General features: G+C 43.1%; 4 protein-coding genes and 1 pseudogene across 18 annotated transcripts in view; 2 read left to right on the top strand and 3 right to left on the bottom strand.

Annotated features, from left to right (window-relative positions):
* Positions 1–40592, top strand: part of LOC124048395 (potassium voltage-gated channel subfamily C member 1-like) — a 77397-nt gene extending 36805 nt beyond the window's left edge. The window contains exons 3-5 of one of the 4 annotated variants that reach the window (XM_046369146.1): positions 3352–4327; positions 10229–10432; positions 34530–40592. In XM_046369146.1, coding sequence (XP_046225102.1) covers positions 3352–4327; positions 10229–10432; positions 34530–34543 — 1194 coding nt within the window. In that variant the 3' untranslated portion in view covers positions 34544–40592. Of the gene's footprint in view, positions 1–3351; positions 4328–9801; positions 10103–10228; positions 10433–11421; positions 11579–21545; positions 21989–34529 lie in introns of those variants that run through there. The other 3 variants (XM_046369144.1, XM_046369143.1, XM_046369147.1) reach the window with 3 other exon arrangements.
* Positions 40593–50776: 10184 nt separating this feature from the next.
* On the top strand, positions 50777–56247 carry LOC124048394 (annotated as a pseudogene).
* Positions 56248–60497: 4250 nt separating this feature from the next.
* Positions 60498–64436, bottom strand: fgf21 (fibroblast growth factor 21). The gene is made up of 4 exons (XM_046367939.1): positions 64086–64436; positions 63810–63887; positions 62000–62103; positions 60498–61892 (listed from the first exon to the last, which is right to left on the bottom strand). Exons 1-4 carry the CDS (start codon positions 64396–64398, stop codon positions 61593–61595), a joined length of 795 nt encoding a protein of 264 aa, XP_046223895.1. The 5' UTR covers positions 64399–64436; the 3' UTR covers positions 60498–61592.
* Positions 64437–66216: 1780 nt separating this feature from the next.
* LOC124048393 (liprin-alpha-3-like) lies at positions 66217–112322 on the bottom strand. Of its 4 annotated transcripts, none has more exons than XM_046369141.1 (31): positions 112075–112322; positions 105478–106403; positions 102959–103060; positions 102349–102513; positions 102108–102182; positions 101937–101996; positions 101596–101724; positions 101038–101130; positions 100128–100180; positions 99623–99716; positions 99162–99296; positions 98069–98152; positions 97671–97802; positions 97466–97528; positions 95185–95288; positions 94566–94752; positions 93857–94050; positions 89408–89654; positions 81531–81670; positions 80158–80276; positions 76511–76689; positions 76096–76296; positions 75855–75917; positions 75321–75347; positions 70463–70638; positions 69993–70090; positions 69280–69455; positions 68960–69028; positions 68336–68498; positions 68120–68187; positions 66217–67428 (listed from the first exon to the last, which is right to left on the bottom strand). In XM_046369141.1, exons 2-30 carry the CDS (start codon positions 105808–105810, stop codon positions 68135–68137), a joined length of 3714 nt encoding a protein of 1237 aa, XP_046225097.1. In that variant the 5' UTR covers positions 105811–106403; positions 112075–112322; the 3' UTR covers positions 66217–67428; positions 68120–68134. The 4 variants fall into 4 exon arrangements, with proteins under 4 accessions (XP_046225097.1, XP_046225095.1, XP_046225098.1 ...); XM_046369139.1 differs by having other exon boundaries at positions 80158–80279; positions 112075–112321; XM_046369142.1 differs by having other exon boundaries at positions 80158–80279; positions 94566–94710; positions 112075–112321.
* Positions 112323–113584: 1262 nt separating this feature from the next.
* On the bottom strand, positions 113585–135030 carry si:ch211-234p6.5 (pleckstrin homology domain-containing family A member 4). 9 transcript variants are annotated; one of them, XM_046369129.1, is made up of 24 exons: positions 134740–135030; positions 131832–131904; positions 131593–131691; positions 131286–131358; positions 131062–131162; positions 130818–130936; positions 130371–130568; positions 129892–130207; positions 129588–129647; positions 127551–127700; positions 126209–126280; positions 125804–125884; positions 125358–125510; positions 125074–125172; positions 122674–122782; positions 122404–122489; positions 122081–122185; positions 121860–121950; positions 121313–121359; positions 120109–120243; positions 117073–117654; positions 116457–116569; positions 115713–115837; positions 113585–115455 (listed from the first exon to the last, which is right to left on the bottom strand). In XM_046369129.1, the coding sequence occupies exons 1-24, from the start codon at positions 134778–134780 to the stop codon at positions 114146–114148; spliced, it is 4338 nt and encodes a 1445-aa protein (XP_046225085.1). In that variant the 5' UTR covers positions 134781–135030; the 3' UTR covers positions 113585–114145. The 9 variants fall into 9 exon arrangements, with proteins under 9 accessions (XP_046225085.1, XP_046225088.1, XP_046225086.1 ...); XM_046369132.1 differs by having other exon boundaries at positions 117145–117654; XM_046369130.1 differs by having other exon boundaries at positions 120109–120240.
* Between the last annotated feature and the right edge of the window lie 9149 nt (positions 135031–144179).

The raw sequence follows: 144179 nt of genomic DNA, 5'->3' as shown, positions 1-144179 counted from the left end.
CCAAGGGGTGAACGTTTTGTTTTTCTGCCGTAGCACTACACAGCTGATTATTATAATCAACTAATCATCAAGCTTTGAATCAGCTGTGTAGTGCTAGGGCAAAAACCCAAACATGCACCCCTTGGAGTCCCGAGGACCGGGTTTTGAAAACCCTGTTTATACAGTAGCACAATAATAGTGGTAGTATAAGGAATACAGTATGGTGTTAGGTTCTGAACAAATGAAGCAAAAACTCAAAACAGACGGCTAGAAAAAGCTTGAACCAAAGTTTATTCAACCCATTGGATGCTTTAGCTGCAAACACACTTTGCATATTATCTAACAGGCATTTATTTGTCATGATGAGGTTAGAGGTATGACTTCTCAGAACTGTCCATCTGTTTCCCAAAACTGTTGTCTTTGAGGTCGAGCGGTCTGGAAGCAGTTCCACTTCATCCTGTCACTTCTCCATGATAGTTACAAGTGACCATATGTTCACCTTACTCAACAGACTTTGGACATACAGTGAATTCGGAAAATATTCAGACACCTTGACCTTTTCCTTTTATTTTCCCATTACAGCCTTATTCTAAAATTGATTACATCTAAAATTGATTTCCCCCTCATCAATCTACACCCAATTATCAATAATGACAAAGAAAAAAATTGTTTTTAGAAATTTCTGCAAATGTATAAAAAAAACTGCAATATCACATTTAAACAAGTATTCAGACTCTGTTGGACTTTGTTGAAGCATCTTTGGCAGTAATTACAGCCTTGAGTCTTCTTGGGTATGACGCTACAAGCTTGGAACACCTGTATTTGGGGAGTTTCTCCCATTCTTGCAGATCCTCTCAAGCTCTGTCAGGTTGAATGGGAAGCGTCGCTGCACAGCTATTTTTAGGTCTCTCCAGAGATGTTCGATCAGGTTCAAGTCCGGGCTCTGGCTGGGCCACTCAAGGACATTCAGAGACCTGTCCCAAAGCCACTCCTGTGTTGACTTGGCTGTGTGCTTAGGGTCGTTGTTCTGTTGGAAGGTGAACCTTCGCCCCCAGTCTGAGGTCCTGAATGCTCTGGATCAGATTTTCATCAAGGATCTCTCAGTACTTTGCTCTGTTCATCTTTCCCTCAATTCTGACTAGTCTCCCAGTCTCTGCCGCTGAAAAACATCCCAGAGCATGATGCTGCCATCACCATGCTTCACCGTAGGGATGGTGCCAGGTTTCCTCCAGATGTGACGCTTGGCATTCAGGCCAAAGACTTCAATATTGGTTTCATCAGACCAGAGAATCTTGTTCCTCATGGTCTGAGAGTCCTTTTGGTGCTTTTTGGCAAACTCCAAGCAGGGCTGTCATGTGCCTTTTACTGAGGTGTGGCTTCTGTCTGCAGACATGGTTGTCCTTCTGGAAGGTTCTCCCATCTCCACAGAGGAACGCTGGAGCTCTGTCAGAGTGGCCATCGTGTTCTTGGTCACCTCCCTGACCAAGGCCCTTCTCCCTTGATTGCTCAGTTCTGCCCATCGGCCATCTCTATGAAGTGTCTAGGTGGTTCCAAACTTCTTCAATTGAGGAATAATGGAAGCCACTGTGTTCTTGGGGACCTTCAATGCTGTGCCTCGACACAATCCTTTCTCAGAGCTCTACGGACAATTATTTCAACCTCTTGGCGTGGTTTTTTCTCTGACATGCACTGTCAACTTTGGGACCTTATATAGACAAGTGTGTGCCTTTCCAAATCATGTCCAATCAATTGAATTTACCACAGGTGGACTCCAATCAAGTTGTGGAAACATCTCAAGGATGACCAATAGAAACAGGATGCTCCTGAGCTCAAGTTCGAGTCTCATAGCAAATGGTCTGAATATTTATGTAAATAAGGTATTTCAGTTTGGATTTTTTTTCTAAATTTGCAAATATGTAAAAAAACTGTTTTCGCTTTGTCATTATGGTGTATTGTATGCAGATTGATGAGGACAAACATGAATTTAATCCATTTTAGAGTAAGGCTGTAATGTAACAAAATGTGGAAAACGTCAAGGGGTCTGAATACTTTCCGAAGGCACTGTACATTGTGTTCACTTTTTCTCTTACAATACAATTCCATACACAAAGTTCCTCTTCAACATTAATTGACACATAACATATACTATATATTCATTATGCAGATAACATAATCACTAAGGTCTAATATAGTAACATGTGGAAGTATATTTTAGGTTAGAACCCAACAATTACTATCATGTGTGTTAATTGGAGGATGATAATGTCTTAGCAATATTGTTTCTTGCAAGTAACTCTGCATTCACAGAACTTTTGAAAAGTAGGGGGTTAATTGCATTACTTAATGGTGAGTATTGGCTTCCGGTTACTGTTACCTTGCACTGGACTGTAATGGATTATGTTGAGGATAAAATAGAGTGCCATCTCAAGCACTTTAGGCTTTAGGGATTTCCACTGTATGAGTAATATAGTAGTTGTAAGGGTCAAAATGTTTGTAGATACATAATGTAGAATGGAGCTGTCAGTCCTTTTACTTTGTGTATAATACTTTGACTTAGGTGCGAATTGTAATTTCCCCAACATTACACATTTTCAAATAATCAGACTGGCTAGTTGTTGGAGCATCAATTTGGGACCACATTTCATCATGCTGGGCCACAAACAGGCTCAATGCCACATGTTTCAGACCCTTTATGTTGAACATTCAGTATGAGGGAGTGAGCACATGCCCCATCCTGATTTTGAAACCTATTCAGTGCACTCTGAGATACATTAATATTTATAATTCATCAGCTTTTACCGTTTACGACTCTCTTTTCCCATCACTTTATTTTGTGTCCTATCCGTCTTTCTTTTCTTGCCCTTTTCTCTGTGTCGGGGCTGCTCCAATGAGACAGTAGTACTCTGTATTCTCATTCCAGCCTTTCCTACATTCTCTCGGTTTATGACGTGTGGCTCCCGGTTTTCTATTTTTTTCCACCACTTCTCCTTGGACTGTCATTGCCGATGACCATTGCGGCCTTTTTGATAAGTGTCAGATAGAGTATCCCTCAGTGCTTGGTCCAGTTTGACCCTGCAGTCACTCTCCAGGTCAACAATTATCCAATTTAGGTGTCTAGTCAGGTTTAATCATCTGGGCTCATGATCTCATCTGACTGAGTAATGCCCTGCAGTGTCCTGTAGGGGCTGACTAACTGTTGAGCAACACACCATCTGTTTTTCTAGCTATGTTGTTTGTATATGACTGTAACTCTTCTCTCCTTCCTCTCTCTTTTCTCCCTTACTGTCCCTCTATCTTCAACTCTTTCTCTTTGCCTTCTGTCTTCCTGCCTTCCCCCTCCTCTCTCTGGTTCTTTCTGTTCTTCTCCTCCAGTACTGCGCATTCCTCTCCCTTCTGTTCATCCTCATCTCCATCTCCACCTTCTGCATGGAGACGCACGAGGCCTTCAACACCATCTACAACAAGACGGAGAACGTGACGGAGGGAAATGTGACGCGCGAGGTGATCGTCTACGAGGTGGTGACCGACAGCTGGCTTACGTACGTGGAGGGCATGTGCGTCATCTGGTTCACCATTGAGGTGATGGCACGCGTGGTCTTCTGCCCGGACAAGGTCGAGTTCTTCAGGAGCACCCTCAACATCATCGACTTCATTGCCATCATGCCTTTCTACCTGGAGGTGGGGCTGAGCGGCCTGTCCTCCAAAGCCGCCAAGGACGTGTTGGGCTTCCTGCGCGTGGTCCGCTTCGTTCGCATCCTTCGTATCTTCAAGCTGACCCGCCACTTTGTGGGGCTTCGTGTCCTGGGCCACACGCTCCGTGCCAGCACCAACGAGTTCCTCCTGCTCATCATCTTCCTCGCTCTCGGAGTGCTCATCTTCGCCACCATGATCTACTATGCCGAGCGCATCGGCGCCGACCCTGATGACCCTACGGCTGCCAAACACACAAACTTCAAGAATATCCCCATTGGTTTCTGGTGGGCCGTGGTCACCATGACCACTCTGGGCTACGGGGACATGTACCCCGAAACGTGGTCGGGGATGCTGGTGGGTGCACTGTGCGCCCTGGCAGGGGTGCTGACCATCGCCATGCCTGTGCCCGTCATCGTCAACAACTTTGGCATGTACTACTCACTGGCCATGGCCAAGCAGAAGCTTCCCAAAAAGAAGGGCAAGCACATCCCCCGGCCCACCATGCCGGGCTCGCCCAACTACTGCAAGCCTGACGCTCTCGCTATGGCCACCGCCTCGCCCCATAGGATCCTGGGTAATGTACTCGGCGAGGTGATCGGGTCTGGAGGCTTCGACTGCCCCCTTGCTCAAGAGGAGATCATAGAAATCAACCGAGGTGAGACATTTCTGTTTTCATTCTCTGTTTTCATTCAGTACCATATTTTAAGAGGCAGACTGCAAGTTAACAAACTGGCTTCGACCTTGACTTGTAAAATCTGCAGGACTTCATTAACACAACATGGAGCTTTGCTGAGCATCTGGGCATTCTACCACTAGCCTCCCCAAGGGCGTAGAACACAAACTACTCCGTCAAAATATTGTATTTTTGGCAAAGAGGTTGTGAAACTGCACAGTTTAGCATCAACAGATAGGCAATCAAATTTTGAACAGGGATTTGCACAGTAAGTGGAGGATTCTGGTCTGTATAAGATTTAGGAATCTGAATGTTATCTGACAGCTAGTTACAGGCACTCAGTAATCTCAGTAATAGTACAGTCCTGCAGATCCATGAGGTGTGGGGTGTGAGTTGGGGTTTAGAGTGCCTATGTCCCTGATAGGGATAGATTGGGGGCGGGAGGGGGTGTGGGGGGTGGCTGATTCTGAATCTGCCCTTGAGAGATGGCTAGCCCATCAGAACTTATGGGTAATTTATAATCAACTGGTGAGTCCACATTTGCCGAGAGGCCTCCATCTGCCCACGTAGAACAAACACAGTGCATAAAAAATGTACCCATTTGGATCTGTTTGCAACAGACCAATGTGCTAACGATTGGTTCAATGTTTAAGATTACACTAGTATGTAATGCCTTTTTCCTTTGGCATGGTTATATACAGTGGCAACTTTACCATGTAAATCTTGGTGGAGCAACAATAAATACATGTGGAATGCATGCCAGTAAAGCCAGTACACAACACAACACTAAACAATACATTAATTGCACTATAACGGTGCCAAACGGTGCCCACAAACTATTCGGGCCTACATAAAGCTCTCCCAACAGCAGTCCCAACATCTTACCAATGCTACACCTGGCAGTGAAACAATTCATTCAGCCTCATTTACTGCCTTTTAAAAAACATAGCTGATATGGCTGACTTGCTTAACCTGTTGCGACGAGCCATCCCGGATCCGGGATCGTGAATACAGCCTCAAGCTCATTACCATAACGCAACGTTAACTATTCATGAAAATCGCAAATGAAATGAAATCAATATGCTAGCTCTCAAGCTTAGCCTTTTGTTAACAACACTGTCATCTCAGATTTTCAAAATATGCTTCTCAACCATAGCAAAACAAGCATTTGTGTAACAGTATTGATAGCTAGCGTAGCATTTAGCGTAGCATTTAACGTTAGCATTCAGCAGGCAACATTTTCACAAAAACCAGAAAAGCATTAAAAAAACATTTTTTACCTTTGAAGAACTTCTGATGTTTTCAATGAGGTGACTCTCAGTTAGATAGCAAATGTTCAGTTTTTCCTGAAAGATGATTTGTTTAGGACAAATCGCTCCGTTTTCTGCATCACGTGTAGCTACGAAAAAAACCTGTATCCAGGATTGTGTAAATCTATTCGCAAGCTCATTAGCATAACAGAACGTTAACTATTCATGAAAATCGCAAATTAAATGAAATAAATGTGCTAGCTCTCAAGCTTAGCCTTTTGTTAACAACACTGTCATCTCAGATTTAAAAAAATATGCTTCTCAACCATAGCAAAACAAGCATTTGTGTAACAGTATTGATAGCTATTGATAGCTAGCGTAGCATTTAGCATTAGCATTCAGCAGGCAACATTTTCACAAAAAACAGAAAAGCATTCAAATAAAATAATTTACCTTTGAAGAACTTCGGATGTTTTCAATGAGGAGACTCTCAGTTAGATAGCAAATGTTCAATATTCAGTTTGTCCAAAAAGATTCTTTCTATAGGAGAAATCGCTCCGTTTGGTACATCACGTTTGGCTACCAAAAAAAACCTGAAAATTCAGTCATCAAAACGCTTAACTTTTTTCCAAATTAACTCCATAATATCGACTGAAACATGGCACACGTTGTTTAGAATCAATCCTCAAGGTGTTTTTCACATATCTCTTCGATGATATATCGTTCGTGGAAGTGTGCTTTCCCCTCTGAATCCCATGGGAAAATGCCTGCAGCTGAAGATTACGCACAAATTTAGACAAAGGACACCGGGCGGACACCTGGTAAATGTAGTCTCTTATGGCCAATCTTCCAATGATATGCCTACAAACACGTCACAATGCTGCAGACATCTTGGGGAAACGACAGAAAGGGCAGGCTCATTCCTGGCGCATTCACAGCCATATAAGGAGACAATGGAAAACAGAGCCTCAAAAATTCTGCTCATTTCCTGTTTGAAGTTCCATCTTGGTTTCGCCTGTAGCATCAGTTCTGTGGCACTCACAGATAATATCTTTGCAGTTTTGGAAACGTCAGAGTGTTTTCTTTCCAAAGATGTCAATTATATGCATAGTCAAGCATCTTTTTGTGACAAAATATTGCGCTTAAAACGGGCACGTTTTTTCATCCAATAATGAAATAGCGCCCCCATAGGTTGAAAAGGTTAAACAAATGTGGTTTCTAATGACAATTGAGATGTACAGACTATGGCATAAGGGGACGACAAGCGGATAGGAGGCAATCTGTAATTTCAATTAAGACTCTTAGCAAGCTAGGATCGACGCAACTTTAGTCAAAATAACTATTTGTTTAGCACTTTTGAAATGTATAGCGACAGAATTCAGAACATTGGCCATTTTTACAGTGTTCGCCCTGTACACCAAGTCAGAACCATAGGATAAATTAAGGGGGCATATAAGCAGACAATGAGAGCTCTTATAATATTCAATGATTACATTTCTCTAAAACAGGTTATAGGCTACAGTAGAACAGTCAGAACAGTAGGCGAAATTAAGAGGCGTAAATTGACCAAATTATTAGGGTGAGACACATGGGCTACTAACATCTTACTTACACAACATACACTTAGTATTACTTTCTTAGCCACAGTATACATATCTCCCTGGAATATTACATAATTTATGAAGCTGCATACAATACATTTTGGACTCACATTGTTGTGCTCGGCTAACTTGAACAGGAAGGTGGTGCGGCGGACCTCCGAGTTAACAGTTGTTTTGAGCACTGCACAAATCATGCTTCATTGACAGCATGGCCATGTTGAATGTTTATCATTTTAAACTTGGAAAAGAGCCCCTTAATCCTAGATTTGGGACCACACAGCCACGGTCACTGATTCCTTCCAAACCACTCCTTGAATTTGCGATTTCCAACTTGTTGTGTAATGTTTATGTCCATTGGCCATGAGCACCGATACGTTATCTATAATTGTCGACTTGATTCATGATGATGACTGCTATCCTAAGATTGTGAAAGTATGATGTTGACATGATCAGTCCAATCAAAACTACTGTACACCCCCATCCCCCCCAAAATATATAATATTTTCCTTTAAAAGAATGTGGGGCTCAAAACAGGTGTGACGGGTTGTCCACTGGTTGTATATCACCTAATATAAACCCAACATCCACATACGACAATAGATCACATGTGTTTTGTAGGCCTTGAGAAATCATTAGTGAGTCAGCAATAATAGTATTTTATTGCATAAGCGCCTATAGTACCCCACCACTCTCTTACTGTCTTTCACGCTCTCTCTTGTTAAGAATTTTGTTGTAGGTTGTTAGTAGGCTGTTGAGTGGGAACTCATCTGAGATCAGATTTGACAGCTGTGTCTGAGGCAGTGGAGGCTGCTGAGGGGAAGACAGCTCATAATAATGGCTGGAGCGAATGGAATGGCATCAAACACACAAACACATTAATTCCACCCATTCTGCTCCAAGAGCCTGTCCTTCCCAATTAATGTGCCACCAACCTCCTGTGGTCTGAGGATACAGTGCCTTCAGAAAGTATTCAGACCCCTTTACTTTTTCCACATTTTGTTAAGTTACAACCTTATTCTAAAATGGATTAAATCCCTTAAAATTCTCAGCAATCTACTCTCAATACCCCCATAATGACCAAGCAAAAACAGGTTGTTAGAAATGGTTGCAAATGTATTACAAATAAAAAACAGAAATGCCTTTTTAACATACGTATAATGACCCTTTGCTATGAGACTGACCATTGAGCTCAGGTGCAACTTGTTTCCATTGATCATCCTTGAGATGTTTCTACAACTTGGAGTCCACCTAAATTCAATTGATTGGACATGATTTGGAAAGGCACACACCTGTCTATATAAGGACCCACGGTTGACAGTGCATGTCAGAGCAAAAACCAAGCCATGAGGTCGAAGGAATTTTTCGTAGAGCTCAGAGACAGGATTGTGTCGAGGCACAGATCTGGGGAAGGGTACCACAAACTTTCTGCAGCATTGAAGATCCCCAAGAACACATTGGCCTCCATCATTCTTAAATGGAAGAAGTTTGAAAACACCAGAACTCCTCCTAGAGCTGGCCGCCCGGCCAAACTGAGCAATCGGGGGAGAAGGGCATTGGTCAGGGAGGTGACCAAGAACCCAATGGTCACTGGCAGAGCTCCAGAGTTCCTCTGTGGAGATGGGAGAACCTTACAGAAGGACAACCATCTCTGCAGCACTCCACCAATCAGGCCTTAATGGTACAGTGGCCATACGGAAGCCACTCCTCAGAAAAACGCACACAACAGCCTGCTTGGAGTTTGCCGAAAGGCACCCAAAGACTCTCAGACCATGAGAAACAAGATTCTCTGGTCTGATGAAACCAAAATTCTACACTTTGGCCTGAACGCCAAGTCTCAAGTCTGGAGGAAATCTGCCACCTTCCCTACGGTGAAGCACGTTGGTGGCAGCATCATGCTCCAGAGCACTCAGGACCTCAGACTGGGGCGACGGTTCCCTTTCCAACAAGACAATGACCCTTAGCACACAGCCAAGACAACGCAGGAGTGGCTTCAGGGACAAGTCTCTGAATGTCCTTGAGTGGCCCTGCCAGAGCTCGGACTTGAACCCGATCGAACATCTATGGAGAGACCTGAAAATAGTTGTACAGCAAATGCTCCCCATCCAACCTGACAGAGCTTGAGAGGATCTGCAGAGAAGAATGGGAGAAACTCCCCAAATACAAGTATCCCAAGCTTGTAGCATCATACCCAAAAAGACCCAAGGCTATAATTGCTGCCAAAGGTGCTTCAACAAAGTACTGAGTAAAGGGTCTGAATACTTATGTAAATGTGATATTTCAGTTTATTTATTTTTTATACATTTTGAACATTTTTATTAAAATGCATCAGCTCACACCCTCGACCCACCTCCTATATAACCTATATAACCGTGCTCTGTAAACAACAGTGGCGGGCAATGAGGGAAATGATTACTTACGGGCCCTTCACAACAATGCGGAGAGAGAAGACACAATGAATAAATACACAACACACTATTTTACTGAATCTGTCTTTGCTTATGCATCTCGTGTATCTCATCTGCAGTATTAAATTGTGATCAGTTTACATGCAGTAACCCCCCCCACCCTCATTCCTTTGGCTATTTTCTTATATACCTTTTTCCAGTGATGGGAGACTGGGGATTCATGATTTCTGTATCGTCGGGCCAAGGTGCCATGCCAAAACCTTCGATATAGCAGCCAATCAAAGTCCCTCAGCTTGCAACCGCAAGCTCTCTGATTGGGCCAATTGAATCATCAAGTCTGCAACTCCTTCCCTCAAACTATGTTCCAATGTCCGTACTAACATATTGCGGAGAATGAAGCAATGTAATGGGCATGCATCCTAAATGGTATGCTAGTGTGGATGTGGAAACACGGTCCAGTTTGGCCTCAGTCTCCCATCACAACCTTCCTCCTCTACTATCCAGATACCTCACTTCTCTCCTCCTCTCCTCTCCTCTCCTCTTCCTTCATTCCTTCTCCTTCACTCTCTGCTTCTCCCTTCCTCTGCTTCCGGCCCCCCTTTCCCTGTCTCCTTCTTTTCCCGAAAGATTCCAAGCAGAACGGCGACGCGGCCACTGCGGCCCTGGCGAACGAGGACTGCCCTACTATCGACCAGGTGCTGAGCCCGGACGAGCGGAGTCCCGCGGGGCGAGGGGGCACCGGAGTAACCCGGGAACGCTACCAGCAGGACCGCGCTTGCTTCCTGCTCAACACCAGGGAATTCCGCGCCACAGATGGGAATGTGCGGAAAGGTACGTCACTCCCACAGGGGACAAAACCGTAATCACATACACCACATAGGTCAGCAGAGCTACACACAAGATGCCATAAGGCACAAGCACTGATTCAGATAAACATATTCTCTGCATATAGAAGATGCTAATAGGGCAGGTGCACAGGGGACAAATACGTACAGAAGTGATGTATACATGATCAAATACAGCATATATGGGAACTGATTTATGGTTAGTTACTGAGAACACGCAGACAGACACATGCAACGGCCAAGAGCATTGTGGGAAGAGCCCTGTTTGTGTGACAGAGAGGTTCCAAACACTAGTTTCTGACAGGACACAACAGCACCCACGTACAACATCTTTACTCTTCTGCTCTTCTTTGCTCTGGCCTCTATGTTTCCACCTTGTCACCTTCATGCTGTGACACTTCCATCACACTTGGTATCACCTTTCTTTCTTCCTGTCTGTATTTTCTGTCCCTCTCTCTTTCATTCACGGCCTCAAATTGTCATCCTCCATTTTCTCCTTTGTAATTCTCATCCTCTCTCACGCTCATGGCTTCTCTCTTTCTCTCTCTGTCTCTTGTACATAGACAGTTGACCATGCATTAATTGACCTCTCGTCACTTCTGTTTCTCTTTCTCTCTCTCTCTCTCTCCCTCCCTCCCTCTCTCTCTCTCCTGCCTCCCCTCCTCACCCTTGTTTGGCTGACTCCCACTTGATGCCCTGTCCCCCCCACCCCCTTTCCTTGTCCCCCATCTTTGATTCCATATCCCCATTCTTTTCCCTCCTCTTTTCCTTTCCTCTTCGAAACATGCCTTATTTACACCTGCTTACCCCATGTATTCTCTTGTTCTGATCCTGAAACGCAATACCTCGATCCATTTCTTTACGGCTGCAACAAACCTTTTTTACCACCTACAACCACCACCACCAAACCTGCACCAAACACTTCTCCTTTACACTCCTCCCAAACTCTCAACGGCACTTTTGACGCTAAACTAGAGGCCGCAGGCTTGGCAGCCAGCCCAGACTCCCCTTTGGCTGATGAATGGTATAAGCTGGAAGGGTCTCTCCTACAGCAGGACCTCAATGCAAACTCCACCTCTTCCTGGATCAAACCATAGGGCCAAGAGGTAACACCTTAAAACCATGGGGACCCCGAAATGGAACCCCCGTTAGCTGTACCATATTATTTTTTGGACCTAATCCGTCAGCCAAACATTTTTAGGTTCTCTCAACTCCATGACATTGCATGTTGGCAGTTGACACTGAAACATAGCACCCACAGACACACTTGAACACAGAACACAGAACACACTCACACTCTCACACTCTCACATACAGTACACTATGCATGACTGCAAATCACAACTAGTACCCACTGTGTTCACTGTGCTGTGTCTGTACAGTATGTTAGGTAAAGTTGAAGTATCACCCATAGATTGCCCTCTGTGTTAGTGTAGGTAAGTTCAAATAGTGAAATCAACCCTTACAGAAAATCACATGATTACACGTCTGTAGTTTCATGTTATCACATGTTTCCTTACATATTGTCACCTGTTATCAAATTAACTTCGCAGCAGATCACATGTGATCACATGAAAACGTGTTCACGTGAGAATGTGTGTAATGCCATGTGTTCTTTCCGTAAGGGAATAGATAGGTAGGGGAACAACAGCACCAAAGGGTAAAACTGTGATTTGTATATCAAGGCCCAATTGCATTGTATTGCTCAGAGTATCATCCAATCAGAATAATCTATTATTCAGAATAACCTGATCTTTCTTTTCTCATATCATGAAATAAGAGGATCTACGTGTTTTCCATGTATAATGTATAGTGTAAGATACTGTGTGCGTGTGCGTGTGTGTGTGTGTGTGTGTGTGCGCGCACCAGTCTGTGTATTTGAGAGACTGCGGCCAGAGTGCGATTGTGTGTGCCGCGTGCGGCCGCTGCACTGAAGTAGCCCGGTAACACTTGAGGACTATCAGGAACGGCGGGTCACGTGTTGTCTGATCTGCTCTGTGTTGCTGTCTCTCTCTTCAGGTTGTGTCATATCACGCGTTTGTATGTGGGCTTTTTCATTCTTACACGTTACACTGTGTCTCTGTCCGACTCTCAATGCCTCCCGAGTGTTGTGTTTGTGTTGTTGTCGTGTGTGTGGCTTTTACTGTGTTCTTTTTTCTGTCACTGGTGCCCTCTCTACCTCACTGACATTCGCCCTGACAGATAGCAAAAGAGACATCGCTCTTTGAAGAAATCAGCCTATGCACAGGGCGAAATTTCCCATCTCACAGATTTCTATCATGATATGATATGTACATATTCTTGCTATATTTAGGGCTTACATAATGGATGATTTTGAATGCGATGTTGTACAGCGGCCATCTTTGGGTCAAAGGTCAGTGGGGTTAGCGGAGCCTCCATGGTCACGGGAATAGTACCTTACGATACATGCCGTGGCGGGAACAACATTTTCAGCCATATCATCATATGGCTCTCCTCAACATTGTACAGTCCTCACATTGACAGACAAACTAACATAAATGCAAATGCTGATTGACGAAAAGTTGTGTTTTAAGTGTGTCGTGTTTCGAAAACACTATTCCCTAGACCTCAAATTGTGTGTTTTCAGTGCCTAGTGTAGTTAAAAAGGTCAGACGGGACTTCTTGGCTGTACTGTAGTGACCTGAGTACACTCTGTCCCCATAGGATAACCCTTTGAAGAACCCTTTTTGGTTCCAGGTAGAACCCTTTCCACAGATGGTTGTACTTGGAACCCAAAAGTGTTCCCCTTTGGGGACAGCCGAAGAACCCTTTTGGAACCCTTTTTTTCTAAGAGTGTAGGTAGCTGCATTTGTACAGTTAACTGCACTTGGTGAATGAAATAAACACCGAAATACTGACTCACTGACTGATGCCGACATCACACTGCCAGACAGACACTATGACAGACTGATTGACCGACAACTGGGTAGATGCCAACTAAGGTAAGCGAGCCTTGAGCTGTTGAACTCCTCTCTCGGAAGCCCCCGACTGCTTCGGTGTTGTGTGTTTTCAACGGTTCTTTTTTTGTGCATAAAACCTCAACTTAATTCCGCAAATCCCTCTTTAAAACCAAAACGGAGGCCATTTTAAGCAGGAAGCCAGAAGCACTAGAGGTTTCATAGGATGACATTCGGTGTTTACTGAATGAATCCTGCTCTTGTTATCACGGTACAAGCGTTTGGTGGGTGGAAAGCTATAAAACCTTTAACTCCCAGAACATTTAACAATATTTGTGCCAATTCTACATGCCAACCTTCAGCTCTCAGCATTGCTGAACATATTGGTATCAGTAGGGGGACTCGAGGATCACAGAAACTTGACTTCCCTCTGTAACCTGAAACGTGTAACATTTGATAGTGACGGAAGACCGTTGCATCCGTGTGAAGCTGAGCTAAAAATAGAATGCCTCCGAGCAGCAATGCCATTCAATCTCATATTGACCAAAAATCGAATTGAATGCCAAGTGGATAGGAACGAGGTGAAGAAACCCAAAGGGAACACTGTAAAATCACCGGAGGTTTGATGGCCATAATTGCCCCAGCTGAAAGTAATAATGGCTTAACGATGTGCTCCCTTTTTTTTTGTTTTAAAGTGGGATTCCCTATTGTGCTCTCAAACTGGTGTTGTGTGCTTTTCCCACAGTCTCGTTCTTAGATCTCTGTATGTGCAGTGCTTAAGTTATTTCAGTAGTATTTTAAGTCTCTCTACAAGATACTTGTCCGTTTGACCTCCTTCGCCCGAAATGCAATATGCAGGGTTCAAAAAAGGTCAAAGGGTCAATTACCTCTGATTGCTCACTCGCAGTCATCCCCTTTTCCCCTCAATACTGTCCTCTCATCTGTTCTTTTTTTCTTATTTTTCTTATTTTTCTTTCTTTCTCTTTACCCTCTCCCTCACTCTCTGTGTGTGTTTCTGTGTCTATGGCCATGTCCAAAATCTCTCTTGCCTAACTACTTACTAAAACTGCACACTGTATACTAATCGTACTACATACCGTACTGTTTAGACATGCTGTCAAAAACAACTGCAGTAAGCAACAGCTATCAACATATTAGGCTCATCCATACTGAGAAGGAGTCTTCTAATGTGCAACCACGCTTGTTCCCCACCACGCGTTCATTTCGGTACAGCGGGTCCCCTTATCGAATTATCAACTGTTGTCGAAAGTATCAACTGTTGTCGAAAGTGGTCTGAAAAGCCGATTCTCTTCCACAGTAGTGTGCATTGAACGCTACTAAAATCTAGTAGCTAGATGAAAAGTTGATGTGAGTAGTACATCCTGGCATTCAGGGCATACTACATTTTTGAAATTTCACATACTATAAAATGTCCTATTTTCGCATACCCAAATAGCCTAATATTTAGAATGCAAGTATGGGTATTTAGACATGGCCTATATGTGTGTATTAATATGTGTTTTGTGTGTGTATTAATATGTGTTTTGTGTGTGTATTAATATGTGTTTTGTGTGTGTATTGTTTTGTGTGTCTCTGTTTGAGATTTCTGTTCATCTTCATTTCTCTAGATTCTATTAGCTGATTTTGTTGTGTGTGTTTAATGTCTGTTTGTCAAGGACCATTGTCAATCAGAGTTCCCTCTGTAACCTGAAACGTGTAACATTTGATAGTAACGGAATACCATGGCACCCGTGTGAAGCTGATTTGAGTCATTTGAGTCTGTTTCCGTTGTTTGCGTGTCAAGTGTGTAATGTTGTGTAGCTACTTTGTCTCTACATGTCTCTACATGTTGGTGTGCTTTGTAGTCTGTTTGTCTTTAGTCAGACTGTCTATCTACCTTTCCTCCTCTCAATCTTCCCATTACCTATGCTTATTTTTAATAATTGGGATCATTTTATTAAATTAAATGCATAAATGAATAATACACATGTATTTTTATTTGAAAAAAATAATGATAAAATAAATAATACAACAAATATTTTAATAAGTTACATCCACAGTGTGGATTTGATTGTATTTCAGTCTTAATTTCAATTGAAATGAATTAAGTAATCAAAAAACCTTTGACCTTCAGAAAATACATGTACAATAAGGTTATATTTAGGCACCATTGACTTATTGCATAAATATTTGTCTTAAAATAAATCAAAAAATGTTCTTTGGAAAAGAAAAGCTGTCAAATCATTTGCATACAGGAAAATCTGGTCATAATGGACACAGTGGATGGATGGGTAAGAGACACATTCAATACCATGTGTAGGTCCAACGGCTAATATGGGCACAATCAGAATGTGGACAAGATCAGGACAAAGGACACGTTAGCACCAGGTATAAACAGGGATTTTCTCTCTTTTTCTCTTTTTACTCTCTTTTTTTCTCTTCTCTTGGATGCCTGTTTTGGAGAGAATAGATTGTTGATTGATACAGTATGTTGCAGTGTAGTGGAACATTTTGATAATAGTTGAAACTTTGAGCTGGTGAAAGATTCTGCATATTCTAACTAACTTTTTACTATTATATACATTGTAGAATAATAGTGAAGACATCAAAACTATGAAATAACACATATGAAATCATGTAGTAACCAAAAAAGTGTTAAACAAATCAAAATATATTTTATATTTGTGATTCTTCAAATAGCCACCCTTTGCCTTGATGACAGCTTTGCACACGCTTAGCATTCTCTCAACCAACTTCATGAGGCAGTCACCTGGAATGCATTTCGTTTAACAGGTGTGCCTTCTTAAAAGTTAATTTGTGGAATTTCTTTCCTTAATGCGTTTGAGCCAATCAGTTGTGGGTGGGTGGGGGGTTATACAGAAGATGGTATTTTACCAAATTGGCTGAGTCCATATTATGGCAAGGACAGCTCAAATAAGCAAAGATAAACAACCGTCCATCGTTACTTTAAGACATAAAGGTCAGTCAATACGGAACATTTCGAGAACTTAGAAAAGTCTCTTCAAGTGCAGTCGCAAAAACCATCAAGCGCTATGATGAAACTGGCTCTCATGAGGACCACCACAGGAAAGGAAGACCCAGAGTTACCTCTGCTGCAGAGGATAAGTTCGTTATTGACGGATAGCCAGGGGCACACTCCAACGCTCAGACATATTTTACAAACAAAGCATTTGTGTTTAGTGACTCTGCCAGATCAGAGGCAGTAGGGATGACCAGGGATGTTCTCTTGATAAGTGTGTGAATTGGACCATTTTCCTGTCAAAATGTAACGAGTACTTTTGGGTGTCAAGGAAAATGTAATGTATGACTGTGGTCAAGTGAAAGTTGCCAAAAATATAAATAGTTAAGTAATGTACAGATACCATAAAAAAAATACTTAAGTACTCTACACCACCGCCCAAATGCCTTCACACCAGTATATTAGCATACTTTTTTTATACTGTTACACATGCACTTATCACACAGTATTCCATACATAAGTTAAAACCAGTGTGAGGTGCACATGTACAGTACATAAACAGATGCAAGAGCCATATATGACCACACATATCAATATTTTGCTAAGTCTTGCTAAGTGGATGGTGAAGAAGGTGTAAACAGTACAGCCAATTGGTTACTTGCATAGTTGCAATATCAGAAATAGATACTGTATATTTTGTTTATATTGACACTATGTACAAGAACAATATCAATGACGATATCAGTGATAGATGAGGTCGTTATATACATACAATCAGGGGTAAAGTGGCTGAGCAACAGGATTAAAAAAAAATAGTAGCAGCAACGTATGGCGTGTTAGTAGAGAGTCATGTGAATAGAGGCACTGCAGAGAGTTGTGATGACTGGTCCGTCCAAACCACGCATGAACAGGGGAATCTATATTCGGAGAGCCTGTTTCTGTCCTGCCCTTGACTTTGGTTGCAGGGCATGTGATGTCCATAGCCTCTTCGTCACAAAACTCCCTGATCTTGTCTAAGAGATAGTTTGTCTAGCTTTGTCCAGTCCAGGTGGTGCTTGTACAGGCACACCATCTATGGGAGGAAGGATGTCAGTGTTGCGCAGCAGCTGAAACCTGGTCCCGGCAGTCCGGACGCCCCTCGGCGACAACACCAGGCTCCAGAGCATCGAAGCTGTAAAACAGGGAATAACAACAACAAAATCAGGAGACATTACAACATCACTTCACCTCCCAAGTTTAGATAAGAAAAACCTCATACAATGAAAATGATTTTTTTACCTGAAATTCTGTGGCAGCGGCCTGAAGTACGGAGTCAGGTGTTGTTGCCAGCCATAGCTTTCCACCAGCATTGTACCGTCCTCCAGTCAAACCAGCTGTGGGATGTTGACCCCTGTCACAGTGCTGTCCTTCACAACAGCAGCAATCTCAGACAGTGTTCACTCTGGTCTTTCTGAAGCGCTGCTTGATGAGGCCGAAGCACCAGTCAGTGGCAAACTTGGTGTGGCCTGTGATCAGGAAGTGAAGGTCTATATTTTGGTGGAGCTTGTGCATGGTGACACCAGGTACAATACCAGAGCACAAACTTGTTCTTGTTTTGGCCTCTGCAGTTATCACAATTCAGGTCCACATGTGTTTTCCCAACTCCGTAGTTGGTGAAGAAATGGTGCATGTAGTTGATGACTGCGCTGCTGCCTTTGCTTGCTTGGGCCAGCTTTCTTTTTGATGACTGTATGACTGGTGGATTAGAGTCAGGCGTTTTCTACTGATTGATGCTGAAAGACAAATTCCAGATACAAATATTTTAGAATTATTATACAATAGATGCGAAGTGGCATTCTGAGAACATCACTACACACAGTTCATACAGGTAATGTTAGCTACGGTAGCTAGCCATCTGACGTCTGCTGGCTAACTTACAGCAAGCTTTAACTAGCAATACAAACCGATTGTCATAGTTAACTTTATTTAGTTAACCAATAAGTTCAATGTTAGCTAGTTAGCTAGCTAACAGCAACCATTAGCCGGCAATGAAAACAACTTTCTGACAATATTAGAAACGTATAATATCTGAATCTGTAGCTAGATTCTTACCTGTATACATGGATGAACGCTTCACGGCAGACTGCAATCCCTTTTTATAAGACATCCTGTGTGGTTTCCGTTTAGTTTGCACAGCTTATTTGGCCCGTTGTGTTCCACTGATTTCAAAACGTGTTATTTTCAGAGTGAGAGAGAGTCAGCCAGAAATCACAACTTTTTCCCACTGACTTTTGTTGATAGCGCCTGATAAATTCAGGGCAGCAATGCTATCTAGAGTAGTAGCAACATATTTGCAGTTCTCCATGGCTAACGTTCTATCTTTAAAAAAACTGCAGTAGAAAGGATTATTTACACATTATGAGCAGCTCATTTTACAAGATGCAACACAGACCACAGACCAATCCAAACTCATCTCTCGGCATGTCCAGCCCACTCATTATCTCTGCCAATCATGGCTAGTGGGAAGGTTGATGTCTTTCTCTGTGGCTAAACCAACTAGGCTCATAATTTAACAATTTTATTTGTATTTACCGATGACATAGTAGTTTGATATTAAAGCACATGAAAGTTCACAATGGCATTTCTGCCAAAAAGAAGCATTTTGATAAAAATAATTACATTCAAAAGGCTCTCCTGTGAAGTCATGACTTGCGACATATGCCTAGTTTCCTAAATCTGGTCGCATATGTGGGAACTCCTTCAGAATGCTGGAAAAGTATTCCAGGTGAAGCTGGTTGAGAGACTGTCAAGAGTGTGCAAAGTTGTCATCAAGTGTGGCTATTTGTTGAACCCTTTTTTGGTTACTACATGATTCCATATGTGTTATTTCATAGTTTTGATGTCTTCACTATTATTATAAAATGTATAAAATCGTAAAAAATTAAGAAAAACTCTTGAATGAGTAGGGGGTTCTAAACCTTTTGACCGGTAGTGTATGTTTTGGATGGAACACTTAACAAGGATATCCTCAATTTGAAGCCACTTCTAATAGGCAGATCTTCAACAAAAATATGTTTTTATCTGTCAATTTCATCCTGTCCTAATTCATTGTTCTCTCAAAATATTTTTCAAATGTGAATGTATGAAAAATGAATTGTTTGTTTTTGCATTTCATAAATGCATCTAATTCTCTATGTCAAATGTCACTGTTACTCACGTCTCTCCATAACAACACTGCTAATATTTTCACCCATGACAGCTTTTTACCCAATCTAATATTAGACATATATGACCTGTATAAATTGTAAAATATATATCTCCTTGGAGAGTAGGAAGAGGGTAGCTGACGCACATACAGTATGACCTAGATACAGTATGGTTAACAAGTCACTGCCAGCATAATATATGGTGTGTTTTCCCAAAACACATCCGAGGCAAGTGCTGAGCACATTGTGGCTTGTGTTATGGTGCAAGAACAGACCAATATATTTAAGTATGGGTAATACAAACCCACACCTTCTTTAACAACCTCCAGTACCTTCGGGAAGTATTCAGATCCCTTTCCTTTTTCCACACTATTCTCAAATGGATTACATAAAACATGTTCCTCATCAATCTGCACACAATACCCTATAATGACAAAGTGTAAAGGTTTGTAGACATTTTTGCAAATGTATATATAAAAAAAAAAAAATGAAATACCTTATTTACGGGCCTCCCGGGTGGCGCAGTGGTTAAGGGCGCTGTACTGCTGTACTGCAGCGCTAGCTGCGCCACCAGAGACTCTGGGTTCGCGCCCAGGCTCTGTCGTAACCGGCCGCGACAGGGAGGTCCGTGGGGTGACGCACAATTGGCCTAGCGTCGTCCGGGTTAGGGAGGGTTTGGCCGGTAGGGACATCCTTGTCTCATCGCGCACCAGCGACTCCTGTGGCGGGCCTGTGGCGGGCAGTGCGTGCTAACCAAGGTTGCCAGGTGCACGGTGTTTCCTCCGACACATTGGTGCGGCTGGCTTCCGGGTTGGATGGCGCTGTGTTAAGAAGCAGTGCGGCTTGGTTGGGTTGTGTATCGGAGGATGTATGACTTTCAACCTTCGTCTCTCCTGAGCCCGTACGGGAGTTGTAGCGATGAGACAAGATAGTAGCTACTAAAACAATTGGATACCACGAAATTGGCGGAAAAAAGGGGTCAAATGCAAAATAAAAATAAAATAAATAAATAAATACCTTATTTACATAAGTATTCAGACTCTTTGCTGTGAGACTCAAAATTGAGCCCAGGTGCATTGTTTCCATTGATCATCCTTGAGATGTTTCTACAACTTGATTGGTGTCCATTTGTGGAAAATCCAACTGATTGGACATGATTTGAAAAGGCACACACCTGTCTATAAGGTCCCACAGCTGACAGTGCATGGCAGAGCAAAAACCAAATCATCTGTAGAGCTCTGAGACAGGATTGTGTCGAGGCACAGATCTGGGGAAAGGTACCAAAAACTTTCTGCAGCATTGAAGGTCCCCAAGAACATAGTGGCCTCCATCATTCTTAAATGGAAGAAGTTTGGAATCACCAAGACTCTTCCAAGAGCTTGCCGCCTAGGCCAAACTGAGCAATCGGGGGTTAAGGGCCTTGGCCAAGAATCCGATGGTCACAGAGTCCCTCTTGAGTGGCCCAGCCAGAATGTGGGCTTGAACCCATTCAAACATCTCTGGAGAGACCTGATAATAGCTGTGCAGTGACATTCCCAATCCGACCTGACAGAGCTTGAGAGGATCTGTAGAGAAGAATGGGAGAAACTCCCCAAATACAGGTGTGCCAAGCTTGTAGAGAAGACTCGAGGCTGTAATTGCTGCCAAAGGTGCTTCAACAAATTATTGAGTAAAGGGTCTGAATACTTATGTAAATGTGATATTTGGGGGGGGGGGTTATACATTTGAACATTTTTATTTTATTGTTATGGGGTTTTGAGTGTAGATTGATGAGGGGAAAAAACAGTTTTATCACTTTTAGAATATGGCTGTAACTTAACAAAATATGGATAAAGTCAAGGGGTCTGAATACTTTCCGAACGCACTGTATTATCTCATGTAAGTATAATATACAATACGAGAAGTATAACGGGGTAAAACTCTGGTCTGAATATTTGTACTTTTTCTCTGTTCTTCATGTTCCCTCCATTGACCTCTCCCTCTGTGATTAACATTCATTCTCCATCCCATTCCCAGGCCGCCAGTGCAGTGCAAGTGTAACTAAAGTCTGACGGTAGGTAGGTACTTCCCCTTTCATGTAGTGCCAATTAAGTTTGGCTTTAGGGCCGTATTAAAGTCACAGTGAAACAAAGTAGATTAAGTCCCCTGATATGGTTTATTTACATGTACTGTACATTTATTGTTTTATAATGTAGCTAATCTCATGACAGTAGATATTAACTCCCTTTAAGTGTAATGTAAGTCTGGCTGTAAATAGGTATAAACGTTTTTATCGTAGCAAAGACGTTTTATGCCTGGTAGAAGTAGCTTTTAGCTTTTGGGTGCATCCTGGGTCCATTTAAGTCTCCATACAATGCCTGACATTAGGTACGTCTTTCCACGTCCGTTTACCAAACTGCTAACTCTAGTCAAACTGTCAAGGAAAGATGTGTGTTCCTTGTGTTGTCCATGTGAGTCTCCATCTTTCATACTGCTAGTGTTACCAGATTCAATGTAAAGAAAGCTACTGTGGACGTTCAGTTATAAAAAATAAAAAAAAAAAAAAAAAAAAAAAGGTTCTGCTTAATGGGGCTTGATCTGTTTCTTCAGAAGATTAGTTGATAAGATGTGGATTAATATGGTGTTTTCATGTAGCTTTGATCAGTTTAGTGATGGATCACATGAACCGTTTGTGTGAACCTCTCTCTCTTTTTCTTTCTTTTGGTTGTCTCTCTCCGTCTCCAAGTATGGCATGTTGCATGTTGATTTCCAGGAATAGCACTAGGAGAAAATCCCCAGCATACATGCTACTGGTGTGTCTCGCTATAATAACTCTCTCTCCAGCCCTACATTTCCACAGTAGCAAACATAGAATATCACCGTCTAATGCGTGAACCTACAGTATATTTGTCATCATTAGTATACGTACACTGGTAAAAAAAATTAAATGGCCAATCATTTCAGCATTTAAAGGAAGTCGATGTTGGCAAACAATATTGGTTGCAATTAATCCAGTCCAGGACTGTAATCGATTCAAATTCATCACGTGAGAAAATGTTTAGACTGGAATCGATTGGCTGTAGACCCATTTGAACCTTTGCCATGTGAGGTTCTTTACATAAGTTATTCATTTGTACTTTTAGAATGTGATATAACAGTTCGGTGTGGGATATAATAGTTTCGGGAACACACTCGCAGCCAACACATGCACATGTCGGAGCGTGAGGGAAGGTCAAAGTTAAACGCGCTACACAATCTACACAGTTCGGATAAGTTGATCGTCCACCTGAGCTTTGGAGTGTGAGCGGGACATTAAAAAAAAGGTCAGCTATGGATGGAGCAACAACAGTCCCCTCTACAGCACCCTGCTACTGTTCAATATTTCACCGAGATTCCTTCCCACTCATGTGCCTCAGCCAGCTAGAAATGTTTTAAAAAAGGAACGTCTTTATTTATGGACTAGTGATGTTTAATGTAGAGTGGTCTAGTTGGTCACTGTGGACTGTGACGTTGCCATAGTGAAGTGTTTTTTCCCCAATGCAGCAAGGAGGCAGAAAGAGCCTCATGCCAAGGGGTGTTCTTTGTTGTCTATCTTTGGAGTGAAGACCTATGATTGTTGGAGTTCTACACTCGTACAGACAGTGACTCTCTAATGAGACTGTGCCCGATGCCGCCATTAGAGGAGATTAGCTAGCTTTTACACAATTGGCTGGACTGCCACATACTGTAAAAATAATAGCTTGATAACCCAGTGGTGCTCTAATGGTTCAAATCACAGATTGACACCTGCAGACCACACAGCTTCACCCGCTATGGGTCAGTTAGGCATATTGTTAGAGTAGTGTTAACACCACTACCAATGGGGTTTTATATGTCACCTGACTCAACAGCACTCTTCAGCACACCACTGTGTAGTGTCTACTCTCTTTCTGCTCTCTACGGGGCGCTCAATGTCTGCATGCCTTGCCCAGTGATATCGACTGAAAGTACAGAGGGAAAAGCTATATGTTTTATGGTGCTTTACGCAGAAACCTTCACGCAGAGTTTGATATAAAAGCAGAAATGCAGTGAGAATACCAGCGGCCATTGTAGTACAATAGATTTGGCTTGGTTTCAATTTAGCAGCGCTATGTGTTTTAACATACAGGAGTAGAGCACTGATTTACCAAATGTTGCTTTTCCCCCTATAAATAATTCTCTGTTGCAGGATGTGGTTCCCAGGAATGAGGAAGTGAGTTTGAATGTGGGGGGAGGGGGGGGGGGTGTGTTCTGATGTTGGCCATGTGAAGTTGTCAGGACTCCAAAGGGAGTCTTGAGAAATGGCCTGTTTGTAACCACGGATTTTGTGTCCATGAGTCTTGGCTCGTATCACTCTCACGTTAGTTGGGAAAATGGACAAATGTATGACTCAGGATGAGACATCGTTTTGTGGGAACAATTTTCAAAAAAATGACTATTTTACGTCCCTGACAACTTCATTTGGTCGACCGTTTTGGTCAGTGAAACCTGAGCTTTGTGTATTTGCTGTATTTGCTGCTGTGTCTTGGTCTGAAAAGAACTGCTTTGCCTTTGACCAAATGGTTGTCTAAAACACCTGAACATAGGAACCTGGTCAGAGCTGTTGTCTTATTAGGCTATGTTGGGTGCTTTATTCAACTGGTCTGAAGGTTTGAATGTTCTAATCCTAAATACCTATTTAATCAGAACTTTTTTTGTTTTCTCTATTGAAAAGAATAATGAATTGACATAAATCATAACTCGCATTTTCTTGTTCTGTCCCGTCCTGTCTTGTCTCTATGTCTGTCCTCGTCTGTCTTTTGTATGTCTCCTAACGTTTTGATATGATTTACTCACAATTTGATTTATTCTCATTTGATGACTTTCTATCGTGTACTGTTACTAACCTCTATATGCTAACACTCTCAATATGTTTTTCAATTATATACATCCTTCATTCTACACCCAAATAACCATCAATATGTAAATTTACCATGTCCACCTTGTCATCACATGTATAAACATTTCAACTTTTTATTTATTTTTAAACTTGCATTTAATTTAATCCTAAATAACGAATCCAACAACTAAACAAAATAATTGTTGTAAACTATTTCCTTTCATTCAATGTTCTCCTCTAAAGCAACTGGCTACGAGAAATCTCACAGCCTGAACAGCATATCAGGAATGGCTGGGTCAACCTTGCGCCTCACTCCAATTACTAGCCCGCCCTTTGAAACCTATGAGGCCCCAGGACCATTGCGCCGCTGCCGTTCCCCCATCCCCTCCATTTTGTAGCAGAAAGGAGGTTCAGGACAAAACAAAATGATGGATAAGGACAGAATGCATTCATGCTGCCACTAGGGTTGTGTACAATGCGAAACAAATAGCAATAACGATAATGATTTTGAACGTAGAAAGATTCTGACCACTTGTCTTGTAAAAACATGGTTTAAGATGCATGCGTCAGGTAGCTGATGGGGTCAAATGTGGATTTAGTGGTAATGTTTTATTTTACAGCCCAGTTTAAGCTGGTATTTACCTGGTATTTACATGGTATTAAGTTAACTAAGAAACTATGTGGCGACAAATGTTATTTACAATGAAGAGGCGACTCCGGGATGTTGGCAGAGTTGCAAAGAAAAAGCCATATCTCAGACTGGCCAATAAAAAGAAAAGATTTAGATGGGCAAAAGACACTGGAAAGAGGAATTCTGCCTAAGAAGGCCAGCATCCCGGAGTCCCCTCTTCATTGTTGACGTTGAGGCTGTTTTTTTGCGGGTACTATTTAATGAAGCTGCCAGTTGAGGACTTGTGAGGCGTCTGTTTCTCAAACTACAGTTACATATTCAATTGCAGAATATGTTTGTAGATTAACATACTGCCATTTCTGTGCTTTCTTGACCAAACAACCGAAGCTAATACTGTCCAGAAAAAAAAGTGAAGAAATTAAACGTCTACAATTCATGTAGCCAAAGGGAAAAATTTTTTTTTTTGTAGATATGGTCAATCTTAAGTAGGTTTCTACTTAATTTGTCACATGTAAATATCAATATACGTATGTATAGAAACCTTTTTTTGGTATTCATCACATGCTCCTTAAAAAAATAATGTATATAAATATAGGCTCAAAATGAAGAACTATACATTTAATAATCACCAGGCACTTTCAGTTAATAGCTTCTAACACATTTAAAGGGATACTTCAGGACGATGGCAATGAGGCCCTTTATCTACTTCCCCAGAGTTGGATGAACTCCTGGATACCATTTTTATGTTTCCATGTCCAGCAGGGGAGCTTGGTGGGAGGAGCTATAGGAGGAAGGGCTCATTGTAATTGCTGGAATGGAATACATCAAATTGTATCAAACACATCAACCATATGGAAACCACATGTTTGACTCTGGTCCATTTATTCCATTCCAGCCATTACAATGAGCCCATCCTCCTATAGCTCCTCCCACCAAGCTCCTCTGGTGTCCAGTATGAAGGACGTCAGCGGTAGGTATTCGAGCCAATGCTAAGTAGCATTAGCGCAATGACTGGAGTTCATCTGACTATGGGGGAGTTAGATAAAGGGCACCATTGCCAAAATCCCCAAGTACCCCTTTGAGCAACGTCAAAATAACACTCTCATAGCGAAACGATACAGCTGCAACTTAAGTCCTGTCCTAGCAGGTCACGAAAGATTATGACAATAACTATCGACAATTGTCACGGCTAAGACGAAATGTTGAATTCATATTTGAACATCACACTCGATGGTTAAGACACTGGTGTTTGTTATACACTGTCATGAACTGTTGTGTAAAGGTCGTTGCTTCTACTGTAGTGTTGCTTCTACTGTAGTGTTCTTCAACACTGTAGCGTTGAGTAAAATAGTTGATATAAGTAGTTCGAATAAGAAGATACATCCATGTTAGTGAGTGATAGGAAGGGCGGGTGAATGGAGAGAATGGAAATAAGTAAATATATAGTACTAGAATATTCAAATATTTGTTCAAATACTGTGAATTATACAAAATGATGTATAAAATAAGCCGGATTGACTAGTATACTGTATGTATTAGGTATCACTAATGGAAACACTTTACCAACATGCATTATTACTTTACAAGTTGCATGTGCAGATTATACATAAACACACACCACTTTACAATACATGAAATATATATATTATCGTAAAAAGCATAACAGGGACGTAAATATTTGACATTTATTCCAACCCACTGAAGGCTCAACCATCAGGATCAATATTTCTAACAGTAGGATGTTGAGTTTTTATAAATATCTGTTTCACCTTTTACTTTTGATAATCATTTTGTACTTTTTCATTATTATTTCGTCTTGTTTCTTGAAAATCAAAAAAAAAGAAAGAAATGAAAAATTCAATGAAACAATTTATTCCACCTCTCAAAAGTAATTCAATAGAGGGGATTAGACTGGTCCTCAAATGGGATGCAGTGAAGAAGAACAATCTAGCTAGAATACAGTCAATATATATTTTTTATGATCTTTATTAAGTACAACAGATTGTCTTCAATTTCCACAACCAGTCTTCCCTCTTGGATTGCCATCTTCGTATATAATAATGAATAGATATGAACATGTCATATGAAAAGAGAATCACTCATGCTCATATATGCAATATTACATGCAATATAACATTAATGTGGGAAACATACTGAGCACATACACATACTTATGCAAATCTATTTTTAATCTTCAAAGAGTGCACAGACTTAATAGGCAATCTACCTATCTAATAGGGGCGGCAGGTAGCCTAGTGGTTAGAGCGTCGGGCCACTTACTGAAAGGTTGCTAGTTCGAATCCCCGAGCTGACAAGGTAAAAAAAAACTCTGTCGTTCTGCCCCTGAACAAGGCAGTTAACCCACTGTTCCTAGGCCATCATTGTAAATAATCATTTGTTCTTAACTGACTTGCCTGGTTAAATAAAAAACTGTTCCCAATCTAAATGTACTTACTGTATAAGAATGACATGAGCCATTTGTCTTGTTCAAGTTGGTCTTGTCTTGATGGTCTTATAGATTTTGATGTTGTTGTAGATGTTCTTTTGATTTTTTTTAAGCTGAGATAATTTTGTATTTCTTGTATTGGTCGCGTGTATTCATTGTAAGAAGTGGATTTTCTGTACCCGTCCATATTTAAACAAATATTTGTCCTCAAAAGGTCTCACCACTACCTTCAGATCCATATCATCGTAAGTACCTACATTCCATAACATAACACAAAGGAAACACGACAGACAAATTTGTGAAAAGCAGAAAGAGAAAAAAAACCCGAAAAAGCCGAATCCCAACTTGAGATCTGCGCGTGTCACTCGAGTTCTCACACACATTTCCTATTTGCTATCAACGCATGATTTACGTGATAGCGCAAGTTGTGCACGCAGATCGCATGTTTGGAATCGGCCCTATGGGATTCAATCAAGATTTGAATCTTGACTGAGCCATATTCTGCCTATCAGTACATCCTGCCTACCAGTACTTATTATGAACCAACATATATTATTGACCGACAGTCAAAGTTGTCGTCGTCTGCCCTCACTACTCTTTGTCTAGCAGCTTATTGTATGACTCTGAAAAGCATAATTTAAGGCCATATCCCAATTTGAGATATGCATATGTGCCTTTTTTAAAGCAAAGCCTCCATTGATGTCAGTGATTGATGTAAGTTAACGTTTGCATTGCACATGCATATCTTAGGTTAGGATGTGTCCATATTTCTGCACACCTGCACATTGTCTATAGAGGAAAACATGTAGAATATGTATCATTACTGCAGCAGGTGCTATTCAAATAATATTTGAATGCAATTGCTGTGCTAATTTGAAGGAAACACAGCTGTTATGTAAATTAGGCAATTAAAGAAAATGCCCACCCATTTCTGTTCATTGGAATGTTTTCATTCTACGATGACTGATTGTCTATAGTTTATGATCAATGGTGGTTAGAACTTTTTTTTGTGTCATTTGCATAGTCACATAGTTCGATTTACTCCAATTTTCATTCTCCATTTGTAAACATACCACCTGTTCATAATTGTACCTGAAATATAAGAATGTATAAACTTTGTTTCTGTAGAGAATGAAGGCTGGTATCATATTGCTGTGCTCAATACAACACACCTCTATGAGGCTTCTATAGGCTGCAATGTCAATCTAGGAACACACACAAGCTAGCTAGATTTACCTAGCTACACCTGCAAAGCAATGCTTGTCAATGAAATGGTGAATATTGAATAAGCACATAACTGTATCTACACATGTGAATATATATTAAAGTCACCTGAAATTCATTTTTCGATGTATACTTTGTCTGTGGGGAAGAGGCAAGCTTGGATGTGATTTGCCAAATTGGATTTAGCCTGATCCAGATGGTTATTTTAATAGTTTATTACTAATGCTACAAACCCCATGTGTCTGTGAATATGCTAAGAGGGGAATTGTACAACATTCTCCGTTTCATTTCCATAACTGTTAATCATTATGTCGTATTTAAACTGTCATGTTTATGTCATATGTATGTGGGTTATTTGAATTCATGTAAAAAAAAAGCAACATATGCAACTCAGCTGAAATAATCTTAAACATTCAGTAAAATAGTTTACTTATGCTGGATGTATGCTATACATGGTCATATCTGCTTCTTTATGTACAGTTGAAGTCTGAAGTTTACACACACTTAGGTTGGAGTCCTTAAAACCTGTTTTTCAACCACTCCACAAATTTCTTGTTAACAAACTATAGTTTTGGCAGGTCGGTTAGGACATCTACTTTGTGCATGACACAAGTAATTTTTCCAACAATTGTTTACAGACAGATTATTTCACTTATAATTCACTGTATCACAATTCCAGTGGGTCAGAAGTTTACTTACACTAAGTTGACTGTGCCTTTAAACAGCTTGGAAAATTCCAGAAAATGATGTTATGGCTTTAGAAGCTTCTGGTAGGCTAATTGACATCATTTGAGTCAATTGAAGCTGTACCTGTGGATGTATTTCAAGGCTGACCTTCAAACTCAGTGCTTGAATTGTTTGACATCATGGGAAAATCAAAAGAAATCAGCCAAGACCTTGGGAAAAAAATTGTAGACCTCCACAAGTCTGGTTCATCATTTGGAGCAATTTTCAAACGCCTGAAGGTACCACGTTCATCTCTACAAACAATAGTACGCAACTACAAACACCATGGGACCATGCTGCCATCATACCGCTCAGGAAGGAGACTCGTTCTGTCTCCTAGAAATGAAGGTACTTTGGTGCGAAAAGTGCAAATAAATCCCAGAACAACAGCAAAGGACCTTGTGAAGATGCTGGAGGAAACAGATACAAAAGTATCTATATCCACAGTAAAACAAGTCCTATATCGACATAACCTGAAAGGCCACTCAGCAAGGAAGAAGCCACTGCTCCAAAACCTCCATAAAAAAGCCAGACTACGGTTTGCAACTGCACATGGGGACAAAGATTGTACTTTTGGAGCAATATCCTCTGGTCTGATGAAACAAAAATAGAACTGTGTGGCCATAATGACCATCGTTATGTTTGGAGGAAAAAGGGGGGGACTTGCAAGCCCGGAGAACACCATCTCAACCGTGAAGCACAGGGGTGGCAGAATCATGTTGTGGGGGTGGCAGAATCATGTTGTGGGGGTGGCAGCATCATGTTGTGGGGGTGATTTGCTGCAGGAGGGACTGGTGCACTTCACAAAATAGATCATGAGAAAGGAAAATTACGTGGATATATTGAAGCAACATCTGAAGACATCAGTCAGGAAGTTAAAGCTTGGTCGCAAATGGGTCTTCCAAATGGTCAATGACTCCCAAGCATACTTCCAAAGTTGTGGCAAAATAGCTTATGGACAACAAAGTCAAGGTATTGGAGTGGCCATCACAAAGACCTGACCTCAATCTATAGAAAAATGTGGGCAGAACTGAAAAAGCTTGTGCGAGCAAGGAGCCCTACAAAGCTGATTCAGTTACACCAGCTCTGTCAGGAGGAATGGGCCAAAATTCACCCAACTTATGGGAAGCTTGTGGAAGGCTACCCAAAATGTTTGACCCAAGTTAAACATTTTAAAGACAATGCTACCAAATACTAATTGAGTGTATGTAAACTTCTGACCCACTGGGAATGCGATGAAAGAAATAAAAGCTGAAAGAAATCAGTCTCTCTACTATTATTCTGACATTTCACATTCTTAAAATAAAGTGGTGATCCTAACTGAACTCTCTCAAGTCTAGAGAAAACTTTAATAAACTCTGAAGTCGCTTTTGGGTCTAAGACAGGGAATTGTTACTAGGATTAAAATGTCAGGAATTGTGAAAAACGGAGTTTAAATGTATTTGGCTAAGGTGTATGTAAACTTCCGACTTCAACTGTACATAGGAATGTAATATTTGAGAACTATACACACTTTGACACAAGGTAACTGTTTGGTCTGTAAAGGTAAAGCTTAAAAAGGAAATAATACACTGAACAAAAATATAAACGCAACATGTAAAGTGTTGGTCCCATGTTTCATGAGCTGAAATAAAAGATCCCTGAAATGTTCCTTCCATACGCACAAAAAGCTTATTTCTCTCAAATGTTGTGCACAAATTTGTTTCCATTCCTGTTAGTGAGCATTTCATCCTTTGTCAAGATAATCCTGCCAGCTGATTAAATAGCATGATCATTACACAGGTGCACCTTGAGCAGGGGACAATAAAAGGCCACTCTAAAATGTGCAGTTTTGTCAGGCAATACAATGCCACAGATGTTTCGAGTTTTGAGGGAGCATGCAATTGGCATGAATGTCCACCAGAGCTGTTTCCAGAGAATTGAATGTTAATTCTCTACCATAAGCTGCCTCCAACATCGTTTTAGAAAATTATTTCCAACCCGGCCTCACAACCGCAGACCACGTGGAACCATGCCAGACCTCCACATCCAGCTTCTTCAACTGCAAGATCCTCAGAGGGGACAGGGTGCTGAGTAGTATTTCTGTCTGTAATAAAGCCCTTTTGTGGGAAAAAAAATCATTCTGATTGGCTGGGCCTGACTCCCGAGTGGATGTGCCTGGCTCCCAAGTGGGTTGGCCTATGTCCTCCCAAGCCCACCCATGGCTGCGCCCTTGCCCAGTCATGAAAAACCCATATATTAGGGCCTAATGAATTTATTTAAGTTGACTGATTTCCTGAAATGAACTGTATCTCAGCAAAATCTTTGAAATTGTTGCATGTTGTATTTATATTTTTTGTTCAGTATATAAAGTTCCCAATAAATTTTTGGGGGAGCTCCCCTTTGATGGTAACATGTTACCTTTATAGCAGGGTAGTTCTTGAATTGCGGTGGCATTTGGGCATGGCATTTTGGATTATTCTATATTTTTTAAATGTATTTGGGTATTTCCCATTCTAAATCAACTACTATGGCAGCTTAATGACCACAAATATTTTTTACCATTATGAATACACTGTGCCAGCAACAGGAGTAGTAAAACCAATGATGTTGATTGATTGATTGATTAACACCAATTACACATTTTAGATAATTTAGGATGTTCTTAAATGAAAGCCACAGATGCTAAAATCTAAGGTCAGTAACCCTTTAAATGTTTTTAAACTAAAGTGATTTGATCAATTAATTTTGTTCACAATGTAATTTCCCTTCATTTTAATTGACTAAAACAAATTACACTTTTTACACCAAATTATCAATGGAATCCTAAAATATATGACACTAAATCACACTGTGATTAGCTAGTCATTTTCTTCGACAGAGACCCTCCTGCATTTCCTCCAGTTTGCCACTGGAGGAAATGCTCAAGGTCCTTGTATATCTTTAAAATGACGGATTTTCAAGGGCAGTAACACTACTTACATAGCATTTTTGGAAACACACACAAAATAGGGATTTAATAGCCTTTGATTTTCTATCTATACAATATCTTAAATACTTTTGGATGCTTTCTAGCATTCAAAACAATAGATAGATATGGCTGAATCACAAAAACATGTTACTACAACTTTACAACATTAAACATGTTACTACAATCCATTGCTTGGATAAGCCATTTTTCTTGACATAAATACTTTAACAATGCATAAACATAACATTTTGCAGTATAAAGGACTTGCATTATGTTTTATCATTGATAATCAGTTAAATCTGAACAAAAACATGTATGATGTGTTCCTATTTGTAATTTGAAAGTGTTTTTCATGTTTGAAATAGCAAGGGACTTAATTGCCACCGCAATTCAAGAATGACCCAGCAAGTTTTTCAATCCCTATAAAAATAGATATGGTGATAAAGGGCATCCTTGTCTTACACCTCTAGATGATGTACTATTTTTTTTAAATATATAATTTATTGACTTGATTTTATACTTAATGATTATCTCTTTTAGTTTTGGCCTCATTTCTTCGCTCACTTTAATTCCAATCAGCTTTTCGCTTATGAATTTCAGGATATATAAACACCTACAGTAGATGATTTATGAGTTGACATGCCTGCTCAAACTGTGCTGTTATGTTTGAAACCTGCTAGTAGTTTATAAAAAATGCAGGAGCCAAGAGACCCAATAGAATAATCATAAATTGTGAATGTAGCAGCGTGTTGAATTAGTAAAAATGATGACATCATTCAGTTTTATGAATATAAACTAAACAAAAATAACATCAATGAATAGCAGGATATTTATGTGGATACTTGCACGTTTTCCTGGAGAAAACTTTAACCAGCTATTTTTCAGTGGACATTGACAGATGAAGAGAGATGGAATGAAGATCAGTTTGAGAAGAGACATTCTAAGTGTGAGAGAATGTTGTGTAATTTGTGGTGAGACTATATAATAATTTCTTAACACATCCATATGCAATGCATTATGCTCTTATGAGAAACACAAACATATTTGAAATAACAGGTAATGCCACAACATTACCAGTTGCTACCACACATGTATTTATACTTACTTTATTCATGTTAATTTACTAGATTCCCAAGGCATTATGCAGGGCTTATAAAGATGATATGAAGTTCTAATGTAGTGTTGAGTCTACTCTGATGCACAGTGCCTGTCCTGTTGACATAAGATTGTGTTAGTGTAGTTTTCTTCATTAATATGATATGTGTATGTGTGTCTGTCTGTCTTGTCTGTGTCTGTCTTGAAAGTGCTGTGCCATTTGTGTCTAACACAAACACACACACACACACACACACACACACACACACACACACACACACACACACACACACACACACACACACACACACACACACACACACACACACACACACACACACACACACACACACACACACACACACACACACACACACATACAGTACAAACAAACACATACAATTCTACAATACCCCTCCCCCTCACACACACACACACTAACACACACAAGATGTCATGATGTCATGTTGGTCAAGAATTTTTTTGCAACAAAAAAAAAGGTATATAATGCAAAGTGAAGATTGAATGTGTGTACAGTAGTTTGACTGGAGAGTGGATTGGTTGGTTGGTTGGGTGATGGTGTCATTGGATGTAACGTGTGACTGCAAATAAATCTGTCACCTGTAGTTGCAGGTGAAGGTACATCGTTAATGTTGAGAAATGCCCCCAATGTGTGTAAAATGTCCTTGATGTCTATAGAATTGTAATTTATAGTACAATATATGTCCATTTTACTCTCACATGCACAGTAAACCTGCAGCATCCAGGTAAAGCAGATCCCACATCATTTCATATTGTCAATTATGTATAAGTTACATTTAATATGACCTAGGAATATATGTAATACTATGTTGATATACATTTAGGTAAATGAGTAACAGTTGGGGGCCTTATTTGTCCTTTTATACTCAGAAATACATTAATAAACTACTGTATTGGTAGCATGCTAATTTCTAATGCTACGACTGCCAAATGTAAAACCTTTCTTCATTGTAATCCTATTCAATCTTAAAGTGTACAACATTAACAGCTGCTTATTCTTGTCTTTGCAGTGTTAAGTTTCTAGCAATTTCTCTGACGAAGACATACTGAGTCAGTTAATCAGAAATGAGCGGAGGGAGCCACTTTAACCAAGACGTGTGACACGGATGGACAGTTAAAAGGCATATCTTTGGCGTGACGAGAGAGAGAGACCAGAGGGAGATCAAGATAAACATGAGGTTGGATCTTTACGTTGTTACCAAAGCAGCCTCTTGGAAACTCCGGCCACACTTTTGAAGACTGTCTGACAGATCACATTGACGACTGACTGAGCATTGCACTGACACACTCGGAGAGAAAAGGACTCCTACTGCAACATTCCAGAAGACATTATATTGTGACGCTCAACCATCTCACAGTACAGTGACCAATAACCGACTGCAGTGCTGATCTACTGAGAAACTTAGAGAATCAATTAATTATCACTCACCTATAAACGAGCGACCAGGTCTAACTAACTATGTAGCATCTCTGCTAACACTGTAGCATTTGTTAGCTGGGAAAAATAACGTCATGACCTTATCCATTGACAGTTTTGAACAGAGCGATGCGGAAAGACGCACTAAATGAAAACTTGACATGCCGTTTTCCTCTTGTGTTATTTCCTTTTTACAAGAAACTATTGTACATGAGAGACAAAGACAAGTTGCCCTCGAACTGTTCTTTTTTTTTTGGACTAAAATCTGTGAGAGCAACTGATCCCGTTGCAGGTCAAATGAATCAGAGAACTGAATTTGGACGTTTGATAATATATCTGTTCTCCCACCTCATGAAGGAGTTCATGACATGTAGTTTACGTCTCCCATTAATTTCCATCCAATCTGGAAAGACGATGCCAGGCCCTCAGCATAGTGTACTACGTCCATATGATAGAAGTACTACGTACATATGATAGAAGTACATAGATGACCATACCAAAATGGATGTAGCATCAACAGAGGACCAATTAGTACTATATCACCCCCCCCCCCCTCCTGCAAATATAATTATTGGTGAACAAGACTCTCTCTGTCTCTCACGTACTGACTTTGAAATCCACGTGGCATACTGTACCAAAGGTCCTATGCATGCACTCGCTGTATGACTTGCCTATAAAGTAACAACAGTATGGGCTGCTATGGGATGAACATTCCATATATCTAGTGCAAAGCTTTGAACTGCCCTTGACACCTTCATTATCGCCTCGCTTTGGTACAAACGTGCAAGCTGGAAATGCCACTCGCGCGTGTGTGTATATAACAGAGGTAATTCCTGAGTATATTTTAAAACATATTTAATTGAATTATATTTATTACAATTACATTCCTCTTGAACAAACAAAAAATACTTCATGAACGTATGCGATGACAGACACTGGTATCGGTCACTATAAATTGACTAATTTACCTGCTGCTCAAATCAATCATGAGTAGAGCACAGACTGACTAAAGGTCAAGTCCCATGCACAGACCTGCCAACAGGAGGAATACGGTTCTAACTTAAATACAGCACAGAGGAGGCCTCCATAATAAGGATACCTTGAAGTCACATCAAAGTGTATCAGGTGGGGGAAAAAGTCCTCTGCTGTGGTTTTTACAAGGAACTAAACATGCACATAATACTATTGTTATTATATCAGATGCATATATACTGCCAATGAGGAACATACGTCCCCTTATGCTTATACTGCCCCCCCCTCCCCAGACGCATATACTTCCCTCATCTCTCTTGTTTCCCTTGCTGCCAAGCAATGACCAATGACTGCTTCAGGGTTAAGTCAAGCCTCCAACAAGATAGCGATGAACCTCCAAATGAGACCATAGGTAAAGTAAAACGGAGGAGAAATGGACCAAGGAAGTAAAAAGGGGGGGACGTGTACAAAGAGAACAAATCTATATTTTGATAAACAAATCAGCTATCCATGGCTTCAGACGGAGAAGGAGCACCAACTGAAAACAGGGTCAAAAGGCCATTGGGAAAAGCAGTTGCAAACGTCTGTGAATATCATGAAAACCTATATCGGAACTGGTTTGGCAAAAAAAGGAAGAGAAAAGTAGAGGAATAATAATATATGAGAATTACGTTTTTGGAAGGTTGGTGTGGTGGTTTGACATGAGCGACTGTGTTTCAACAATAAAGAGAATAATGGAGAGAGTCACATGAGTGAGAGAAAGCTATGGGGGCGGCCCAGAGTGGGGACGGCCCGGAGTGGATGGGGCCCGGAGTGGGGAATGCCCGGAGTGGGTGGGACCCGGAGTGGGTGGGGCCCGGAGTAGGGACGGCCCGAAGCGTGTGGGGCCTGGAGTGGGGACGGCCCGGAGTAAGGGGACGCTGTACTAAACAATGAAGAAGGAAAAAAAAGAAAATGCATTTTTGTAACTTTGTTTACCAGCATGACTACCCTGCATGCCTGTCTTTTCTGCAAGCCCTTTGTTGAAGACAAGGGTGCTAGAGATACAACAAAAAAACACATATATAAAAGGAATTATTAAAAAAATGTTATATGCAATTAATATATATGAAAAAAAGATTATAATGAAAGAGAAGAGCTATATTTTGTTTTGAAAAAGAAAAAAATGTGAAAATTGAAACATGTATGTTTGCAAAATACACACTGACCTATGTTTTGTTAGATGAAATCTCTCTGCTACTACTGCCCCACATTCATTCATTCAATTTTATTGACCTCTGCAGTACTGTCTGCTTTTATTAAGCCGTACTTAAGTGTTTGTTGCTTCTTGTTTCATTTTTGTTTTTCATTCTAGCCAGTTATAATTCTATCTAAAATTAGCATTTAAGGGTTCATTTCACTCTTCATTTTTGAGAAGTGATCTTAGCCCTTTTCATCGATTCAAAAACTCAATGTTTCCCTTCCTTGAATCATTTTCACCACCACTGTAGCAGCCATTTTAAATCGATGGCGCTCCATACTGTATGTTTGAAGGGTGTATACATTACAAATATTCAATGTTTGCTTTTATTTGTTGTTGAGAATAATAGACAATTTGTCATATGATTGTAGCAGGGCAAATTGATACCATGGACGGTTACCTTCTATGCCCGTTTGGAGAAGTTTGTAACCGTTTGTTTTTGGAAGTGGCTGGGTGGTTATGTTCTGGGGAAGGCAGTCTTCTTCCATCAGTCCTCAGGGGAGAGACGGTGAAAAGGGGGTTAGGCCGGGATTTAATCTGATCAGCGGTTGATCTGTGTTATAGTGCGCTTGAGATTTAAAGGTAATTTCCAATTGAGCCGTGAACACGGTCTCCGCGAACGTGGGAACGTTGCCTTTAAAAGGTGCATAGCTGACAAAGTGCGATTGGATTGAATCACAGACTTTGGCCCGGGGTTCAAACGAATGCAGATGAATGACCTGTGCACTGCGATTGATTTTTAAAGGCGATTTAAACTGTTTGAGTCGACATTTGCGGCTTTTGCAGCGAACATTATCTGTGTCTTTTGAAGTCAATTGCTGTGCTGGATTGAATCCAGGGCCTTAGTTAGTTATCCAATAAAGTGCAATATCTGTTCATGAGAGAGAGAGAGGTCGGTCAAGAGAGATGTGTTACTAGTCGAGAGATTTCAGGTTTGCATGAAACAAACTGCCATTCCAAAGTTGTGTCTGTTTTAAAAGAGACTCAGGTGTGTCGGTGGTTTGTGTGGATTTAGGTGGTTTGCTATTTTCCGTATATAATAAATTCTAGTATATAGATAAAATTACGTGAACACCTTACAGTGACGTGAAACGCATGCATTGTGACTTGATTGTCGATCTCCTGAGGGAACGCGGTCTCGCCATATCCCAAGCTCCTTTGTTGTGTGTCATGAAACCAGTCCTGATGTTATGAACACTGTGCCGTGTCGTAGAGCAGCAACGTCTTCCTCGGGAGAGACAACTGAACACTACACACACTCTCAGTGTCAGCATGGGTGTGTAGAGGTAGCTTGTCCTTGTTGTTAGGTGGTCAGGTCTTGCATTCGTTCGTCATCCATCCGAGAACCATCCAGCTGATAGTCGTCGACGGGCAGCAGCTCACGGTAGCATTACGTAATGTTATAACACGCTTCATACACGTTATAACATGTTATATCATACTTCATACAAAGACCCAGAGCTTCCAAACTGATGTCATTGAAGTACTTTAAAATGGAAGGGTGAGATTGAAAGAACCAGTGGCCACTACTGTGCAAGTTGGGTAGGTGTAGAAATGTGTATTTCACTAGAGTTCCCCACTGTTGAACAGGTTGGGTGAATGTTGGTTTTCCAGACACTATCTTTAATAACAGTGGCTTTCTCTTGAGGGTGTAAGCCCTGGCAGGTCCAGGATCAGCCCAGGCAGCTGTAAAAAAAAAGAAGGTATCTCTGTCCATCCCTAATCATGCATTCTAATTGGACTATCACCACTAGACTAGACTTAAATGAATGAACTACGGAGGCTACTCACTTATTTAGTTCAATCTATGTTGGTTTTTACAGGGTCTACAACGTTGTCCACTTTCCCGCGAAAATTGGTCCATGATATTTTTCTTCTTCCTTCAATGTGTTTTGTTCACTTTTTCCTTTCAAACTATGATTTCAGGATTTTTTTAGAAGGCATTAAGCCACTTAGGCTTTGGGGGTCGCAAACTGTAGTGTTGATAAATATTCCAGGGGTAAACTTCCAGTAACCACGGTTCGTGAACTGAACACACTCGCAAATTCCCAAGAATTGTAGATATTTTTGGGGTGGTTATGTTATAATATAGCACAGTATTGTTAATACTTTCTCTGTTATTGACTGATGAGTATTACATTCCTTTTTTATTATTATTATATATAAAAAAATACATGTGACTGTCCACATCAGGCTAAAAACAAGATGTCTTTTTTTCCTTCTCGTTTTCTATTGCACAATACTGCTATTTGATGTAACAATGTTGAACGCAATGGGTTACAGTGTTAAGAGTGCTAAGTCTGTTTTATGTTCCATTTACAAAATGCCTTTAAAAAAAAAATATATATATAACCAAGGGATATACGTAGATATGGACTTCATAACCAATCCTCAGCAACAGCTACTGTAGATGACACATTATGTGAGATTCACCCACACCTGCAACGAGTTAAGTGACTTGAACATATCCACTCATGGTATTTATGAAGTCCTTATTTACCCTCACCGATCCCTTTTGTATACCCGGACGTTCTATCTACAGTCAATGCATTCTCAGATTTCCGTGTCTTCTCATTTTGAATTGAAGGTTCACCGTAAATTCCACTGGTACTACTTATGTATTTCATGTACTATCAACCATTTTTTTTTGTGTGTGATAGAAACCAGAGACAACTATGCGGTTTAACTACGTGTATGGGTATACTATGGGTATGGATAAATACATTGCCAAGCTAGTTTAGAGTTGTAAGTTGTCCCTAAGAAAACAAACAGCTAACTCTTACCCTAATGCAGTTGTATTACCTCAACACATAGTATAATGACAGACAGAGAAACATAGATATACCTATTGAACCTACTGTATCATACCCATATGGATATATACAGACACAACTTAAAGGCAAATACAGTAACACTTTATAATAACTCATGAGCAAGTCATTAGAAATGATGATACATGTTACTGAAATGCTTGCAAATAAAGGAAAATGTAAAAAAAAACGTGTTTATTAATAGTATGTATACTACTTACATAGTTGAATGCGTATACTTGAAAGTTGTTATTAAGGGTCACCACAAACTCATTAAAGACATATTATTACCTGTGGACCCTCAGTTCACGCATGGCCTTGAGTTGAAATATCGACAGACATATGTAAACCTAGTCATCAGCATTCCAAAGACAAAATGTATCTCGTTTTTTCACAACACTTTGTAAAAACGAGACTTAGGTGTTATTGTTTGCTGCCATGGTAGGAGAATGAATAGGAGAAAAGAAGTGGTTACTGGAACACATGGTTGAGACTAATGCTGTATTTTATTTTTGAAATGTTGGAAACACAAAAGTATTATTCATCAAGAAACTGTATAAAGTATATTTATTTCGATGGAATGTTCATGATCTATCTTTTTATATTTTGAAGAATAAAAATAGAAACATATCAATAAAGGATCATAATTGCACATCATTTCGACTATTGAGACTTACAATGTATGAATGTCAATGCGATCTAATGTGAACAGAAATCTCCTTAGCAGCTTGAACGAATAAATGATTAAAGTCATGAACTGCTTTTTCAAAGACACTCAATTGCTTCAAATCATTGAAATGAACTTCAAATAAATGAAAAATATTTCAAATCAATAGTGTTGTTTGCATTATGTCTGCGTCAACACTTTAATATTGTATCGATCATCATAACTACAACGCTTTCAGAAAATATTCACACCCCTTGACTTTTCCACATTTTGTTCTTTTACAGCCTGAATTTAAAATGAATTAAATTGAGATGTGTTTGTCACTGGCCTACACACAATACCCCATAATGTCAAAATGGAATTGTTTTACAAGATGTTTACAAATTCATTAAAAATGAAAATCTGAAATGTCTTGAGTCAATATGTAATCAACCCTTTAGTTATGGCAAGTCTAAATAAAAATGTGCTTAACAAGTCAGACAATAGGTTGCATGGACACACTCTGTGACCAATAATAGTGTTAAATATGATTTTTGAACTACCTCATCTTTGTGTCCCTCACGTACAATTATCTGTAAGGTCCTCAGTCGAGCAATGAATTTCAAAGCACCGATTCAACCACAAAGACCAGTAAGGTTTTCCAATGCTTTGCAAAGGGCAGCTATTGGTATATGGGTTAAAAAAAAAGCAGACATTGAATATCCCTTTGAGATTGGTGAAGTTGTTAATTCAACTTTGGATGATGTATCAATACACCCAGTCACAACAAAGACACAGGCGTCCTTCCTAACTCAGTTGCTGAAGAGAAAGGAAACCGCTCAGGGATTTCATCACGAGGCCAATGGTGACTTTAAATCAGTTACAGAGTTTAATGGGCGTGATAGGAGAACACTGAGGATGGAGCAACAACATATTAGTTACTCCACAATACTAACCTAAATGACAGAGTGAAAATAAGGAAGCCTGTACAGAATACAGATATTACAAAACATGCATCCTGTTTGAAACAAGGCTCTAAAGTAATACTGCAAAGAATATGGCAAAGCAATTCACTTTTTGTCCTGAATACAAAGTGTTATGTTTGTGGCAAATCCAATACAACACAGTATTGAGTGACACTTTCCATATTTTCAAGTATAGTGGTGGCTGCATCATGTTATGGGTATGCTTGTAATCATTAAGGAATGGGGAGTTTTTCAGGATAAAAAAATAACTGGAATGAAGCTCAGCACAGGAAAAATCCTGGTTCAGTCTACTTTTCACCAGACACTGGGAGATGAATTCACCTTCTACACCGGAGTCGCTTACCAAAAATACACGGAATGTCCCGGAATGGCGGAGGTACAGTTTTGACTTAAATCTATTGTACTTGAAAATCTATGACAAGACCCGAAAATGGTTGTTTAGTAATGACCAACAACCAATTTGACCAACAACCAGCTTGAAGAAGTATTGACTCAGGGGTGTGAATGCTTACAGTGCATTCTGAAAGTATTCAGACCCCTTGACTTTTTACACATTTTGTTACGTTACAGCCTTATTCTAAAATGGATCACATGTTTTCCCCCCCTCATCAACCTGCACACAATACCCCACAATGACAAAGAAAAAACAGGTTTTTAGAAATGTTTGCAAAATTATGAAAAATAAAAAACTGAAATATTACATTTACATAAGTATTCAGATCCTTTACTCAGTACTTTATTGAAGCACCTTTGGCAGCGATTACAGCCTAGAGTCTTCTTTGGTAGGACACTACAAGCTTGGAATACCAATATTTGAGGAGTTTCTCCCATTCTTCTCTACAAATCCTCTCAAGCTCTGTCAGGTTGAATGGGCAGTGTCGCTGTACAGCTAATTTCAGGTCTCTCAAGAGATGTTCCATCGGGTTCAAGTCCGGACTCTGGCTGGGCCACTAAAGGACATTCAGAGACTTGTCCCGAAGTCACTCCTGCGTTGTCTTGGCTGTGTACTTAGAGTCGTTGTCCTGTTGGAAAGTGAACTTCCACCCCAGTCTGAGGTCCTGAGCTCTCTGGAGCAGTTAAAAAAAAATCAAGGATCTCTCTGTACTTTGCTCCGTTCATTTTCCCCTTGATCCTGACTAGTGGCTTCCGTCTGGCCACTTTGCCATAAAGGCCTGATTGGTGTAGTGCTGCAGACATGGTTGTTCTTCTGAAAAGTTCTCCCATCTCCACAGAGGAACTCTGGTGCTCTGTCAGAGTGACCATCGGGTTCTTGCTCACCTCCCCAGATTTCTCAGTTTGGCCAGGCGGTCAGCTCTAGGAAGAGTCTAGGTGGTTCCAAATTTCTTCAATTTAAGAATGATGGAGGACACTGTGTTCTTGGGGACCTTCAATGCTGCAGAAATGTTTGGTACCCTTCCCCAGATCTGTGCCTTGACACAATCCTGTCTCGGAGCTCCACGAAAAATTCCTTTGACCGCATGGCTTGGTTTTTGCTCTGACATGCACTTTCACCTGTGGGACCTTCTATAGATGTGTGTGTCTTTCCACATCATGTCCAATCAATTGAATTTACCACAGATGGACTCCAATCTAGTTGTAGAAACATTTCAACGATGATCAATGGAAACAGGATGCACCTGAACTAAATTTCGAGTCCCATGGCAAAGGGTCCACAAAATGTGGAAAAAGTCAAGGGGTCTGAATACTTTCCGGATGACATATTTCTTTGTTTAATTTTGAATACATTTGCAAAGATTTCTAAAAACACGTTTTCACTTCGTCATTATGGGGTATTGGGTGAGATTTTCTTTTAATTCAACCCATTTTTAATTCAGGCTGTAAAACATCCAAAATGTGGAATAAGTCAAGGGGTATGAACACTTTCTGAAGGCCCTGTATGATCAGTGTCTGTTTCATTTAAACTTGTGTGTTGCCCATTCCATGAGAAACAGAAACATTTCAAAACATAAATGAGTTTTATGTTGACTTCGTTTTAATGTTGAAGACATGGGGCTGGAGATATTTGATGATGCACAAACAAACAAAAAATAGCATGACTTTAACCTTATTCATGATAATACACAAAATCTGTAATAATAATATATGCCATTTAGCAGACGCTTTTATCCAAAGCGACTTACAGTCATGTGTGCATACATTCTACGTATGGGTGGTCGCGGGGATCGAACCCACTACCATGGCGTTACAAGCGCCATGCTCTACCAACTGAGCTACACAGGACCACCTAATATCAATTGAAATGTTTGGCACTCATAAGATATAAGAGAAGGTGCTAAAAGTAGATATTTCAGGCCATTTATATTCTTCATACACCAGATAAATGTTTTTTTTGTGACATTGTGTCAAGTGAATGTGTAGGTAGGCCTTTGCCAAGTAACACAAAATGGACACGTTCTAAAATCACAATCCTAAAATCTATACACCAGTGTTCACTGTATAATGTCACATGACATTTCATCATAGTGTGGCTCAGAGCCATGTATCTCTATATATAACTCTGGTGTGGCAGAATACTCACTATCAAATGGCTGCAGCTGACATCACATGGACTACTGTGTCATTGCAAATAGACATATAGTACACTGAAGCCATATAAAATGTTTTCGTAACATTATGCCTATGTGTGTTACCGCAATTGACAATCCACGGAAAGATGAATGACCAATCAAGGACAAAAACAACACATAGGATGTCCATTCCATGAGAGAATCGTCCAGTCAAATCAAACTTTATTTGCCACACGCCCGAATACAACAAGTGTGGGCTTTACCGTGAAATGCTGAATACAACAAGTGTGGGCTTTACTGTGAAATGCTGAATACAACAAGTGTGGGCTTTACCGTGAAATGCTGAATACAACAAGTGTGGGCTTTACCGTGAAATGCGGAATACAACAAGTGTGGGCTTTACCGTGAAATGCTGAATACAACAAGTGTGGGCTTTACCATGAAATGCCGAATACAACAAGTGTGGGCTTTACCGTGAAATGCTGAATACAACAAGTGTGGGCTATACCGTGAAATGCTTACTTACAAGCCCTTAACCAACAGTGCAGTTCAAGAAGAAGAAAATATTTTCCAAGTAGGCTAAAATAAAAAGTAGTAATAACAAATAACACAATAAGAATAACAATAATGAGGCTATATACAGGGGGCACCGGTACCGAGTCAGTGTACAAGAGGGGGGGGGTCAATGTAAATTGTCCGGTGACGATTTTTATGAATTATTCAGCAGTCTAATGGCTTGAGGGTAGAAGCTGTTGAGGAGCCTTTTGGTCCTAGACTTGGCCCTCCGTTACTGCTTGCCGTGCGGTAGAAAGAGAAAACAGTCTATAACTTGGGTGACTGGAGTCTCTGACAATTTTAATGTGCTTTCCTCTGATACCAGCTATTATATAGATCCTGGATGGGAGGAAGCTTGGCCCCAGTGATGTACTGGGCCGTTCGCACTACCCTCAGTAGCGTCTTACGGTCAGATGCCGAGCAGTTGCCATACCAGGTGGTGATGCAACTGGTCAGGATGCTCTTGATGGCTCTCATGATTCATCCTTTTAGTGTGCCAATACAATAAATCACACACATTAAGTGGGATAATTTGAGTGCTTGTTCAATATTACTAGATAACGTTACGGACTAAAAAGCAATCGGTGTGTGTTTGTGTGTGCAGGCCGCCTGAGCAAATGTCAGCAGGGGCCTTTTTCAGCTTTTACTGCAATGTGCCAATACACCACCCCCCTCAGGTGGTGAGAGTTAGTCTTGGCCGTGAAGTCTGACTAGTAATTGAGATGGAAAACATTTTGTACAGTACCAAAGCACTACAAGAAACGAAATCCCTTTATTGTGACACCAGTTGACCTTCAGGACACACCCCTGGCACAAGCCTGGGACACCCCTCCCTGGGAATTTCCTCACAACCGTTCTCTCAAAACAAGATGACCACATGTAGTTCCGCGTCTATCCGTTGGGTTTCAGTTCAGTTGAGGCAATGTTTGACTTTTACTATTACAGTGCATTTGAGAAGTATTCATACACCTTCACTTTTCCCCCATATAATTTCCCTCACAGCCGTATTCTAAAATGGATTCAATCTACACACAATACCCCATCATGAAAAAGCAAAAACAGGTTTTTAGACATTTTTGCAACTTTATTAAAAATAAAAAACATTTACATAAGTATTCAGACACTTTACTCAGTACTTTGTTGAAGCACCTTTGGCAGCGATTACAGCCTCAAGTCTTCTTGGGTATGACGCTACAAGCTTGCCTCACTTGTATTTGGGGAGTTTCTCCTATTCTTCTCTACAGATCCTCTCCAGCTTTGTCAGACTGGATGGGGAGTGTCGCTGCTATTTTCAAATCTCTCCAGAGATGTTAGATCAGATTCAAGACCGAGCTCTGCGTTGTCTTGGCTGTGTGCTTAGGGTTCTTGTCCTGTTGGAAGGTGAACCTTCAGCCCAGTCTGAGGTCCTGAGCGCTCTGGAGCAGGTTTTCATCAAGGATCTCTCTGTACTTTGCTTTGTTCATCTTTCCCTTGTTCCTGATTAGTCTCCCAGTCCCTGCTCCTGAAAAACATCCCCACAGCATGATGCTGCCACCACCATGCTTCACCGTAGGGATGATGCCAGGTTTCCTCCAGATGTGACACTTGGCATTCAGGCCAAATAGTTCAATCTTGGTTTCATCAGACCAGATAATCTTATTTCTCATGGTCTGAGTCCTTTCGGTGTCTTTTGGCAAACTTCAAGCGGGTTGTCATGTGCCTTTTACTGAGGAGTGGCTTCCGTCTGGCCACTCTACCATAAAGGCCTGATTGGTGGAGTGCTGCAGAGATGGTTGTCCTTCTGGAAGGTTCTCCCATCTCCACAGAGGAACTCTGGAGCTCTGTCAGAGTGACCATCGGGTTCTTGGTCACCTCCCTGACCAAGGCCCTTCTCCCCCGATTGCTCGGTTTTGCCGGGCGGCCAGCTCTTGGAAGAGTCTTGGTGGTTCCAAACTTCTTCCATTTAAGAATGATGGAGACCACCGTGTTCTTGGGGACATTCAAAACTGCAGACATGTTTAAGTACCCTTCCCCAGATCTGTGCCTCGACACAATCTTGTCTCAGATCTCTATGGACAATTCCTTCAACCTCATGGCTTGGATTTTGCTCTGACATGCACTGTCAACTGTGGGACCTTAGACAGGTGTGTGCCTTTCCAAATCATGTCCAATCACTTGAATGTATTTAAAATCATAAAGAGAATCACACACTCTATGTATAAACTCCCAGTGATTTATTGGGTAAATCACGTTTCGGCATCACTGTACCTTCTTCGAAGAAGGCCTAATATACATGGAATTGCTTACCAAGATGACATTGAATGTTCCTGAGTTACCAAGTTCTGACTTAAATCAGCTTCAAATTCTATGGCAAGACTTGAAAACGACTGTCTAAAAACAACCAACTTGACCGTGCTGGAAGAATTTTTAAAAGAATAATGGTCAAGTATTGTACAGTCCAGGTGTGCAAAGCTCTAAGAGACTTACCCAGAAAGACTCACAGCTGTAATCACTGACAGTAATTCACTTTTTGTCCTGAATCCAAAGTGTTATGTTTGGGGCAAATCCAATACAACACATTACTGAGTACCAAGCTTCACAATTTCAAGCATCTGGTGGCTGCATCCTGTGGCATCTGGTGGCTGCATCCAGTGGCAACATTTTGAGCCCAACAAAATAAAAATACAAATAAAACTTGTGTTGTATTGGTGTTAAATATGTTTATTTTTTTTTGGGGGGGGGCTTGCCTGTTTTGCATGGTATTTTGGCATTAATACATGTCACATATCAGTTTGCAAACCATGTAAAAAAGATATACAGTGGGGCAAAAAAGTATTTAGTCAGCCACCAATTGTGCCAATTCTCCCACTTAAAAATATGAGAGAGGCCACTAATTATAATCATAAGTACACTTCAACTATGACAGACAAAATTAGAAAAAAAATCCAGAAAATCACATTGTAGGATTTTGAATGAATTTATTTGCAAATTATGGTGGAAAATAAGTATTTGGTCAATAACAAAAGTTTATCTCAATATTTTGTTATATACCCTTTGTTAGCATTGACAGAGGTCAAACGTCTTTACAAGGTTTTCACACACTGCTGCTGGTATTTTGGCCCATTCCTCCATGCAAATCTCCTCTAGAGCAGTGATGTTTAGGGCTGTTGCTGGGCAACACGGACTTTCAACTCCCTCCAAAGATTTTCTATGGGGTTGAGATCTGGAGACTGGCTAGGCCACTCCAGGACCTTGATGCTTCTTATGAAGCCACTCCTTCATTGCCCGGGCGGTGTGTTTGGGATCATTGTCATGCTGAAAGACCCAAGCCACGTTTCATCTTCAATGCCCTTGCTGATGGAAGGAGGTTTTCACTCAAAATATCACGATACATGGCCCCATTCATTCTTTCCTTTACACGGATCAGTCGTCCTGGTCCCTTTGCAGAAAAACAGCCCCAAAGCATGACGTTTCCACCCCCATGCTTCACAGTAGGTATGGTGTTCTTTGGATGCAACTCAGCATTCTTTGTCCTCTAAACACGACAAGTTGAGTTTTTACCAAAAAGTTATATTTTGGTTTTATCTGACCATATGTCATTCTCCCAATCTTCTTCTGGATCACCCAGATGCTCTCTAGCAAACTTCAGACGGGCCTGGACACGTCTGGCACTGCAGGATTTGAGTCCCTAGTGGCGTAGTGTGTTACTGATGGTAGGCTTTGTTACTTTGGTCCCAGCTCTCTGCAGGTCATTCACTAGGTGCCCCCGTGTGGTTCTGGGATTTTTGCTCACTGTTATTGTGATCATTTTGACCTCACGGGGTGAGATCTTGCGTGGAGCCCCAGATCGAGGGAGATTATCAGTGGTCTTGTATGTCTTCCATTTCCTAATAATTGCTCCCACAGTTGATTTCTTCAAACCAAGCTGCTTACCTATTGCAGATTCAGTCTTCCCAGCCTGGTGCAGGTCTACAATTTTGTTTCTGGTGTCCTTTGACAGCTCTTTGGTCTTGGCCATAGTGGAGTTTGGAGTGTGACTGTTTGAGGTTGTGGACAGGTGTCTTTTATACTAATAACAAGTTCAAACAGGTGCCATTAATACAGGTAATGAGTGGAGGACAGAGGAGCCTCTTAAAGAAGAAGTTACAGGTCTGTGAGAGACAGAAATCTTGCTTGTTTGTAGGTGACCAAAAACATATTTTCCACCATAATTTGCAAATAAATTCATTAAAATCCTACAATGTGATTTTCTGGATATTTTTTTTCTCATTTTGTCTGTCATAGTTGAAGTGTACATATGATGACAATTACAGGCCTCTCTCATCTTTTTAAGTGGGAGAACTTGCACAATTGATGGCTGACTAAATACTTTTTTGCCCCACTGTATATAATTGAGGTCATAAAGCCCCATACAAACATTTTGTATTCTTGAGTAAGGCAGCTCCAAAATGCAGGTGTTTCAGCCTAGCTCAGTGCTTTCTGTGGTAGTGGGGCAACCAGTGGAAAATACGGAGCGTAGGGGCTGGTAATGTTCTCTAGTTGCGCTGTGATTGGCTCAGTGTTCTGTCACTCGTGAGGACACTACGTCACCGCCAAATCTAAGGGGAGAGCTCGAAAATTCAAGCCCCTTGGGTGCTGCCATAGAGTTGCATTAGAAGTGCCCATCCAAGAAAGCTCGAGGTTATTGGCCACAGATAAAATGACGTCATATCACGTTAAATCTACAGTAGCTTTTATTGGACTGATCATGTCAACATCATACTTTCAAAATCTAAGCTAGCAGTCATCGTCATGACTCAAGTTGACAATCTACTGGCAAATCCTTTTTAACATTTGTCATTTGAAAAGAAATAATGAAAATAAATCAAAGATAAAATGTAACGGTGCTCATCAGCCATTGGACAAAAACATTACATAACAAGTTTGAAATCGCAAATTCAGTCTACTTTCCTCCAGACACTGGGAGATGAATTCTCCTTTCAGCAGAACATGAACCTAAAACACAAGGCCAAATCTACACTGTAGTTTCTTACCGAGAAGACAGTGAATGTTCCTGAGAGGCCGGGTTAAGCTTTTGACTTAAATCTACTTGAAAGTCTACAGCAAGACCTGAAAATGGTTGTTTATCAATGATCAGCCACCAATTTGACAGAGCTTGAGGAATTTTGAAAATAATAATGGCCGAATGTTGCACAATCCAGGAATGGATATCTCTTAGAGACTTACCCAGAAAGACTCACAGATGTCATCGCTGCCAAAGGTTCTTCTGGATAGTATTGACTCAGGGGTGTGAATACTTATGTAAATAAGATATTTCTGTATTTCATTGCCAATACATTTTCTAACCTGCTAGATTTGGAATATTCAGATCATCATAAGTTGAGAACCTGATGAACATCACATCTACCTAAGCAGCACATCACTGATCCTTTAGATTTGTGGGCTGACATGATGTTTGTCATTATACATTAGAACTTTATACAGTCCATCACTGATCCTTTAGATTTGTGGGCTGACATGATGTTTGTCATTATACATTAGAACTTTATACAGTCCATCACTGATCCTTTAGATTTGTGGGCTGACATGATGTTTGTCATTATACATTAGAACTTTATACAGTCCATCACTGATCCTTTAGATTTGTGGGCTGATGTTTGTCATGATTAGTTTGTCATTATACATTAGAACTTTATACAGTCCATCACTGATCCTTTAGATTTGTGGGCTGACATGATGTTTGTCATTATACATTAGAACTTTATACAGTCCATCACTGATCCTTTAGATTTGTGGGCTGACATGATGTTTGTCATTATACATTAGAACTTTATACAGTCCATCACTGAAATCAATCATGGCATTCAAAGGGCACTCGATCCAACAAATGACAGTCAGCCATCTCAGTTGTCCGTCTCATGGAGGGGGCCCCATTTCAGTTAGGGAGATTACTGTAACACACCAAGTACCAGTGCAGAGGCGGTGACATTTGAGAGGGAGGGTGAAGGTTGTTCCCGGCCCTGGAGCAAAAGGGAGCGAAAGGACGGGAGGGGCCAGGCGCGGATTGAATTTCAACAGGACAGCATTCCCCCAAAAAATTAAGACAGACAACATAAGAGAGAGAAGAGGGAAGGACAGAATTGTGAGTATTGAACAGCAAACAGGTAGAAACGATAATTCGCGAACAGGTCAGGGAGGTGAGAGACGGGAGTGGACGAGTACTGAGACACTCCATCAAGGAGTGTCTCAGGGTTGGGACAACCGTAGAAGACCACGTGTTGGACGGACAGACGGACATGGTGACAGACCGAAAGATTCATGGGAGAAAAACAATGTGACTTTACATCCCGCAGTTAGTCTCCGTTAGCGGCTGCCAGTCACTCAGTGAGTGACTCGCTACATCTGGCTATCAATTGCTCGTTAGTCATTATACCTCACGTTTATAGTGCATATTGTCGTTACTGTTCTGTCTCAAACAATTATTTTATGGATGAAAGGTGTTGCATAACCCTTACCAATGATATGTGTGAAATAAATGAAGAGTATACCGTACAAACATGTTTGGATTATGTGGACATAGCGTAACTTAGACATAATTACACATCGTTTGAAGATGATTTTGTACAGTACAGGCCTTTGTACATTTACATGTCTCACAGAGAACTCAACAGTAACAAAGACGTTCGACATGACTGCTTCCTCTTGCATATTTACAGCTTAAATCCTGCAACTAATAATGACTATATCATATGTGTAGTGAAAATGCCTCTATTCCCACACTGATCCAATTCCCACTCTGGTTTCAGACCCACATCTGCTTTAAGTCCAATAAAGGCAGGGATGGAAAACAACGACCCAGAAGGAGGTGGAGAAGGAGGAAGGAGAGACATAGAAGGAGAGAAAGACAAACGGCTGAAGAACCAACTCAACAGCGAGGAGAAGGGCGAGAAAGAGAACCAAGTGGGCGGTGAGAAGGAGAGGAAGCGGGTGAGCCGGCGGTCCGGATCACTGTGGAGGAGCGGCTGGGCGCCGAGCGAACGTCTTGCGATCAACGTCTCAGGGATGCGCTACGAGACCCAGCTCCGCACCTTGGCCCAGTTCCCAGACTCCATGCTGGGCGACCCCAGGCGGCGGCTTCGCTACTTCGACCCATTGCGCAAGGAGCTCTTCTTGGACCGCAACCGGGCCTGTTTTGACGCCATCCTCTACTTCTACCAGTCGGGCGGGCGGCTCCGGCGGCCCGCCAACGTGCCCCTGGACATTTTCATAGACGAGCTGTATTTCTATGAGCTGGGCGAGGAGATCATGGCACGCTTCAAGGAGGATGAGGGTTTCCCCAAGGAGGAAGCCCCATCACTGCCCGTCAACGAGGTCCAGCGGAGTCTGTGGATGCTTTTCGAGCACCCGGAGTCGTCATCGGGCGCGCGCATCATCGCCATCGTCAGCGTCATGGTGATCGTGGTGTCCATCCTCATCTTCTGCCTGGAGACGCTGCCTGACTTCAGGAGCGAGAAGGAGCTTCGTGAGGTAAGGCAGCAAGAGGGCAAGGGAGGAGTGAGGTGGGATAAATAGGAGACAAGGACAATGGAACAAGTTGGTGTTTTGTGTGTGTGGGGGAGTTTCTCAATAGTCCAAACTGGCATCCTCCACTTGTTTCCTCATCTTCATCGGCACTAATCGGAGAGCTCTGTATAACTGGAAGTCAGATAGAATATGTTAGTGGCCAACTGGAGGACTTACTTATTCTTGATTGATTCTTCAAATTCAGTGTTCAACTTGGACTGAAATAAGTGCTGGTACTCATTTTGGGTGCCGGTATTGTTTATAGTTAGGTGCAGGAGCAATACGCTAATATTCTATAAGAGGAACGAACTGGAGCTCAAGCAGTAGAAAATGTGAGGTGCCGGTACTCAGCTCTGGTGAGCTCCTACCCAAATCAAGCACTGATGCTATAGAAGGAGATTGAGTGGGCAAAGGCTTTTGGAGTGACCATTCAGTAGAAGGAAAGTCTTACAGAACATTGTGACATACTGGACATGTATTGGAAAGGGGGTAAATATTATATTTTGTGAAAGATGCATAACAAGCATATAAGAAGCGAGGCAATGACGTCAATAAAACGATTACTTCATAAAAACAATGATGTCATTGAAACAATCAAATGAAATACTACATTTTGGTCTAGCTCCCACTTATCTGCTTTTGAATATTTAATGGAATTTTGAAACGCGTCACGAGAACAAGATGGATGGAGGGAAAGATAAATGAGAGCCATGTGTCATTATTGAAATCATAATAATAATTGAAACCGTTCAAATAGGATATTGGATATTTACTTCATATATGGGATTGAATGAGTGGGGTGACACGCGTTTTGTGTCGTACAGTCAACTCATCAAGCAAAAGCCTACCTCACATGGTCTGTGTGTCTTGAATGGGATGTGTGTTGTCACGTGTCAAACGGCAACCGGATACCACTAACCAGCAGGTGTTTAGGTAAACACACTACCGGTGTGCATAGCTGACTACAGTGAATTATGTGGAGAAATATTGAAAGGGAGACAAATCCAGGAGAGATAAGAGTAAGGCTGACGTGTGATTATTTTAGTCAGCTGGTGGCCCAAGACCTCTACAATATACTTCAGTCACGAAGATGAGATGGGAAGACCTTGGGAGATAAAGCGACATATGTTGTGTCATGTTAACACATTCCTTCAGGAGAGCTGTGCTAGGCTGATGGCGGCTGCCTTTTTGCGCGAGGGCCGACAGCCAAGAAACGCAGTAACCCCAGTGAGGAGCTGCTGGCTGACTTTGGGAGTGTTGGCTATGCTGGGAGGAAGACGGGATATAGCGGACAGTGGAGATGGATGGGGAGTAGCGTGAACACTCATGTTTCTCCTTGGCGATCTCAGGCGGCTATATATAGTGCCGGGACACTCCTAAGAGTACATCAACACGTAGATATCTGCCTTTATTAATAAACACGTCGACTGCGACCTCCTACCAGAGAAAAATCATGAATAAGTCCTACTAGATTATACTTTTGACTTGTATTGTATCTCCAGACACACAGTCATATTTCACACATTGCACTCCTGGTTGTTGTGGTGACTTTTTGATCACTCGACATTAAATATGAGAAGCTGAAAGAAATAATCGGAGGACAGTCTGGCACTCTGACAGGGGAAAATAGACAGACAGTTGGACAGTCTGAGACTGTCACCGGGCAGATTGAAACTCAAAGCCAGAAATAATTTGAGCTCAAAGTGTGAAAACAGCTATTTCACATGTGAAAATGTGCATCTGCAAATTTGACGTGCTTTTTCCCGCAAGGGAACAAATGAACCCCCAAGAAATGGCGCAACATTTTGTATTTGCTTGTAGTACATTTTGTTACTTCATCATCATAAAACAAAACAGTATTTTTCATTGGCAATAAGTACTAGATGATTAGTAAGGCATAAACTAATAATAAGCAGAGGGGGAAGTATAATTATGTTTTTAGGAAGTGAAATCTGTAAATCGAAATGAAAGTTTATTTCAAGTCCCATTATCTGCTCAGTTTTCGCTCCAAGATACCAAACCCAAATATACCGAAAATGTTGCAATACATAACACAGAAAAATGCTCTACAAATCACAGTAGGCCCATAACATCTCATCTTCATCCTCTGACAGATTAGAAGTTCAATTTGCATTTTTTTCTTTCCCATTTTCCCCTCTTCCTCCCTGCCTCCCTGTCTTCTCCTCTCCCTTTGTCCAGGAGTACTTCTACAAGTACCACGCCCACCACAAGAACATCTCCATGCACATGCTTCCCCCAGCCAGTGTCTTCCAGGACCCCTTCTTCCTGGTGGAGACTATATGTATCTGCTGGTTCTCTTTTGAGCTGTTCATGCGTTTCATCTGCTCGCCCAGCAAGATGCACTTTTTCAAGGACGTGATGAACGTCATCGACTTCACCGCCATCCTGCCCTTCTTCGTGACACTGGTCACCGAGCTCTCCAAGGACACGGAGAACGCACCGGGAATGTCACTGGCCATCATCCGTGTAATCCGGTTAGTCAGAGTGTTCAGGATCTTCAAGCTGTCCCGCCACTCCAAGGGCCTGCAGATCCTGGGCCAGACGTTGAGGGCCAGCATGCGTGAGCTAGGCCTACTCATCTTTTTCCTCTTCATTGGCGTCATCATCTTCGCCAGCGCCGTCTTCTTCGCCGAGGCCGACCACAAGGACACCGCGTTTGTCAGCATCCCCTGCGCCTTCTGGTGGGCTGTGGTTACCATGACCACCGTGGGTTACGGTGACATGTACCCAGAGACGGTGTGGGGCAAGCTGGTTGGCTCCATGTGCGCCATCGCCGGCGTGCTTACCATCTCGCTGCCCGTGCCCGTCATCGTGTCCAACTTCAGCTACTTCTACCACCGCGAGACGGAGTGCGAGGACCAAACCCAGTACACACACATCAGGACCTCGCTGTGGGAGGATGAGGAGCACAAGGAGGGGGAGGAAGGGGAAGACGAAGGGGACGGAGAAGGAGATTACAATGCCATAGAGGGCATCTGCAACCCTCTGAATAGGACTCTGTTGGGGGGGGCTGTGCACTGGGCAGAGCAGGGAGTCGAGTGGGGCGAAGATGTACCTCAGGGAACCCCAGGTAACTCAGGTGTGACAACAGGATGACCCTCAGTTGTGATGCTGTCACAAAAAGATAGAGAAACAAAAGAGTGAAAAATAGGGATTGAAAAACAGGGATTACAAATGTTTAAGACAGCTGAATGACAAACTGTCACTGGCCTAAAGTGTGAAAGCAGCAATACGTGTAGCAGAAAAACATACATGCCTGTTTAACACTACACTCACCAGGGGAGGCATTAAACGATTGACTGGTGTAGGAACATAGAACTACACTACCGTAAATTGAGTGACATGCTTATTGAGATTGAGTGACATGCTTATCGCTTTCCATGGTCATGCTATTTATTATTTAAACTATGAGTTGTAAAACTGTTCATTGTAGTATGAGCTTGTGTGTTCTTTTAAAGAGTTGAATCTTCCTTGTCGTTTTAGTGCCGTCAATATAAAACCATGGTGTCTTCTCCTCTTTAATCTGATCTAGATTATACAGTTTGTAAAAATGTATTTTTATTTACTTATTTATTCAGATGTACTATGAAAGAGCGCTTTCAGAATGAATAAGCAAATGTTGGTCAACACAGACAAGGAGCAACTATGAGATAGACATAGTGCACAATGTTACTCAGTCACAGCTTCGCCATCCCAATGACGCATGTGCTAATGCTTATAGATAACAAGGTTTTACATGCCACTTTAACATTCTCAATCGGACTACAGCTACAGCATGCTTATGATGATTGTGTGACTTCTTCTTAAGTTTATACTGCAGAGCCAATATTTCCTGATGGCTGGAGCTACATACATGTAGCAACATTCTGGTTCCTATTACTGTATCATCTGATCTCTGATCAGATCACCGAACGTATTGTTACCAATTTAGAGGGAAGGAGTGTGGAAGTCATTTATTCTCAGGGTAACTTGGTGCGAAAGGCCTATATTTGTGTATGTATTGTTTTTAATAAAGGTTATATTTTGTAAATTTTCTTAAGATGCCGTGTGCCGTCCATTGCTGTTGATAATCAGAAATGCTACATTTAATGGAATTCTCGCCACGTTCCCTTCTTCAGAGAACAGGTGAAATTCTAGCTAGAGCTAGAGACATTAATGAAATGTTTATTTTCTGGATAATTAATTTTATTCTGTGGACAGCCCTTCGGTAGACGCTTTGGGAAAAGAGACTGCTGAACAGATGGTAGAGGACAATTACACATGCAATTATTCTTTATTTTTTAATAGTTATGTGTTTCCATTTTTTATTTCTGAGACATTTCTGTAAAAACTCAGATCCAGGATGAGCCCCCACAATCTACCCTCGGAGTCGAGCTGAATTGCTGTACAGCATCTCTCTCTGAGCATCCGAGTGGCACAGCGGTCTAAGGCACTGGATCTCTGGTTCAAATCCAGGCTGTATCACATCCGGCTGATGATTGGGAGTCCCACAGGGCGGCGCACAATTGGCCCAGTGTCATCCGGTGTTTGACCGGGGTAGGCCGTCATTGTAAATAAGAATTTGTTCTTAACTGGCTTGCCTAGTTAAATCAAGGTTAAATTAAAAATAAAAGTCCCAGGGCCTTTTCTAGAAGCAACACACCGTCTTGGTGAATGATGTGCTTTTATGTCCACTAGAGGGCAGTCCAAACCAACATCAATCGTACATCCACCATGAGGGAGTGCTCTAAAGTCTGTAACAAATAAATGCTGTTTTTTTGACACCACACTCCACAAAGCAAGTTATGCAGGCTCTCGTTTTATCATATCTTGATTATTGCTCTGTCATATGCTTAAGTGCTGCGAAGAAAGACCTAGTTAAGCTGCAGCTGGCCCAGAACAGAGCGACACGTCTTGCTCTTCATTGTAATCAGAGGGCTAATATTAATACTATGAATGCCGTCTCTCTTGGCTAGGAGTTGGTTGTGGAAAGATTGACTGTGCCACTTCTTGTTTTTATAAGAAACATTAATGTGTTGGAAATTACAAACGGTTTGCATAGTCAACTGACACACTTACCCAAACATTATTTTCACAGTACCCAGGTCCAGAACAAATTCAAGGAAACTACAGTCTTATGCAGAGGCATGAGGGCGTGGAACTCCATTCCATCTCATATAGCGCAAGTGAACAGCAAACCTGGTTTCAAAACAACAAACAAAGCAACACCATGGCACAATGCCTCTCCATGTGACCTACATGTTGTACCACACTGAGACCACAAGATGTCACCAAATGATTTCCCCAACACTTTCCCTGGCTGCCACTGCTCTTGCTCAACGACAAAAATTCCTGTGTCATCACAGCTTTTGGACATATTTCAACAAAACCATTTTGTGGTAAATTTATAAATTTTCTGGAAATGTTATAAAAGTCATATATATGTATGTATATATATATATATTCCAATGAAGTTAGATATATAATTGTTTTTTAAATATGTATAATATTTAAATATACAAGTAGGAAAGCCTTAATATGAGAGTAGTAGTATTATATTGGCTGAGTGTGTTGGGGACAACTCACCCTATAGATTTGTGAAGTTGGTTAGTACATCTACTTTGTGCATGACACAAGTAATTTTTCCAACAATTGTTTACAGACAGATTATTTCACTTCTAATTTTAATTTTTTAATTTTACTAGGCAAGTCAGTTAAGAACAAATTCTCATTTTCAATGACGGCCTAGGAACAGTGGGTTAACTGCCTGTTCAGGGGCAGAACGACAGATTTGTACCTTGTCAGCTCGGGGGTTTGAACTTGCACCCTTCCAGTTACTAGTCCAACGCTCTAACCACTAGGATAACCTGCCACCCCAATTCACTGTATCACAATTCCAGTGGGTCAGAAGTTTACATATGCTAAGTTAATTGTGCTTTTAACAACTTGGAAAATTCCCCAAAATTACATCATGGCTTTAGAAGCTAGGCTAATTGACATCATTTGAGTCAATTGGAGGTGTACCTGTGCATGTATTTCAAGGCCTACCTTCAAACTCAGTGCCTCTTTGCTTAACATAATGGGAATATCAAAAGAAATCAGCCAAGACCTCAGAAAAAAATGTAGACCTTTACAAGCCTGGTTCATCCTTGGGAGCAATTTCCAAACGCCTGAAGGTATCACGTTCATGTGTACAAACAATAGTATACAAGTATAAACACCATGGGACCACGCAGCCGTCATACCACTCAGGAAGTAGATGCGTTCTGTCTCCTAGAGATGAATGTACTTTGGTGCGAAAAGTGCAAATCAATCTCAGAACAACAGCAAAGGACCTTGTGAAGATGCTGGAGGAAACAGGTACAAAAGTATCTATATCCACAGTAAAACAAGTCCTATATCGACATAACCTGAAAGGCCACTCAGCAAGGAAGAAGCCACTGCTCCAAACCGCCATAAAAAAGCCAGACTACGTGCAACTGCACATGGGGAGAAAAATCATACTTTTTGGAGAAATGTCCTCTGGTCTGATGACACAAAAATAGAACTGTTTGGCCATAATGACCATCGTTATGTTTGGTGGGGTAAAAAAAGCTGAAGAACACCGTCCCAACGTGAAGCACGGGGATGGCAGCATCATGTTGTGGAGGTGATTTGCTGCAGGAGAGACTGGTGCACCTCAGAATATAGATGGCATCATGAGGTAGGGAAAATTATGTGGATATATTGAAGCAACATCTCAAGACATCAGTCAGGAGGTTAAAGCTTGGTCGCAAATGGGTCTTCCAAATGGACAATGAACCCAAGCATTCTTCCAAAGTTGTGGCAAAACGGCTTAAGGACAACGAAGTCAAGGTATTGGAGTGGCCATCACAAAGCCCTGACCTCAAACCTATAGGAAAATTGTGGGCGGAACTGAAAAAGCGTGTGCGAGCAAGGAGGCCTACAAACCTGACTCAGTTACACCAGCTCTGTCAGGAGGAATGGGCCAAAATTCATCCAATTTATTGTGGGAAGCTTGTGGACGGCCACCCAACACGTTTGACCCAAGTTAAACAATTTAAAGGCAATGCTACCAAATACTAATTGAGTGTATGTAAACTTCTGGCCCACTGGGAATTTGATGAAAGACACAAAAGCTGAAATAAATATCTCGATTATTATTCTGACATTTCACATTCTTAAAATAAAGTGGTGATCCTAACTGACCTAAGACAGGTAATTTTTACTAGGATTAAATATCAGGAATTGTGAAAAACTGAGTTTAAATTTATTTGGCTAAGGTGTATGTTAACTTCAGACTTCAACTGTATGTACAAATTATAATCGTGCAATAGCAGAGCATGAAAGTTGCCACATCAATGTTACACTGAGTTAATTAGTTCAGTTATTGTTACTAAATGTTACATTCCAATGTTATTTACTGTTATTAGTTATATTCCATTCCAATATTATATTCCAATTAATATTTATTTTATTAATTAAAAACGATTAAATACCTTTTGCTCCTAAATGTCAAGGTACCTGGGTACTTTAAAAAAACACCCCGTGTAAACTGTAGCCATTTATTTCCCTTTATAGTTTCTTTGCCTAAGCATGATCTTCATCCACATATCGTTTTTGTCTTCCAAATGTTGCTTTTTTGTGTCAACAATTACACATTGTTCTTAGGGGGGGCTAGTTACCCCCTAGTACTCCATGTGTAACTGATAGATTCACACACACACACACACACACACACACACACACACACACACACACACACACACACACACACACACACACACACACACACACACACACACACACACACACACACACACACACACACACACACACACACACACACACACACACACAAAACATGTTTATGTTTTTAAGTGTATGTAAATTGTAAAGTATTTTGTAATGTATTTTTCGTTATATGTCGGACCCCAGTAAGACTAGCTGTCACCATTGGCATCAGGCTAATGGGGATCCTAATAAATCAAAGGGTTCATTATGTTGGCTACAACCTTCCAAACACTCCGCACTTATTAGCTATTTATGGTGTGATGTGTTTAAGCATTTCTCCAGAAGAACTGCCCTGGTTTGTCTGGCCTACTCCTCCATTTTAGTATCTCTACTTGAGCATCCTTGCTGCTTTTGGTATTTTCATTGTATTGTTATTCAGTGTTTAAGAATATAATTAATAACATGATCTAGCTGGTATTTTCACTGGATATCTGCAGACAGCCTAGTCATACTTCACTAGAAAACATGAGCATATATAAAGCTAAGTGTTACAAAATGACTCTTTATTTATTTAGTAATAGTCTCTTGGACTATAATATCAATAAGCTCTTAGACATGGTGTCAAATGCCAGATAGAACTATTGTTCATACATAATTTAGCAACCTGGTCTCATAGACTAGACGTAACATAAAAAAAGTAAATCCGGGACACTCAAATTAGTATGATATGTTGCTATGTTTACATAAGACAGAAGGTTACTTAAAGTAATCATGTAAGAAGGGATGGGTGGATGGGTTGACATATAACGCGAATGTGTAGCAACCCAAAGGTTGCGTGTTCAAATTTCATAACGGACAACTTTACCATTTTAGCTATTAGCTACTTTTCAGCTACTTACTACTTTTTAGCTGCTTTGCAACTACTAAGAATGTTAGCTAACCCTTCCCCTAACCTTAAACCTTTAATCTAACTCCTAACATTAACCCTATCCTTAACCCTAATCCCTAGCCTAGCTAACATTAGCCAGCTAGCTAACGTTGGCAACCAAACAATTGGAATTGATAACATATACATTTTTGCAAAAGCGTTACATATTGTACGTTTGCAAATTAGTATCATATCATACAAATTGTAATTTGTAACATATAATACGAAATGGATGCTGGACCTCCACAAAGTACTACATTCATACGAAATGTAACAGATCATAAGAAAAAGTGTGTCTTGGATTTACATACAGATTAAAGCGAAATGATCTGAGACTAGGTTGCATTTAGGCTTCAAAAGGTTTAAAAATATAAATAATGCAAATAAATTATAGCTACAGTACAATGATTCAAACTTGAATTCAAAACACAAGAGAGAAATATACTGCATATAACATATTCAACATGACATTCAAAGTGAGACCATATACACACCAGTCAGTCCCATCATAGAGTTATGGAACTAAAGTTCACCATCTACTTACTGAACTCTTCGAACCAAAACATTTTCCACGGGCCAATAAAAGTAACAGTGTTTCTACCACAAGTGAAAAAAAATCACTTTAGGAATTAACATGGTTATACAATCCAGTATACCTTTAAATAAATATACTCGGTTCATTGTATACTTCCATCAACAAACTCAATTTTCAACTTCACTTATCCCTGGAGAACTGTGGACTGACAACACCAGTGAGACCCCTGCCAAAAGGGTTATCTGAGTCCAGGTCAAGCTGTTGCTGATTCTGTTGTTGATTTTCAGCTGTATTCGTCATACTTCTAGATACCAAAATGTTTCTCAGGGGTAGGAACCGATGGAACGGGAGCCCATGTTGCGGTGTGGAGCCTTTTGAGGTGAGGGACACATAAAGTTTGTGATGTGAAGAGAAGAAACGAGAGTATCCATCAGCTAGCAGCAGCTCTCTGAAGGTGCAGTCAGCCTCTGTGTAGTGGCTCTGAGGAAATGGATAACATCGAAAGAAATGTGTTAGATGCAGTGAAGCAAGGCCTTTAGCTGTGCCATATTTCATGCTATAGTAGATGATATTTGTCCACTGCCCACCTGTCCCCTCAACTGCCCAATGCTGTCCACACAGAGGAAAAGGGATGAGGACACACCCTTGATAACTGTCTCACCTTCTCGAACTGACCTCATCTCCAACACACCTGAGAACACACAGTAAACACATCCAATACAAATGTCATCTATTATTCAGGTGTTTGGGAGATGACTTATAAAAGTATAAACTTCATAATGCTACATTCTGTAAGGTCTATCTGTCTGTCAAACACTCACTGCAGTGGAGGCGCCTCAGTCAATTTCAGAAAAATAAATAGTGAAACATAAAAAAGTGATCCCTTTTAGATTAAACTATACTAAATATATTCATGTCAATGAATCATTTATTAAAACACACTGTTTTGCAATAAAGGTCTGGAGTAGCCTCATCAGCACTTTCTGGTGGGCTCCCGAGTGACGCAGCAGTCTAACGCACTGCATCTCAGTGCTAAAGGCATCACTACAGACACTGGTTCAATTCCAAGCTGTATCACAACCGGCCATGATTGGGAGTCCCATAGGGCGGCGCACAATTGGCCCAGCGTCATCCAGGTTAGAGTTTGGCCGGGGGTAGGCCGTCATTGTAAATAAGAATTTGTTCTTAACTGACTTGCCTAGTTAAATAAAATAAATAGTATAGCCGGAGCACAGCTAGTTTCCGTCCCCTTCAATACAAAACCTAGAAGGCTCATCATTTTTACCTCGTTCCGTAGACTTACACAGTAAATATGACGACTTCAGGAGGACGTCCTCCAACCTATCAGAGCTCTTGCAGCATAAACTGACATGTTGTCCACCCAATCAAAGGATCAGAGAATGAATCTAGTACCAAAAGCATAAGCTACAGCTACCTAGCACTGCAATGCATAAAATGTGATTGAGTAGTTGGCTCAAAGAGAGAGAAAGACAATAGTTGAACAGTTTTGAACAAATTAATTTCTTCCAAAATAAAGGAAAAGCAAGAGATAGAAAGATAGAGAGCTAGCTATATTTCATAGTATTTTTTCACATTCACTTACTTAGCTAGAAAATGCAGCAATCTAATTTAGCCTACTCAAACACCTGGCTCAAACAGAGAGCTATGCTGTGTTAGCTAGCTAGCTGGCTAGGCTATCCAACACTGGAACTCTTCCAAGCCAAGGTAATCTTTTCGTTTTATTAATTTATTGCCATTGGGGCCCGCCAGTGTAACTATTAAACTGCTTGCTGTACACAGTACTGCATGATTGTAGTTTACTGTAGTAGCTATTTTGACTATGGTGTTAGCTAATATGGTGACAATGATGTAGGCTGTGTGTAGCTGTTAGCGGTTATGGTATGAAGGTTTGGCATGGAAAGGTTTTTCTGCCTGGTCACAGACAGCTGTTTTGTTGTGCACTGAAGTCCACACAAGCGAAGGGAAAAGGTGAAAGGAGGACAGCGCGGAGATGCGAAAAATAGTTATACAATGAGCAAAGTGATCATGCTGTTTGTATGTGGCTGCTATGAAAGTGAACTGTGTGTGCGGGTTATCAGAGGTGTTTTAATTCCACCGTTTCTTAAACGGAAGCAAGTGGAACAAAACAGGGATAAAAGTACCTGAATTTGTCCAATACAAACTCTTGTTTGCAACTGTTTGGAGTAATGATTACACCCTAGATTAGCTAGATGCAGGCAAGAGTGTGCAAGGCAATATTGAATGTGTCATTGTCTGTTAACTTGATTAATACACATTTTCTCTCGACCTGTGCACCTACCTTGTAATAGAAATAAGCCCATGCTCATAAAAAAAGTCCTCCCTAATCTTAAACGGCACCGACCGCCACTGACTTACTGTGAGAGGTCTGAGCAGGGCTTCCTGTCACTTTTCCATCTGGGGTCATCTCCAGAAACAGTTCTTTTCTGTGATTATCTGGGGGAGACATTACATGTAAACATGACAACAACAATGACAAAAACAGTATTTAAGAGGCAATAACTATTACTACTAAGAAAAAAAGATGGCCTACATACCGCGAGCATAAACCGAAGGATCGATAAGTACACACCTGAAATACGTTTTTTTTTCTAAGTGAATGAGCATAAGACAGAGGAGAAGTGAGCTTAATACCTGTGTAGAGATGTCTTTCTCTGACTTGATCATTGAAGAGCAGGAGTGGGTTGGAGTCAGGAATATATGATGATATAGAGAGAGATAGGAGGCCCAGAAGGGAGCAGGAGAACAGGGAGATGTGTGCACACAAGGACATTTGCGAGATGAAATTGACGAGAGAGCTCTTGCACAAAAGAAATAAAAAAATTAATCTGGTTCTGCAATGTTTCTGGATATACCAACAGAATAAATTAAATAAATAACAAATAAATAGAGAAATAGCTACAAAGCTGTCCTCACCCCAAATTCTGAAATGTAGCACGGTGTGCATCCTTATAAAGGAGGTAATGGAGAACGTCAGGGGGAGGTCACAGGGATTGGCGGTATAAGGATGAGTCAGGTCGATTCTAAGGAGTTTATAATAACATTAAATTGTCAGGACCTGGAGAATGTGAAAAGCCCATGGTAGGAAATGCACAGTGGCTATATAAGGGCTTCCTCCTTGTCGGCTCCTTCTAAGATGAATAGAATTACTTTTTACTACAGTGACATTTCTTTCCAGCATGTTATGCTCATGGTAAGCAACTTGGTGTTTACTAGAAAACTGTGGGCAGTGTCAAACAGCAAAATTGGTAACAAATTAGAGCTTATGGTTTCCAATTTTTCTATATGTTTAATGCTCTTTTCAAGTGTTAAAACAACAAGTGTTCAATTGTGAAACAGCTAAACACTTCTTTTAAAGTGTTTCGGTTGGATTCAATCATTTACCATTTTCACGAGTCTTCAAATAAACACACCCTCGTTGGTTTTCTTCCATACCGATTGCTCAACGTCATGACGCCTGTGTTAGTTGAAGACGGGAAAATGTCAGGTACTGATGACAATGTTTGTATTATTTTGAGTGTGTATAAGACAGGGGGGTATGCTGTGGGATTTACAACCGTCGTTGAGCGTGTGTTTACTGAACTCCAGCTGCAGTAAGACACTTTAACGGGGGTCCAGGACAGTCAGCCTGCAACAGTCACACATGTATTAGCACACTTCTGAACAATGTAGGACGTGACCACTGCGCTGTATTCTCCTGAATGAACGTGCACACGCAGTCATCTTGTTGGACGGGGATCCAGTTAGCGTGGATGACACCTTCCGCCATTCTCGTAATAACAAGGCGTGAACTTTGACTGAATCTGATGTTCTCCCGATACGAGTGTCATGGAATGTACGTCATTGTAGAATGACGGGTGAATTTGCCCTTTGATATTTTCCGATACAGGCACACTTCACTGTTCTGAACTCGCTCAAAGTGACATTACTTCATTGAAGAAGTATTACACATTACTGTAGGCTAGACGAATTTACGCCGAGCAGTTGAAGAAATCTCTATCGACGTGTCTTCATGATGACGAATGAAGGATGGAGTCCCACCAACAAAGTCCTATAGTCACTGCAGATTCACCCAGAGAAAGTGTACCTACGTAAGGATGTTTTCCACACTGATGGCCTAGACAAGTTTATTGGGGTTAGAGAACTGGCCGTTTTGTTTAGATCCTCTGCCAAAACACTTGGTTAAACTATGAAAAATGTGGTTAAAAGCTGTATAAAATGTTGATTTAAATGTGCTCCATGAAACAATTTACAGATCATTTTGTTTTCCTCACAGTTCGGCATGTACAGAGCATGAGGAGGAATAAAGGGGAATTTCCCAGCCTCTAGCTTCCAGAGAAAGCTCCATGTAACACACGAACACGAAGTAGTGTTATTGTCTTCAGCCTCAGAAACAGGAAGAAGCTGATGTTTTGATGCAACAAACGTGGCCACCTGCCAGTAATCAACTTACTCTATAGCTTCAAACAACGGATACTGTATGTCATTGACACGAAGGGCTATTTTCAGGTGGAATTGTTACATAGAGCGCCTTTAATTGAGAGAAAACAAGTCAATGTTAGAAATGTGAGCCAAACTGAGGACTTGGGAGAAAACGTGTAAATATCATCACGATACAGTGTAAACATCCACACAACCATAAGAGGGAAGAATGATGAAAATCAGGGAATCGTCAAGTAACCTGCAATTTCCTGTTGACCTCCCGTGACTTTATTTGGAAGAGAAAATATAAAGCTGAAGAAAATGAACAAATACTCAGTTCCCATCCATTTTACAGGTCTTTTTTAATTACAGCTTTTACAATCATTATCATTATTGTTATCATATTATATTTAATTATCCTCACTACTCTTCATTATTGATATTAGTTTAAATCATAACACAATTTGTTTTCAAAATGTACACATACAAGTAGTATATCTTAATGTCCATAATTTGAAACGTATTTACTTTTCAACCTAAAATGAAATTACAGTCAATCTTAACTAAGTATGAAATTAAAATACCGTCCAATACATACATACTGTACACACACATACATACTACACACACACACACACACACACACACACACACACACACACACACACACACACACACACACACACACACACACACACACACACACACACACACACACACACACACACACACACACACACACACACACACACACTTACCTACCTACATACAATAGAGGTTATCATTTTTAAAAAATGATAAAAAATAAAATACACCCATTTTACAAATTCCTTACCCAAGTTTTCACGTCATTAGATGATTGATTTCATTACTCTCACTCTATGTTTTTGTTTTGGCATGCATATTAACACAAACGTTCAATTCTTTTCTCTTTTTTTTTAACAGGATTTTGTCATAATGCACTTCACCAATTGTCCAAGGACCTTCTCATCTCATGGTGTCTGTTATGGCTTAAGAACATACGAATCCATTCCCTCATTCCCTTGCATACTCTCCCTTCATAACACGTTATAACCCTTATGACTGTCTTCATACAGTACATTGTTTCTCAACCTCTGGTCCCTGGACCGACAGGAGTCCCTATGGTGATTCTCACCGATCCCTCAGATGTTTAGCTGTACCTGACCCGAGTGAGTACTCAAATGCTAGTTTTATTGTAAGTGCTTCCTCAGAAGAGAAGGACCATAGCTTGTGGGTCCTGAGTAAAGGAAATACCTTAGCTCGCCTGTCCACGGTAGAAAAAGGTTGAGAAACAAAATCCTAATACCAGTTACTGAGATACGGTATGCATGTTATATCGACAATTCAAATCAAAGAAACGTCTATCAGGGTCATCATTCTGTTGATCCAAATGGAAATGCAGTTTTACATCCCAATGAAAAAAATAAGAGTCATTGTGTCAATTTTCCCATTTCACACATGGAAGAAGAACTTCACACTGGGCGATGGGAGTCATTTTTTACAGCATCGAACAGCTTCATGCCACAACTGTGGACTAAGACGGAGAGAGAGAGAGAGAGAGAGAGAGAGAGAGAGAGAGAGAGAGAGAGAGAGAGAGAGAGAGAGAGAGAGAGAGAGAGAGAGGACAGACAGACAGACATTCACTCTATTTTAGTATCTTTTCATTCTCTCACATTGCCCTTGTTTCTTCAAGGATTCCAGTGGAATTCTTTTTTGTTTGTGTTCTATTCTCCATTTTGTTGATGATCTTCATCTTTTTTTCTTCAAAAACATTTTTTTTTTTTTTGGGGGGGGGGGGGGGTGACTCTCTAAAACAAAGACAGGATAGATAAATAATGATGCAACCATAAAGTAAAACTCAATTTCAGTATGGGTCGGTTTGGAAAGCTGAGCTTACTGAAAGGACTGAGGTATGTTTGGATGAAAGGTTACTGAAATTACTGAATTGTTTTTAGGATGACTGAGAACACTGATATGAGCTAAATGAGTTTCAATAACTGATATGAATGACTGAAATACAGTCTGTTTGGACGCATGAGATTACTGAAATGTACCTGCTTGAATGACTGAAATTCAGGCAATCTTACAGAAGGTGACAAGAAACCATTCCGATTTTTTAGAAGTTGATGCTTTGTCGAGCCAAGACCCTAAGGAATTATTTCGGACTACTTTGCAAACTTGAAAACGTTCATGATATTCTTTTGGCAATTAAGTATTTTTCTCACCTGATGTGCTTATCTCTAGCAGGAATATGTTCTCACTGACCCCGACTCACCCCTGGGCCCAGAGTTCACTGAAACAGACAGCATTACGGTTCTCAAACACCTGTCAATGACACTAGACCTTCAGCCAATAACACTGAAATGAGTGGTCAGCATGGAACCAATGACTCATAGAGCTGGTTTCCAGTGGGAAAGACATGAAGAAGAGGACCCCCTCACCTTCACTCTGAACTTTCCTCAGGGTGACGGAGGGCGTGGAGATGGCGGAGGCACGGAAGTTGGCGGGTAATGTTTCTGAGGAGTCAGAGGTCACGCCCCGGAGGTCCTTCTCTCTGAACATCTTCCTCCACGAGGGCGAGCGTGTGAACGTCTTAGTGCCGTCCTGTCAACAAGACGCAGAGGATTGACACACAAAACAATATTGCACCATGCAATTGATTAGATTTCCTAAGTGCTAGTTAGGTTTACTAAAGAACAGCATGTGGAAAAAAATACACGCACATGGGCAGGTAGCCTTGAGGTTGCTGGTTTGAATACTGGAGCTGACAAGGTAAAAAAAAAATTGCAGTACCCTTGAGCAAGGCACTTAACCCTAAAGACTCTAGAGTTGCTGTACTGATGCGACCCTGGCCTTGAACCTACTCCCTGCAGGTTTCTCAGGGGGAGTTGGGATATGCAAAAAAAAAACATTTCCATTACACATCTTGTGTGTGACAGGACAAATATAAGCACCTCCCCCCAAACAGTTCATGTTGGTTGAAGCAAACTGCCTATCTTGAAAAAATTGCCTATCTTTATGAGCAATAGTCTTAAGTAACCAACTACATTTTAAAAATGTTTTACCTCATCTGGTCTTCTCTCAGTTCCCATGGAGATGAGGGCATTGTACTCCTTCTCCAGCATCTGCCTTGCCTGGGAGAGAAATAATGAGTGTTTTAAGATTATAATTAAGATTATCAAGTGGATTTCATGATTAAGATTATCTTGATTAAAATGTAATGACCAAACAGTTGCAGGTAAGGGAAATTAAGTAGGTTGGTGATTGTGGTGAATGAGGGTTATTGTGATTAGACTACAATAGTAGAATTGGGCGCTTGTGCTCTGACTTTCTAGCATAGTGGTGAGTACCCGCATGTTCTGACCGGACTTCTAAATTCAGGTACCTGTGTGTTCTGATTGGGTATCTGGAGGAGCAGGGCAAGGTCAGTGTAGTCAAAGGTGTCATCCAGGGCTAGGAGGGCCCCATGTACCCCACTCTCTGTGAGGTTATCTGCAAACTCCTTTAGCCCAATGGCCTGGACCCAACACATCACTCGCTCATTGGACCATACCATCACATCTACGGAGGGGGCAGAAAGCTAATACAGTGAAACAGCTACTACAGCGAAACAGTTAATACAGCGAAACAGCTAATACAGTGAAACAGCTAATACAGTGAAACAGCTAATACAGCGAAACAGCTAATACAGTGAAACAGCTACTACAGCGAAACAGCTAATACAGCGAAACAGCTAATACAGTGAAACAGCTACTACAGCGAAACAGCTAATACAGTGAAACAGCTAATACAGTGAAACAGCTAATACAGCGAAACAGCTAATACAGTGAAACAGCTACTACAGCGAAACAGCTAATACAGTGAAACAGCTAATACAGCGAAACAGCTAATACAGCGAAACAGCTAATACAGTGAAACAGCTACTACAGCGAAACAGCTAATACAGTGAAACAGCTAATACAGTGAAACAGAGCATTTGAGAGACAGAAATAATAGAATATTTTGCCATACAACATTCATTTGCAATGTCAAAATCCAAATCCCAGACGAGCCCCGAAATGTATTACGGCTCAAGTTACCTGTGTGCAGTATTCTCACCTTGGTTCTGATGTTGGCTCTCATCCCTCCTCCTTTCAAGCTCCTTCCTGTCGTAGTTCAAACGCTTCAAGCACATGATGCCATAATGCAGACTTACCCTGAGCGAGAGAAAGAGAGTGAGAAAGAGAGAGAAAGAGATGTGTGTTACTGTCAATGTCCTCACAACCAAAGACACAACCACTGTAAAATCCTGATGCAGACAAACTAAGGTGGAGAAGAAAAGAGAAATAATAACTCTGAAACAGAGAAGAGGAATGAAAGAAATGTTGGAAAAACCATCGGTAGAAATGTGTAACTAAGCAGAGGACACTAGACGATCCGGTATTAGCTTTGGTGTTTTCATGCGGCACACAAATTAAGGAAACAGATTTGTGCCAAATCCATACCAACATTTTTGGCCAGAATCTGCTTCCATACACAGATTGCCTTTCAATGACACCAAACATTGATTGAAATGATTTGAATCCAACCTGTGGAAGCTGTCCACCATTTTGAGCTGTCCCCTCAGCTCCTTCTTGGTGAGGTGGTCCAGCATGCGAGCGTCCACCAGGGACTCCATGAAGTAGGAGCGGTACTGGGGCAGACCCAGGCTGGGCAACCACTCATTCCCTACCCACTCATGGTTCATGTCCCCATAGGCAAGGATCTAAATAGGGGAAGAGAGAGAGAGAGAGAGAGAGAGAGAGAGAGAGAGAGAGAGAGAGAGAGAGAGAGAGAGAGAGAATCAATGTCCACTGAGAGACAATATATTTAAAATATCCTTCCAAAATCTCACGTGAGATACAGTACCAGTCAAAAGTTTGGACATACCTACTCATTCAAGGGTTTTTCTTTACTTTTACTATTTTCATTATAGAATTATAGTGAAGACATCAAAACTATGAAATAACACATACAGAATCATGTAGTAAGCAAAACAAGTGTGAAACAAATCAAAAATATATTATACATTTGAGATTCTTCAAAGTAGCCACCCTTTGCCTTGAAGACAGCCTTGCACACTCTTGGCATTCTCTCAACCAGCTTCGTGAGGTAGTAACCTGGAATGCATTTTAATTAACAGGTGTGCCTTGCTACAAGTTCATTTGTGTAATTTCTTTCCTCCTTAATGCGTATGAGGTCATCAGTTGTGTTGTGACAAGGTAAAAGGCCAAGTCCATATAATGGCAAAACAGCTAAAAACATGAAATAAAACGACCACCCATCATTACTTTAAGACATGAAGGTCAGTCAATCTGGAAAATGTCAAGAACTTTGAAAGTTTCTTCAAGTGCAGTCGCAAAACCATCAAGCACAATGATGAAACTGTCGCTCATTAGGACCGCCACAGGAAAGGAAGACCCAGAGTTACCTCAGCAGCAGAGGATACATTCATTAGGGTTACTGTAACTGCACTTAGAATGCAGCCCAAATAAATGCTTCACAGAGTTCAATTAACAGATACAGTTGAAGTCGGAAGTTTACGTACACCTTAGCCAAATACATTTAAACTCAGTTTTTCACAATTCCTGACATTTAATCCTAGTAAAAATTCCTTGTCTTAGGTCAGTTAGGATCACTATTTTATTTTAAGAATGTGAAATGTCAGAATAATAGTAGAGATAATTATTTATTTCAGCTTTAATTTCTTTCATCACATTCCCAGTGGGTCAGAAGTTTACATACACTCAATTTGCATTTGGTAGCATTGGCTTTAAATTGTTTAACTTGGATCAAATGTTTTGGGTAGCCTTCCACAACCTTCCCACAATAAGTTGGGTGAATTTTGTCCCACTCCTCCTGACAGAGCTGGTGTAACTGAGTCAAGTTTGTAGCCTCCTTGCTCGCACATGATTTTTCAGTTCTGCCCACAAAGTTTCTATAGGATTGAGGTCGGGGCTTTGTAAGGGCCACTCCAATACCTTGACTTCGTTGTTCTTAAGCCATTTTGCCACAACCTTGGAAGTATGCTTGTGGTCGTTTGTCCATTTGGAAGACCCATTTGCGACCAAGCTTTAACTTCCTGACTGATGTCTTTAGATGTTGCTTCAATATATCCACATAAGTTTCCTCCCTCATTATGCCATCTATTTTGGGAAGTGCACCAGTCCCTCCTGCAGCAAAGCACCCTCACAACATGATGCTGCCAACCCCCTTTCTTCACGGTTGGGATGGTGTTCTTTGGCTTGCAAGCCTCCCCATTTTTCCTCCAAGCATAACAATGGTCATTATGGCCAAACAGTTCTATTTTTGTTTCATCAGACCAGAGGACATTTCTCCAAAAAGTACGATCTTCGTCCCCATGTGCGGTTGCAAACCGTAGTCTGGCTTTTTTATTTCGGTTTTGGAGCAGTGTCTTTTTCCTTGCTGAGCGGCCTTTCAGGTTATGTTGATATAGGACTCATTTTACTGTGGATATAGATACGTTAATACCTGTTTCCTCCAGCATCTTCACAAGGTCCTTTGCTGTTGTTCTGGGATTGATTTGCACTTTTCGCACCAAAGTACGTTCATCTCTAGGAGACAGAACGCGTCTCCTTCCTGAGCGGTATGACGGCTGTGTGGTCCCATGGTGTTTATACTTGCGTACTATTGTTTGTACAGATGAAAGGGGTACCGTCAGGTGTTTGGAAATCGGTCCCAAGGATGAAACAGACTTGTGGAGGTCTACAATAGTTTATCTGAGGTCTCGGCTGATTTCTTTTGATTTTCCCATGATGTCAAGCAAAGAGGCACTGAGTTTGAAGGTAGGCCTTGAAATACATCCACAGGTACACTTCCAATTGACTCAAATGATGTCAATTAGCCTATCAGAAGCTTCTAAAGCCATGACACAATTTTGGGGAATTTTCCAAGCTGTTTAAAGGCACAGTCAAATTAGTGTATGTTAACTTCTGACCCACTGGAATTGTGATATAGTGAGTTATATGTGAAATAATCTGTCTGTAAACAATTGTTGGAAAAATTACATGTGTCATGCAAAAAGTAGATGTCCGAACTGACTTGCCAAAACTGTAGTTTGTTAAAAAGACAATTTTGGTGTGTTTGAAAAACAAGTTTTTATAACTTCTTATGGCTGGGGGGGGGGGATGTATTGAGTAGCTTGGATGAATAAGGTGCCCAGAGTAAACTGCCCTCTACTCAGGCGCAGAATCGAAGATATGCATATTATTAGTAGATCTGGATAGGAAACACTCTGAAGTTTCTAAAACTGCTTTAATGATGTCTGTGACTATAACAGAACTCATATGGCAGGCATAAACCTGAGAAAAAAAATCCAACCAGGAAGTGGGAAATCTGAGGTTTGTAGTTTTTCAACTCATTGCCTATTGAATATACAGTGTCTATGGGGTCATATTGCACTTCCTAAGGCTTCCACTAGATGTCAACAGTCTTTAGAACCTTGTTTCAGGATTCTACTGTGAAGGAGGAGGGAATGAGAGCTCTTTCAATCAGGTGTCTGCCATGAGCTGATCACGCACACTCCCGTGAGAGGTTGCTGCGTTCCTTTTCATTTCTAAAGACAAAGGAATTCTCCGGGTTGGAACATTATTGAAGATTTATGTTAAAAACATCCTAAAGATTGATTCTATACATCGTTTGACATGTTTCTATGGACTGTAACGGAACTTTTTGACTTTTCGTCTGGACCTAGTGATCGCGCCTCATGAATTTGGATTTGTGAACAAAATGCGCGAACAACAAGGAGGTATTTGGACATAAATTATGGACTTTATCGAACAAAACAAGCATTTATTGTGGAAATGGGATTCCTGGGAGTGCATTCTGATGAAGATCATCAAAGGTAAGTGAATATTTTTAATGCTATTTCTGACTTCTGTTGACTCCACAAAATGGCGGTAATCTGTATGGCTTGTTTTGTGTCTGAGCGCTGTACTCAGATTATTTCATGGTGTGCTTTTTTCGTAAAGTTGTAAAAAAAATCTGACACAGCGGTTGCATTAAGGAGAATTGGATCTATAATTCCAAGTATAACACTTGTATCTTTTATCAATGTTTATTATGAGTATTTTTGGAAATTGATGTGGCTCTGCAAAATCACTGGATGTTTTGGAACTACTGAACATAACGCGAAAATGTAAACTGAGATTTTTGGATATAAATATGAACTTTATCGAACAAAACATACATGTATTGTGTAACATGAAGTCCTATGAGTATCATAAAATGAAGATCATCAAAGGTTAGTGATTCATTTATCTCTATTTCAGTTTTTTGTGACTCACCTAACATAATCGTTTAGCATGCTTCCGTCGTAAAGCCTTTTTGAAATTGGTTTATCTTTAAAATGGTGTAAAATACTTGTATGTTTGAGTTGTTTTAATTATGAGATTTCTGTTGTTTGAATTTGGCGCCCTGCACTTTCACTGGCTGTTCTCATACCGATCCCGGTAGTGGGATCTAAGCCATAAGAAGTTTTAATTTAAGATTCTTGGTTCCAGCCGTCGTGTCTTTGTGAGACGCAGAGTAGGTGAACGGATGATATCCACATGTGTTGTTCCTACCGTGAAGCATGGAGGAGGAGAACGAGGTATGATGGTGCTTTGCTGGTGACACTGTCAGTGATTTATTTAGAATTCAAGGCACACTTAACCAGCATGGCTACCACAGCATTCTGCAGCAATACGCCATCCCATCTGGTTTGCGCTTAGTGGGACTATGATTTGTTTTTCAACAGGACAATGACCCAAAACACTATTTGACCAAGAAGGAGAGTGATGGAGTGCTGCATCCGATGACCTGGCCCCCACAATCACCCAACCTCAACCCAATTGAGATGGTTTGGGATGAGTTGGACTGCTGTGTGAAAGAAAAGCAGCCAACATGTGCTCAGCATATGTGGGAGCTCCTTCAAGACTGTTGGAAAAGCATTCCTCGTGAAGCTGGTTGAGAGAATGCCAAGAGTGTGCAAAGCTGTCATCAAGGCAAATGGTGGCTACTTTGAAGAATCTAAAATATAACATTTATGTGTGGGTCATTTATTTTGATTTGGTTACTACATGATTCAATATGTGTTATTTCATAGTTGTGATATTATACAATGTAGAAAATAGTACAAATAAAGAAAAACCCTTGAATGAGTAGGTGTGTCCAGACTTTTGACTGGTACTGTAGATAGATAGAGTTAACCTCAGTTCTAGTCCTGAGTATAGTCTATACTTTATTTTGAAGCGGACAAAAAGTCTGTAAAAAAGTATTGATCAAAATCTAAGGAAAATGCCCAAATTGCTGTATCGGATTTATGGTCTGTTTACAATGTGATATCATTGATTTAATTTCCTGTTCATGACAATAGTTTTCATGACAAAAACTACAATAATATCTCACCTGGTCCCAGCTGAACTCCTTCACTTCCTTCAGTGGAGGCAAAGGTAAGGGATAGAGAGAGAAAGGGATAGAGGTGGAGGGAGAGGGAAAGGAACGATTGTTTTTACGGTAAATGACAGGAGGCGTTATGGAGAAGAAAAGATGTAAGGAAGGAAGGGCAGAAGGAGGAATAGTTTGTTAGTGAATGAAAATTAGTTGGAGAAACACTACACTCAAAGAGAATTTGGGGGAGTAGTGGGGAAAAGGTGCAGCGACACATGCCTAATCAGAGACAAAGACAAGGAAAACAAATTGTAAATGGAATTTCATTCAGCATAGTCTCAAGTTGCTTGTTGATTTCAAGCAAGTTGGATGTGTACCATCAATTCTTATACAGTTAGGAATTAATAGAATATTGTTAGATAATTGAGTTGCACGAAAGTCTTGGGATGTCTTAATTGGTCAAACATAGATTAAATCACTTTTGAAATAAGATAGTGTGTAGGAGAACTAAAAGCAAATATAAAAAGAGAGAGATTAGGCAAAACAACTTACTGGTTTTATGGCAGCGGTCAGGGACTCCATTTCGGCATGAGTCATCCATATATCACTTGTCGACTGTGATGTCATCGAGGACAATTTGAGATTCAGATGGAAAAATAATGAGGATATGTTTACAGTTTGCATACATTTTCACTCAGACGTATTCAAACTTCTATATGTGCAGCAAGTATGTTACTGAACATATGCTAATGTTTGTGTGCGTGTTTGTGAGTGTATATGCTGTAACACTTACGGAGCGTGTGCTGGCCGGTGCCGAGGGGCTGGTGAGGGACACCATCTCCTGGATGGCCAGGCGCAGTTTCAGGCGGTGCAGGGGGTTACTGATGCCAATCTCCCGCTGGATCTCTGTGTCCGACAGGTTGGCCATGATGGCACCGCTCTTCACATTGGCACGACATGCTGCCACATACCAGGCGGGCATGCCCACCCACAACTAAGAGGAAGAGGAAAAGGAAAAGGAAGAGGAGGGGGAAGATGTATATGCTTTGGGAATATTTACAAAAATATTCCCTGCCAATAAGGATGCATTTAATATGTTCATCATTTACAGTACATTGTTCAGATTCATTCATAGTAAGATGGAGCACCTTCAGGTTAAACAATGCACATGATTTCTTCCCAGATATTTAACCAGTGAGACTTCATACCTCAAGCCATGTAACCACCGTGGGGCCATCCCATGAAGCGAAGGGAAGACCCTGGCGACAAGCTTCTTCAAGCAGGTCGTGCTTCTTCTTGCTGCGGCGATCTTTCTCCACGGTGCCAGTTCCCATCTTGGCCAGGCCCAGGGGGTCAGCTGAGCCCAGGTCATCGGAAGGTGTGGAGGCTGAGGTCAAAGGTCATGTGAGAAACTACTCCCCATGATTACTGGACAATCTCTCTTGCCATAAATCATTTGTTTTTCTTCTAAAAACATAGAAAAATGCTACCCTGGTTGATTATTTAAAATAATATTGAGTATAACTGTGTACACTGAGTATACCAAACATTAGGAACACATTCCTAATATTGAGTTGAACCTCAATTAGTCGGGGCATGGACTCTACAAGGTGTTGAAAGCTTTCCACAGGGATGCTGGCCTATGTTGACTCCAATGCTTCCCACAGTTGTGTCAAGTTGGCTGGATGTCCTTTGGGTAGTGAACCATTCTTGAAACACACGGGAAACTGTTGAGTGTGAAAAACCCAGCAGCATTGCAGTTCTTGACACAAACCGGTGCACTTGGCACCGACTACCATACCCCATTCAAAGGCACTTAAATCTTTTGTTTTGCCCACTCACCCTCTGAATGGCACACATACAGTGGCTTGCGAAAGTATTCACCCCCCTGGATTTTTTACTATTTTGTTGCCTTTCAACCTGGAATTAAAATAGATTTTGGGGGGGTTTGTATCATTTGATTTACACAACGTGCCTACCACTGAAGAAACAAAATATTTTTTCTTGTGAAACAAACAAGATATTTCTCTGTTTCCCCTGTTTGTTTCTAGTTTTCCAGTTTTGACCATTCTGCCTGCCCTGACCCTGAGCCTGCCTGACATTCTGTACCTTGTCACATCACACTGGATTATTGACCTCAGGGCTACGGCAGTATGGGAACAACAGTTGGCCGTATGCTTCAGTCTGGAGGAGTTCGTGGCGGAGGTAAAGGAAGTTGTTGATGCTCCATTGTCCGGGAGAAAGGCTGCCCAGAAGTTACTCCAGCTTTGAGAGCTTCATGGAAGCTACCCTAGCTACCCATCCTCACCCTGCTGGTCATCTATGAACATTTGAACATCTTGGCCATGTTCTGTTGTAATCTCCATCGGGCACAGCCAGAAGAGGACTGGCCACCCCTCATAGCCTGGTTCCTCTCTAGGTTTCTTCCTAGGTTCTGGCCTTTCTAGGGAGTTTTTACTAGCCACCGTGCTTCTACACCTGCATTGCTTGCTGTTTGTGGTTTTAGGCTGGGTTTCTGTACAGCACTTTGAGATATCAGCTGATGTAAGAAGGGCTTTATAAATACATTTGATTTTATTTGGACGGGCGCTCTATAGGCCGGGTCATCCACAATACCACCCCCATCAACTTACGTGTATCAGGGCACCACAGCAAGACGATCCAAATCCTGCTCATTAAGTCTTATCAGGTTCCTGTGGTATTAGGGTTCTCTTGGCTCCAGCTAGTGCCATCATGGGCTCGAGCCTGTTTTGCCACGTTCATTTCCAGAAGTCAGCGCAGCCTGACCCTGACCCAGGACATCTTCCTAGGGGCTCGGGAGTTGCCCCGGACCTCTCCACCAGGACCTCCGGGAGGTGTTCAGTAAGGCCCGGGCCACCGACTGCACCGGCCCTATGACTGCGGGATAAACGGATGTTTTTCCTGACGTGGTCCACTCCTCCAGGCTTGCCTGCCACTCGGGTTCCCATCGGACCCTGGCCTTTGTGCGACAGCGCTTTTGTGTGACGCCCATCATAGTTCCTGACATCTCGATGTTTGTTGACACGTGTACGATCTTTGCACCGAACAAGACTCCTCGGCAAGCACCGGCTGGTCTCCTTCAACCTCTGCCTGTTCCTCACTGTCCCTGGTCTCACATATCCCTGGACTTTGTCACGGGTCTCCCTCCGTTTGAAGGCAATCCCAACATCCTGACAGTGGTGGACTGTTTTTTCAAAGCCGGCCAATTCATTCCTCTCCCTAAGCTACCCTCTGCCAAAGAGACGGCCCAGCTCATGGTGCAGCACGTCTTCCGGATCTATGGACTCCCAGTGGACATGGGTCCGATTGGGGTCCTCAGTTCTCGTCCCGGTTCTGGAAAGCGTTCTGCACACTCATTGGGTCGTCGGTCAGCCTGTCCTCCAGGTACCATCCCCAGTCCAATGGCCAGTCGGAGCGAGCCAACCAAGACCTGGAGTTGACTCTTCGCTGCCTGGTCTCCGCTACCCCACCACCTGGAGCCAGCAACTAGTGTGGGTCAAATACCCCTGCAACAACCTTCTTTGCTCTGCCACGGGTCTCTCGCCCTTTGAACGTTCCCTGGGTTATCAGACTCCAGTCTTCCCTGAGCAAGAGGAAGAGGTCGGCATACCTTCAGCTCAGATGTTTGTCTGCCGCTGTTGTCGTGCCTGGAAGAGAGCCCGGTCGGCCCTTCTCAAGATCACCTACACATATCGACGACAAGCGGACCGCCACCGGACCCTGGCATTGTCATGGGCAGAAGGTATGGCTGTCCACCCGGGATCTGCCCCTCCGTGTGGAGTCCCGCAAACTTTCCCCCCGGTATATCGGCCCTTTCCCCATCTCCAAGGTCATTAGCCCCTCTGCTGTTCGTCTTCTGTTGCCCTGTACCCTCCGTATACATCACACTTTTAAATGTGTCTAGAATCAAACCCATGTCTCACAGTCCTTTGTCTCCTGTTTCCTGATCCTGAGATTGCCTGCTATTCTGTACCTTTTGGACTCTGATCTGGATTACCGACCTCTGCCTGCCCTTGACCTGTCGTTTTGCCTACCCCCTGTTCTAGTAATAAACTTTTGTTAATTCAACACTGTCTGCATCCGGGTCTTCCTTAAAATGTAATATGGTCAGTAAATGTCATGGAAAGAGCAGGTGTCCTTAATGTTTTGTATACTTAGTGTATATTAGTGTATACTTTATAAGTAAACAGTTTGTGTGCAAAATACAGGCAACCTTACATTGTTTCTAACCCTCACACCCCACACACGGTCAACCGGTGGTGAAAAGTACTTAAGGAAAAATACTTTAAAGTACTACTTATGTATTTTGGGGGGGGGGTATCTGTACTTTACTTAACTATTAACATTTTGGGCAACTTTTACTTTTACTTCACAACATTTAGAAAGAAAAATGTGTATTCTTTACTCCATACATTTTCCCTGACACCCAAAAGTACTAGATTTTGACAGGAAAATTGTCCAATTCACACACTTATCAAGAGAACATCGCTGGTCATTCCTACTGCATCTGATCTGGCAGACTCACAAAACACAAATGCTTCATTTGGAAATTATGTGTTAAAAAAAAACATTTTTAAAATGTTGCTGTCTGGTTTGCTTAATATAAGGTATTTGAAATGATTTGATACTTAAGTACATTTTAGAAATTCCATTTACTTTTGATACTTAAGTTTTTTTTTAACAAATACTTTTAGACTTTTACTCAAGTAGTATTTTACTGGGTGACTTTTAGTTTTACTTGAGTCATTTTCTGTTGAGGTATCTTTACTTTTATTCAAGTATGACAATTTAGTATTTTTTCCACCACTGTGGTCAACTCTCTATATTGACTTACCCAGAGAGGCAGACTGACTCCCAGGTCCTCCGATCCTCCCCTTCTCCTTCTTCCCAAACAGGCGTCCAATGGAGGACTTGATGCTCTTCTTCTTGCTGGCTTTGTGGAGAGAGTCCTGACTACTGGTGGTTACAAATTAATCACAGAACATCACTGGTGAACAAAAAATGCAACCATTTCAAATAAGGAAATCAGACAATTGAAATAAATTCATTAGGCACTAATCTATGGATTTCACGACAGGGAATAGAGGTATGCATCTGTTGGTCACAGATACCTTTAAAAAAGGTAGGGGCAGAAAAACCAGTCAGTATCTGGTGTGACCACCATTTGCAGTGCAACACATCTCCTTCGCATAGAGTTGATCAGGCTGTTGATTGTGGCCTGTGGACTGTTGTCCCACTCCTCTTCAATGGCTGCACGCAGTTGCTGAATATTGGCGGGAACTAGAACACTCTGTCGTACACGTCAATCCGGAGTATACCAAAGAGCTCAATTGGTGACATTTCTGGTGAGTATGCAGGCCATGGAAGAACTGGGACATTTTCAGCTTCCAGGAAATGTGTACAGATCCTTGCGGCTTCGGGCTGTAAATTATCATGTTGAAACGTGAGGTGAGGGGGGCGGATGAATGGCACGACAATGGGCCACAGGATCTCATCAGGGTATCTCTGTGCATTCAAATTGCCATCGATAAAATGCAATTGTGTTGGTTGTCCGTAACTTATGCCTACCCATAGCATAACCCCAATGCCACGATTGTGCACTCTGTTGACAACGTTGACTTCAGCAAACCGCCCTCCCACACCTCCGCATAAACGTGGTCTGCAGCTGTGAGGCCAGTTGGACGTACTGGCAAATTCTCTAAAACGACGTTGGAGGCGGCTTATGGTAGAGAAATGAACATTAAATTATCTGGCAACAGCTCTGGTGGACATTCCTGCAGTCAGCATGCCAATTGCACACTTCATCAAAACGTGACACATCAGTGGCATTGGGTGACAAAACTGCACATTTTAGAGTGGACTTTTATAGTCCCTAGCACAAGGTGCATCTGTGTAATGATCACACTGTTTAATCAGCTTCTTGATGTGTGACACCTGTCAGGTGGATGGAGTATCTTGTCAAAGGAGAAATGCTCACTAACACTTACTAATACTTTACATGTTGAGTTTATATTTTTGATCATTATACATGATGGTCACTGAAATAGTTGGTTATCCAGTCTACTTTATATCCATTCTATTGGCATTAATATATTTTATTTTTTATTTTATTCAACCTTCATTTCAATACGGAGTGATATACTTTCCATTACCAAGCTTCCCAGTAAACACACATTGTCTCAATGTTGACTGAAGTAACAACTGTACCTGCGGAATTCGCGGTGATCATCCAGCCCAGCCCCTGGGTGTGTGTGAGTCATTCTATCCAATCGCAGAGCACGAGGAACCGGAGGAGGGGTGGAGTCAATCAAGGCTAGTGCCCGGCAGTCGTCGCCCTCTTTGCTGTTCTGTATTGACAGACAATCAGCTCAAGTGAGTCATTGTAGACAACTATTTGAATCAAATCCCAAATCAAATAAAATAGTCTTGGTGACATACACATGGCTGGCAGATGTTATTGCGAGTGTAGCGAAATGCTTATGCGTCTAGATCTGACAGTGCAGCAGTATCTAACAGGTAATATCTAACAATTCCACAACAAAACCTAATATCTACCAAATTCCACAAAACCTAATACACACAATCTAGTAAAGGAATGGGATGAGAATATATAAGTATAAAATATATGGATGAGCAGTGAGAGAGTGGCTAAGATGCAATAGATAGTAAAGAATAGATAGTGAAGGATACAGTATACAGTATATACATATGACATTCTTAAAGTGGCATAATTAAAGTGACTAGTGTCCCATCTATTAAAGTGGCTTATGATAACAAGTCTGTAGGTAGGCAGCTGCTTTTCTGTGCAAATGCTGGCTGTTTAACAATCTGATGGCATTGAGATAGAAGCTGTTTTTCAATTTCTCTGTCCCAGCTTTGATGCACCTGTACTGATCTCGCCTTCTGGATGGAAGCGGGGTGAACAGGTAGTGGCTCGGGTGGTTGTTGTCCTTAATGATCTTTTTTGCCTTCCTGTGACATTTTTATTTTATTTTTTTATTTAACCAGGTAGGCAAGTTGAGAACAAGTTCTCATTTACAATTGTGACCTGGCCAAGATAAAGCAAAGTAGTTCGACACATACAACGACACAGAGTTACACAAGGAGTAAAACAAACATACAGTCAATAATACAGTAGAAAAATAAGTCTATATACAATGTGAGCAAATGAGGTGAGATAAGGGAGGTAAAGGCAAAAAAAGCCATGGTGGCGAAGTAAATACAATATAGCAAGTAAAACACTGGAATGGTAGATTTGCAGTGGAGTAATGGGAAAAGTAGAAATAAAAATGGGGTGCAAAGGAGCAAAATAAATAAATACAGTAGGGGAAGAGGTAGTTGTTTGGGCTAAATTATAGATGGGCTATGTACAGGTGCATTAATCTGTGAGCTGCTATGACAGCTGGTGCACAAAGCTAGTGAGGGAGATAAGGGTTTCCAGTTTCAGAGATTTTTGTAGTTCATTCCAGTCATTAGCAGCAGAGAACTGGAAAGAGAAGCGGCCAAAGGAAGAATTGGTTTTGGGGGTGACCAGAGAGATTTACCTGCTGGAGCGCGTGACATCAGGTGTTATAGGTGTCCTGGAGGGCAGGTAGTTTGCCCCCTGTGATGTATTGTGCAGACCGCACCACCCTCTGGAGAGCACTGTGGTTGTGCCGTACCAGGCGGTGATACAGCCCGACAGGATGCTCTCAATTGTGCACCTGTAAAAGTTAGTGAGGGTTTTCGGTGACAAGCCACATTTTTTCATCATCTTCACAACACTGTCTGTGTGCGTGGACCATTTCAGTTTGTCGGTGATATGTACACCTAGGATCTTAAAACTTTCCACCTTCTTCACTGCAGTCCTGTCGATGTGGATAGGGGGGCACTGCCTTTGCTGTTTCCTGAAGTCCACGATCATCTTTTTTGTTTTGCTGACATTGAGTGAGAGGTTATTTTTCTGACATCACACTCCGAGGGCCCTCACTTCCTCCCTGTAGGCTGTCTCGTCGTTTAGTAATTTAGTAATTTAGTTCAGTTACCTTAGCTTTCTTGGGAACAGGAACAATGGTTTCCATCTTGAAGCATGTGTGTACAGCAGACTGGAATAGGGATTGATTGAATATGTCCATAAACACTCCAGCCAGCTGGTCTGCGCATACTCTGAGGATGCCGCTAGGGATGCCGTCTGGGGCTGCAGCCTTGCGAGGGTTAACACGTTTAAATGTTTTACTCACGCCGGCCACGGAGAAGAAGAGCTACCACAGTATTTGGTAGCAGGCCGTGTCAGTGGCACTGTATTGTCCTCAAAGCACGCAAAGAAGTTGTTTAATTTGTCTAGGAGCAAGACGTCGATGTCCGAGACGGGGCAGTTTTTTTTTGTAATCCGTGATTGTCTGTAGACCCTGCCACATGCGTCTTGTGTTTGAGCCGTTGAATTGCGACTCCACTTTGTCTCTATAGTCACACTTTGCTTGTTCGATTGCCTTACGGAGGGAATAACTACACTGTTTGTATTTGGTCATGTTTCCAGTCGCCTTGCCATGATTAAATGTGGTGGTACGTGCTTTCAGTTTTGCGCAAATGCTGCCATCAATCCATGATTTCTGGTTAGGGAAGGTTTTAATAGTCACAGTGGGTACAACATCACAGAGTCCGTATACATCAATGTTATTGTCTGAGGCTACCTGGAACATATCCCTGACCACGTGATCGAAGCATCTTGAAGCGTGGAATCCGATTGGTCAGACCAGCGTTAGATAGCCCTAAGCACGAGTGCTTCCTGTTTTTAGTTTCTGCCTATAGGAGGGGAGCAACAAGATGGATTTGCCAAAAGGAGGGCAGGGGAGGGCTTTGTATGCATCGTGGAAGTTAGAGTAGCAGTGGTCGAGTGTCTCTCTGATTAATGCCCTCCTTGCCTGGTCAGTGAGTTTTGGTGGGCGGGACTCTCTTGGCAAGTTTGTTGTGGTGCCATATTCTTTCCATGTTTTTTATAATGGATTTAATGGTGGTCCATGGGATGTTCAAAGTTTCAGATATTTTTTAGAACCCAACCCTTATATTGCAGACCCTGGGACCTTTCAGAACAGGTGTAGATATACTGAGATCATGTGACAGATCATGTGACACTTAGATTGCACACAGGTGGACTTTATTTAACAAATTATGTGACTTCTGAAAGTAATTGGTTGCAACAGATCTTATTTAGTGGCTTCATAGCAAAGGGATGAATATATATGCACACACCACTTTTCCGTTTTTCATTTTTTAGAATTTATTTAAACAAGTTATTTTTTAATTTGACTTCACCAATTTGGACTATTATTTGTATGTCCATTACATGAAATCCAAATAAAAATATATTTAAATTATAGGTTGTAATTCAACAAAATAGGAAAAACACCAAGGAGATGAATACTTTTGCAAGGCATAGTATATATATATATTATTATTATTCATTTTTTTTTAACCATTTTTCATGATATCCAATTGGTAGTTAAAGTCTTGTTGTCACATCTGCTCCTGCCACACCCCTAGTGGACATCCAGTGTCTCATTGACCTGCAGCCATTCCCCCAGTTCCCTCTCCCTCTCCCTTTCTCTCTGTGTGTGTGGTTGGAAACAGGTGTGCTGGAGTGAGAGCAGTTCCCCACCAGCTGCAACCCGTTCCATAATCAAGACCTCTACAAATACTCAGTCCTGCCACTTCCACTCTGCTAGATCATAATCTCTGCTCAGTCAGTATTATGCTTCTAGCCTTTTATGATTATTCAAGATCCAGTTTCCCTGCTGTGCCTGTTTCCCTGCCTGACGCTGTTATCCTCTCGCTGCAGTTTTGCCGCTCTGACTGGTACCCGTCTCCTCTCACCACCCTGCTACCCTGATTTGGATTCAGCTCACCATCACTTCCTTGGATTTCATTTCATTTCATTTCTTGGTTCATTCATTCCTGTTTCCTGGTCTGAGTCTGCTCTTGGGTTCCCCTGTGCTGCTCCGCGTAACACTTGTCCCATCGCTGCAACTCCTGTACCGACTCAGGATAGGCGAATGTCGAGAGCAATGCGTTCTCTGAAACACGACTCTACCAAGTTGGACTGCTTCATGACACACTGCTCACTTAACCCGGAAGCCAGCCGTACCAATGTGTCGGAGGAAACATCATCCAACTGGCGACCAAAGTCAGCTTAAAGACGCCCGGACCACCACAAGGAGTTGCTAGAGCGTGTTAGGACAAGGAAATCCCGGCCGGCCAAACCCTCCCCTAACCTGGACGACGCTGAGCCAATTGTGTGCCACCTCATGGGTTTCCCGGTCATGCCCGGCTGTGAATCAGCCTGGGATTGAACCTGGGGCTGTAGTGACGCTTCAAGCACTGCGATGCAGTGCCTTAGAGCACTGCGCCACTCAATAGGCCCGAGGTTCACACTTGTCTATATAAGGTCCCACAGTTGAAAGTGCATGTCAGAGAAAAAAACAAACCCTGAGGTCGAAGGAATTGTCCGTAGAGACAGGATTGTGTCGAGGAACAGATCTGGAGAAAGGTACCACATTTTTTTTTTTGCTACATTGAAGGTCCCCAAGAACACAGTGGCCTCCATCATTCTTAAATTTAAGTAGTTTGGAAACACCAACAGTCTTCCTAGGGATGGCCGCCAGGCCAAACTGAGCAATTGAGAAGGGCCTTGGTCAGGCAGGTGACCATGAACCTGATGGTCTTTCTGACAGAGCTCCAGAGTTCCTCTGTGGAGATGGGAGAATCTTCCAGAAGGACAACCTTCTCTGCAGCACTCCACCAATCAGGCCTTTGTGGTAGAATGGCCAGACGAAAGCCACTCCTTAGTAAAAGGCACATGACAGCCCGCTTGGACTTTGCCAAAAGGCACTTAAAGACTCTCAGACCATGAGAAACAAGATTCTCTGGTCTGATGAAACCAAGATAGAACTCTTTGCTTGTATGCCAAGCATCACATTTGGAGGAAACCTGGCACCATCCCTATGGTGAAGCATGGTTTTGAAGGCAGCATCATGCTGCAGCAGGGACTGGGAGACTAGTCAGGATCAAGGGAAAGTTGAACGGAGCAGAATTAAGAGAGATCCTTGAAAATCTGCTCCAGAGTGCTCAGATCCTCAGACTGGGGCGAAGGTTCACCTTCCAACAGGACAACGACCCTAAGCACACAGTCAAAACAACACAGGAATGGCTTTGGGACAAGTCTCTGAATGCCCTTGAGTGGCACACCCAGAGTCCAGACTTGAACCCGATCTAACATCTCTGTAGAAACCTGAAAATATCTGTGTAGCAATGCTCCCCATCCAACCTGGCAGTTCTTGAGAGGATCTGCAGAGAAGAATGGAAACTCCCCAAATACAGGTGTGCCAAGCATATAGCGCCATACAGAAGAAGACTCAAGGGCTGTAATTGCTGCCAAAGGTACTTAAACAAAGTACTGAGTAAAGGGTCAACGCAATAGTCCGGGTAGCCATTTGATTAACAGTGCAGCAATCTTATTGTTTGAGGGTAGATGCTGTTCAGGTGCCTTTTTGTCCCAGACTTGGCGTTCCGCTAACGCTTGCCGTGCAGTAGCAGAATGAACATTGTAAACAAACATGTTTGGGGCCTTCCTCTGAAACCACCTGGTATATAGGTCCTGGATGGCAGGGAGCTCGACCCCAGTGTAGAGGTTTTAATGGGTCCCATTCCGAAATGGACCTGGGGCTTTCCCACTTGAACCCAATATGCATAAATTCATTTTTTAAAATATAGCGACCTGATCCAAATGGACCCGAGGACATCCAGATCCATTCTGCATAGACGTCATTTTAAATCATTTTAATTCCAGCTTCCATTGATTAGATATCCAACTTTTACCACACACGGAGGAAGGCTCTATGACTGTAGCCTACTACTGCTTTGATGACTCATGATTGGCCAACCACAAGCTACACGCGCCATGCTCCGCTCTTGTGAAAAGCAAGAGTAGCAGCATAAATAATAACATTTCTCTCTCTCTCTACTGCAGCAGTCACATTTGGATCTGTATGGGCCCTTCCAGGCAAGTCAATTAAAATTACACATACCCGAGACCCGTAACAATCATATCAAATCCAACCCAGACCCGTGACGTTATTTCGAATTCTGCATCTGGACCCACTCCTCTACCCCAGTGATGTACTGAGATGTTCGCACCAACCTTTGTAGCGCCTTGTGATTGAGGGCGGTGTCGTTTTCATACCAAGCGGTGATGCAGCCAGTCAAGATGCTCTCAATGGTGCATCTGTAAAACTTTTTGAGGGTCTGAGGGGACTGCCAAAAGGCGCTGTTGTGCATTTGTCACGACTGTGCTGGTGGGACAGGACCATGTTAAGTCCCTAGTGATATGGACACCGGGGAACTTGAAGCTCTTGACCCGCTCCACCACAGCCCTGTCGATGTGGAAGGGGTGTGCTCACCCCTCTGTTTCCTGTAGTCCACAATCAGCTCTTTTGTCTTGTCGATGTTGACGGAGAGGTTGTTGTCCTGGCACCACACTGCCAGGTCTCTGACCCTCTTCCTATAGGCTGTCTAATCGCCGACGGTGATCAGGCCTACTACCGTTGTGTCTTCAGAAAACTTGTTGATGGTGTTGCAGGCATGCGTGGCCACACGGTCGTGGGTGAACAGGGAGTACAGGAGGTATCTGGGATGATGGTGTTGATGTGACCAGCCTTTCAAAGCATTTCATGGTTACAGATGTGAGTGCTACAGGACAATAGTCATTTAGGAGGGTTGCCATTGAGTTCTTAGGAACAGAGACAATGGTGGTCTGTTTGAAACATGTTGGGATTACAGACTGGGACAAGGAGATGTTTTAAAAATGTCCGTGAAGACACTTGCCAGCTGGTCTGTGTATGCTCTGAGAATGAGCCCTGGTATTCCGTCTGGCCCAGCAGCCTTGCGAGTGTTAATCTGTTTAAAAGTCTTACACACATCTGCCAAGGAGAGAAAGATCACACAGTTGTCCGGTACAGCACGGGTGCTCATTCTTGGCTCAGTGTTGTTTGCCTCAAAGCGAGTATAGAAGGCATTCAGCTCGAATGGGAGGTTTGCGTCACTGGGCAACTCACGGCTGGATTTCCCTTTGTTGTCCACAATAGTCCGCAAACCCTTCCAGATCCGACAAGCATCTTAGCCAGTGTAGTACGATTCTATCTTAGTCCTATATTGATTTTTTTCCATGTTTGAGAGAGAGTGTTCATGTCTGTGTATTGTTCCTTGAAAATGTATAGCTCTAGCATTTAGCCCAGCGAGGATACTGCCTGTAATTCATGGATTCTGGTTAGGATACATATGTACGGTTGCTGTGGGGACGATGTCGTTGATGCACTTATTTATGAAGCTGCACTTATTGATGTGGTAAACTCCTAAATGCTATCGGATGAATCCCTGAACATATTCCAGTCTGTGCTAGTGAAGCCGTCTTGTAGCTTAGCATCTGATTCGTCGAACCACTTCTGTACTGAGCATGTCACTCGTACTTCCTGTTTGAGTTTTTGCTTGTAAACAGGAAGCAGGAGGATGGAGCCATGGTCTGATTTTCCAAAGGGAGGGCAAGGGAGGGCTTTGTATGCTCGTTGAGTGCCTGCTTAGTGCCATTCTCATTTTGTGGTGAAATGTCGACAGCAGTGATGATTATAGATGAAAACTCTCTTGGTAGATAAAAAGGTACGCAATTTATTATAAGGTATTCTAGTTCAGGTGAGCAAAAGCTTGAAGCAGCACACCAGTTGTTGTTTACAAGGAGGAACACCCCTCCCCCTTTGGTTTTGCCTGAGTCTGCTGTCTAGGCACAATGAGGTATGGAGAAACACTTGAATTTTATGTCCATATCACCCGTCAGCCAAATTTCTGAAAAGGATAGAATATTGCAACTTTTCACGTCCCATTGGTAGGAAACTCAAAAAACGAAGCTCATCCATCTTGTTCTCAAGTCGACCATCTCCGTCAGCACCATCTCAACCAGTTTTCAATTAGCCTTACTCGTTGGGTTGCCACAACCACGAAGACATACATTGAAATGCAAGATGCTTCCAATCACAGATAGCCACAGCCGTAAGGTACTGTACCTGTCTGTCTGATTCTCTGGCAGGGGAATGTGGCAGTCGGGGAGTGGAATGTCCAGAGCTGGGGGGTGAAGGGGAGGCCAGGGTGGAGGAGGTGAGGGAGGGGGTCATGTAGCCCCTCCCCACGCTGTCCCTGCCCCCACCTAGTGAGGAGGGGGGGAGAGGAGAGGAGTCCAGGGCCACGCTGCTCACCCGGCTCTCGATCTCCTCCGCCCTCAGCTCAGTGCTCTCCTTCTCCTCCTGGATCAGCCTGAGAGGAGATGGGGAAAGAGAGAGTAAAAGAGAAAGGGGAGGAGAGGAAGAGAGATGAGACGGAGGAAGCAAGTGGAGGTCAGTGGAAAAGTAAGGAAAGGAGAAGCGAGAGGGAGAAAACAGAGCGAGAGGAGTTAAGGAGAGGAGAGGGTACAAAAAGAGTGAACATAACTCACGTTTATCATTTTACTCCTAAACTGAGGATAGCCACAATGAGATGAGGAATAAATGTTTGTGGTATCAAAATCAAATCAAATCAAATTGTATTTGTCACATGCGCCGAATACAACCTTACTGTGAATGTAAGAAAATATTTACTATATAAACCAAGTGATTTAAAAAAAAAATCATCTCACCAAAAAGTAACACAATAAAAATGACATAACAATAACGAGGCTATATACAGGGGGTACCGGTACCGAGTCAATGTGCCGGGGAAAAGGTTAGTCGAGGTCATTTGTAAAGTTTTGTTGTGCCCTCTTCACAACTGTCTTGGTGTGTTTGGACCATGATAGTTTGTTGGTGATGTGGACACCTTAATAATATGCTTGTGGAATAAACCTCTGGATTGAGTAAAGCATAGGAGGTGTGAGTCTTTCTTTCTGTATCTGCGGTATTCACTCCTGGTTTGGACACAGCAAAGGCAGAGGTCAATTTTAGATATGTGTTTTTGTATGTGGAATTGACCTCAGGATCACCCATTGAATGGGAACAGAAGGTATTTCATATGTGGCAAAAGGGGTTTATTGTGATTTGTATACAATGTGTTAATCTCATGCTGTTAACCGGCCCCTTTGCTGTGTGAACCGAACTCGTGTTAGGTTGCCTCTGATTATCTGAACGGGCGCACCTGCTTGGATCCCCTTGTAACGAGGGAAGGATACACCTTTCTCTCTCCCTCCTCCCGCACTCGTTACAGCATCAAACGCTACCGCAACAGCCACAGCCAGTTAGCTACCAGTCTAACAGAACCGGTGACGAAGCAAGCACGGACGAGAGGCAGACGGAAAGAAGCAGATGGAAAGAAGCAGATGGTGGGCACGTGTACCACGCTCACTGGGAGTTCGACAGGGTCCATCGATGACTGGGAATCTGGTGAGCTTGTCCAAACGTTGTGTGTGTTGAAGTGTGGAGGCGAACATAATTGAGGAAGACGAGGCCAGGAATGGCTGTGGTAGCTTACTGGTAGATGGTGGTAGAATTACTGGTGTGTGTGTGCTTGTGTGTTCTTGACTAGTGGAGCGAGTTTGGGTTCTAGATTGAGTTTGGGTTCTAGTTTGGGTTCTAGATTGAGTTTGGGTTCTAGTTTGGGTTCTAGATTGAGTTTGGGTTCTAGTTTGGGTTCTAGATTGTAATTATGTCCCGTTGTTGTGGCACCCCCTATTTTGATTTGGTTTAGTCCTTCACTTCGCTATTGTTCCTGATGATTTAATATAGACTGACAGACAGAGTTATTCAGTGATTCAGACGTCAAACTGTCACCAGTTCTGTCTTGCAGTTCTTATGAGGACGTTGTGGGTGGCCTTGACGCGACTCTCCTAGAACTCTGAACTTTCGCCACAGCCCGTTCCTCGAGTGCAGTAATGCTAATCTGTACTATGGGCCTACCTTACAGTGGCATTGTCAACAAGGATTGAACACTATTGTGTATTTTATCTTCATTGGCAAAGTTGGCATTGGCAAAGAAAAATAATGAGATGAACAATAAAACAATAATTGAAAAAGTTGTCCATAATAAATATCAGTCTCATCTTCTTCACTGGGGGAGCAGTGTGAGCATCCACCTATTCTAGGAACTCGTATTGTTTTTGTAGCTATGTCTATATTCACATTTACATTTTAGTCATTTAGCAGATGCTCTTATCCAGAGCAACTTACAATTAATGCATTCATCTTAAGATAGCTAGGTGAGACAACAACACATCACAATCGTGTCAAGTACATTTTCCCTGACCAAAGTATTTATCAGCAAAGTCAGTGCTATTGGGAAAAGAGAAGTGATTTTTGGTTTTAAAAATGTGTGCCACGACAGAGGAGCTTTGACTGGGCTGAGAGGGAGCTGCCCTACCCGAGGGGTGGGAGGGCCAAGCGAACAGAAGTGGCGGAACGAAGTGCTTGAATTGGGATATAGGGTTTGAGCAGAGCCTGAAGGTAAGGAGGTGCAGTTCCCCCTGCTGCTCCGTAGGCAAGCACCAGGGTCTTGAAGATGATGCGAGCTTCGACTGGAAGCCAGTGGAGTGTGAGGAGAAGCGAGTCAATGCTATGATGTTTGCAGAGAATGACAAGGGTGTTGTCCAAGGTCATACCAAGTCCCTTTGCACTCTTGGAGGGGAAACCTGTGGAGGTGTCCAATGTGAGGGACAGGTCTTGGAGCGGGTTTGCCTTTCCTGGGAGGAAGAGCAGCTCTGTTTTGTCAGGGTTGAGCTTAAGGTGGTGGACCGAATTCTAAGCTGAGGTGTCTGCCAGGCACACATAGATGCGTGTCGCCACCTGGTTGTCAGAAGGGGGAAGGCGGAAAGTAATTGAGTATCATCCTCATAGCAATGATAGGAGAGACCATGTGAGTAAATGACAGAGCCGAGTGACAGTGTAAAGAGGAGAGGGCCTAGACCATAGCCCTGGGGGACTCCAGTAGTGAGACCATGTGGTGCAGATGTAGTTCCTCTCCATGCCAACTGATAGGAGCAACCTGCCAGGTAGGATGCAATCCAGGAGTGTGCAGAGCCTGAGACGCCCAACCCTGAGAGGGGAGAGGAGACTCTTATGGATAACAGAGGATAGATATAGGAGGATGAGAACAGAGGATAGAGAGTCAGCTTTGACTAACTTTGTCAGGCGGCCGGACATCATTATTCGCAGTTCTGTGTGTGGGGGAGCGGATGTCGTCAGCCTTTTTTTCAAAGTCGTTCGCAGAGAGGCAGGAGGGTGGAAGATGAAGGAGGGACGAGAAAGTGGAGGGAAAGGAGGTGGAAGATTGAGGAGGAAGGAGAAAGTGGAGAAGAGTTTCCCAGGGTTGGGTGCAGATGCTTGAAATGTAGAGTGTTAGAAAGTGGCTTTAGCAGCGGATACAGAGGAAGAGAAGGTAGAGAGGAGGGAGTTGGGAGGATGATAGGTCCTTCGGAAGTTTAATTTTACTCCATTTCCACTCAGCTGCCCGAAGCCCTGTTCTGTAAGCACGCAGTGATGACCATCTGGGTAAGGGCTGAGTGGGTAGGGTTGGAGGAAATAAAGTCGTGATCAGAGATATGGTGGGTGAGGAGGGGGGGTTGCAGCGAGATCAGTAAGAGAACAGCCTCTAGTGAAGATGAGGTCAAGCGTATTGCCTGCCTTGTGAGTGAGAGGTGGCCGGAAAGGGTGAGGTCAAAAGAGGACAGGAGTGGAAAGAAATAAACTGAAGTGAGGCGTCGGGAGGTTAATGTCACCCATTACAATGAGTGGTGAGCCATCGTCGGGTAAGGAGCTTATCAAGGTGTCAATCTCATTGAGGAACTCTCCAAGGGCACCTGGTGGGCGATAGATGACAACAATGTTAAGCTTGAGTGGACAAGTGACAGTGACAGCATGGAATTCAAATGAGAGGATAGACAGATGAGAGAGGAAGAGAAAATCTCCACTTAGCAGAAATGAGTAGCCCTGTGCCACCACCCTGACGACCAGATGCCCTCAAACTATGAGAGAACACGTTGACGACGTGAGAGCAGCTGGAGTCGCAGTGTTCTCTGGGGAAACCCATGTCACAGTCGGGGACAAAAAGTGTCGGGACTGAAGGGCAACGTGGGCCGAGATGAACTCAGCCTTATTGGCCGTAGATCGGCAGTTCCAGACGCTACCAGCGACCCAGAATTCCATATGGGTTGTGCGTGCAGGTACACTAAACTAGAAGGGTTGCAGGAATAGGGTGGGGAGACGTCTGTAAAAACCTGCAGGGCGAGGAGTGAACTGGGATGGGAAACACACACATCCTTGCCAAAGCTACAAGATTAGATTGTCAGAAAATAACTCGTTAAGATACTCAAGTGAGAGAGTAGTGTGATTGACTGGTTAGGCAGAGCTCCCCAGGCTCTGGTTTGAACCTGGAGTGGCGTACACTACTTTTCTTTACCGCCTCACAAATCTTCTTTGGTATTTCTGAGGCATTTGTAGGTGTCTTCAGACCTCAAAAACCCATCATTCCTGTTTGCGGTGTAGCTGAATACTTACTTGATCTCCTTGTTGATGGCCTCCAGTTGCTCCTGCAGCATGATGGCAAGGGTCTGCACGTCCGTCTGTCCGCTGGGCGAGAGCAGCTCCGAACCAAACAGGGTCTCCCTGTCGTCCTCGTCATCTGAGCAGCCCCCCTCGACTCCCCCCTCGAACCCGGGACCCAGCATGTTGCCACTGTCCCACTCTCCATACTGTCGAGAGACCGGGGAGGAGAGAGAAACAAGAGAGAGGAGGGAGACAGAAAGAAAGGAAGTATGAAAGAATTAAGCGAAAGGGGAAAAAGTAGAGATGATTAAATGAAAGGTTGCCTCGTCATGTTTTTCCTACAGGCAGTCCAACATGACTTGCAATGCTGCTAGCTACTTTTATCCCCGCGTATAAAGTCACAACACAAATAAAATGGCCCCCATATGTAGGAGTGACAGGTCACTTAAGTCAATCACAAATAATGAAAACACATTAGGCACCACCCAGGGAGCTAGCCTGGTTCTATACTGTACGTTGTGGGACAGGAGTTAGGAGTTGAAACCCTGATGAAGACAGCATCGCTGTCGAAACGTTGGTATTTATATATATTTTTTGCATTGGAGCCATAAGTTTGCACCATTTCTTTTGTTTTCTTTTCGCAGGTTGGCTATAGCCCTTACAGTATGGAACCAGGCCACCAGGGAGCTACAGTCCTGTAGGTAGTCGATGAGATCCTCACCTTGTTGCTGTCATCCCTGGGGGGAGCCCATCGGCCGCGGTGTGCCCTCCGGACCACCACGCCACTGGAGGAGCTGCCGTAGCCGGCTGGGAGGGAGCCACCACCCTGGGGGTAACGGAGCTCTGAGGCACTCCCTGGAAGAGATCTTCGAAAAAGGGTGGAGGGAAGTGAGCTCACGTTGCTCGTCCTACAGAGTTTGTGAGATTTTATGAGATGAGAAAATAAAATTGCTTTATTCATTATAGCGCTTCTTTTTTAAAAATGTATTGCCGCCATTTCCTGAATAAAATGAACTTTTTGAATGAAAAAAATATTTCAAATATTCAAACAAATTGAGTTATTGTGACATTTGATCCTTAATCACAACAATTATTTATTCGTTACATTCACTACATTAGAAAAAAATCGAATTCTACATCAAGTGACAGAAAGTGAGAATAACAACCTAAACTTAAAATCAACTCTTTGTCCTGTTCGTCTCTTTGCTAAATATTTTTGAAAAAACATTTAGAAAGTCTATTTTACGAAGGGTAAAGTGTTAGTTTTCCCTCGAAAGAGAGAACAAATGTGTTAATTTGATGCGTTTCTAAAAAAATGTTTTAAAAGTATTTATAAATACCCTTGAAGCTCCATTGAGGCTAACCTGGAATAGGAAGAGCCAGGCCTGCCCCTCAGTTGATCCAGCTCCAGCTGAATCCTCTCCAGCTCAGCTATGAGCTGGTCCTAGGAGAGAGAGACGGGAGCAGAGTAGGGTACAGGATGGCATAATATTCCAGGAAAAGAAAAGTTTCAACCTTTTTTTGCATGCATCTATTGCCCTATTAAAAGAACATAACAAAGCACGGATACGGAAGCAGGCAAGAATAACTAAAGAACAGACAGAACTAATTGATCCCAAATGTCTAGGTCTCAAACCACTGTTGTCGGTGCAGAGCAGTGTGACTGGTCTCCGGTTCTTGCAGCGAAACACATGAACCCTTGCGATGATAAAGAGGAAATGAAGTGGTTCAACAAGGGTTCTTCAAAGATCCTCAACGTTCTTCGAAGAACCTTAGGGTTCTTGGCACTGACGATTGCCCCCAAAAGGTTCTTCCATGAACCCCATAGGAGGAGGGGTTCATCGGGGAACCTCCTTAGTTGGTGGGGGTTCTTGCAGGAAAATGAAACATTTGGATATGAAAGACAGCAGGTGCAGGCACTTAACTAAAAAAATGTAAAAATCGCCTCAATTTAAGGTACGTTTGGTCCCTTGTATGATCTAAATTCATACTGTTTTATGATACCGTTTATCTTTTCATATTTGTGCAAATCTTTCTAAAATGGACACAATCCAGTGGATATCAATCAAGCAAAAAGGTATGAATATGTAGGCTGTGTTGAAGGCTGGCTGTGTTGAAGGCTATCTGTGTTGAAGGCTAGCTGTGTTGAAGGCTGGCTCTGTTGAAGGCTATCTGTGTTGAAGGCTATCTGTGTTGAAGGCTATCTGTGTTGAAGGCTAGCTGTGTTGAAGGCTATCTGTGTTGAAGGCTAGCTGTGTTGAAGGCTATCTGTGTTGAAGGCTAGCTGTGTTGAAGGCTAGCTGTGTTGAAGGCTAGCTGTGTTGAAGGCTATCTGTGTTGAAGGCTAGCTGTGTTGAAGGCTAGCTGTGTTGAAGGCTAGCTGTGTTGAAGGCTATCTGTGTTGAAGGCTATCTGTGTTGAAGGCTAGCTGTGTTGAAGGCTAGCTGTGTTGAAGGCTATCTGTGTTGAAGGCTAGCTGTGTTGAAGGCTAGCTGTGTTGAAGTCTGAAGGCTAGCTGTGTTGAAGGCTAGCTGTGTTGAAGGCTATCTGTGTTGAAGGCTATCTGTGTTGAAGGCTATCTGTGTTGAAGGCTAGCTGTGTTGAAGGCTATCTGTGTTGAAGGCTAGCTGTGTTGAAGGCTATCTGTGTTGAAGGCTAGCTGTGTTGAAGGCTAGCTGTGTTGAAGGCTAGCTGTGTTGGGTGGCTAACCGCTCACTTTTGTGTTTGTGTCTGCAGGTAGAAGAGGCGGCATACAAAGGTATGTCAATTGGTATTGGTACGTCATGCAGATCCCCTTTACCATCCTCCTCCCTTGCCTCTTCAATGAATATCCCATCGGCCTTTACATTGTGGACACGGTGTGGGTATGAAAACCATTATCAGAACAGTTTTCATCGTTCACATTCACCACAAACACCAAGGTACGAAACGCTGTCGAGTGCATGTTTTGGTTAATCTGTACAATTACAACATTTTTGGATTCACAGACTTCACCCTCCCTCAACCTCCGATGAACACAACATGAAACCTGTTCGATCAACATGCACTGCAAATTAATTGTGGCTATGGATACGGAGAGCATCAACACATTAGCAGGCCACACGCCAGATGAAATACCGATTGGACGTGGGGCTCTGCTGTGAGTTTACCTCATATTTCATATTTGAATTCCGCTTTGCCACTAAAATCAAAATAAACGCTGAGAACTAAAACACTGTGTTATTGTTGTGCGTATTGTTATAATTTATGATAACAACAGTGTGGGGGGGGGTAGTTCAAATATGAACCCCAAAAAGATTCCTCAAAAGGTTCATTTGAGTATCCATTAAAAGGAAGAACTTATAGGCCACCCCCCACCCCCCCACAGTTTCAATTTGAACAACTCCCAAAAGGATACTCCAGGAACCTTTTTATTGTTAGAGTGAGCATAAACTACCTACCCTATTATTCCAAAAAGGGTTTGCAAAAGTCAGTAAAAAGGCAGTCCAAAGTCTTCCTGACAGTTTTAAGTCGGTATAAAGTACAGCTGATGTGCTCATCACATGTAACACCGATGTAAAGTACAGCAACATACATAATGAAACCTGACCCGACTGGATACAATAAGGGGAAGATATGTACCTTGTTCGCTAGCAGATCATCTTGGATTTTCTTCATGTTTGCGAGCTCCTCTGACAGGGAATTCTAAATGAGGGGAGGAGTGATTGTGCCAAGTTGACTCATGTTTGCTGTTGATTACGTTGATTTAAAAAATAAAAAAGACTTACTGAGCATTAATGGTAATTTTAGCTTAACTTAGCGTATGATTAACAAAGCTTTAGAGCACCTTCTCCTCGAGGGCAGCCATTCTCTCTTTGAGGTGAAGCTGCAGTCTCTCGTTGGACTCGGACAGTAGCTTGTCCACCGTGTCCGAGAGGCGTTTGTTGTGTTCGTCGTTCATTTTCTCTCTCTGCCTTGCCTGAAACGTAGACAAAAGGACACAGTCGGGGGGTCAAGGTAGAAAACAGATGTGAAGGAGAAAAATAATAACCAACTTTGGTTTCAATAACAGTTCAAACAGTTCACAAAGACAGGATTGGGTTTGAACTGATTGGCCAAAACGGAGGGTACGGAACACAATGTAACCCTTCACCACTTATACGCGGCATAATGTGCCGCAACTTGTCAGAATCCCGCATGAGACTTAGTAAAAGGCAAGTGGACAAACAAACAGAGCATTATTACCCTCTGCAATGCCTGGTTTTTCTCTTCAAGTTGTGCCTCCATCTGTCGTAGTCGCTCCTCAAAGTTCCCATGGCGCTCCTCTGCCTATAAAAGAGAAGCGAGAGGAAGTGACTGTACATGGGATCAAACATAAACTCAGACTAACACATTGAATGATAGATTGGCTGCCAATAAGAGGACAACTCAGGTCATACCGACGGACAGGCGGACAGGCGGACAGATAGGAAACACGGGAGACAGAAACAGAGACGGACGCTTTCAGGTAGAATGTGGAAAAGAGACGGACGGACAGACAGGAAACACGGGAGACTGAAACAGAGACGGACGCGTTCAGGTAGAATGTGGAAAAGAGACGGACGGACAGGCGGACAGACAGGAAACACGGGAGACTGAAACAGAGACGTACGCGTTCAGGTAGAATGTGGAAAAGAGACGGACGGACAGACGGACAGACAGGAAACAAGGGAGACAGAAACAAAGACGGACGCTTTCAGGTAGAATGTGGAAAAGAGACGGACGGACAGACGGACAGACAGGGAACACGGGAGACTGAAACAGAGATGGACGCGTTCAGGTAGAATGTGGAAAAGAGACGGACGGACAGACGAACAGACAGGAAACACGGGAGACTGAAACAGAGACGGACGCGTTCAGGTAGAATGTGAAAAAGAGACGGACGGACAGACGGACAGACAGGAAACACGGGAGACTGAAACAGAGACGGACGCGTTCAGGTAGAATGTGGAAAAGAGACGGACGGACAGACGGACAGACAGGAAACACGGGAGACTGAAACAGAGACGGACGCGTTCAGGTAGAATGTGGAAAAGAGACGGACGGACAGACGGACAGACAGGAAACACGGGAGACTGAAACAGAGATGGACGCGTTCAGGTAGAATGTGGAAAAGAGACGGACGGACAGACGGACAGACAGGAAACACGGGAGACTGAAACAGAGACGGACGCGTTCAGGTAGAATGTGGAAAAGAGACGGATGGACAAAACAAACAGTGCCACGGACAGACAGTTCCGATTCACACTTGAAAACAGGATCAAGACCGTGAACGCAGACATCCTGTACGCGACAGTACCTTGTTGAGGGCAGCCACTCTCTGGGCGAGCTGGGCCTCGATCTCGGGCAGTGTCTCGGCCCTCTGCAGGGTCTGCTGGAGCTTCTGCTTGGCGTCATCCAGACGCTCCTGGAGCTGCCTGTTCTTCTCCTCACTCTGACAACAAACAGGAAGAGAGGAGGGAAGAGAGCGGATGAAGTCTGAGATATTCTGATACGCTGTACTAAAATCCAAGTCTGAGTCCGAGGGACGTTTTTCTGCACCCGGATTAAGCCTTGCCCTGGACTAACACAACGCTTTCAATGGAGATTCTCCATTCAGAATGATTTACCTGTCAAAGATAAATCTAGATCTCGGAAATTGGCCATAAGAATCAGGCTCTAAGTATTAAAAGACGTTACTCTGGATATAACCTATCCGTTTGCACAGGGTTACTGTACATCTATGTAAGCCACGCTCGTAGTAGTTCGTTAACCAATTACCTGTCTGTGCAGTGACTCCTTGCTGGCCAGCTCATTCTCCAGCTTGTCTTTGACGTCATGTAGAGAGGTTGCTTCCCTCTGAGCACTGAGGTACCTGCAAACGACATGGACACATTGTTAGCAGGGGGGGATATTACCAACGATGAACGGCAGCGAGCATTGTAAACGCAACAGCTATTTGGCACGAAAGGAACGTAAACGCTTTTCACCAACATAAAGGCGCCTAAATGATGTTTAAGTGCATTTATGCTCCTCTACATCCCTGACCATTAGTTATGAACTCTCACTCTTCACAGCAGGTAGAGACGCAAGCCAACTCTTGCGGTGCGCTGTGACAATTGAAAATCCCCAAACAGTGAGATAAAATGGCGAGACAAAGAGGTGAGCTGCGAGGTGCAGGTGTTGGTGACACCTTGGTGACAACTTTTCCGATAACGAGGAAACACACCTGGTGGTTTGGCACCATAGTCCCGGGTGTTAGAAATGGTGTTAAAAAGAGGGTTACCTGCGCTCTAATGTAGTGATCCTCTCCTCCATATCCTCCCTTTGGCACAGAGCCTGAATGATGCAGAGACACAGCGAAGCATGTTTTAAAACATCCAAAGAAACACATCAATTAAACATGGCACAATGTACCACTCCGAACAGCTTCAAATGGCAACCTAAACATCTATAACAGGGGAATGTGCACATTCAGAATTGACTACTGATTGACTATTCATTATCACGTGTGTTCCGTCATTGTATACGTGCACAGGTCCTCTTGTCTATCTTGTCACGTACGGTTCTTCTCTGGTTTTCTATCCAAGAGGTACAACTTTAGTATAGGTATCACAATATAGGCACGCATGTGTAATATAAGTAGCTAAATAGGCCGTTGTTTTGTATTATTAACCATTTACTATTAAATGAGCAATCTGGGATTGGTACAGCCATTTGTTTGGGCTTTGAAATGAATAGCCATGATGAATATGACTCATAAATGCCTCTTTTCCCCAAATTCATACTAGGCATTCCAATGCTCTGTGCTTTGAGATATTTGCTTTGGATGAACATAGTGGGATGGAACAGTCGCTGGAACAGAGAGGCCCGGGAGCTGATAGAATCTAAGTCAGGTGTGGGCAAACTATTGTTATTTAGTTTTTTGGGGGGGGGAAATGATTATTTTGTGTGAAATAAATGCTCCAGGCTACATTTGAACATCTAAAACTAAGTAGAGAGTATGTAGAAATGATAATGGGCGTATTTACTTTGTAAATAACTTCCATATTTCTGGCCTGCAAATCAATTTTGACAAAGAACCCCCCCCCCTCCTCCCCTAGTAGAATTTCATAATCCCGATGTGGCCCTCTAGCCAAAAGGTTTGCCCTCCCCTGATCTAAGGCCTTGGCCAAGAACAGATTGGCCTGACATACCTCCTTCACATCCCTCTGCAGCTTCTGATTGGCCTCCTCCGACTTCGTCACTTCCCTCCTGGCGGCTGCAAGCTGTTCCTCTATTTCCCCAACCTGACGTGACACGAGGAAGAGCAATACGATGGTTAAGGGACAATAAGGGACCATAACAGAACAGAGGGCCTTCATGAGTGAAGACGTGAAGCACTGGTTTGGGCAGAGGCAGGTTTATGTTAAGCTACATAGAAAAAGACTGCCATGCACTGTGTGGTTTTTGCAGAACAGATGCAATGCTATGACTGTCCACAAGAGGGAAGAGGGAAACTGGTTTTAACAATCTTCATACAAACCCCAACCCAAATCTATTTTTCTTTATCGCTCTTCTCTCTCTTCTCTCTTTTTCACCCTTGTTCTCTCTCTCACTCTCTCACACACACTATTCTTGGGAATGGTTCATAACGGTATAGGCTAGATTATGGTTCATTATAAACTAGGCAATGCATACATATACCGTTACATGTAGGGCAGGCTACATACTCTCTCTCTCTCTCTCTCTCTCGCTCTCTATCTCAAACCAACCTGTCGACACATAAGGGCCAATCTTTCTTTCAGCTGGGAGAGCTCGGCTCTCTGCCGCTCTATCTCCGTTTCTCTCTGTCTGTCGATCTCACCGTCGTCCAATCCAGAGGAGGGTCCATTGGGTAGGCGCTGTTGTCGCCGGGGGAGATGGCATCGAGAAAGGAGAGCGATGGGGAACAAGATGAATTAGACCCATCATCAGACGGTTGACGATCAAAGAGACAGACTAAAGAGGAAAACGGCATCATAACGCCAGTTATCTGCTAACGTGCTGCTGTTAACTTCAGGACACAAACAAACACAAACACTGGAAACGACGTGCATGATCCCCCCCCCCTTACGTCTTTCCCGCCGTCCAACCCTTGTTGTCGTCTTTTAATTTGGTCTCTTAAAGAGATCACCTGCAAGAGAGGTAAATGGTGAACAAAATATATTGAATGCATTTTCTTATTATCGTGAAATGGAGCATCAACGTGCTCTAATAAAACATGTGTATCCCGTATGGCTTTTACCTCTTGAGCGGACGCTTGTAGTTGATCCTCCAAAAGGGTCACTCTCTCAAGGGCCACACGGAGTCGCTCTCGAACCTGATGGGCCGAAAAATAAGAAATGACTGAGAAACGCTGAGAAATGTGTCTGCATGGATCTTTTTCATCAAAGCAACAAACAAACAAAAACGACTGTTGAGAGAAAGCTACAGTAGCTGCTTATGAGTTGGGATGGAGACCCCAAAATGGCAGCCTGGTCGCCCACCTTCTCATCCAAAGCCTTGTGATGCTCAAACAGGGACTTGAGGGCCTTGAGGACCTCCACTTCACTGGAGACCCCCGCCGGGGACTGGGCCTGCCTCTTCACCACCGTCATCCTCAGACTGCGCTCGTGACGAGACACAAGACACTCCAGGTGCTCTAGTAGCAACTGCGGGAGGAGAGAGAGATAAAGTGATTGAGGTAGAAGAGGAGAGAGAAAGAGAGAGAGGCAGAGGAGTAAGAGATGCAAGGATGGAGATGGAGAGAGAGGCAAAATAAAAGGGGAGAAAGAGAAAGGAGAGGAAAAAGAAAGGAAAGGGAGGAGAGAGAAGGTAAGAGAGGCGGGGGAGGAGAGGGAGAGAGACAAGGAAAGGTGGCAGAAAGAAAGAGTAAGATTGTTTAGAGCAGAGAGGGTTGGAAGAGCATGTAGCAGAAAGAGGAGGGGGAGAAACACGTGGAGAAAAAAAGGAGGGAAGGAGAAAATGTGAAAGTGAGTACTAGGGAGGAGAAGAACGAGTATTTCGAAGTCGATGCCACAACTATGATGTGTGAGAAAGAACAAGCACAACTGCTGTGAGAGTGCTAGTCAGTAAAATGGCCGATAAACATCTTACACGTGTGTTGTTTCTCTCCGCCTTGAGCTCAGCAATCTCCTCTTCCCTCTCCAGTAGCTGCTCCCGGCAAACATTCAGCTCCTTAGTCAGCACAGCAAACTCCTGCACAGCCCCCAAGCAACACAACATTCATGAACAATATGGGCGACCTGTAACATGCTCACATGCACACAATCAAAGTAGATGCAAAATGACAGGAAATATACTTTGACCTGCAAGGTGTGCAACCAACTCTGTTAACACTCACTCACTCACTCACTCACTCACTCACACACACACGCGCGCGAGCGCACACGCACTATCAGTCTCAGGCTCGTAACCTCCTCTGTGAACTGGCCTTCAAGGATTATATCACTGTGTTACACAATGACACTGCACTGAAATGCAATGGAGAGGCGAGAGACACTCACAGCATTGACGTGTCACTTACAGTGCAAAACTGGGAACACACTGTCAACAACAGTATTGCCATCACAAGGTAATATAACACACAACCATCGTTTAATTATTCCTTATGATCACAATCCTTCCCGGGGGGAAAAAAACAAACATGATCTCAATTACTTGGAGGGGGAAAAAAACACCAACAACTTTAGCTTCATTTTGTAGGTTTAGAACCTTTGTTGTTGAGGCACAAGAACCACTTGACTACCTTCAGACTAGAGGACTGCAACGGCGACGTGTTACGCTGCAACGCAAAGCCACAGTAACAGTTGCATTCGAAATGCAAATCGGAGATAAGAGAAGGGGGAGTATACAGATGGTGACACAGTAGGACCGTTGGCGCTCGGCCTTCTGGGATTGGTCCTTGTTTGGGTTAAAGCTCTGAATTTCACTTGGCATCTCTTCTCATTTCTTTTTTTATTCCATCTCTCTCTTATTCTCGCTATCTGACTGTATGGTCATTGGATAGACCATGGGCTCCATTCATTAGCACTCATATTGAAAGAGTAACATACAAACATACCCTTTATCACATGGTCCAAATAGGTTGTCGTGTGCTATGTATACTGTACAGTTCACATACGTTTGTTTGTTTATTGTACGGAATGTGTGCTGTGTACTTATACTGTATATGAAGCGTATTAGCTCCAATCTCAAATCACAGAACGGTGTTGGGGTACTGTTCCACAATCTAGTTTTCACAATAAGCTGTGTGTGTGCCCAGGTAGAGGATGGGTTAACAAATATATGTTTCATCGAACCTGATTTAAATATGATCTTTTTGAGGGAGAATATACCCACTGAAGAAGATTAGCCCTCCACCTACGGTGGCCATGAAGGTCAATCTAATGAAAAATATGAATATAGTACTACTGTCTAATTCCCTATTAAGCTATTGCCAATAACTGTATGGTTATGACCGTGCTAAAAACAAAAAACAAAAAAATCCCTCACTCTGAGATTAAAAATTGCTAAAATAAAATGCTGAAACAACCAAGGGAGCAAAAAGACAAAAAGGGAACACAAGCACAAATCCTCTCCATGTGTAAGCACAATACCAGTGTGGCTATTCTAAAAAGGCAGTAGTAGAATGATTTGATGTCCCTGTCTACAGCCTATAGTTATTTCTCTACGTGGTGGATGGAGCACACTGATCTGTCACTACAGGGACTTCTTTCGAGCCAGCTTGGCTCTGCAACTGACACATACACACGCACGTACGAACACACTCACACACACAAGCGGTCGCACACACACGCGCACACACAGCACACACACACACACACACACACACACACACACACACACACACACACACACACACACACACACACACACACACACACACACACACACACACACACACACACACACACACACACACACACACACACACACACACACACACACACACACTTAGACATGCCAATCACGCCCACATTATCACATGAACATATACTGACAGTACCCACACTCATACACCGATGTACTATACACAACCCCCCGCACTAGGCCAGGGTGATAATACTGTTTATACCGTATACAGGGATATTTCAAAATACTGACGGGGTGGGTGCGTGCTACGCCACTGCTTCTTACTATACGTTATGTATAGCTATAAGCAATCGAAGATGTAATAAATGATATCCAGCTCAGGCCTCCAGCTATGCATTCGGTTTGCTAACTTGCTAGCTAAGTGGCTAGATGTCAAGATCAAGCTTCTTGGTTACAGCAGATCCTCCTAGATCAAGATCCCTAATGTTTTTTTGTTCGTTTTTTTTTTTAAAGCGCCCCTTGTGTGCAAATTCGGTAATACACGGTACAGAAACGATATGACGGTATGAAAATCTGGATATCGCCCAACTGTACCCCATACACACCCAAACACAACTACACCACACACACACACACGCACGCACGCACGCACGCACGCACGCACGCACGCACGCACACACACACACACACACACACACACACACACACACACACACACACACACACACACACACACACACACACACACACACACACACACACACACACACACACACACACACACACACACTATATTGTACCTGTGGCAGGGCGATGGACAGCTGTCTCGAGAGGGAGTCCTTCTCGTGGCCCAGCTCTCTGAGGCGTAGCTGGGCCGTTCCAAGGCTGTCTTGGGTCTCCCTCAGGCTCTCCAACAGCCTCTCCCTCTCGGTCAGCATGTTGACCATCAGGGATTCCAGGTTCCCTGTGCTGCCTCCCTCGTCACCCCCGCCCCTGGATTCCCCTCGGCCACCGTAGCCCCCTCCCCCCATGGCCCCACCAGGGCCTCCAATCCCAGCCCCAACCCCAGGAGAGGAGGGGCCTCCTCCTCGCCCGTCCTCCGAAATGGTGGGCATCACCTCACACATCATCATGAGACTGGAGAGAGTGTGGTGGGCTCCAGGAGAAAACGTCTATGTTAGGAGTGCTTGTTTACGCAAAAGCCCTGTGTGCAGGGGTTCCGTAGGTCAAAGTGCGTGTATGTGTGATTCGTGGACAGAATGTCAATCTGTTACCTCACTTGCATGCGAGCTTCTGTTTGAGCCTGTTAATCTCATCACTGAAATGACAGTGTTAAAAAGAGAAATCGTTGCTTTTTTTCTTCGGCAAAAATAGCTTTCAACCAGTCGTGTTCAACGCTTCCTCTTCACTCTCTCTAATTTTATCTATTGCCTTACTTATTTTCTCCAAAACAACACCAACAAATAGGCCTAGTGGATTTTTCTCTCTCACAGCTTTTTCTCTCTCACAGCTTTTTCTTACTATGCAACAATCTGAGTTTTGTTTACCATGATGGAACTATGTGATCTTGAAGGACCAAAGCAGTAACAAAGTATCTATGGGAAACTGGGCTGTGGTTTGAATCTAGGATTGGCTGAGGGTGAGGAAGGGGAGGGGCCGCAGGAGAGGAAGGCCCACCTTCCGACTCGGTCCACTGGTTGGTTCTTCACAGCACCGGGAGCGATAGCTGAAAGAAATGAAGATAGACGAAGTGTCACACTAGTCCCACCTTAGTTAACACACTGTATACAACAACATAGAAGTTAGGCCAATACTACTACTACTGTAAGACAATGGCACAAACAGAAACCTTGTACTGCAACTCTTTGTAAGTGTAGACAGATAATAACCCGAAATATGCAATTTAATGTACAGGGCATGGGTCATGTTCAGCAGGGCTGTAACGAATCACTTCGTCGTCTGAGGAGGAGTAGGAAATATCAGACCAATATGCAGCGTGGTAAGTGTTCCTCATAATTTATTTGACTGAACACACAAAACAAAATAACAAAGTGAAATGGAAGAAACAAAACAGTTCTGTAAGGTGACATACACTAAACAGAAAACAATCACCACAACTCAAAATGGGAAAAACAGGCTACCTAAGTATGGTTCTCAATCAGAGACAACGATCGACAACTGCCTCTGATTGGGAACCGTACCAGGCCAAACACAGAAATACAAACATAGAAATCACAACATAGAATGCCCACCCTAACTCATGCCCTGACCAAACTAAAACAGAGACATAAAAAAAGGAACTAAGGTCAGGATAAAAAAGGAACTAAGGTCGGGACGTGACAGTACCCCCCCCCTCCCCAAAGGTGCGGACTCCGGCCGCAAAACCTAAACCCATAGGGGAGGGTCTGGGTGGGCATCTGCCACGGGGGCGGCTCTGGCGCGGGACGTGGACCGCACTCGACCAGAGTCTTGGCCCACTGAAGTGGCGCCGACCTCGGACAGGGGACCCTTGCAGCAGGCCCCGAATAGACGAGAGACTCCGGCAGCGCCGGAGTGAAGGGCGACTCCGGCAGCGCCAGAGTGAAGGGCGACTCTGGCGGCACAGGAGTGAAGGGCGACTCTGGCAGCTCCGGAGTGAAGGGCGGCTCTGGCAGCTCCTGACTGATGGGCGGCTCTGGCAGCTCCTGACAGACGGGCGGCTCTGGCAGCTCCTGACAGACTGGAGAACCTGGAGGGAGGAGACGGAGAGACAGCCTGGTGCGTGGGGCTGCCACAGGTCCCACCTGGCTGGGAAGACCTACGGGAGGCCTGGTGCGTGGAGGAGGCACCGGATGGACCGGGCTGTGGCAGAGCACTGGAGATCTGGTGCGCAGCCTTGGCACCACTCCTCCAGGCTGGATGACCACTTTAGCCCGGACCCTCCAGAGTGCAGGCACAGGTTGAACCGGGCTGTGGGTGAGCACTGGAGATCTGGTGCTTACCACTCGCATCTCTCCCTTAGGCTCAAAGCCCACATTCGCCCGGCACGGGCAGAAGTCAGGCATAGGGCGCACTGCACCCTCCCAGAGCCCCGGGGACACAGCACGCAGCGCCGGCGCAGGATACTCTGGGCCGAAACGGCATACCGGAGACCAAACACGCTGGGCCGGCACAATACACCCTGGCTGGATGCCCACTCTCGCATGGCACTTGCGAGGCGATGGGATGTAGCGCACTGGGTTAAGAACGCGCATGTAACGGCGTTCATCTGTAGAAAGAGAGTCGGACCAAAATGCGGCGTGGTGGTTACTCATGTTCTTTTATTCAAAATATGTACGATACATGAAATAACTTAAATTACAAAACAACAAACGAAACGCGAAAACCTATACAGCCTATCTTGTGAAACCAAACACAGAGACAGAAACAATCACCCACAAAACACACAGTGAAACCTAGGCTACCTAAATATGGTTCCCAATCAGAGACAACGAGAATCACCCGACTCTGATTGAGAACCGCCTCAGGCAGCCAAGCCTATGCTAGACACCCCTACTCAGCCGCAATCCCAATGCCTACTAAAATCCCAATACGAAAACCAACAAAATAAACCCATGTCACACCCTGGCCTGACCAAATAAATAACGAAAACACAAAATACTAAGACCAAGGCGTGACAGCGCACTGGAGACACTGTGCACTTGACCGCATAACACGGTGCCAGACCAGTACGACGCCCACCACGGTAAGCGCGGGGAGTTGGCTCAGGTGTCCAACCTGACTCTGCCACACTCCACGTGTGCACCCCTAAAAAAAATATTTGGGGGGCTGCCTCTCGTGCCTGTTGTGCTGCCGTGCTCACTTCTCATATCGCCACCACTCGGCTTTAGCTGCCTCCAGCTCTTCCCTGGGGCGGCAATATTCCCCAGCCTGTGCCCAGGGTCCCTTACCGTCCAAAATCTCCTCCCAAATCCAGGGGTCCAGAACCCTCTACTCCAGGTTACCACGCTGCTTGGTCCTTTTTGGTGGGTGATTCTGTAACGAATCTCTTCGTCGTCTGAGGAGGAGTAGAAAATATCGGACCAATATGCAGCGTGGTAAGTGTCCCTCATAATTTATTTGACTGAACAAAGTGAAATGGAAGAAACAAAACAGTTCTGTAAGGTGACATACACTAAACAGAAAACAATCACCACAACTCAAAATGGGAAAACAGGTTACCTAAGTATGGTTCTCAATCATAGACAACGATCGACAGCTGCCTCTGATTGGGAACCATACCAGGCCAAACACAGAGATACAAACATAGAAAACACAACATAGAATGCCCACCCCAACTCATGCCCTGACCAAACTGAAACAGAGACATAAAAAAGGAACTAAGGTCGGGACGTGACAGGGGCAAATGTTTTAAATGTTTTGCAATGGAAAACAAAACAAACGGTGTTCTTATTGGACAAGTTTAGGTGGCACCTCCCCATTTCAAAATGTTTTCTTCCTACTGAACATGGCCCTGTTACCTGTTATTGACAACATGCAGGAATGGCCCAAACACCTCAGTCTCAAGGAAGTGCGTGTTATATGTATTAGTGTATTCTCTGTGATGAACCGAGCCAAAACAAGACCGGAAGTCACCAAGCCTGGTCCTGGAAAGCTGCAGAGTTTTTTTTTCCCTGTTTCATCGTATAATAAACACACAAGTATGGAAAACCCGGTGCCAAATGACAATGAAAAATATTTTGGTTTCCAGCGAGATAGTCTTTCAACAAATTAGAATGGAACTGAAATGGAGAAGAGCCATTGAAACAAAATGTGGTAGGGGGTGAACCGTTGGACGTTCTTGACTTTTGACATTTATTCTCAATCTTTCTGTATTATGAAATGTAAATGTGATACAAGGTATTGTATTGTAACGTAATCTAAAGGCAGATCCAGAACCTCGCCTCTCCGGACCGGGGAGCACACCGGCACATGCTGGTTCTGTAGTCTTTTTGAGAGAAACTAGTACTGGTACAGTAACAGCAATGGGCTGTCAGGGAAGACTACAACTCCCAGACTACAACTTCAAGCTTATTTCTCACACCTGTCCAGTTGGAGATAGGGCAAGTCAGGCCATCAGAACCATGAGTCAGTCTGGGTATCCACTTTAGCCAGCATTCCCTCCATGACCTGCCAGGAGGGTGATGTCTGGCTAACTGTAACCCACCCAGCACCTATTGCACATGAGTTACTGCTGCTATATCAGCCTCTTCCATCTCATTCGGGAGTGCTGAGGAGGACCACCAAGGCCCTCTTTCATGCAGTAGTCTCCAACCCTGGTCCCGGAGAGCTACTGGATGTGCAGGCTTTTGTTCCAGCCCAGCAATGACACACCTGATTCAGCTCTGAGGTAGAGGAACGTAGTGATGCCCAGTGCACTGCCTGTAAAAGGGACTAGAGAGACAGACTATATAGATGGATATTTACGGTGACACATTTTGATAAGCAATGTAGAACACTGCCATAAGCTCAAAGCACAAACAGACTGGACAACCAGGCATATTGCCCTTTGCCCTTTAGCCTCTGCACTTCAGGACCAGTACTAGACATGTCCCAAGCCAGGCTCCTCCGCAAAACATCATCCCAATAATAATGTAGTAGTACTTTCATTATATTTGTGCGGTAGGCTTATTCAAACATGTTAATGGCAATACAAATAGCTGACACAAGGATACAAAGGCGACAAACCTGCTCACGTTATTATATAGTCAAAGACAGTTGGGCTTGTGATAATATTTCCATCATTTTTTATAGCAAGAAACGGACAAATAGGGACAACTGCTTTTAGGCATACTCGGCTTATGAAAGCTAGTTGGTCATCTAGCACCATTGTCTTTTATGTGACTGAGACACCGACTAATATGTCACGTGGACTAATATCATCAAAGAGTTACTAAATTATCTCTGTCTACTATTTATCATCATTATTGTCCTCATCATCCTCATCATCCTCATAATCTCTTGTCAACAACCCACAGCTCTCACGTTGCTGGTTGTGGTTGTTCCCAGTCGAGAATAGTGAGTTATCTCACGGTTGCTCTCTATATGGCCAATTAGGAGCAGGCCCCAATCTTGAACCGCATTAGGTTACTAAAATATAAGCTGTACACCAATGGGGGGTTAAGGGAAGTATAAAATGATCGAGAGAGAGAGAGAGAGTGAGTGAGATGAGGAAGGAAGGAAAGAGCAAGGCAGCAAAAACAGCACTGTTCACCAGACATTGGGGCGGGGAGGAGTGTGGCTCCTGCCTTTCACTATTGCCGACAATGGAAGAAAGAGGGGCATGATCTGTTCACCATACATTTGAGTCTGTATACACAGCAATTACACACACAGAAAAATGATATATTTGACATTTTTACGCATTCATGATGACTGATATGGCAGTTGTTTGTCCTGTGTCACATTATCCACAAGAGCGAATACAACACAGCCTCTTTCCATCCATCTCATACCACGAAACGCATCATTGGAATCAATAACTGATTTTTGGCAGCTAGAAACGGAAACCAATCAAACATGCCTTTAATCGCATCCCCGACGGTGTTTCAGTGCTGAAAATGACGCGTTTGGACATAGATATACCTCCATTTCTGAACGTATGGAAGAAAAAAGACGATTTGATAAAACACAAACAGCCCCAGACAACTACTACTACATTCGTATAAACGAATAGCCTCGACGCACTACCTGTATTTGTCCATGATTTTGAGACATGCCTATGTTCATAAAAACATCCGCAGTTTGCATTAAGATATCTCGATGGTTAACTCTCATCATGGCATAGGATATAGGCTACTCGGTGTATGGACAACAGAAATACACAGAACGGGTTCGAAAATTGCATGTCACACATTTTGGATACAATTTAGTCCAGAGACAAACAAGAGACAAGAATGGTGATAAGAATATTCTTGGAATTGGTTGCTTCCTAAAGGTAGCATATAGGCTACGATTTTTCGTTTATTATAGGCTTATAATAAACTAGATAATGCATATAACGGCTACATATGCTGTTAAATGTAGACAACATTATATTTATCTCTCTCTCTCTAGGTATCACCTCACCTAACTGTATGCAAACGCAAAAGGGAGCGAGCGCGCGCGCCCTAAATAAATCGCGGTGTGTGTTGCTAACGCACCTGTCAATGCCTGACATTCCGAGCATTGAATCATTTATTTTATTTATTTCCCTCCCTCCAAAACGCTTTCCCCCTGCCTTCCGACAATACAATAAACATAACTGGTTATCGGCTACACACAAACGCGCACACATTTTCACGGACTCATTTGGACCGTTACAATAACGCGTGCATATTTTCTCAATTCATGCCATAAGAAAATTGGGTTGCGAGGAGTGGTGGAAGTTCCATCCTTACCACATTCATCACGCGACATCCATATTGCTCAAATCTGACGTTAAATATTCTTCGGATCCATCTCCGCTGATTTTGCCTCTTTCAAAAAACCCGGATATATGGTTCCCCCCGTCTCTCTCCTTTCCACAAACGGCATAAGGGAGCGGGGAGCAACGCTACACCACCTTACCATAGCATCCCCCTCTGTCGGATTGGAAGGTAATGGGTCTTAAAGAAACATTCTCTCAGCATTCTCCGCATCTCTCTGTGATTTACGCGCGCGCACACACGCACGTACACACACACACACACACACACACACACACACACAGGCCAAACAAACACCTGATTAATTATAGTCTACAGTAAATGGCTATGAGAGACAGCTAGGCCATGTTGACAGACATACAAACTTAAGCCATCGTACATGGACCACACCATGCATAATGGAGACTTGTGACATCCTCAATATGATACGAACGGAACAAATGAAAGTGAACATGGTGTGCATTAGGCGAGTTGGCACATAGTTTATAGCCACTCTTAGACACATATCACCTATATTCTGGTGTCACAAATGTGCGCGATTTGACTGCACCAGATAAGTCATTTTTGTGATGGTGTAACCATATCAGAATTAGGCCGCAGGAATGAGGAGACGTGGTGCAAACATCAAAAGCTACACGCTACTTGTACAAACAACACTTTTAGTTTTGAACATAGGCCATGATATTTTGTATTTTCACTCAAGACACCAATCAAGAGTGAATATGTAACAGAATGTACATTTCTAAATAGTGGTTTGTGCCTTGATCTGACCCGGCCAGTTCTTTGCATAGCGATGAAATTAGATGACACGTATTTATGTTGCTAATATTATGCAGGAGTAAGTGTTGTTTTTTTAACTTGAAGACATACACGACACAAAAGTATGTGAAACTATCCATTCCGTGCTGAGAATGGTATGAAAACCAATACAGACAATACAATATGACAAGAATGCTATTATTTGTGTATTACATCAAGTGAGCAGTTTGTACATTTAGTTACCATGTTGTTTTATGGGTATGTCGACGTGTAGAACCATATACCATGTATATACAGTATACTAGCCTATGTTCAATTTCACTGCACGTTCCTGTAAAATAAATAAACAAACAAGACATTGTTTGATATATAGGTTTATGAAGACATTGATAGCATATCTCAGGTAAACAGATGAGCCCGGGTTGAGTCGGGAAAACCGAAGGCAGGGCCGTCTTTAAGAGCGAGGAAGCCCGGCAAGAGGTGATGTAATGTGTTCTCAGACAATGATGTCATCGACTGAGACACAGCAAGGATTTAAAGTGACAAAGGCGTTATTAAAAACCCAGTTCCATTCTGCGTGAGGCCTGGTCAGAGAAGAGTTAATCAGAGGAGTAGCAGTCTAAAGGACCAGTGTTGAGGAAAGAAAGCGCTATTGATGAAACGAGAGGAAATATGTCATATATATTTTCGTAATGTTATAATAACAGAGCCTTAGTGCAACATATGGTAATGCCGAACATATGTTTATTAATTAGGACATTTGAGATACAAAACGCGAGCACAATTCATGTTATATAGTGAGAACAATAATACGTGTTATTGGTGAACAATGAACAACCATCCAACTGTGATACATAGGGGTGTATTTTCTCAGTGTTAGATATGTAAACCGGGTGGAATAATTGTGTAACCTCGGCCGTTTGACATGTACTGTGCATGCGTTTATTGCTAGTACTGTACCCTACATTGTATTCATACGGCATATGATCACAGTATATACGCACATGCAGGTCTTGTGGTGAATTCCATTTTCTGTTGGTAGCATATCCTGATTATCGATTTCCTTTCTGATCACACACTTTTCCCGGACATAACCTTGAACATAACTTTAGATGTTGAACCGTTTTCATTGGGAAACATCATCATCATTCTCCTTTCCCAGATATCTCTCTTCTCTTCTCCTCAATACACTATTTCTCTCTATCACTTTCACCCCCCACATCTAGCTCACTCCAGTCTCTATTGTACTACATCTTCCTTGTCATCCTCCATTTTTGCAGTCCCTCTATAAACTTGTCCGCAGTACTGTTACTCTGCCTCTTCCAAATGAGGCACTTCGATCCGCCCTTTCCTCCTCGTACAGGCCTAGCGAGTTGGTTTTGGATGGGCTCCGTCTGTTTTGGACCGCGTGGTTTCTCTCTCCACTTACACTGCTATTGGCCACCTTCAACTCTCCACTTCCCTCCTGTTCTACCTTCATATCTACTGTTCCACAATTCTCTTGTCCTGTTTCTGCCCTTCCACACATATGCATAAAGGGGACCTGTTCTGATTCAGGATGATTCCACGATTCGGGATTAGGTCTCCTCCATTCCTGACTTTGTATGATTTCCCCTTGACTCTCCTGAGTTGGTTCCTCTGTTGCTTTGGGCAAAGCGCCATTGTCCGATATCTCTTCATAGATGCATAGGTCATGTCCTGGTTTGGATGAGACGCACAATGTTTGATTAGCAGATAGTGGTGCGTTCCGGTCCTTAGATGTTAAATCTTGCTGCTCATTGGTTGTAGTGATGTCTCCACTATCGTCTGTGGCTATACCATGACTTGTGGACGATTCTGAATGGTGGCAACCTTCGATTTGTTGGTCTGTTGGTCTTGCCACCCTATAGGTCACTTCATCTGCTGTTGAAATGTCATTGGTTGCCCTCTCAATCTCTTCTCCCTGATTGGATACTGATTGTCCACCAGTCATTGTAATGTCCGTGTCTGACAGATTGATGTCACTTGTGATTTTATAGAAGAGTGAATGATTTTCAAACATTTTCTCTAAACTTTCACTTACAGAAAATGTGTCACCATTGGAATCAGTTCCTGCATCATGAGATGTTGGATCATTGTCCACATTCAAGGTTTCCTTTTGGCACAATGGCTCTATTCCGTGGTCTTGTAAAGGTATGAACTCTCGCCACTGATTGGTTGAGAGGAACCATTCTGCTTTCAGATTGGTGGACAGAGAACTGCTTTCAACGTGATAGGATGAGAGTTCCTTTTGGTCCTCTTCCTGTTCTTTGTCTTCACACTTCTTGAATTGCAGGCCTCCATCAGTCTGGTATACGGTCATCGAGGAGATCTTATTGGAGGAAGTGGATGGTTCCTTTTCTTTTTTACATTTCATGATACCCTTTCTGTCACCGTGACCTTTGTGCAGTGTTTTGTTCCCAATATGACCCTCACGACCTTTAATGTGCCCCTTCCCCTCATCTTCATAAAGAGGTTTCTCTCCAGGGGTCGGAGGTTCTACTGTCCTGTTACTACGTAGAGCCCTCCCGTCACTATGACACCAGCCTCCGCAGACATCCTCATAAGGGCCAGAAACTGAAAAGTACAAACATTTCTGGAATTGGTGTGATTCTCTGACAGTAGAAGAGCATAGACTGTATAATTACCGAGAGCAACGAAAGCAGAAAGCGCAAACTTTCTGCATACATTTATCAAAATAACTCTTATCACATCAAGCCAGCATGAGTGTTTGTACCTAGGCATTATGAGTGATTCAGAGGGGTTGGGTTAAATGCGGAAGACACATTTCAGCTGAATGCATTCAGTTGTACAACTGACTAGCTATCTCTTACCTGGCATCTCCCGGCTCTTTCTGGCCTTGTCATAGGTCTTCTGTGTAGAAGGGGTGTTGTGGAGCTCCTGTCTCTCCATCCTGGTCAGTGGATGTCCGGGCACCACGGCACTCTCTCTGACTGCACTAAGTGAGAGAGGGGAGGAGATTCAGAGGGAGAGAGAGAGAGAGGCACAGGGAGGGACAAAAAGAGGAGGTAGAAGGAAAGCCCCTGAGATTAAAGCTAGATTCGTAGATGCATGCAAACTCATAAAGAAAACACATGACAAGAACGTATAGCAACACAGAGACAGGTATACACAATCTATCAGTGGAGGCTGGTGGGAGGAGCTATAGGAGGACCGGCTCACTGTAATGGCTGGAATGGAGTAAATGGAACAGAGTCAAACGCGGCTTCCATGTGTTTAATACCGTTACATTTATTCAATTCCAGCCAGTCATCAATGAACCCCGTCCTCCCATAGCTCCCCCCACCAGCCTCCACTGCAATCTATCTATGTACAGTATAAAATAGAGTAATTGATATCCCTTCTAATAAGTGTCTCTCTACATAGTGAAACACACTGAGCTGTCACAGAAGTGATTCATCATAACCCAGCATAAACACACACGCACACGCACGCACACGCACACACACACACACACACACACACACACACACACACACACACACACACACACACACACACACACACACACACACACACACACACACACACACACACACACACACAATGAACCCCACCTCCGGATGACTCTCTCCCTGATCCTCTCCACACGTCTCAGTTTGGCCTCTCTCTGCTCAGGGGTGAGGTCAGGGTCCGGGGCAGATGTTAGGAGAGTGGCGTGTCCCTCAACCTGTGACATGAAAGCCACAATCCTGAGTCTGTCTGTATTTCATGTGGCATTCATAAGTTATATTCTTTTGGGAATCAATGGGTGTATATCATTACTTGAAATTGCAGTTGAACAGAAGGACATTTTCCAAATTGTGACTTTGAGCTTTGTGGCATGCTTAGCTGTACAATAGTGAAAGGTGAAACTGTCATTAGGGATGACCTAATGTCACACACAGGAGGCTGCTGAGGGGAGCATAATAACGACCCGGAACGGAGCGAATGGGATGGCATCAAACACCTGGAAACCATGGAAACCATGTATTTGATGTATTTGATACCATTCTGCTCCAGCCATTACCACGAGCCCATCCTCTCCAATTAAGGTGCCACCAGCCTCCTGTGGTGTCACAGTTGTTTGGCGATCACTGGCTAATTAGTTTGTAAAAAAGCCTTTATTAGAATGTGACTCGTGTTTCATAACTGAAATAAGAGATGAGATGAAATGAACTGTACTCATCTCACCTTCTCTTCCTCCCTCTGACATCCTCCCAACACTTCTCTTGTAGTGTCATGACCCCTATCCTCCTTTCTTACCCTGGGATCAGATGCCCCGCCTCCATTAGAGGCCACACCCCCATTTCCCACAACGGCCCAGTCTTGACCCTGCTGGGGCCTCAGGGCCTCCACAGCAGACTCTGTGTTGGACGCCTCTTTCCAGGGGTCCTCTCTGGAGGATCTGGTGGTGACATTGTGGCTCTGCTGGGCCCTAGTTGCATTGAGCCCAAAGGAGTTCTGCTCTTGCCTCGCTGAAGCTAGCTCCTGTAGAGCCCTAGCCAACCGTTTGGCCGGCGGCTGCTCCTGGCTCATCTCTCTCATCTCTGCCTGGGACCAATTGGAATTTTTATCAGGCATCTCAAATAACTGCCTTCTAGGTGCTTTCTGGGGTATTTGCTTGCTTTGCTCTGTCAATCTTCCTGGAGGAATCTGCTCAGGCAGCGGAGTGGCCAACTCGGGAGGGGGGTCCTCAACAGAAACGCGTCGGGCAACCAGAGAGGACGGCAAGACGGCTGTGAGGACTCTAGTCACCCTCAGAGGAAAGGGGGCCTAAAACAAAAAAATTACTCATTCAAATGTTTAGGCCTGCATATATGCATATATGAAGTTTATTTCCAAATAATATTCACAAGTTTTTCTTCATGTGTGTGTAAAATATTACTGTTCTAAGATTTTTTTTATTCATAGATTACATTTTTTTTTTTTTCCAAAACTCTACACATCCATTGTTTAGCTGGAATGGAATGTTTGTATACTGTATATTGGACACGGTGCCTTCAGAAAGTATTCATACACCTGGACTTATTCCACATTTTGTTGTGTTACAGCCTGAATTTAACATTGATTGAATCAATTTTTTCCCTCCCCAATCTATACACAACACCCCATAACGACAAAGGGAAAACATGTTTTTAGAATTGTTTTAAATTGTATTGAAAATGAAATATCTCATTTATATGAGAGTCAATACGTGTAAGAATCATCTTTGGCAGCGATTACAGCTGTGACTCTTTTTAGGTAAGTCTTTAAAAGCTTTGCATACCAGGATTGTACAATATTGTTCAAGCTCTGTCAAATTGGTAGACCGCTGCGCCACTCGGGAGGCCACTCTGTTTTTTTTTAACCCCCCCCCAAAATCCCTAGTCCAAGCCGATGACAAGCATACCCATAACAGGATGCAGCCACCGCCATGCTTGAAAATATGGAGAGTGGTACTCAGTGATGTGTTGTGTTGGATTTGCCCCAAACATAACGCTTTATATTCAGGAAATAAAGCTAATTTCTTTGCCACATTTTTTGCAGTTTTCCATTAGTGCCTTATTGCAAACAGGATGCATGTTTTGGAGTAGTATTATTCTGTACAGGCATCCTTCTTTTCACTCAGTCATTTAGGTTTGTATTGTGGAGTAACTAAAGTGTTGTTGATCCATCCTCAGTTCTCCTATCACAGCAATTAAACTCTGTAACTGTTTTAAAGTCACCATTGGCCTCATGGTGAAATCGTAGAGGGGTTTCCGTCCTATCCGGCAACTGAGTTAGGAAGGACGCCTGTATATTTGTAGTGACTGGGTGTGTTGATACACCATCCAAAGTGTAATTAATAACGTCACCGTGCTCAAAGAGATATCAAATGTCTGCTTTTTTAATTTGTACCCATCTACCAATAGGTGCCCTTCTTTGCGAGGCATTGGAAAACCTCCCTGGTCTTTGTGGTTGAATGTGTGTTTGAAATTCACTGCTTGACTGAGGGATAATGCAGTCCATGCAACTTATGTGGCTTGTTAAATGAGCACATTTTTACTCCTGAATTTATTTAGGCTTGCCACATTGTTCACTCCATGTGTAACTCTGTGTTGTTGTCTGTTCACACTGCTATGCCTTATCTTGGCCAGGTCGCAGTTGTAAATGAGAACTTGTTCTCAACTAGCCTACCTGGTTAAATAAAGGTGGAATAAATAAATAAAAAACATAACAAGGGAGTTGAATACTTCTTGACTCAAGACATTTTAGCTTTTCATTTTTTATAAAAAAAATAAAATCATTTCTAAAAACACAATTCCACTTCTGGGTTCGTGTAGGCCAGTGACATCACATCTACATTCAATTTAGGCTGTAACATTACAAAATGTGAACGAAAAGTCAAGGGGTGTGAATACTTTCTGAAGGCACTGTATGTGGTTGTCTCACCTAGCTATCTTAAAATCAATGCACTAACTGTAAGTCGCTTCGGATAGAGAGTCTTGCAAAATAACTAAAATGTCAAATGTAAATGTTTTACACACAGATCTCATATTATTGATCATTTTATTTTAATTCTATGGATATATAGCGTCTTGGAATGAAACTTCATATTAACATACAGTAGTGTGTACACTGAGTATACAAAACATTAAGAACACTCTTTCCAATGACAGACTGACCAGGTGAATTCAGGTGAAAGCTATGATCCCTTATTGATGTCCCTTGTTAAATCCACCTCAGTCAGTGTAAATGAAGGGGGGGGGGCAGGTTAAAGAAGGATTTTAAGCATTGAGACAATAAAGACATGGACTGTGTACATGCGCCATTCAGAGGGAGAATGGGTAGTGTAGTTCTTGACACAAAACGGTAGTGCCTTAGGATGTCTGATAGTACGTGACAGGCACACCGGTTTGTGTCAAGAACTACAACGCTGCTGGGGTTTTCCCCACTCAACAGTTTTCCTGTGTGTGTCAAGAATGGTCCAACACTCAAAGGACATCCAGCCAACTTCACACAACTGTGGGAAGTATTGGAGTCAACATGGGCCAGCATCCCTGTGGAACACTTTCGACACCTTGTAGAGTGAATTGAGGCTGTTTTGAGGACAAAAGGGGGGGGAGTACAACTCAATATTAGGAAGATGTTCCTTAATGTTTGGTATACTCAGCGCACTGTATATATCCATACAATGTTGGATCATAGGTTCACATACAGATTGGATCATACATAAATCCATTACACACTAATCCTCATAGAACCAACCTCTTCTTTCGGTTCTGAACTTTGATACTGGGTTTGGCTGGTGGGACCGGACATAGGCGGTTTCCTGCGACTGGCTACCCTTTCCTGATGTCTCCTCATCCTCTCAATCTGCTCCTCTTCACTCATCCTTCCCTTCTGAGGGGGAAAAAAAGGAGGCTCTAGCACAACGTGTACGACTCCAATACACAGAAGTCATGACTGGTTGTCGCGAACGACTGAGAATGCCCGAGCATGCATCGGTAATAGTGCTAATAGAAAATCTGTGATACTGTGTGTTTGTGTGAGGGAGAGGGAGACAGGGAGGGAGGGAGAGAGAGAGAGAGAGAGAGAGAGAGAGAGAGAGAGAGAGAGAGAGAGAGAGAGAGAGAGAGAGAGAGAGAGAGAGAGAGAGAGAGAGAGAGAGAGAGAGAGAGAGAGAGAGAGAGAGAGAGAGAGAGAGAGAGAGAGAGAGAGAGAGAGAGAGAGAGAGAGAGGAGAGAGAGAGAGAGGGAGAGAGAGAGAGAGAGAGAGAGAGAGAGAGAGAGAGAGAGAGAGAGAGAGAGAGAGTGAAGAAAACTACAGCGAGAACCACAGAGCCGCATGTCTCTGCTTCCCTCTGTTGACTGTCAGGGGCATTGCAACATGCCCTAATTGTAAGGAACCTGATCAAGACAATAAAAAAATGCAGTTTGGCATTTACTGAGATGACTCACGTACTGAAGGAAGCTCTGCAGAGTTGTCACTAGCTGGCACAGCCGCAAAGTCATACAATCCTAGTTTAAACCTAACCCTAACCACAATGTTTAAAATCATGGCGCTTGCAACGCCATGGTTTAGGGTTTGAATGTATGCACTCGCTACTGTAAGTCATTCTGGATAAAAGCATCTGCTAAATGACTAAACATGTAAATGTAAACCTTAACCACACTGCTAACCGTAATGTCTAACCTTATATTACGACTAAAAAGATCATTTTTGTTTTCGTGAATTTGTCGATGTAGCCCATTTTGACTTTGCAGCTGGCCCACCAAGCGTAACCCCCCCCAGTCCTACCCCCAGGGCAAAACTCATGACAATAAGAGTCAACCTTGTTTTTGAATTTGGCTTTGAATATATATATATATATATTTTAAACCTTTCAGTTACTGTATTCGTATTCCATCAGGTGATTTGCATTTGAAAAAGGTGCAGATGGTAGAGACGTAGATTAATTAGACCATCTTACTTTATTTGTAATGTCTGGTGTGGACCATCTTGAACTCGACTGAGATTCTGTGGGTGACAGAGATCGAGGGAGTGAGGGAAAAGGAGTGTATAAGAAATAGTCATTGATAACATGAAGAAAACCTGACCAAGGAAGTACAGTACAATGTACCACCATCAGAAGGGACGATTGTCTCCAAGGCAATTAAATAACCATTAAGTCTATGCTGCTGTTTGCCATAGTTATACCATAACGTTACACTCTTAGAAAAATGATTTAAAAAGTGTTCTTCGGCTAGTCCCCATAGGAGAACCCTTTTTGGTTCCAGGTAGAACCATTTTGTGTTCCAGGTAGCACCCCTCTGTGGAAATGGTTCTACATAGAACCGAAAAGGGTTCTACCTGAAATCAAAAAAGGGTTCTTCAAAGTTGTTCTCCTATTGGGGACAGTCGAAGAAGCCTTTTTAGGTTCTTAGATAGCACCCTTTTTCCCCCTAAGAGTGTAGATAGGTAGTTCAAGTACTTGATAGTCAAAGACATAGTCATAAACCCCATATCATACTAGCTACCTGATGTCTCTCTCTGTGTCCTGTCACCATGGAGATCAGATTGGCTGTTTCCTCTTCTGTCCAATGGATCTCCTGGGCCACCGTAAATGCCCTGGAGTACATACACAGAGATCACGGAGGGAGTTTCCACTATTGCTAGATCTACAAAATGGAGTGCAAGTGCCCAATTTGGGACAAGGGTAGAAAATCAGGATGCAACCTATGTCTCTCTCTATACTCACCTCGTAGTTCGGATTCATCCACACATGCCCCTGGTCTCTTCCTTGATTGGTGTCTTGGAGCTCCTGGGGTAAAGGGGGGCGGGCCGGAGGCTCTGATTCCACCCCCTGACAAAATCATAAACATCATTAACCAATCAAAGCTCATTGTTTGGTATCATTATACCAACAGCGCCCTTATAAGAACATTGAATCATATGCCTTATCCAATATTCCTTTGGATATATTGACAGAGTGCAGAGGCCCCACTCTGAATTGGTATCATTCCACAGCACTATAGTAACCTACTAGGGCACTGGTATTGTGGTATGGTAGTCGTACTGTACCGTTGGCAGTCCACTCGGCATCCTCTCTGTTGGAGATCCAGGAGTCCCCGGGTGGGAGGATGACTTCTGTAATACTCCTGTGGGAACTGAGAAAAGACACACACACAAGGTGAAGAGAATAAGTTGAATCAAGAGCCATACTGTACACTGTATCTTTACATATCTGCATCTGATTGCTCCCTCTTCCAATGTGTACATACGCTATTCGTTCCTAAGCATGAGCAATATGAGGAAATGTTCAGACAAAGTAGGAGTGTTTCTGACCGTTACCTGTGTGCCTCTGGAAGCCCAGCAGGACCCGGAAGTTATCCCTGTTGATCCTGAGTCCAGAGAGGATGTCGTCCATCATCCACAGCTCTCTCTGGGCCTGGGACTGCTCCTGAGGAGGGGTGAGATGAACTTTTGGTTATTCTACAAAATTTAACATGACCCATGGCCCTTCTAACCAGTTCTTCTTAGAACAACATAAATAAACAAAAATGGCCACATTCATCAAGCTGGGTAAGATATAATTATTAAACATGTTTATAATAATTAAGATTTCTTCCTAGGTTCTGGCCTTTCTAGGGAGTTTTTCCTAGCCACTGTGCTTCTACACCTGCATTGCTTGCTGTTTGGGGTTTTAGGCTGGGTTTCTGTACAGCACTTTGTGACATCGGCTGATGTACAAAGGGCTTCACAAATACATGTGATTGATTGAAATGAGATAATATTAACAATGACCTTTGACCGAACTAGGTCAAAGATCATTTTAAGGCCAAATCAATTCTAAGTAACTTCAAACCAAGTCTTTGAGTTGATTTGGTCATGCAACGTTGAACACAGTGAGCTTGCCCCTATATCTATTTTTTTGTCCCCAAGTTAGCCGTGACCTTTGAAACAAAACAAAGCCGTGGATGGCCCCATAGACTTCTTTCCTGGCCCCATAGACTTCTTTCCTGGGCCCATAGACTTCTTTCCTGGGCCCATAGACTTCTTTCCTGGCCCCATAGACTTCTTTCCTGGGCCCATAGACTTCTTGCCTGGGCCCATAGACTTCTTTCCTGGCCCCATAGACTTCTTTCCTGGCCCCATAGACTTCTTTCCTGGGCCCATAGACTTCTTTCCTGGGCCCATGACTTCTTTCCTGGCCCCATAGACTTCTTTCCTGGCCCCATAGACTTCTTTCCTGGCCCCATAGACTTCTTTCCTGGCCCCATAGACTTCTTTCCTGGCCCCATAGACTTCTTTCCTGGCCCCATAGACTTCTTTCCTGGCCCCATAGACTTCTTTCCTGGCCCCATAGACTTCTTTCCTGGCCCCATAGACTTCTTTCCTGGCCCCATAGACTTCTTTCCTGGCCCCATAGACTTCTTTCCTGGGCCCCCTGGGCCCATAGACTTCTTTCCTGGCCCCATAGACTTCTTTCTGGCCCCATAGACTTCTTTCCTGGCCCCATAGACTTCTTTCCTGGCCCCATAGACTTCTTTCCTGGCCCCATAGACTTCTTTCCTGGCCCCATAGACTTCTTTCCTGGCCCCATAGACTTCTTTCCTGGCCCCATAGACTTCTTTCCTGGCCCCATAGACTTCTTTCCTGGCCCCATAGACTTCTTTCCTGGCCCCATAGACTTCTTTCCTGGCCCCATAGACTTCTTTCCTGGCCCCATAGACTTCTTTCCTGGACCCATAGACTTCTTTCAGGGTACATGGAAAAATAGAAGTTTCAACAACAAAAAAGTGACAATGACATTTGATTTGGTCCCTTCAAAAACACCCACTGTTCCTAGGCCGTGATTGAAAATAAGAATTTGTTCTCAACTGACTTGCCTAGTTAAATAAAGGTGAAATAAATCAAAAACACCCATTGAAACACCTTATCCCTGGAACAACATTTTAGGCTAGTTTCACACCCTCAGCATATCATCAAATAATGTGCTCAGAAGGGGGAGTCCTTGGCTGATTCGTGTGATTTAGCCTGCATTTTGTGACGACGTCGGTCTATCAGGTTCAACGAGCACCTTTATTAGGGCTTTGATTGATAACCACCTTTTTGGGACGGTGAGAGCCAGATGTGGCAGATCTTTCCAATGCTGCAGTACAGTACATTCCTCTGAATACCACACATTTTCTGTATTATGGTAGTACCCTATTAGCACATGTTTGTTTTTATGATAGTGATAGCATGGACCGTCACACTGTTGTACTGTCTATTTTAGGACGGGGGGGGTGTATCCGAAACAATGTGTACAAATGATTTGATGAAACTTTTTCAATCTGGCCTTGTAAATAACACACTGTCTAATCAGGTTGTGCCAAAATTTCAGTCTGAATGACGTATGCTTTGAAGGGACTGGAATGCATCAGACATGTGTTGGAAAGTTCAGGAAAGCAGAAGGAAGATCCTCAGGCAATCATTGTGTATTTCACCTTTCCCAAAATGTTTGGTTTAAAAAGCATGCTGGCGGTGCTTCTTTTTGTATTACTGTGAAATAATACAAATTGAATTTCAGAATGTCGCGGGGACACGTCAGGAATATACCTTATGTGGGTGAAACCGACCAGTGTGGGTATGGGAAACATTTTATGAGTTGCAGTGTACATAAAGCCAATTCAAGAACATTGCAATAATATGAATGTTATAAGAGAACGAGAGAATCTGTAAAGTGTGACAAAACTGAGGAGTCTATACTTGTGGCATCCCGAAATTACAGACGTGCTGCAGGTGTGATCGGAACACAGACAGCTCGCTCTCCATCCTCTCATACTGGCTCCACACTCTATCCATTTCCTGTACCAAAAAGTAAACAAATGTACTTCAATTCAATTCGGGGGTTAAGAAATCAAGTTTAGGTTCATAATATGATCTTGCTGATGTGGATATCAATGAACATTTTGATTCAACGCTTGTACATCATAAAAATCATAAACAATTCCTTTTTTTTCTTCTTTTTTTAAACATATCAGTTCCATCACCAATGAGACGTCGCACATCCTTGCTCGAATAGTGACCAGTTCTTCCTGGAGCAAAGCCTTCTGGGTGAGTGCTCCTTCCTGTCCTCGGAGTCCTTGGTTCCTCCACTCGTCCAGTTGCAGCCTGGTCATCTCTAAGGCGCACTGGACACTGTCCTAGAAGAGAGGGAGAGATGGGAAGGGTCAAAAAGTTTGCGCAATACATGCTACATCGTCGCAATACAGGAAAGGATTGTAGAAGCTTCCAAAGGTCGAAGTTTGCGGTGCGAAAACAGGCGCTACAATGGAAAATGTCACCAGATGAAACCATCGACAACACAGTCAAGTCAAGACAGAGTGTGTGTGAAGTGTCGAGTGAATAACAACAATATGCACTATTGTCGTCTCGTAGAAAATCGAGAACAATTGTGTGGGTCATGGAAAGGAAACTGTAAGCTGAAGGTACTGACCTTGTCAACTTGTAGATGGGCCAGCTCTAGAGAGAGAGACTGGAGAAGCTTGTCACACCCACACAGTCTAGTCAGCACAGCCTAACACAATAAAAAAAAACAGTTCATCAATCAAACACAGTTCAATATGGAGGGGGGAGTGCTGAGGAATATTTTTTTACAACGGGATGGGGAGGTGCTGACGAGTATTTTTCTCCACTAATACAGGAGTAATAAAGGCCTAGTTTACACATTTTGCGGACATCCATTTAAAAAAAACAAAATTGTTTCAAGATTTGTCAGCACCTCTACTCCCTGAGGCTATGGTTCAATTAGTGAAAAACTACAACATAGAAATCATTGAAACAATAAGAAGGATGTATTGACTACATTTCATGAAAGGGCACAAATACAAAATATTCTTACGTCTGTTTCACTCTCAAGAGGCCTGACGGGTGGCGGCGTCTCTTTCTCTTTGAACAGCTCGGACTTGGAAGACTGTAAGCAGAGAGTTCATGACAGCTCATGACCTAACCAATTCGTTTTTCAGACTGATTTCGACACACTTCCTCCTTTAACTCGAATGAAATCCCAAATCACACAAGGCATCACGTATGACTTCCTTGTGAATAATGGAATGTATGTGTGTACCATTAAAAAAAGTGTACCCCCAAATGCCCTTACTCCCAGCATGAATAAAAGGTAACCTTGGGTAAAGAATATCCTTATTTGTGTGTAAATGTTTGGGTTTGAATCAAGTTTGCTTGAGTGAGTGTTTTCTTTTTGTGTTTTGTAGAGCCATCGTCTCGTAATGCTACACAAAACATCGAAATATTTTTTGAGACAAGATATACGTGCAGATATAGTATGTCTCTTAAGTTCAATTATTATGAAATGAGTTTGCCCATGGGCTCTACAGTCGTTGACACATGCTTTATAGTGCATGACAAAACAGGCTGTGGCTACTGCCATTATTCTCCTTTGCAGAAATGCAATGGTGTTGAAACATAACCTTTGACCTCAACAGAGTGTAGTAGGCAATTAATTTCACAATCACCAACAGCACATTGATCTGAACACACTGAAGCTATGGCAGCCTCGTGTTGCCAAAACTGCAGCTAGCTACATGTGGCACTTTAACAACAGAAAAAAACATAATTGTCAAACAACGTATGTGACGAACCAGAGATTGAAAAAAAAGAAGACAAATACCGAACACAAAGGATATCGCTAGACAAGACAGTTTTACGGTTGTTGGACTCACTCGCCAGTAGCTAGACAACAACAGGGCGGACAGATGGCAGACATCTCTCTAGGACGCTGGCTGTTCCAGAGACCTCCAGTCATTTCACGTAAACTAGCAACTGCGCAGAAATGGTATCCACTAGTTCATCTGACTCTAGGGGGATATATACCTATCTCTTGAATAGTGCTGAACATGAAAGTGTTCCCCTAAATACGTGCAAGCCAAGTGTCATTATTGGTATAACTTGTCAGCAGTTGCAGGTACTAAATTACAAGTCTATGGCACATTGTCATCTTAAGTACTACAGACAAAACACAACATTAACAAGTAACAACATAAAAAGCTAGTCAAACACAGACCACAGACAGACGGACCACAGACAGACGGACCACAGACAGACGGACCACAGACAGACGGACCACAGACAGACGGACTACAGACAGATGGACCACAGACAGACAGACCACAGACAGACAGACAGACAGACCACAGACAGACAGACCACAGACAGACGGGTTGTACCATAGGTGGCGGTAGCAGACAGACAGACATATGGCTGCGATGGTGATGGTGGTGGTGATGGTGGTGGTGTGGGGGGTGAGGAGCATGGGGAACTCTTGAAGATGGGGGCAAAGGGGGCAATAAGTCTGTTTCCCCCCCTGTGGAGTAGCTCTGAATAGAGAAACAGGGCAAAAATATATACAATACAATACGTAATTAAGAATATAGAGATATACAGGCAATATACAATAACATGGCTTATTATACAATGTCTACATGCTAATATGGATGGTTATACAAATACGTTTTTACAATCAAGTTATACAATTATTTGCCTATAAATGCACTATGATGAATTATAATGTTATTACAATTACATACTGTAGGTATGTATTAACTCTCTGTGTACAGACAGTGTATATACTCTGTTGATGTACAGTGCCTTCGGAAAGTATTTAGACCCCTTGACTTTTTCCACATTTTGTTACGTTACAGCCTTATTCTAAAATGGATTAAATACAATTTATTCCTTATCATTATACACACAATACGCCATAATGACAAAGGAAAAATATGTTTTAGACATTTTTTGCAAGTGTATTCAAAATGTAAAAAAGTGAAATATGACATTTACATAAGCATTCAGACACTTTACTCAATTGTTGAAGCAACTTTGGCAGCGATTACAGCCTCGAGGCTTATTGGGTATGACACTACAAGCTTGGCAGACATGTATTTGGGGATTTTCTCCCATTCCTCTCTGCAGATCCTCTCAAGCTCTGTCAGGTTGGATGGGGAGCGTCGCTGCACAGCAATTTCCAGGTCTCTCCAGAGATGTTCGATCGATCAGGTTCAAGTCCGGGCTCTGGCTGGGCCACTCAAGGACATTCAGAGACTTGTCCCGAAGTCACTCCTGCATTGTCTTGACTGTGTGCTTAGGGTCATTGTCCTGTTGGAAGGTGAACCTTCTCCCCAGTATGAGGTCCTGAGCGCCCTGGAGCAGGTTTTCATAAAGGATCTCTCAGTACTTTGTTCCAATTCATCTTTCCCTCGACCCTGACTAGTCTCCCAGTCCCTGCCCCTGAAAAACATCCCCACAGCATGACGCTGCCACCACCATGCTTCACCATAGGGATGGTGCCAGGTTTCCTCCAGACGTGATGCTTGGCATTCAGGCCAAAGAGTTCAATCTTGGTTTCATCAGACTAGAGAATCTTGTTTCCAAGCCGGCTGTCATGTGCCTTTTACTGAGGATTGGCTTCCGTCTGGCCACTCTACCACAAAGGCCTGATTGGTGGAGTGCTGCAGAGATGGTTGTCCTTCTGAAAGATTATCCCATCTCCACAGTGGAACTCTGGAGCTCTGTCAGAGTGACCATCAGGTTCTTGGTCACCTCCCTGACCAAGGCCCTTCTCCCATGATTGCTCAGTTTGGCCGGGCGGCCCGCTCTCGAAAGAGTCTTGGTGGTTCCAAACTTCTTCCATTTAAGAATGATTGAGGCCACTGGGTTCTTGGGGACCTTCAATGGTGCAGAAATGTTTTGGTACCCTTCCCCAGATCTGTGCCTCGACACAATCCTGTCTCGGTGTTCTACAGACAATTCCTTCAACCTCATGGTAGTCAACTGTGGGACGTAATATAGACAGGTGTGTGCCTTTTCACATCATGTCCAATCAATTGAATTTACTACAGGTGGACTCCAATCAAGTTGTAGAAACATCTCAAGGATGATCAATGGAAACAGGATGCACCTGAGGTCAATGTCGAGTCTCATAGCAAAGGGTCTGAAGACTTCCGTAGGGATTTCTGTTTTGAATTTTGAATTACATTTGCAAACATTTCTAAAAATCTGTTTTCGCTTTGCCATTATGGGGTATTGTGTGTAGACTGGTGAGGATTTAATTTTTTGATTCAATCCATTTTAGAATAAGGCTGTAACGTAACAACATGTGGGAAAAGTCACGGGGTTTGAATACGTTCTCAAATGCACTGTGTACTGTACATAAGGAGATTATGCTCTGTTGTGCACACTCTGTGTATATTCACACTGTGTTGTACCTTTCCGAAAGCTCTTCGTCCGCTTGGAGTATGGTGGAGGGAGGAATATACAGGCGTGGGCTAAGGGGGGAAAAAAGTCAACATGGAGATTGAGATAATTAAATAATGAAAAACCCAACCTTAATCCCAACCTTAACTAACTTCTTCTTTAATTATGTTGTCTTGTCTACGCTTTAGCTTTACCTTGTCACAATAACATGCCACGTACTCATTGAATCCTTCTATTATTTGAGTCTCTGCCCGGCATCTAAACCTTTACAGGTGTAGAATAACACCACAAATCAACGAATCGTGTCCTCCTCACCCTGTTGATTGTGTGCCATCTGTCAGTCCCTGGAGTGTGGGGGGCGGATTTAAACTCCATCTTGGGAGACGCAGGGGTGTAACACAGGGTCTGTGGCGTCATGGGAGGATCCTCCTGGGGTCGAATGTCAACCCGCCCGACTGGTGTGTGGGGTCGCGATCCCAATTGACCTCTGGGGGTCAAAGAACCTGTCCCCATGAATTCTGTGGGCTTGGGTGGTGTGTTAGGACCAGAATGGAAGGGGAGGGAATCCTCATCTGTCCGGTCTCTCCTTCTGCTGCTAAATTCTGTTGGACTGGGTGTTCTGGGCGATGGGCTAAGTACACAAAATAGCACAGAATGCACAGAAGTCACCACCCCCCCCTTAGACAATTCCCCCAGAACAACCGTGCGACTTTCTAAATGTGCTTGATGACAGAGACAGTGGCAGGTGACAGATGTCTAGACACTGAGGCCGCTTGCCAATCCTCCCGTTCTACCTTCGCCGCACGCTCCGCCTCCCTCTTGGCTCTGAATGGGGTGCCCCCGTTCTCCCCCTGGCGACCTGACTTGGGTTCCTCTGTGATGTGTTGGTGTGCGCAGCATTACGGGGACCACTGAGAGAGGGGGAATGAGGGAGATCCACAGACTCACTGCTGCCACCTATCTGCGTGAAGTCCTGATAACTCGAGCAACGCCTGAGAGAACGCAGAAAAGGAAGGATAGCATGATGACCGGATTATATCCTCTTGATAATGAAATACAATACAGTTCTAACTGAGTCCTGTATTATTATTACATAAAGGTTTTATTTAAGGAAATCAAAAGATGAAGAAGTGTCCAATAGAGATGAAGAAGTGTCCAATAGAGATGAAGAAGTGTCCAATAGAGATGAAGAAGTGTCCAATAGAGATGAAGAAGTGTCCAATAGAGCTCTACACAGGTACCTGTTGATGGAGCTGTCTGCTTCCATACAGGCGGACTGACTGAGCGCTCTGACCCAGCCCAGCATGTCCTCCTGAGTGTCTGCACTGAAGAAGTAGGAGCGCATTCCCTGGTGCACCACCTAATGTCATATTAATACATTATTTTACAGTGTACACACACACACACACACTGTGTATACAGTATAAGCACACACAGATACTGAACCTACAGTCGACATAGTGGAATGTATACGGGGTTACTTACTTTGAAAGTGTTCTTTCTGTTCCTGCATTCTCGCGGTGTGCAGAAGAGAATGTTGTAGCTGGGTAGTGGGATGCTACCCAAAACAGATTCTTCTCTGCTGTCTGGAAGAGAACGAGTTGAGAGAGAGAGAAAAAGAGATGAGAGAAGCTGGACGAAAAAGGCTGGACGAAAACTGCACTGTTTATGTCAGGTACACACACGCGACAACAGTATTCTTTGCTTGCCTTTGTAGTAGAATAAACAGTAGTTAGAGAGGACAAACCATCTTCTCTTCCACAGTTTCAGCCCGGAGCTGTCCTACATGGGACAAAACATTTATAAGAATTATACGATTTACAATGACAAGCAGAAACACATTCTGACGCAGCTACGAGCGTGACTAAACATTAACAAGCATCAACGGATTATTCACGAGTTTCAATATAGTGTTCCCCCGAAAGTCCTACATCCCCATTCAATACAATGCCTGTTTAATTGCTACCTCGCAGTGATCAACACATGATCTTGGATGTTCTGTTTACTGAACAGTACCTTCTTATTGAGCCAACCTCTTATCACCACGGGGCAGTTGGGGTCTCTCTTCGCCGCCCTACATCTCTTCCCAAACGTTTGCACCCTGTCATCGCCGTCCTGTAAGAGTTTGAGAGAGATGAAATAACCTCGGTAAATGTTGATCTTCGTGGCGTTCGGTGGCGTCAATGAGCGTTGAGCTTGTTTATTAAACAAAAACTAAGCAAAGGTAGAGGTGGTTCAGGACAGGAGAGACAAACCTTGCTTCTGACAGGAAAAGAGGAGATTGTGACCACACTTGAGGCATGGCTCATTCTGTCCTGGTCCTCCATTCTGTGAGAGAGATACAGAGAGAGAGAGATACAGAGAGAGAGAGAGAGAGAGAGAGAGAGAGAGAGAGAGAGAGAGAGAGAGAGAGAGAGAGAGAGAGAGAGAGAGAGAGAGAGAGAGAGAGAGAGACAGAGAGAGAGAGACAGGGAGACAGAGAGAGAGCAAGGGACAGACAGAGAGACAAAATGAGAGCCAGAGAGAGAGAGAGCGACAGAGAGAGAGAGAGACAGAGAGACAGAGAGACGGAGAGAGAGCCAGGGACAGACAGAGAGACAAAGAGAGAGCCAGAGAGAGAGAGCAACAGAGAGAGAGAGAGAGAGACAGAGAGCCAGAGACAGATAGAGAGAGACAGAGAGAGATAGAGAAGAGAGAGAGAGAGAGAGAGAGAGAGAGAGAGAGAGAGAGAGAGAGAGAGAGAGAGAGACAAAGAGAGACAAAGAGAGAGACACAGAGAAAGAGAGAGAGAGAGAGAGAGACAAAGAGAGAAAGATGGATAGAGAGAGAGAGAGAGAGACAGAGAGAGCGAGAGAGAGAGAGAGTGAGAGACAAAGAGAGAAAGATGGATAGAGTGAGAGAGAGAGACAGAGAGAGAGAGAAGGAGAGGAAAGAGGAATAGGAGATGAGGGACAGGAGAGGAGATTAGGAAGGTAAACATTGATTAACAATTTTATGCACTTCAGTGTCCGTATGAAAGATTTGCCATGAATGAATGATACGTTGATGCCTAATTTTAGATAGTCAATATATGTACATGTGGTTCTCTTCACTACCTAAAGAAAGGCAAACTGTGATCATAACAGCAAGAGGCCCATAATGGTTTGTACTACACAGTGTTTCTATGAAGAGCTGACAGTGGCAATACCAACCAGAAGACACCAAGCTAGCACAAACACTGGTAAGTAAACAAATCAACAGCAACAGTCAATGGCGATAAGTAGAACTAAACTTGATTCTCAATAACAACGAGTGTACTCAACAGGCCTTGCCTCACCAGACACAACCAACATTACCAACACACTACTGCATACAACTAAACAACTATACAAACCAAACAGTGTGTTACTCCCACAAATGAATTCCCATCAAATAAACTATGTAATTTGCTACCAAGTACAAAATGTTACATGTAACAAGCACATATCCATACCCGAACTGTTATCCGAAATCCGTTCCTCATGAGAGGGGTGGGGGGGGGTACCGTAGTGTACTTGCCCAACCCTTTCCCCCAACTCTCTCTCACAGGGTTCTATTCTGAGCCCTCACAGGCCCTGCCGCCCCATGGCGAAACTGACAGGTGACAGCTGCTTAGCCATGGTAGCAGGTGGGGTTCTGGGTAGTGTGTGTGAAAATCAATATGGCGCAGAAAGCAAAGATGGTATGCGAGACATGCGGGGGGAGCGCAAGACGGCAGCACTAGACGGCACTGCTGAGGAGGACAGGAAAGGGGAATATTCAAAAAAAGAGTGGACATGGGGGATGGGGTAACATGTTGAAGGCAAGGAAGCAGGAAGTCATTGGAAATCCATCCGTTTTGTGTGCGTTTGGTTATGTCACTGTTACTGAATCCTGTAACTAGCTAGAAAGCCCCATAGCCGCAGTCGTGGGAGACCCCGGTTATTCCGAACGGTAACATTATTCATCTACGCGACTATCAACAAGCGAGACATGGAGTGAGAGAAGACAACAAGAAGCCATTGTCAGGGAATGTTGGCCCTAGCCAACCAGGGTTTATGTGGGTGTGGTGAAATATTTGGAGAATCTCCTTCTGACCTGGTGGGGGTCGCTTGCTAGCTTGGGGAACAGAAACGGAAAATGCTAAAGAGCGCTAGCGAAGACAAACAGAGTGTTTGTGTGCCACACAGAGTGGGCTTTGTCGGCCTTGCGCTCAAGGAGCCGGGAGCATCATGAGAATGCCGACAATGATTATGTTGAATAAATCACACAAGGAAATCATCTCTTTCCATCTAAACACAATATCTCACTCACGGAGACACTTGTATGCTGGCAGTGTTCACCAAAGTCTGAAAATCGTGACCTTCAACACTCAACACACTAGTGATGACCCACTTGACTTATGAAGATCTTATAATGACCTTATTACCGGTAATGAGAGAGGGGGAAACAAATGGCTTTGGACGGCAGCATGACGTAGTATGACTCTGAAGCCTATCAAACTAACTAGTTTATGGCTAAACACAATTGTTACATATCAAGTGTTTTTCAGCTTAGCTCAAAATAAGTTTGGTACCATGGTCACAAATTTCAACCACAAACAATGGGTCACATACAGTATATAACATTTCAAAACGCAGATGACCTTACTTGGAATTCATACAGAGTATGGGTTACTTTATGAAAATACAAGTAGGAGACGTATTGTAACACAATATCAATACAATAAGGGCATTGTAGATCAACCAGTGAATCACTTGATTTACTGAGAAAATGGTGAAAATCACGAGGTCCTGTTTCGTCAACCAATGGATACACAATAAATAAGGACAGGTGTTATCTGTCTAATCGACTGTTTGTCATTTATCTATTGATATTACAACTACTCATTTCCCACAATGAATTGTGCACTGTGACTTTTGATCAAAATATCAATATGTTAATTCATAATAATAAAAGTTCATTTGGGTACATTTTAAGTTTGTAATTTAGTTTTCTTTTTATAGTAAAGAAGCACCATACAAACTGCTTTTGAAATTGAACTGAATTAAATATGACTAGTCTGTTATTTTTTGGTTTTTGGTCAAATTAAGACTCAAAAGAGTTCTCAACATACCATCTCATATTAATTTATCAATTAATCATAAAGATGCCATATTGCTGTACCTGACCAATCGTGTCTGCCTGCTGGCTGTCTCAACCTCCATTACTTGGCTCTAGTCCTGAGTCCTCACAGCATCTTCCCAGGGTTGGCTGCTCTGTCCTGGCTATCACAGTCGCCTGTTGCCCCTTCAGTCACAACACTATCCTACTCTGCTGTACTTCAATATCCTAATGTGGTAATCTCTCTTTCTATCTCTATCCCAAATGTTCTTCTGTGCTGGGTTTATCTGCACAATTTGTTCGGCAATCTACCTACGCTGTCCATTGACACTCAATCTGCCTTTCTTCCTTCTAACAGTGGGCTCTCTGTGTGCTCCCTCTTCCTCCCTCCCTCCTTCCTTTCCTCCCTCCCTCCCTGCCCTTGGCAGTCTCTCTCTTTCGCTGAGTGTGGGATTGTGACTTAGGCATTTTTTTTAAACAGCTGTTCTCTCTCTTTCTTCCTCTCTGCCCTCAGTGACATTTTATTGCTATTCCCCAGTTGATCGGAATCTAGGTTTGTGCTAAGGAACTGGGGACACCGATGTGCACACTGTTAAAATGAAGTGTTTTGTAACAGTAAAACTAGTGGCAACTGAGCTGCCACCAAGGTGTTCTGAAACATGACATGGTGTGTTGTAATACCACTATTTTTAAAAAACATTTTATTTAACCTTTATTTTAACTAGGCAAGTTAGTAAAGAACAAATTCTTATTTACAATGATGGCCTACCAGGGAACAGTGGGTTAAGTGCCTTGTTCAGGGGCAGAAGGACAGATTTCTACCTTTTACCTCCTTCTTCTGGAGTTTGCAAATACTGTAAGTATTGTAATACTGTAAGCAAATACTGTAAATACTGTAAACTCTTATATTGTGTGCTGTTAAACTTCTCATTGGTCATTACAGAAGCTCAAATGTACAATATTATGTTCAAACAAAGGATGCGAGAAAATATAGTTTTGTAAAAACACAAATTATACTTTTGTCCAGAATAATAATGAATGAATTACAAAATCACTTTTTCAAGACATGACTTTTTCAAATACTTTATATTTTCTTTGCAAATTATCAAATGACAACAAAACATTAACAGGGCTTTCCCATTTTTATATTGATAAATAATATTGATAATAATATTCATATTATTCAAAATCAAGGCACATAATAATAATTAGGTGGGTGCTTACATTTGTCCTATTTGTCCTATTTCACACATGTACAAGGGTGAATTGGACTTTTTTTGTTGCATATCCCACTTCCCGCTGAGACACCCCCGGAGAGTGGGGTCATGGCCAGGGATCAACCATTATTGACAGTGACCCTGGAGAAATTAGGGTTGCGTGCCTTGCTCAAGGGCGCATATACAGATGTTTCACCTAGCCGGCTCCTAACTGCTAGGCTACCTGCCACCCTTAATATGGCATTACATTTCACATTCATTGGGGGAAAAAATACAGGCAATGACTGCTAATGTTAGCAGTAGCACTCTTAAAAAAACGTGTACAAAAATTCAGCCCGGAGTTCAATGCGATGCGTTGGTACATGGAAGGTTGTTCAGATGCACAACTTCCGGACTTGTTTCCGTGCGGTTTGTTGCTACTTTGCTACCTGCCAACTTGACGTTTTATTACTTTTACATTTTTAATAATCATTTTATATTTTAATTTTTCAATCACTCTACTTTTTTTCATTCAACTTTTTCACCCTTGGCGCTTTATCTGGACGTGGTTCTACAGGACCTCCACCAGCCAAAGCCAAGTAGTAACATGAACATGATGCCTTCTAATTGCCGTCAATTGAACTCATAATATACAGAACTATCGCCTAATGGTGAAGACAGCCGCGCTGCAAGCCCAGCTTCAGACGCAATCGTTAGGCAAGGGTAATGTAAGTGTAGGAAAGGATGGAACAGCGTCTGTGCCACCCTCGCACGGTCCCCGCAGCCGGACAACTTTCTCATGGCTTCTGGAGGGAAATGCTGTAGGAATGCTCTACCGGTGTCGCTCATTCAGCCAAAACTTTCAACAGGTTCTCCCCATTAAGCAATGAGTCGTAGTTAGAAGCCAAGTCTTCTCTGGTCTCCTCCACCCGTTACGGGGTCTGAGCGCCGAAGCCTTCCACCATTAGCTCTGACAAATTGAAAACCCTAGTCATTGGCGACTCCATCACCTGCAGTATTAGCCTTAAAACGAATCATCCAGCGATCATACACTGTTTACCAGGATCAGGGCTACCTACATAAAGGCTCATCTGAAGATGCTGCTGGCTGAGGCTAAAACTGGCGAGTGTAGAGAGTATAGGGATATTGTTATCCACGTCGGCACCAACGATGTTAGGATGAAACAGTCAGAGGTCACCAAGCGCAACATAGATTCAGCGTGTAAATCAGCTACAAAGATGTGTCGGCATCGAGTAATTGTCTCTGACCCCTCCCAGATAGGGGGAGTGATGAGCTATGCAGCAGAGTCTTACAACTCAATCGCTGGTTGAAAACTGTTTTCTGCCCCTCCCAAAGATAGAATTTGTAGATAACTGGCCCACTTTCTGAGACACACCCACAAACAGGACCCCGCCTGGCCTGCTGATGAGTGACGGACTAATTCCTAGCTGGAGGGGTGCTCTCGTCTTATCTATGAACATAGACAGGGCTCTAACTCCTCTAGCTCCACAATGAGATAGGGTACAGGCCAGGCAGCAGGCTGTTCTGCTAGTTTAGTGGAGTCCGCTCAGCTATCCCCCATTGAGACATTGTCTGTGCCTCAATCTAGGTTGGGCAAAACTAAACATGGCGGCGATCACTTTAGCAATCTTACTGGAATAAAGACCTCCTCCATTCCTGTCATTATTGAAAGAGATTGTGATATCTCACATCTCAAAATAGGGCTACTTAATGTTAGATTCCTCACTTCCAAGGCAGTTATAGTCAATGAACTAATCACTGATCATAATCTTGATGTGATTGGCCAGACTGAAACATGGCTTAAGCCTGATGAATTTACTGCTTTAAATTTTATTTTTTAAACTTTTATTGAACTAGGCAAGTCAGTTAAGAATAAATTCTTATTTACAATAAAATCTAATTTATTTATATAGCCCTTCGTACATCAGCTGATATCTCAAAGTACTGTACAGAAACCCAGCTTAAAACCCCAAACAGCAAACAATGCAGGTGTAGAAGCACGGTGGCTAGGAAAAACTCCCTAGAAAGGCCAAAACCTAGGAAGAAACCTAGAGAGGAATCAGGCTATGTGGGGTGGCCAGTCCTCTTCTGGCTGTGCCGGTTGGAGATTATAACAGAACATGGCCAAGATGTTCAATTGTTCATAAATGACCAGCATGGTCCAATAATAATAAGGCAGAACAGTTGAAACTGGACCAGCAGCACGGCCAGGTGGACTGGGGACAGCAAGGAGTCATCATGTCAGGTAGTCCTGAGGCATGGTCCTTGGTCTCAGGTCCTCCGAGAGAGAGAAAGAAAGAGCGAAAGAGAGAATTAGAGAGAGCACACTTAAATTCACACAGGACACCGAATAGGACAGGAGAAGTACTCCAGATATAACAAACTGTCCCTAGCCCCCTGACACATAAACTACTGCAGCATAAATACTGGAGGCTGAGACAGGAGGGATCAGGAGACACTGTGAACCCATCCGAGGACATTCTAAAATGGATTAAATCATTTTTTCCCCTCGTCAATCTACACACCATACCCCATAATGACAACGCAAAAAAATAGTTTTTTTAGATGTAAAAAAACAAAAACATTTACAACTGAAATATCACATTTACATACGTGGAAGTATTCAGACCCTTTACTCAGTACTTTGATGAAGCACCTTTGGCAGCGATTACAGCCTAGAATCTTCTTGGGTATGACGCTACAAGCTTGGCACACCTGTATTTGGGGAGTTTCTCCCATTATTCTCTACAGATCCTCTCTTGCTCTGTCAGCTATTTTCAGGTCTCTCCAGAGATGTTTGATCGGGTTAAAGTTTGTGCTCTGACTGGGCCACTCACATTCAGAGACTTGTCCCGAAGCCACTACTGCATTGGCTGTGTTCTTAGGGTCGTTGTCCCGTTGGAAGTTGAACCTTCTCCCCAGTCTGAGGTCCTGAGCGCTCTGGAACAGGTTTTCATAAAGGATCTCTCTGTACTTTGATCAGTAGTGCTTTCCCTTGATCCTGACTAGTGTCACAGTGCCTGCCTCTGAAAAACATCCCCACAGCATGATGCTGCCACCACCATGCTTCACTGTAGGGATGGTGCCAGGTTTCCTCCAGATGTGACGATTGGCATTCAGGCCAAAGAGTTCAATCTTGGTTTCATCAGAACACTCCAGGTGGGCTGTGATGTGCCTTTTACTGAGGATTGGCTTCCGTCTGGCCACTCTACCATAAAGGCCTGATTTGTGGAGTCCTACAGAGATGGTTGTCCTTCTGGAAGTTTCTCCCATCTCCACAGAGGAACTCCGGAGCTCTATCAGAGTGATCATCGGGTTCTTGGTCACCTTGCTGACCAAGGCCCTTCTCCCCCGATTGCTCAGTTTGGCCGGGTGGCCAGCTCTAGCCTTTTCACATGCGAGTTTCAAATATCTCCAACCGTTGCCCCTGCGTGAGTTTTTTCATGCGCGTGACGTCGGAATGCTCTCACTGTTCCAAAATGTGATTGTTACTTAACACGACAGTTACCCGCGCAGCCCTCAAACCAAGGCGCGCTGCCTTGGTTTGACATTATCAATGTCAAACTTGTCAATTTCTATCGTTAATTCGCATATGACGTAGCCCATTTCACTTGTGGACAATTTATGTTTGGGGCTTTACTGAGCGGACAAACTTCTCTCTTCAATGTGAGCCCAAGCACTTCCCAAGTGTTTCCCCAGATCAAGGATGAAGACATTGTGCATCTCTGGTCAGAACAGGCCTTGCACAAATGTTTACTGACAGCACATTTTCTGGCTGGGGCCTGCATTGCCTTCGTGGTTGTTTTCCTTACAAATTGGACTTTGGACATGTGTGCGTCAAAGTAAGTGGCTTATTTTCCGTATATCGCGCTTGTAAGGGTTTTCGTCCCCTCTTCTGAAGAGGAGTAGCAAGGATCGGACAAAAATACAGCTTGGTATGTATCAATAATGATTTAATGATTTAATGAATACAAAATACAAAAGAACAAGAGAATGAAAAATGAAAACTGAAACAGTCCCAAATGGTGCAAACAGTGAAACGGAAAAATAAAACACCCACGAAACACAAGTGGGAAAATGCTACCTAAGTATGGTTCTCAATCAGAGACAACTAACGACACCTGCCTCTGATTGAGAACCATACCAGACCATACGTGGACCCCACTCCACCATAGTCTTTGTCCGCCTCCTCAACCGCCTCCGTGGCCTCCTTCGAGAGGCAAGCCTCGCCGCCGACCTCGGACTGGGGACCCTAGTAATGGGTCCCGAATGGACGGGAGATTCCGGCAGCACCGGACAGGCGGGACACTACGGCTGCGCCGGAGTGGAGGGAGACTCCGGCAGCGCCAGAGTGGCGGGAGACTCCGGCAGCGCGGGACAGGCGGGCAGGCGGGAGGCTCCGGCAGCGCTGGGCAGGAGGAAGGCTCTGGCAGCACTGGACATGCGGGAGCACCTGTAGGTAGGAGACGGAGAGACAGCCTGGTGCGGGGGGCTGCCACCGGAGGGCTGGTGCGTGGAGGTGGCACCGGATAGACCGGACCGTGAAGGCACACTGGAGGTCTCGAGCACCGAGCCTGCCCAACCTTACCTGGTTGAATGCTCCCCGTAGCCAGGCCAGTGCAGCGAGGTGGAATAGCCTGCACTGGGCTGGGCTGGCGAACCGGGGACACCATGCGTAAGGCTGGTGCCATGTACCCCAGCCCGAGGAGACGCACTGGAGACTAGATGCGCTGATCCGGCTTCATGGCACCTGGCTCGATGCCCACTCTAGCCCGGCCGCACCGAGCTATGTACGCGCACCGGAGACACCGTGCCCTCACGGCATAACACGGTGCCTGCCCGGTCCCTCTCTCTCCACTGTAAGCATGGGGAGTTGGCGCAGGTCTCCTACATGACCTCCCAACACTCCCCGTGTGCCTCCTCCAAGAAATCTTTGGGGCTGCCTCTCGGGCTTCGAGCCGCGCTGCCGTGCTGCCTCCTCATACCACCGCCTCTCAGCTTTCGCTGCCTCTAGCTCTGCTTGGGGCGGCGATATTCCCCAGCCTGTGCCCAGGGTCCCTTGCCGTCCAGAATCGCCTCCCATGACCAGGAGCCCTGAGATCGCTGCTGCTGCCCGTTACCACGCTGCTTGGTCCTTTGGTGTTGGGTGTTTCTGTAAGAGTTCGTCCTCCTCTTCTGACGAGGAGTAGCAAGGATCGGCCCAAAATGAAGCATGGTATGTATCCATAATTATTTAATGAATACAAAATATAAAAGAACAAGAGAAGGCTTGTATTTGTCATGTTCTGACCATCGTTCGTATGTGTTTTCCTTGTTTTAGTGTTGGTCAGGACGTGAGCTGGGTGGGCATTCTATGTTGTGTGTCTGGTTTGTCTATTTCTATGTTTGGCCTGATATGGTTCTCAATCAGAGGCAGGTGTTAGTCATTGTCTCTGATTGGGAACCATATTTAGGTAGCCTGTTTTGTGTTGGGTTTTGTGGGTGATTGTTCCTGTCTCTGTGTTTTGCACCAGATAGGACTGTTTTAGGTTTTCCACGTTTGTTGTTTTGTTAGTTTATTCGTGTACAGTTTCTTTATTAAAATACAATGAATAACAACCACGCTGCATTTTGGTCCGCCTCTACTTCACCTAAAGAAAACCGTTACAGAATCACCCACCACAACAGGACCAAGCGGCGTGGTAATGGGCAACAGCAGCGAAAAGAGGAATGGACATGGGAGGACGGTTTGGACGGCAAGAATATGGACTATACTACTTGGGAGGAAATAGACAGGTGGGCGGTCGACCCAGGGAGAGTGCCGGAGCCCGCCTGGGATTCGATGGAGCAGTGCGCGGAAGGTTACAGGAGAATGAGGTTGGCGAAGCAAGCACGGCGGCGCAGACGCCGTGCTTGAGAGACACGGAATTCGCCCGACGGAGCGTGTCGGGGATTTAATGACACCTGGGTCAGCTCTCCATACTCGTCCTGAGGTGCGTGCTAGTCGGCTGGTGAAGATGGTGCCAGCCTCAAGCACCAGGCCTCCTGTGCACCTCCCTAGCCTTGCACGTCCTGTGCCAGCCCTGCTCTCAAGATCTCCAGTACGCCTTCACGGTCCGGTCCATCCTGTGCCACCTCCACACACCAGTCCTCCGGTGGCAGCTCCCCGCACCAGGCTTCCTGTGCGTGTCCTCGGCCCAGTACCACCATTGCCAGCACCATGTATCAGGCCTACAGTTGCCACTCGCCTGTTCAGCGCTGTCGGAGCCTTCCTCCTCTCCAGCGCTATCGGAGTCTCCTGCCTGTTCAGCGCTGCCGGAGCTTTCCTCCTCTCCAGCGCTGCCGGAGTCTCCCGCCTGTCCGGCGCTGTCAGAGCTCCCGCCCCTCATGCCAGAGGCGCCAGAGCCGCTCATTCCAGAGGTGCCAGTGCTCCTCAGTCCAGCGCTGCCAGAGCCTTCTTCTCCAGCGTTGCCGGAGCTTCCCGTCTGCCCAGCGCCATCAGAGTCGCCAGTCTGCCCAGCGCCGCCAGTGCCGCCAGTCTGCCCAGCGCCGCCAGTGCCGGCCAGTCTGCCCAGCGCTGCCAGTGCCGCCAGTCTGCCCAGAGCCGCCAGTGCCGCCAGTCTGCCCAGAGCCGCCAGTGCCGCCAGTCAGCCAGGAGCCGCCAGTGCCGCCAGTCAGTCAGGAGCCGCCAGTGCTGCCAGTCTGCCCAGTGCCGCCAGTGCCGCCAGTCTGCCCAGAGCCGCCAGTGCCGCCAGTCAGCCAGGATCCGCCAGTCAGCCAGGATCCGCCGGAACTGCCAGTCAGCCAGATCTGCCAGTCTGCCAGGATCCGCCAGTCAGCCAGGATCTGCCAGAACTGCCAGTTGGCCAGGATCTGCCAGTCAGCCAGGATCCGTCAGTCAGCCAGGATCCGCCATTCAGCCAGGATCCGCCAGTCAGCCAGGATCTGCCAGAGCCGTCAGTCAGCCAGTATCCGCCAGTCAGCCAGGATCTGCCAGTCAGCCAGGATCTGCCGGAACCACCAGCCAGCCAGGATCTGCTAGATCCATCAACCTGCCTGAGCTTCCCCTCAGTCCCGAGCTTCCCCTCAGTCCCGAGCTTCCCCTCAGTCCTGAGCTTCCCCTCAGTCCCGAGCTACCCCTCAGTCCTGAGCTACCTCAGTCCGGAGCTCCCCCTCAGTCCAGTGGGGCCCGTTGTTAGGTTTCCTAGGCCAAGGTTAGCAGCGAGAGTTGCCACTCAAGGGACGCTAAGGAGATGGACTAAGACAATTATGGAGTGGGGTCCACGTCCAGCGCCAGAGCCGCCACCGCGAACAGATGCCCACCCAGACCGTCCCCTATAGGTTTAGGTTGTGCGTTCAGAGTCCGCACCTTGGGGGGGGGTTTCTGTCACGTTCTGACCATCGTTCGTATGTGTTTTCCTTGTTTTAGTGTTGGTCAGGACGTGAGCTGGGTGGGCATTCTATGTTGCGTGTCTGGTTTGTCTATTTCTATGTTTGGCCTGATATGGTTCTCAGTCAGAGGCAGGTGTTAGTCATTGTCTCTGATTGGGAACCATATTTAGGTAGCCTGTTTTGTGTTGGGTTTTGTGGGTGATTGTTCCTGTCTCTGTGTTTTGCACCAGATAGGACTGTTTTAGGTTTTCCACGTTTGTTGTTTTGTTAGTTTATTCGTGTACAGTTTCTTTATTAAAGTACAATGAATAACAACCACGCTGCATTTTGGTCCGCCTCTACTTCACCTAAAGAAAACCGTTACAGTATTTGATATGATGATCTGTGAGGTGAAAACATTTTATTTGCTTTGTGATTGTCAAAAACGGTAAACGACTTGTCAATTCATGTGCTCCGGTTTTTGTATACACTGTAACAAGTACATCAATGATTTGTAATATGTTGGAAAGTGGCAAAACTAAGTTAATATTTTTCAGGCAATGAGCGCAGTCATCTGTTTTTTATAGTGAATTGCATTCTGGGATTAGGGAGTTTTCGCTTGTCAAATGTAAACCAACATGGCTGCCGTTATAAAGAATTTAGCTGCTGTTAGCTTAGCTGACACTCATTTATTTTCTAAACAGCATTACATTAGTCTCTTGTGCTCACCAGATGTGGTACATTGTGAACTAGTCTAGCTGTTACATTGCTAACTTATGTTTTGTTTGCTGTCAGCGCAACATATTATTTAGACTGGTTTATGGAATGAGTTTGGCTGTGGATGTGTTCCGTGTGAAGCTTGGATGATGAAGTTTGCATTTATCTTTTACAATAAAAGGTCAAATTGAGGAATAACGTTTAAGACCTTTATTTTCC

This window comes from Oncorhynchus gorbuscha, linkage group LG11 (genome assembly GCF_021184085.1).
Source record: "Oncorhynchus gorbuscha isolate QuinsamMale2020 ecotype Even-year linkage group LG11, OgorEven_v1.0, whole genome shotgun sequence".
In the NCBI taxonomy this organism is placed as follows: Eukaryota; Metazoa; Chordata; class Actinopteri; order Salmoniformes; family Salmonidae; genus Oncorhynchus; species Oncorhynchus gorbuscha.
This window is presented reverse-complemented; position numbering and strand designations above follow the sequence as displayed.

Excerpts from the sequence above, each read along its gene's own strand:
- fgf21 (XM_046367939.1), bottom strand. The coding sequence starts at position 64,398 with ATGCACACCGTGCTACATTTCAGAATTTGGGGTGAGGACAGCTTTGTA. Across the intron at positions 62,104-63,809 it reads CCCTGCTCAGACCTCTCACA|GTGTGTTGGAGATGAGGTCA; the intron begins GTAAGTCAGTGG and ends GTGTGTTCTCAG. Across the intron at positions 61,893-61,999 it reads TTGGGCAGTTGAGGGGACAG|AGCCACTACACAGAGGCTGA; the intron begins GTGGGCAGTGGA and ends CCATTTCCTCAG.
- LOC124048393 (XM_046369140.1), bottom strand. The coding sequence starts at position 105,810 with ATGATGATGTGTGAGGTGATGCCCACCATTTCGGAGGACGGGCGAGGA. Across the intron at positions 103,061-105,477 it reads TGTCCATCGCCCTGCCACAG|GAGTTTGCTGTGCTGACTAA; the intron begins GTACAATATAGT and ends GGGGCTGTGCAG. Across the intron at positions 101,725-101,936 it reads GGTTGGACGGCGGGAAAGAC|CGCCTACCCAATGGACCCTC; the intron begins GTAAGGGGGGGG and ends CGGCGACAACAG.
- si:ch211-234p6.5 (XM_046369129.1), bottom strand. The coding sequence starts at position 134,780 with ATGGAGGTTGAGACAGCCAGCAGGCAGACACGATTGGTCAG. Across the intron at positions 131,359-131,592 it reads GAGGTTGGCTCAATAAGAAG|GACAGCTCCGGGCTGAAACT; the intron begins GTACTGTTCAGT and ends TGTCCCATGTAG. Across the intron at positions 122,783-125,073 it reads GTAATTTCGGGATGCCACAA|GAGCAGTCCCAGGCCCAGAG; the intron begins GTATAGACTCCT and ends ACCCCTCCTCAG.